The following is a 144,179-nucleotide window of genomic DNA, read 5'->3' on the forward strand; positions in this document are numbered from 1 at the left end:
CGTTGGGTTCTAATAAATTTAAGGATAATATAAAAAAAATGTTATATCGATATACATAATATACAATCTTCCTTCAAACCTAACACAGATGATCTCAAGTCTAATGCCAAATACGAGATGCGTTTAGAACTAGCATCATATGTCTTGAAACTAGAGCAACTGCTTTATAAAAATACCCAAATAGGAGTCTCTTGCAAGAATCAACTAATAGCTAATTAACCAACAAGTGAAAAGGATTATATGCTTTATATAGTGTGTTGTTACTATATCTTGGCTAGGTGTTAAATGTATTCTGACGTCAACGAACCCGCTAAATGCTTTTTGTTGTTAACTAAAGTTTTACCTGTTATATGTAACGTGTTATTAACTACAAAAACTTATAATATAACATCCGAATTATTGTAACGCAGGCCTTTAAAAAACCTAAATCCTCCTTGCTTTAAAGCCATAAAACATTTTTAAGATCGTTTTTAATTTTATTTTTTTTTAATAAAGTCTTGCTATCCGAGATGACCTAATGGCAAAAGGCAACACAAGACGTCTGTGATCGCAGACAGCGTTGGGTAGCCAAACTCAACATCTCCTGTTCTAAGGAATACCCATCGCCCAAAGCCCACTACAATAAAACATGGTTGAGATTGAATTCTAACTTGAGACATTGCAGCTTTCAGCCCAAATCTTCAGAGCTAAAGCTCATTGACAGAAACATTTTTAATAACAAATTGAAATATGGATAGCATATTTTTTGTATACATATAACTTCAATATTACTCAATTGTCATATTGTCTAATTAGTATAACTAAGAATTTTAGTGTCACAAAGTACGTTACTTTTGTTTTTTATATGTAATAAAGGTTTTTTCTTTCAGCAAAAACACTAGTGTTGGCTTGATCGTTGTGTTGATGAGGGTAGATGTGTGAGCCGGTTTTGGACCAGAGTTCGAATCTTTGGCTGTTCAAAAACTCTGTGTGTGTGTGCGCGCTTTGTTAAGTGTGTTATTTATGTTTTAGTGTATGTGAGAATAGTTGTCTTTCAAAATTAACTTTAGTGTGTGCCGGATGATTGTGTTGTTAAGTGAAACTGACCGAATTCGTGTAGATCACCGCATATTTCTTTATTTTCGATACCGTAACGAATGTAATGAAAACCGATCGAATGTCAATTTTGTTTTTGTTTTTGTTTTAGTCTCGGTACGTAACGAACGTGACGGAGACCAACCAAATTTGCATATACTCATCGCCTCAACTCTCGGAATCGACAACGCTTAGGTTATTATCAACGTCCGGGTTTTTCTGATCGACGCCACCCCATTGGCCAATATCAGTTTTTATATTGTTTTTGTCTTATTTTGTTGTTTTAATTCCGATACCATAATCAAAACTTAACGAATTTGCGTCGACTAACCACCTCAAAACATGACTGACAACACTTGAGTTTTACCACAGTCCGGATTTTACCGACCTACCCCGGTGCAACGCGCAAACTAAACACTAGTTATTGAAATAAATGTGATGCCCAATTGCCCATTACCTAAGGTGACACCCCTTGTATAAATCAAATTATAGATATGTTGGTTGCTAGCCCTAATAAATTTGGAAATAAAGTATTCATATATTATATAAGCATTTAATAATTGTTACAATTGAGATCGATTTAAAACATGCGTGTTTTATATAAATATAAAGTTATAAATATTATTTTAAAAAACATTATTAAAATACATCATTCCAAACACCCTAGTTAGTACAATCAACATTTTTCTTTCCTTGTGTCGGAACTCTGTGAAGAGAAGATAGACATACAACGATAACGCCAAAATAGAATAGACCGAACATGACCCATTATCATTTGGCAATCAAAATCGTAAGAATAGTCTACTTGACTAACATTTTTAAATAATATAAATATATATAATAATCTTTCATTTTTCTTCCAAATTATATTTGTGACGGTAATAATAATTATCTAATGGAACATACGTGTCTGAAAAATGTGTTTTTGTATCTATATGCATAGATCTAGAAGTTTGGAGAATTGGTTTTTGGGTAAACCGGATCAGTTTTAAAAGCGGTTTAAATCAAGTCATAGAGAGTTAAAATCGTATCATTTTAAACTGTTTCAAATTAGAAACTGGTTATTGAAAAATAATCCGGTTTGATTAGTAACGGGTTTATTGAGTTTTGGTTCGATATTTTATATTAACTAGTTTCCGATATATCTCAATATATTTTCAAACTAGATCCCAAAAGTGTTATTTTATAAGGGACTTGTATATTGATACATGATAACATGAATTGTTATTTTATATTTTCAAACTAGTTTATTGAGTTTTGGTTCGATATTTTATATTAACTAGTTTCCGATATATCTTAATATATTTTCAAACTAGATCACAAAAGTGTTATTTAATAAGGGACTTGTATATTGATACATGATAACATGAATAATGATAAAAACCGGATTCGAGATCAGCGGTCTCCTAAGTTATGCCCCTTTGAGCGGGTTTGATATATGGAGATTATAATTTTTGCTTAACGATCCTCCTCTCATTCAGGGGTGCAAACGAGTCAAGCTGAGCCCAAGCTCGACTAGGCTCGAGCTCGGCTCGTTTAACTTAAACAGAGCTCGAGCTCGAGCTTGGCTCGATCCGAGCTCTATTTTCAAAGCTCGAGCTCGGCTCGTGAGTAGATTTTCAAGGTCGAGCTCGGCTCGGGCTCGGCTCATTTAGTTATATCAACTACTTTTTATATAATTATAATTATTTTTATATTTTTTTTCTATTATAACTTTATGTATAAAATAATATATATTATTTAGTTATTTCTATATTATTTCTATTTATTTTTTCATAACATTATATATATATATATATATATTAATAATTATTAAATATATATTTTAAAAAACTATAAAAATGACAGGCTCGTTTAGGCTCACGAGCTGGCTCGAGCTCGATAAGTGAAGCTCGGGCTCGAGCTCGTTTATTAAACGAGCATATTTTTAGGCTCGGGCTCGATTAAGCTCGGCTCGATCGAGCTTTTTAACGAGCCGATCTCGAGTAGCTCGGCTCATTTGCACCCCTACTCTCATTGATCTCATATAAATATACAAAATACAATCTTCTATCTTTGTCAAGAATATTCAACATTAATTATAATTACAAGGAAACTAATATAGGCTAAATATAATATAAGTCTATTACACCCTGCAGTCGAAGCGGGAGGAGAATGCATGTTGAGACTGGAGCGAAAGTCTTCAAATAATGTGCGTGGTAAGACCTTTAGACAAATGTCAGTTATCTGGTATGGAGATGGAACATGTAAATGTTGGAAGTAATTTCCATCTTATTAGGCCCGTCACGTGTAGGTGACTGGGTTAGACCTATTGGGCCTATGGAATTCATTAATGATGTAATGGGTTTATGGGGTTACAATTGGGCTAGTTTTGTGCTAGTTTCTTGAGTATAATAATACGTGAGGTTTACCCTAAATATTGTGTGCTCGTTTGTGTTTCTGTTATCAATTCGTTCTTGAATTGGTATCAGAGCCAAGTTCAAGAAATCGATAAGGAGTTGATCGAATACTCAAGACATCGATCAAAGTCGTGATCGGTAAGGAGGGTTCGGTCAAGTCGTGATCGGAATCACAACCAAATTCAAACGGCTTATGGTAGAATAATCAAAGCTAGGGTTGGCGATCGAGACAAGGGTCGGCGAAGGGGCTGAGATTTGGTGGCCAGAATAACATTCTGGTATTTTTTGATCAATTGATCAAAGTCGTGATCTTGATCAGAATTTCGCAGCTGTTTGGCAATCCACAAGAGATTAAACACAAGCGCAAGAAGAACCAACAACGATACGAATCGGTAGCGAGTCAGTCAGACCAGCTACCGGCGGGTAACAACTTGCTCCGGTTTCGTGCTAGGAAATCATATCAGCGAAGGGTTGTCATAGTAGATTGGAACGAAGAATAAGGTGTTTGTTTTGGTCTACGTATTCTGTGGAGTTTCGCGAAAGGTGTTCTCCATATTGTGATTGGTTGTTTGGAAAAAAAAAGTCAAGAGTTTTATTTTTATTCCACTGGCGACGAGGAATTTAAGGAAGAAAATAAGTTATTTTTTTTCTTCGTGACGGTTTATTCCCTGCTGACATCGGGAGACCATTATTAGGGGTGAAGCTTCTTGGGGGAGCTGTTAGTAAAGACACCGGGTTTATTAAGGGTTTGGCAAAGAAGAGAGCTACTAATGCTGTTGTTTGATGCGTCTTCTTCTCCCAAAACTTGGTGAACCGCAGAGTGAGTTACTTTTGCTTCGATCATGTATGGGTATTGCTAAACTTTTCTTCGGTTTGAGAACATGCCAACCTGTACACATGATGGAGGCAGCGGTGTTTTTTGACAAGGGATTGCGTGAGGCGATCGAGGACATTGTAGTTTGTGGAGGTCCTTTCTTTGGAGACCTCCAATGGCGACTTGCTTCCTTACCCATTAAGAATAGGGGTTTGGGGTTGTATTCGGCAGTAGAGGCTTCCTCTTATGCGTTTGTGGCCTCGAGAGCCCAATCGTGGGTTCTTCAGGATCACATTTTGCGAGACAGTGGTATATGTGGGATGGATTCTGATTATTCTTGTGCTCTGGCTTGTCTTCGTGATATGATTCCAAGCTTCGATTTTAGCAGTTTCTCTAACAAATAGACTGCCCCATCTAAAGCCCAGCATGCATTGGCGAGCACTCTTTTTAGTAAAATTGTTCACGACATGGACTCACACTTTAACATGACAAGCAGACAAAAAGCCATTTTTGAGTGTCTACAAGCACCACATGCTCAAGATTTTCTTCTTGCTATCCCTATAGATGGGTTAGGCCAGCATATGTCTCCAGTGGAGTATCGTAGTATCCTTAAGTATCGCCTTATGATTCCTCTATTTCCGGTTGATGAGATATGTCCTGTTTGTCGTAAAGCGTGTTTAGACTCATATGGGGAGCACGCGGTGCACTGTAAAGAGCTCTCGGGGTTCAAGTACCGACACGATCTGGTTAGGGATGTGCTCTTTGATATATTCAGGCGAGCTGGAATTTCTGTTAAGAAAGAAGCACCTGTGAATTTTCTGACTGACTCGTCAGAGGTAAGATCATCTCTTCGACCGGCTGACATTTTGGTGTTTAGATGGATAGGAGGGAAACACGTTTGTGTGGATTTAACAGGGGTTTCTCCTTTGGTGGGCTTAGGGAGTAGTGGTTTCGCGGTCGGTCAAACCGCATTAAAAGCTGCTTCAGGTAAGGTGGCAAAATATGAAAAGGCGTGTCTTGACAACCAACATGTATTTATTCCTTTTGCTTTTGACATTTTTGGTTTCCTCGCGCCTGAAGCTGTGGAGCTACTTACCCGTGTTCAGCGGGTCATGCATAGTAATGTTATGACTCCAAGATCAGCAAATATAGTTTTTAAAATATCGGGTTTTGCGATTCAAAAAGGGGTAGCGGCGCAGCTTGTTGCCCGCTTGCCTTCTGTTTCGATGTAATCCAAAAGGTCTTTAATTAAAAATTATTGGTTTAATAAGTTTGGTTTAACCATTAAAAATTTGATTGTTAATTTGGATTGGACGAGCCTGTTCAATCGGAGTGTGTTTTATACGGGTTGAACGAGTTATTTTTTGACCAAGGATTTGAAAGATGTGCTCGTGTTTTGATTCGGGAACAAAAGAAGATCAAGGAAGATTGTTGTTTGCTCGATTAGATGACAAGAATTGCAACCAAAGGAGTGGTTTTGCAAGTTCATACGACCGAGTGAATGGTCGGGGACAAGGTCACAGAGTTAGTCGAGTTCAAGAGAGCCGAAAGAACAAATCTATGGATCAAGAGAAGTTCCGAGAGATCAAGACAGAGATGATGAGGGCCAAGATGGTTGTGAAAGCCAAGAAGGTCAAGGTCGTGTGTCAAATCAAACAGGGCAAAAGAGACGGAGACCATTGATGAGTTTGTGGCGAAACTCTCGTGTACAGCGTCGAAGGCGGCGAGTTTAGGAGAGATGATCGAGGAAACTAAGATGGTCAAGAAGTTTCATTCAAGAACACCGTTTCCTGAACGCTCTTCCTCATAAACAAAGCAGGATCCCTTGTCTCGGATGCTTCAGCTAACTTTGCTTCACCTTGAACTTTCTGTTTTCGGTTGGGACACTTATGGACAAAGTGTCCAAACTCATCACATCGATAACACTGAACCTTTGAGAGGTCCCGGGTTTTGCCCTTATGTTCACGGTTTTCCCGGTTCATGGCGTTTTCTTGATGACCGCGGTTTTGACCTGACCCACGACCACCTCATCCTCGTATCAGAGCCGTTAAGCTCTTTTCCGGTAATATTCGTTCTTAAGCGTGTTCGATTAAAGTTGTGATCGACGCAGTGTGATTGAAGACCGGCGATCGTTCGTTCGTCATCGAATTAATTGCGTGAGAATCTAGTTTTGCCAAATTGGAATTCTCACAGTTGAACCTCACCCCACCTTCACGATTAAATTGCTAAAGAAAAAAGTCAGCAGGTGATTCTTATTTTCTTTCTAAGGCAACTGTTGAAGATATAAAAAAACATAAGGAGGTTTTAATTGTTACTTGCTTCTTGGAGTTTTTTTTCTCACTGCACGGAAAAAAAGGAGGGGGCATAACAAGGAGGTTTAACCTTTCCTTTTTCTTGGTTCACAAAGCTTGATCGACAAGTTTAGCGGTTACGGCTTAACGAAGAACGATGGGTGATAAAGAAACAATGAAGACGAGTGGGAACCCGAATGCGTTCCAAAGTCCAATGCTTACCTCTACCAATTACACGGTATGGGTTATTCGAATGAAGGTACTCTTGAACGTGCATAAGGTTTGGGATACCATTGATCCGAGTGCAACCGATGAAGATAAAAACAACATCGCAATTGCGTTGATTTATCAGTCGATCCCGGAAGCAACAACATGAAAGTGGGTAATCTTGATTCGGCCAAGGAGATTTGGAACGCGATTAAGACGCGTAATCTGGGGGCTGATCGGGTTAAGGAGGCAAGAATGCAAACTCTTATGGACGAGTTTGATGGTATGAGGATGAAAGAGACGGAGACCATTGATGAGTTTGTGGCGAAACTCTCGTGTACAGCGTCGAAGGCGGCGAGTTTAGGAGAGATGATCGAGGAAACTAAGATGGTCAAGAAGTTCCTTTCAAGTCTACCCCAAATAAAGTTTATTCAAATTGTTGCATCCCTTGAACAAACTTTAGATCTTAAACCTGTTGGGTTTGAAGACGTGGTGGAGACGTTTAAAAGCATACGAGGACTGGATTCGGGAAGAAGACATGCATTCCGAAACGCAAGGTAAGCTTATGTTTCAAAAGTCTGAATCCTCAAGTAGTCGGTACAATGATCGTGAGTCCACTCGTGGAGGTCGTGGACGTGGAGGAGGGCGAGGACGAGGTGGTCGCGGGTCGGGTCAAAATCGCGGTCATCAAGAAAACGCCATGAACCTGAAAAACCATGAACATAAGGGCAAAACCCGGGACCTCTCAAAGGTTCAGTGTTATCGATGTGATGAGTTTGGACACTTTGTCCATGTCACACCCCGACAAAAGGCGGCGGAACATGCCGAGGTGTAACGATTTCCATAAGCACATGACACTAGTTAAAGTGACAGTATTTAATAAACATTTCATTTCACAACATCGAAAATGTCACATAACAATTATCCATAAAATAACCATAAACAAGATATCACAAAATATGAAAAATTTGATATTGTTCATTTTTACTAATATCCTAAGGTCTTTGACGTTGTTTTCTTCACAATCATAAATCAACCAAGATGCAAACCTGCAACATTTCATAAAATAAAGTTTGTCAACACAAAGGTTGGTGAGCAATTCATAAGTTTAATCATATAAGTATATAATAAAGATAGCCACAAAACTTGCATACGAAACGATAAATAAAAGTGGTAATTTGGATAAATAGATATCGCTAAACACATTAGCGACACCTAGCTATAAGGGGATGCCAAATAGTCTAGGATTTTATAGTTATCGTTAATTGCATTACGTTAACGACACCTTGTTATAAGGGGATGCCAAATAGTCTAGGATTTTATAGTTCCACCAACCAAAAGCGATAAACACATAGGCATATAAGCATAGAACACCAAATCAAGCAATTATTTTGGTAGATATACAACAACTTTTGTGGTTTAAGATTCAAATATAAAGCATTTTGTTGAATAAGTATGAAATGTCACCCCAAAATAAAAGATGGAAAATGGGGTATGAAGTACTCACCTTCAAGTAGTAAACTTGAAAGATGATAATTTGGAGATTTGTCGGAACGACGAGTTTAACGCACAATGCCTAAAAAGAAAAGAAGTCTTGAATTTAGAAAGGTTGTCTTGAAGGTCTTTAAATAAAATAAATGTTGAGAAATGTAAATAATTAAAGTTCAAGGTTTAAAATGTAACTATTTAAGAATTTATAATAATAACCCTTTAAAAATGTAAGTTTGCTCGAAACCGGGTTAAAGTATCTAACCTTAATATTTACTCAACCTATGTTAAGTAATAAGGTGGGTAAAATGCAAGAATGCAAATCTCTTTGGAATAAAGATACTAAAACGGTTTTTTTTTATCGAGTGTTCGGGTTGTCGGTTCGGGTCTTGATAATTGGTCAAACCCAAAGTTAACTTTCCAAAATATTGAATGTTATGAGATAACTTAATAAAATTTAATAAGACTTAACCAAGTATGTAGTTCCATTGTTTTAGAACTAACAACGCACGTTAAGCGAGTGTTCGGTTTTGTCGGTCCAAACTTTGTTATGAGATCAAGTTGGATCCAACATTTCCAAGTACTTAAGAAAATATTTAAAAGTAAATTTGTAACTATTTTTAAAAGAAATATACAAATCTTGATGGCTAAAAAAACACACTTGTGTGTCTTAAGCGAGTAAGAATCGGTTTGGTTTGGTTTCCATCTCACTACAAATTCATAGATGGTTTCCACATGTCCAAACACTAAAGAACTTGTATAAAAATGTACAAATAAAAAAATACTTTAAGTTTTACAACCAAAAGTTAACAATAAAGTCTTTAAACAAAAGTTTGGTTTTCGGTTCGGATCGTGTTTCGGGTTAAGACCGAGGTAAGATTCTACAAACCCATAACCATAGAATTTGTAAAAATGATTTTAGAAACTTAGATCTAACAATAAGTATGTTTAAACAATTATTTAACAAAACTAGTAACAAAGTTTGGTTTACGGTTTAGAGCTATTTACAGTTAAACCGAAGCATAGACTCTTAAAAACCCATAACCATGGAACTTGTAAACATAACCAACAAACTAAAATAAGCAAGATTAATATGTATGAACAAGTTATATAGATGTATATATATCAAGGATACGAAGTCCTCCATGAAGCCTTGCCTTATGAGGTCCGAAACCTCACCGACCGGAATCGGAGAAGTAACTACCAAAGGTAAACAAGGGGTGTAAATTATATATATGTTGCACAACCATAAAAAAGTATTAATAAGGCTACATAAACTAATTAAGATGAAAGAATAAAAAAAACCTTCAAGAACACTTAAGAAGATAACCTTGAATCTTTGATTTTTGAGAGAGTTTTTTTTTTGGAGTTTTAGCAAGGGAAAATAAAGAGGAAAGGTGGTGTATATATAGGGTAATGTTGGTGGTCAAATATGGGTGTGTGACACAAGAGTTTTCATGCAAAATGGATCAAGACAAAAACACAAAACAACAAAAAATAAATAAACAAATAAATAAATAATAAATAAATAAATAAATAAAAATAAAAATAGGATGTTTTCAAGACCCAACAAGTGTGAAACAATATTGTAACATAAATCCATCATTTTGATTATAACATAAGCTTCGGTTTACAAATCGGGTCGGTTTACATAATAAACAAATACAAAAACGAATACAAACAAGACCCGAAATTGACGAATGTCACAGTATCCCCTAGTTTAGGAAAATTCGTCCCGAAATTAAGACGAAGACGATGCTGCGAACAAATGTGGATACTTCTCTTTCATTTTGTCTTCTCGCTCCCAAGTGAATTCCGCGCCGCGTCGTGATTCCCATCGAACTTTGACTAACTGAATACGGCTATGCTTGGTTCTCTTCTCGTTGCGATCCATGATCTCAACAGGTCATTCAACCAAGACCATCGACTCATCGACATGTACTTCGTCGAGAGGTATATGGTGATTATCCTCGGATAAGCACTTTTTAAGATTTGAAACATGAAATGTCGGATGAACACCGGTAAGTTCTTCCGGTAGTTCGAGTCGATAAGCTACTTTTCCAACACTCTCAAGGATTTTAAAAGGACCAACGAAAAGAGGAGCCAGTTTACCCTTCTTTCCGAAACGGGCTACCCCCTTCCAAGGAGTTACTTTTAGAAGGACAAGATCGCCAACATTAAATCCGATCGGTTTTCGCCGTTTGTCGGCGTAACTCTTTTGACGACTTCTAGCGGCTAGGAGGTTCTGACGGATTAAATCAATAACGTCGGTGGCTTCTTGAACCATTTCGGGTCCCGTGATTTGAGCTTCACCGACTTAGTTCCAACTAATCGGAGAACGAAATTTACGACCGTAAAGAGCTTCGAAAGGAGCCATCTCAATGCTCGAATGGTAGCTATTGTTATAAGAAAACTCAATGAACGGAATGTGAGAATCCCAATTCCCACCAAAATCAAGAACACATGCTCGTAGCATATCCTCGAGAGTTTGTATTGTACGTTCTGATTGACTGTCCGTTTGAGGATGATAAGTGGTGCTAAGATCGAGACGTGTTCCCAAAGCTTCTTGAAGTGAACGCCAAAAGTGAGAGGTATAACGAGCATCACGGTCAGAGATAATAGTCAATGGTAAACCGTGTCGGCACACGATTTCTCGAACATAGATTTGAGCAAGCTGCTCGACATAATACTTCTCGCGGATCGGAATGAAATGAGCAAATTTGGTCAAACGATCGATGATCACCCAAATGCTATCGTTGCCCTTTTGGGTGTTGGGTAATTTAGTGATAAAGTCCATAGCAATGTTTTCCCATTTTCAAACGGGAATTGGTGGTTGCTAGAGTAGACCAAAAGGTCTTTGATGTTCGGCTTTAACTTTTGAGCAAGTAAGACATTTAGATACGAATAACGCTACGTCCTTTTTCATATCCGGCCACCAAAAGGTAGCACGAAGATCGAAATACATCTTATCCGCACAGGGATGAACGGAATACCGCGAATTGTGAGCTTCGTCGAGTATACAAGTACGAAGGTCATCGCGATTTGGAGCCCACAAACGATTGAGAAAGTACAAAAGACCATCGGATTTGGTTTCGAGTTGAAGTTCGGCTCCACATGACATTTCGTCGTACATGTTACCTTCTTCAATGGAGGTACGTTGAACTTCGAAGATTCGAATTTGAAGATCGGTTTGAACGACAACGCTTAGAAGCAGAACGGATTTAACATTAACATTTCAACTTAGGGCGTCGGCGACAACATTCGCTTTACCGGGATGGTAACAAATTTCGCAATCATAATCACCAAGTAATTCGGCGCATCGTCGTTGTCTCAAATTGAGATCTTTTTGGTCAAAAATGTGTTGAAGGCTTTTATGATCAGTAAAAACCACACATTTCGTACCATAAAGGTAATGTCTCCAGATTTTGAGCGCGAAAACAACGGCACCAAGTTCGAGATCATGAGTCGTGTAGTTCTTCTCGTTGACCTTAAGTTTCCTTGATGCGTAAGCGATGACTTGACCTCGTTGCATGAGGACACAACCAAGACCTTGATGAGAGGCATCGCAAAATACCACGAAATCATCATTTCTATTGAAAAGGGTTAAAATGGGAGCATTGCAAAGCATGTCCTTGAGAGTACAAAAGGCTTTTTCTTGCTTCGAACCCCAATCAAATGTTTTCCTTTATGAGTGAGGGAGGTAAGAGGCAAAAAGATCTTGGAAAAGTTTCGAATGAAACGTCGATAATATCCGGCTAAACCGAGGAATGATCGAATTTCCGTGGGAGTCGTTGGAGTTTTCCAATCCTTAACGGCCTCAATTTTAGCGGGATCAACATGAATACCTTTTTTGTTTATGATATGTCCCAAAAATTGAACTTGCTCGAGCCAAAATTCGCATTTGGAGAACTTGGCATAAAGTCGTTCGTTTCTAAGAAGTTCGAGAATGGAACGCAAATGATGCTCATGTTCGGCTTTGGATTTGGAAAAGATGAGAATGTCATCAATAAAGACAATAACGAATTTATCGATGAATGGTTTGCAAACGCGGTTAATGAGGTCCATAAACACCGCGGGTGCATTTGTTAACACGAAGGGCATAACCAAAAATTTGAAATGTCCATATCGAGTACGGAAAGCAGTTTTTGGAATGTCTTCTTCGCGAACACGCAATTGATGATAACCTGATCGAAGATCGATTTTGGAGAAGCAAGTTGCGCCTTGAAGTTGGTCGAATAGGTCGTCGATTCGTGGCAAGGGATAACGATTTTTAATGGTGAGTTTGTTAAGTTACCTATAATCGATGCACATACGAAACGAACCATCCTTCTTTTTCACGAAGAGAACAGGAGCGCCCCAAGGAGAAGAGCTAGGACGAATGAACCCTTTATTGGAAAGTTCTTCGAGTTGGTTCGATAATTCTTGCATTTCTGACGGGGCTAAACGGTAAGGAGCCTTGGCCACAGGCATCGCGCCGGGCACAAGATCGATTCGAAATTCAATCGGACGAACGGGTGGAAGACCGGTGACATCGTCGGGAAAGACATCGAGGAAATCACGAACAATAGAAATATCTTGGATTTTCCTTTCCTTTTTGTCTTTTGTCGCCAAGATAGCTAGGAGCGGAGCATACTTTTACCGTAAGTATTTTTGCGACTGAGAGCACGACATGAGATTAATCCTTCTCGAAGTAGCTTTTCCGAAGATCTTAAGGATTTTACCGTTGACAAGCGGAATGCGAATGAATTTACCGAAGCAAACAACTTCGGCACGGTGCAAAGATAACCAATCCATGCCTACTATGACATCGAAAATTCCCGTTTGCATCGGGATTAGATCGATGGAGAATTTATGGTTAGAAAGAACAAGAGTACAATCGCAGACGACGGAATTTATGGTGATAGAGTTCCCATTGGCGACTTCAACAGAAAACGATCGGGAAAGCTTGGTTCGAGACACGGCAATTTTCGACTCAAATTTCAAAGAAATGAAACTTCTATCGGCACCCGTATCAAATAAAATGGAAGCCAAATGTTGGTTCACTAAAAACATACCGTTCACAACATCGCTTGCCGCTTGAGCTTAATTAACATTCATCATGAAAGCTCATCCTTGATTGCCTTGGTTGACTTGAGGTGCTTGCGGTGGTGGAGGAGGTGGTACTTGTATGGCTTGGATGGGTTGGATGAGTGGTACATTGTGTTGGGAAAGTTGAGGTTGGTAGGTTTGAACTTGGTAAGCTTGAGTTTGGTAGTAAGGTGCGGTTATGGTTTGGTTAGTAAGGATGAGGCGAGGACAATTTTTGCGGAAATGGTTAGGGTCACCGCAATTGTAGCAAACTCGGGGTTTTTGAGGTTGGTTTGGTGGGTAGGGTGCATATCGGTGTTGAGTATTTTGGGGAAATGTTCTTGGTTGGTTAGGTTGGGTTTGTTGTGCGGATCGGCATGTGGTGTTGAGATGACCAAGTCGGTTACAAATGGTACAATGGCGACAAGCCATGTTTGGTGGGTGATGGAGTTGGCAAATGTTGCATAGTGGGGCGGTACCGGTATAGGGTTTTCGGGTTTGGGGTGGAATTTGGGTTTGTTGTTGAGGTTGGGGTTAGGTAACGGCATAGTTTCGGTAGTTGGTTTTGGGTTTCTTCTTGTTGTTGTTATTGTTGTGACGGGAAGAGTTGGAGTAGTTAATGGCTTGTGGTGCGGGTTCAACCTTGGCTTGTGGTGCGGGCTCGGGTTTGGCTTTTTTGTTTGGTTTCTTGAGGGTTAGGGTACCCGCTCTCACATGATTCTCCGATAGCGCACCGGCTAGAGTAATGGCATCCTCAAGATTCACGGGTTTGCTACTCATGACTGAGTCCCGGATTTGCATAGGTAAACCCCCAATGTATTTTTCAAGCTCACGCTCAGCCGGGGTAACCAAATGAGGGACGAGAATGCTCAACTCGTGGAAACGGAGTGAGTAAGCGGCGTTATCACCACTATCTTGCTTGAGGTTCCAAAATTCCTCCTCAAGCTTTTGAAGTTCGTGTTTGGGAAAAAACTTCTTCATCATGAGTGCCTTGAGGTCAGACCATGGAAGAGCCATAGCTGTTTTCGACCCTTGGAGATGCATGACACTACCCCACCATGTTAGAGCGGTTTTTCTAAACATGCTTGAAGCGAAATTTGTCTTTTTCGCTTCGGGGCACTCGCTATATCTAAACACATTCTCCATAGACTCGAACCATTGCAACAAGGTAGTCGCACAGTTCGTACCCCAGAATTCGGTTGGGTTGGCACTAGTAAATTGCTTATATGGGTAGGATACGGGTTTGGGTTCAACGGGTGCAACAACAGGTGGAGGAGGTTGGGTAGCTTGGATTTGAGTTACAAGTTCGGGGATCATAGCGGCCATTTGCTTGACGATAAAAGCAGCCATACGTCGGTTGGTGCTCTTGCGCGGTCTTAGTGGAGGCATGCTAAAAGATTATAAAGAAATGGAATAAGTTTTAGGTAAAAAGAAATGGATATGAGAGTGTATAAAATAAGAATAAGGTGAAGTTAAATTTTCTTTTTGATTGTGAATCCTGGAGTTAGTGAAGAGTAGATGTTAGTGTTAGATAAAATATAAATCTTTGTATATAAACAACAAACCGGAAACAATCGTAAATGATTTTGAGATTTTGAGGGGTTAAAGCTTAAAAATTTGAGATTTTGAGATTTATAGAGTCGAAAAAAATCATACATGAACCACCATAATATGATATTCCAACTCAAAAAAAAAAAATTTATAAAACACAACGTTGGAGTCTAAACAGGTGCACGAATCACCGCAACTTTTTCATGTTTTCGACTCAAATAACGATAATAACACCATAAATCGGGATACAATGTCATGTCAAAGCACTAGTCCACGAATCACCGTAGTTCTATTGTTTTGACACCGAAAAATTAGGATGGCGACCGGAACGCTCGCATTCGACTACTTAAAGTATTGACATGTATAACATGGTTTGTGGCCTAGAAAACGAGCACTATAATCCCACCATTCCAGGTAAGTAAATCACCTTCGATTCTTGAAATCTTTTTGTCAAATGGTCGTTTTATAATGTCTCGCTTCCTATGAGGGCTACGAACCCGATATAAATGCAACCTTTAAGGGATTATAAACAACGGGATCCAAGTTAATCTTGTAATCCATAAAACACAATAAAAATCTAATTTTTGCATTTTAAGGTAAGGATACCTTGGAAATACTATGGAAGTGTGTGTATGTGAACATTTGGGATATTGGTAAATTTTAAACAAGTTTATAAATAATATGCGATATGAACAATCAAAATAGAGTAAACACGTATGAGCACACGTATAGGACCCTAAGCATAACAATACTAAGTCGTTACGTCTAACCACCTATCCTATTGTCAAGGCTCTGATACCAATCTGTCACAACCCGACCAAAGGCGGCAGAACATGCCAAGGTGTAACGATTGTCCATAAGCACATGACACTAGTTAAAGTGACAGTATTTGATAAACATTTCATTTCACAACATCGAAAATGTCACATAACAATTATCCATAAAATAACCATAAACAAGATATCACAAAATATGGCAAATTTGATGTTGTTCATTTTTACTAATATCCTAAGGTCTTTGACGTTGTTTTCTTCACAATCATAAATCAACCAAGATGCAAACCTGCAACATTTCATAAAATAAAGTTTGTCAACACAAAGGTTGGTGAGCAATTCATAAGTTTAATCATATAAGTATATAATAAAGATAGCCACAAAACTTGCATACGAAACGATAAATAAAAGTGGTAATTTGGATAAATAGATATCGCTAAACACATTAGCGACACCTAGCTATAAGGGGATGCCAAATAGTCTAGGATTTTATAGTTATCGTTAATTGCATTACGTTAACGACACCTTGTTATAAGGGGATGCCAAATAGTCTAGGATTTTATAGTTCCACCAACCAAAAGCGATAAACACATAGGCATATAAGCATAGAACACCAAATCAAGCAATTATTTTGGTAGATATACAACAACTTTTGTGGTTTAAGATTCAAATATAAAGCATTTTGTTGAATAAGTATGAAATGTCACCCCAAAATAAAAGATGGAAAATGGGGTATGAAGTACTCACCTTCAAGTAGTAAACTTGAAAGATGATAATTTGGAGATTTGTCGGAACGACGAGTTTAACGCACAATGCCTAAAAAGAAAAGAAGTCTTGAATTTAGAAAGGTTGTCTTGAAGGTCTTTAAATAAAATAAATGTTGAGAAATGTAAATAATTAAAGTTCAAGGTTTAAAATGTAACTATTTAAGAATTTATAATAATAACCCTTTAAAAATGTAAGTTTGCTCGAAACCGGGTTAAAGTATCTAACCTTAATATTTACTCAACCTATGTTAAGTAATAAGGTGGGTAAAATGCAAGAATGCAAATCTCTTTGGAATAAAGATACTAAAACGGTTTTTTTTTATCGAGTGTTCGGGTTGTCGGTTCGGGTCTTGATAATTGGTCAAACCCAAAGTCAACTTTCCAAAATATTGAATGTTATGAGATAACTCAATAAAATTTAATAAGACTTAACCAAGTATGTAGTTCCATTGTTTTAGAACTAACAACGCACGTTAAGCGAGTGTTCGGTTTTGTCGGTCCAAACTTTGTTATGAGATCGAGTTGGATCCAATATTTCCTAGTACTTAAGAAAATATTTAAAAATAAATTTGTAACTATTTTTAAAAGAAATATACAAGTCTTGATGGCTAAAAAAACACACACTTGTGTATCTTAAGCGAGTAAGAAATCGGTTTGGTTCGGTTTCCATCTCACAACAAGTTCATAGATGGTTTCCACATGTCCAAACACTAAAGAACTTGTATAAAAATGTACAAATAAAAAAAATACTTTAAGTTTTACAACCAAAAGTTAACAATAAAGTCTTTAAACAAAAGTTTGGTTTTTGGTTCGGATCGTGTTACGGGTTAAGACCGAGGTAAGATTCTACAAACCCATAAACATAGAATTTGTAAAAATGATTTTAGAAACTTAGATCTAACAATAAGTATGTTTAAACAATTATTTAACAAAACTAGTAACAAAGTTCGGTTTACGGTTTAGAGCTATTTACGGTTAAACTGAAGCATAGACTCTTAAAAACCCATAACCATGGAACTTGTAAACATGACCAACAAACTAAAATAGGCAAGATTAATATGTATGAACAAGTTATATAGATGTATATATATCAAGGATACGAAGTCCTCCATGAAGCCTTGCCTTATGAGGTCCGAAACCTCACCGACCGGAATCGGAGAAGTAACTACCAAAGGTAAACAAGGGGTGTATATTATATATATGTTGCACAACCATAAAAAAGTATTAATAAGGCTACATAAACTAATTAAGATGAAAGACTAAAAAAAACCTTCAAAAACACTTAAGAAGATAACCTTGAATCTTTGATGTTTGAGAGAGTTTTTTTTTTTTTTTTTTTTGAGTTGTAGCAAGGGAAAATAAAGAGGAAATGTGGTGTATTTATAGGGTAATGTTGGTGGTCAAATATGGGTGTGAGACACAAGAGTTTTCATGCAAAATGGATCAAGACAAAAACACAAAACAACAATAAATAAATAAAAATAAAAATAGGATGTTTTTAAGACCCAACAAGTGTGAAACAATATTGTAACATAAATCCATCATTTTGATTATAACATAAGCTTCGGTTTACAAATCGGGTCGGTTTACATAATAAACAAATACAAAAACGAATACAAACAAGACCCGAAATTGACGAATGTCACAGTCCGTAAGTGTCCCAACCGAAAACAGAAAGTTCAAGGTGAAGCAAAGTTAGCTGAAGCATCCGAGACAAGGGATCCTGCTTTGTTTATGATGAAGTGCGTTCAGGAAACGGTGTTCTTGAATGAAAAGAATGTTATACCTGGAAACTACGAGTCCAAAGATGGTAATGAATGGTATTTGGACAACGGTGCAAGTAACCACATGACGGATAACATGTCTTTCTTTTCTGAACTTAACAATCATGTCACGGGAAAGGTTAAGTTTGGTGATGACTCTTATGTTGATATAAACGGTAAGGGGTCGATTTTATTTGAGGCTAAAAGTGGTGAACATCGTTTGCTTACGGATGTTTATTTTATACCGAGTCTTCGAAGTAATATTATTAGTCTCGGTCAAGCCTCAGAACACGGGTGTGATATTCATATAAAAGATAACTACCTTACGATGCATGATGGGCAAGGTAGGTTATTGATGAAGGTGACTCGTTCCCCTAATCGGCTATACCGGATACAGTTAAAGATTGGTAAACCGGTATGTTTACTTAGCCGAATTGAAGAAACAAGTTGGTTATGGCATGCTAGGCTTGGTCACTTAAACTTTGAGTCAATAAAGTTAATGGCTAGGAGGGAGATGGTTGAAGGAATGCGTGGCGTTACCCATGAAAACAAGTTTTGTGAATCTTGTTTGGTCGGGAAGCAAACGAGGCAATCCTTTCCTAATTCTGCGATGTTTAGGGCAACTCAAGCCCTAGAACTTGTGCACGGTGATTTGTGTGGACCGATTACCCCTCCAATAATAGCGGGTAACAGGTACGTGTTTGTTTTAATCGATGATTACTCACGATTTGTTTGGACGTACTTGTTGAAGGCCAAAGATGAGGCGTTTGAAGCTTTCAAGAAGTTTAAGGAATTGGTTGAAAGTGATGTTGGGAAAAAGATCAAGACGTTTCGTACCGACCGAGGTGGTGAGTTTACCTCACATGAGTTCAACCAGTTTTCTGACATGGAAGGCATTCGAAAACATCTGACGGCACCATACACACCTCAACAAAACGGGGTGGTTGAAAGACGGAACCGAACTTTATTGGACATGACACGGAGTATGTTAAAAGCAATGGGTGTTCCGAATTACTTATGGGGTGAGGCAATCCGACATGCAACGTATAGCGAGAATCAGATTCCTATTCGTGCCCCAAAGGAGAAAACGCCATACAAGATGTTAAAACAAAAGAAACCAAATATTGCTCATTTTAAAGTATTTGGTTGTGTGGCGTATGCAAAGATAGTGGGCACTCACTTGAAGAAGCTCGGCGACCGTTCGAGGAGTTTAGTGCATATCGGATGATGGTGCAAAGCTTCTGACCCTGTTGTAGTAAATAGCCAAAAGTCACGTGGATGGATGATGGTGCATTAAAAACAATTTTATCACAGTGCAAAGTTGTAACCACTAACTACTTAAAGTAACTTCATTACCTGTTGTATATAAGCATAAATAGTTGTAATTACTTGCATATTTAAAACTTCTAAAATGTTCTCAAATATATTATAGATAAACATAAGTGACATGCAATCAAGATTAAACACACGGTTGTGAAGTCCTACATCATATTACTGTGGATAATTTTTCTGTTATTTGAGGCACGATACCAAAAATATAACTACTTCCGTTGTTTTCTCGTCAAAATTATGACGTAAGACGTGTCTTTTGAAACACACTATCACGTGGGTAACATTGGTTGGAGTTTAGTACAAGTGAAAGAGGTATGTTTTGTCATGTTTGCAGGAGAGTAGTATTTTTATTTACATAGTAACAACTAACAAGGATAGCAAATTATCTAACATACAAATATTATCCATAAATAAATTTATTTATAATTTTCATACAAAATAATAATAATAATAATAATAATAATAATAATAATAATAATAAAAGACTCAAACAGGTGGGAGTTTGATCGGGCGGAGGTTGGAGATATTCTACCGGTTTCTAAAGTGCAGAAGGAGATTTGTTCTTAGGTGGATAATGGATTATTTATCGTTAAATTAAGATAAGAAAAACTTAGCAGAAACAATTGTATTCTTGCCTTGGTTCATATAGAAGAAAATAAACGAGGTCAATTTAATTGAAAATGATCTAAAAAAGAAGGCTGATTTTTATTTGATCAAAGTTTTGATGTTTTTACGTGATTCGAGTAGAAACATTAAATTCAAAATTATTTGGACAAAGTGGTTGAAAAACCAATCTTCTTTGGTTTAACATCTTTTTAATCAGGGTTTTTAATATATATTTGGTGGTTTATAATGTTGTTATCCATCATGGAAAGAAATACCTATTATATAATAGATCGTATGATAAGATACAAATTAGGAGAATTTACGCGTACTTTAAATTTCCGAGGACATAAAAAAGCCATCACGTATGTTTATGTATAATAATATATATATTTAAACTTTACATCTTTTTATTTATGTTATCATAAAAACCTAAAAAAAGATGAAATTAATGAATAAGTGTGTGGTATGAACAACCCCATGACCTAATAATAATTTGTTACAACACTCCACTACTTATCTTGTATCAAAGCCAATCGACATTCAATTTGGTATTATTGATATGGACACATCTTTTGACATTACCCATAATTATAATTTTTGTCTCAATGTTCAACATGTATAAATCAAAGACAACTTCATTGCCTAACTAATTGACAGAAGATGGACAATTTGATACCAAACATTTTGATTCTGCCATCTTAGTTAACGTGTAGAATCAGTTTACTAGATTCATTCACTCATATTTATATATAATATTATTAAAAATATTAAATTATCTAAAAAAATTAAGCTGCTACACGGGTTTAAGAATTTGAAAGATTCTGGATGTTTTACGGTTATTATCAAGTTAGAGGATGTCATGTCGTATAGTTCGGGTGCTACTGAACTTTAAAGACATTGAATTGTTGAAGGATGTGTTACAGAAGGCGACTATATTACAATTAAATTTTTTAAAAACATCAAGACTAGCTACTAATTACGTACAAATACAAATAATTTAACATAGCAATCCAATAGCTCTAGCAAGTTTTATAAATAAGAAGCACAAATAAATCACCAAAAGTCCACCTCCAAGTGTGTGATCGAGTCGCATCTCTCTTTTCGTCAAAATCACAAGGGCCCAGAGCAATCCAACCATCAAAAACCCTATGGTTTCACACAAATCTGGGTCTTCTGGTATAACATACGTAGCAGGATATTTTGACCACGACACGAACACGAACGAAAACCCTAAACCAATAAGGACATTAAACAAAGGCCCAGCGTAACACCCCGACATTGCGATTTGAGCTCCGTCGGCCCCACCATATATAGCCAAAGCCACATTGGCTACAAGGTCACCAATTGAGTTCCCCCAAGCTAGAATAGTGAGCCCTATGATTGCAGGGTTCATTCCTATAATGTTTCCTAGTGACTCTAACAAAGACACCAACTCATTACAAGCAACATATGTCCAAACAACACTCATTAGAAACCCACATGCATACCAAAAAACCAAAAACTTTTGTGGTGGCCTGGTACTATTTGTGAAAGCATATGTACAAGTCCCTAAAGCAAACCCAATTGCACCCACCACAAAGTATGTCACTAAGGTAGCCTCCAATCCAAGATTACTCCCTTGTGTGTTCCAAACTATAGCCACCATAATTGGTGCCAAGACCATTGAAATTACCAAATAGGGTTTTGACCATCTTTCCTTTGTTATTACCGGTATTGTCAGCCTTCTAGGTAAGTAAACCGGTAAATTCATAACATAACAAACAAAGTTCATGACTTGTCTTTTTTTGTCATACGGTACAACTTGTACATGCTTTTCTGAAGAATGTACAATAGTACCAGTACTGTTGTCGTGTTCATCCTCAGCTGAATACAGCAATGGTACTGTTATAACATGATCATCACCAGATAAACCAAGCATTGCCTTGTGTTTCTTCATGGTGATGAAATGCATGTAACAGGCTAACAGAATATAAACCACGTACGTCGAAACAAAAGCAATCGACGCTAACAAACCAATCTCCCCAATTATCACGATCACGAGCACATTCGTTAGCGTTACGAGAAGAAACACAACGTCGCGAATAAAATTTGGTTTATCGATAACGACAATTTGGCGTCGATAAGCGATTAATAAGCTCAAAACACCAACGACGACGGTGGAGATAAAAATCGAACCGCCTAAAACACTATTCAATCCGATATCACCTCCATCGTCAGTGCTAGTGAACGCGATCACGCTCGAGAAAAAATCCGTGGAACCGTTTCCTAGCGGAAGCAGCGTTGTCCCGGCTATCGCTGGCGACAAGTTAAGCGATTTCGACAAGTGTTCGACAGCCGGACAGAAGTATTCGGACGCCGTGTTACTTAACACGTAGAAAAGTATAACGAGCCATACTAGCAGTAGAATGAAACCCAATTGAGGAAATGATGAGAAGTTGCAATAATATAGTTGGAGGTAATTTATGTATCCTTTTGGATCACAACCGGGGTTCGATTTGACGTAGGTGCACCTCGAGGTTTGGTCGTGGATGGCGGTGCAGGTGGCGGTGTCAGCATTGGCGGTTGCGGTGGAGATTATAATTAGGAAGAGACTGAGTGAGATTTTCGGTTTGAAAACGGATGATGATAATATCATCATTTAAAAGACTAGCGACGTAGCTTGTTGTCCATTTGCTGTAAAGCAGCTTTTAATTTTTGTTGACAATAGAAGAGTTGGAGAGAGTTGGTTATATGAAGTTGATGAATGATGATTTTGGTGATTAAATTGACGTAGAGAACTTGAATTATTGGGTAGGATTTATGATATTATGGTCCAAGGAGATAGGTACATACTCGTGTGGTTGATGATCTGTCCAAGTGCAGGTTTTTGAGTTATGTACCCTTTAATATTTAGGAAATTGCAATCTAATATCTTTTTATATTAATATTTTTTTTAACTGTGAGACCATTGACGATAAGACACTTTTATAAGATGTGTTTAGGTGTTTGTCCATCTCATTTGTGTGTTGCGTCTTTAGAACTCTGTTTTCAAGTTAGTTTTTCCCGGTGGCGAAGCTTGGACTTAGACACCGGGGAAGCCGGTCTCAAAATGTATTCAAAATTTCACAAACGAACCGTGCTCAAATTTTCGGCCATGAACGGCTAAATTTAAACTATGAATAAAAAATTTCGGCTGAAAACGGCTAAATTTACACTACGAATAAAAAATTTCGGCTAAAAACAGCTAAATTTACACTACGAATAAAAATTTTCGGCCAAAAATGGCTAAATTTAACACTACGTATAAAACATTTCGGCCAAAAAAGACTAAAATTTACACTACGTATAAAAAATTTCGGCCGAAAACGGCTAAATTTACGCTACGTATAAAAATTTTCGGACGAAACCGGGTAAATTTACACTATTGCGTAAAAAAACAGGGGGGGCCGGGGCCACCCGGGCCCTAAGTATCCTCCGCCATTGGTTCTTCCACAAGAACTAGAAAAAACAATGATTTTTGCAGGTGGTGATAATTCACAATGTAAAATGTGGTGATGATATGACAATGTTTTTGGGTGATTTGAGGATTTCTAGGGCTGTCAGTTCGTGTCTTAACGTGTGTAACAGGTTATAGACAACGCAATTAACGCAAGTATCAAACATGAAAATGACTCTTTTAACAATTGACTTTAGTGGTTTGAGCATGACAGTTATGCGTTTTATGTACCAATAAATAGAAATAATGTACTCGAGCGTCTCAATTTCAATTATTTTTAAAAATGTATAAAATTGCATAAGCGCACTTTTTTTGCTAAACAGTTCTTATCATGTCTAAACAGGTGCCCATTATGACGACCATTATTTTTATGATATGGCAGCTGACTATATGTATTTTTGGTGTTTTTGTGCCTCCTTATCGGGATGCTCCGAGAACTTGTTAATGTAAGTGAACTAAAGATGAGGTAAACTTATATTTATGGGACCCACCAAACTTCTATTCACGTGTAACTTAAAAACATAAATCGCTGACGTTGTAAAGTCGAATTTGATTTATGTTTGAAGGTTGGTAATATAAGTAAATGTTACATAACAAAGTTTGATATTTAAACATGACTTAAGGTGGATGGAGTTGGTGTCATTAGCCTCTCTCGTCCTGAAACCCGGGAGTGGTGTTCCCGCTTGACAAAGATTGTTATTTTCTTCATGTTTACTTCATTCTCGCAACTTGCGTTACATCATCTTCCACCTAAGTTTTATTAGATCTCATCATCTCAACTAGGCGTGTCATGGCCCTTTTCTTCTTTCTTTTGCTGCTGATCTCACATCGAGAGCAACCCTTTCGTGTTCAGGAGGGAGAGGTAATCCTAATTTCAGAGAAAAGGAAACGTGTGACGCGTGTTATTGAGCTCATTCTACCCTTGAAAAAGGACAAGTTCATGTTGAGGTTAAGTCAAAACTAGTGGCTTAGAGTTGATATGAAATGATATTTGTTTATTGTATTTAATATGCATTTAATATTATTATTTAAAACTATGTTAAAGCATATATTATTACAACTCTATTTTATGAAATATCATATTTGTGATTAGATAATATTTATTTACAATTTAAATTACGAAAATGAACATATGATTTGAGAGGTACGTGAGGTGATGCGACTGATGATTCGATGATGTCCCTAGAATTCTCCTTGTTAATTTTATTAAAATAAATTGAGTTAGTAATATACTAATATGCACTATAGTAACTGAAAGCCAACAAGTTGCTATTTCACACCATCCATTTCATGTTTGACAATTATTTTAAACATATTGACTTATAAGGTTAGATTTAATAACTTTTATATTGTCATTCACATCTCTTCCTTTCCCTTCCAATGCAAACCAAATTAATTATGTAATTTTATGTGACTTTTATGCAATTAGTCTTTTAGTTTTAGTATAATGACATGAGGTTGTGGGTTAATGTTTAGAATTTTAAGGTTTTAAGTTCAAAACTTGATTTAATGCAATTTTCTTACAGTGGTGGGTTTCCTCCTTATTGATGTTCATGGATGAATCACTTGATTTAATGGGATTTTCCTATAGTGATGGGTTTCCTCCTTATTGATGTTCATGGATGAGTCATGTATGCAGTGTCAAAATCGACATGGACGGTTGGCATCTCGTCTCATGAAGGCTAACTCGAGTATTAGGGGTAGGAGCGTGCAAACAGGTTAGACCTGTGAGACCAGGATCCGACCAGACTAGCTTAGTGGTATTCTCAAGACTATGGGACCCGAACGTATTGTAAATAACCGAGTCTGATCAAATCGGGTGTTGCAAGTCTTATCCAGTTTATGTAAAGAGAAAATGATATCCGGGCCGTATCTAGCATGCCTTACCTGCTTTATGCTCACCCTTAATTAGAGGTAGTTTCAAGCACTGTTAAAAGAAAAATACAAGTTATATATATATATATATATATATATATATATATATATATATATATATATATATAATAAAGAGTAATAAAAAGGTAACAACATTTATTTTAGAGGAAAATTGGATTTAATAATCTCAATCATTGACTATTAGCAAGTAATAGTCTCAATTCTCAAACATTCAAAAGTTTGCTAACGGTCCCACAGTTTAACATATTTTTCCCAACGGTCCCTAACTAGCGGATTCCTAACACCGTTAGTTGCCAGAAGAAAATGTTTTTTGACGAAAAACTCAACATTCACAGGAAAACTCAACCTAAACGCCACCACCGTTAACAACCACCACATGAACACCACCACCGCTGTCTCCGCTGGCAACCACTACCTGAACACCACCACCGATTTATTCACCACCAACCAGCCATCATTACTTGAACACCATCGCCGACCACCACCAACCAACAATCACCACTTGAACATCCACCACTGACCACCCCCAGAACATCGCCATCAACTGACTCACCACCAACCAACCATCACCACCTCACCACCTGAGTACACCAACTGAATTCGATAATGGTTATCGTGTTTCAACAACCTCAATAATTGGGCTTTTAATATAAAATGGTTCATAAAAGTCTGATATAATGTTATAAAGAGGTTTGGGACGAAATGCAAGTTTTTCGGCGGAAACCGTTTTTCTGATGAGTAACGATGTTAGAATTATGTTATTCATGGTTCGTTGGTGAAAAACATGTTGGTTTTATCATTTCGTTAAATCCAGTATTATTGTAAAAGCCTTTACTTTCTTTATTTTATAGTATACATTTTCCCCGTGGGTGGAAACTTTCTAGTTTTCAAAAGTTTGATTTCTAACTAATAGCGGATTTATGTATACTTTTTTCTTAGATAAGGTGGTTTAGTGTTAAATTATCAAACTAGTGTTTATGACTTTTGATCAGAAGGAATACGAGTCAGTTGATATATAACTTACCTCGAAACAGTGTTTTCATTCAGATGTTTAAACTTCAAATTAATAAAAAAAAAAACAAGTAGTTTGGAGCATTATTTCGTGATAAGTTATATCAATCAAATGGTATCCACATTCTGATCAAAAGCCCCTACACATCACCTTGAAATTCAAAAAAACTTAACAGAGTTAAGATATTATTAACATGGGTTCGATGAAAATAAAAATTGTGAAATGTGGAACCGGTAGCAACAATTTTCTGAAATAAAATTATTATCGGTGAACCTCAAAATAGTGAAATTAATAAAATCCATTAATTTTTCCATTTTAAAATGCAGAGAAAATATATTTTATGAAATGCAATATTTGTGACAACATGATTTTGCATTTATAATATTAAAATACGAAATGAACAAATGATTTGAGATGTAAGTGACATGATCCGACTAGATGATTCGAGTCACATGTGTGAATAAACATGTTAAGTCTTTTTATAAATTAAAATTTTTATAATATATCAGGGATAATGTTATAAAATAATGACACAATTTTTATATTTTTTGCTAATTTTATATAAAATAATTTGACATGGTAATTATATTTTGAAAAGTTTGATAATTTATAACTAATAGCAGGCTTTATGTTTATTTTTTTCTCTCATAAGATGGTTTAGCATTGATTTATCAAATTACTGTTTGATGTACGAGCTTCCTTTTGGTGCGTGCCAGCCTAAAACCTCACAGTCCTGTATCAAGGAGTGGCGATGATTGGGTAAGTCAGTGATCTGTCAATAATTCAAATTGTCGTTTGAAAAACTAAAAAAAAGGGAAAATAGCATATTCATAAAAATAAAGCAGTGTCAATTTTTTTAAGCGTCATACGTTTACTAGTTATCCGTTGGTACTTGGTAGATAGGCCATACATATTAGTGCGTTGATGTGAAATGAATTGCTTTTGATTGTCCTAGTATAGGTTAAGTCGAATGATTGTTAAATTTTTATGGTACACTAATGTTTTTGTAATATCCCTAAAATTCATATTTTTTTTATAATATTATGAAAATTGTATGTGACCGGATGCATGTGTTTCATCCCAGTTTATATGGCATATCTTTCACTTGATTTACACAACTCTCACTTATGGACTTCGGTACACTATTCTTTTTGTAATATATACTAAAATTCATATTTTTTTATAATATTATGAGCATTGTATGTGACCGGATGTATGTGCTTCATCCTAATTTACAAGGTATAACTTTATTTGATTAGACAACAATCATTTACTACATGCTAGAATGGGTCAGCATATACTACTTATACACTAGTTTATAGATTTTAAAGAACATGCTAGATTGATATCGATTTGAAGTAGTATTCTTTATCATGTTAAATTCTCGTGTCCTTTACTATCATTAGAACACATTGACGTGTTCTCTAGAACACCATGCGGGTATGTTCTCATTTGCCCGACGGCTTTTCAGACACAAAAGAAGTCCACACTGTCTTATGTCGAAGCCACTTAATAATCAATTACATTTATAATTACCTTAGAGATTTAGATAAACATTATACATGTATGTAACATTTAAAAAAAATATTTAATAAGCATGCATTCAAGTCAAAAGATGTTATAGACAATTGTAATAGAAGCCACCTCAAAGTCTTTCTCTAATTCTCTTTATAATAATTATTATCATGAAAATTAGGTTTTATTGGTCCCAACTATCTCATTTTTGTCGACGCTGGTCCCGACTTTCATTTTGGCTGGCAACGGTCCCAACTTTAACTTTCGTTTCTTCCACCAGTCCGCGACTGACAGAGTACTAACTTCGTTAAGTATTTACTGATGTGTCCATCTGAGTTGTCAAAAAAACATTACATGACAGCCAATGTGGGTATGATATTATACTTAACATATAATTGCATTCATAATTCATCGCTAATTCTTCAACAGCACACCCAAATCAAAATCTCCAATTTATCTCAAGAACCCTAATTGAATCATCTAATCAATTACAATCTCAAGCCCTAATCACACTCTGCTCGCAATGAGTTCATCATCCTAAATCAATACACACATTCCGATCAACAAATCCACACATTCCGATCAGCAAAAGCATACATAATAAACCTAAATCAAAACCAATACACAACCGAATTCAATCTCCGTCAACAAACTACATTCGGACTCGGACAATACCGCCATAACGCCAGCCTCCAATCCGAATTATCAACCGAAACATAATGAAACTCATCCGTAGTACATATCAGAGGCTTATTCACAACCTTCTCACCGTTAATCGTAACCTCGTTCGTTTCGTCGGAAGAGAAAGCCCTAACAGATGATGTCGTCTGGACCGGAGGACGGCGGCACCAGAGTTGAACGCTGATGCGGCGGAGGAAGTTGAACGATGACGGTGATGATAGTCAAACATAGTAATTGATTAGATGATTTAATTAGGGTTTTTGAGATAAATTAGGGATTTTGATTTGGGCATGCTGTTGGAGAATTAGGGATAAATTATAAATGTAATATGTTAAGTATAATACCATATCCACGTTGGCTGCCATGTAATGTTTTTTTGATAACTCAGATTGACACATCAACAAATACTTAACAGAGTTAGTACTCCGTCAGTCACGGACTAGTAGAAGAAACGAATGTTAAAGTTGGGACCGTTGCCAGCCAAAATAAAACTTGGGACCAGCGTCGACAAAAATGAAATAGTTTGGACCAATAAAGACCAATTTTCATTATTATCAAGGAGGATTGTAAACTTGTCAAAGAATAGAAAAACATAAAAATGATTCGACCAGATCCTCTTCATGTTGTTGCATTCAACACATCACGAGAGAATAGAAACCAAAACGCATACATGCATTATGTTTATTACATAGATAAGAATCCTATTTTGCAAAAGTTGGCCATTATGTTTATGATGTTACTATTTCTCACTCGATAAATATCGACTTAGCCACGAGAAAATGCTAACAACTGCACCAAGGTATCGAAATAATGAGCCGTCAAAGCAAACTAAAAACTTTATCCAACATAAGGCTAAGGGTAATGGGGCTTGGTTGAGCCCCAAGTGAACCAACATCTTCATGACACGTGGCGCTGACTAGGCATGCCAACCAAACCCTCAGACCAAGCCTCAAAGGGGTGTAATGGTCCAGGTGAGTCGGGGCTTGATTGAGTTTTTTTTTTAATACTATATCCTAAATAAATATTAATAATACTAAATTAAAACATTTCATTAAAACATAAATAAAAAGGAAAATAAAAACATAAATTTAAAATGCAACAACCTCTTAAAAAATACATAAAAATAGCGTTTTTAATTTTTTTTCGTCAATTCCTTCCGAATACGATCTTTTTCTTCCTCCATTATCGCTTAGTCGGGTGGCGGTAGGTGGCTAAAGTCCTTGGCCTGAAATTCCAAACTCCTCATCCGATTTCTATTATGTTTAGCTTGACCAATCGACTCGAGACCAATTGACATTCTAGCAATCTCTTTTTCGAAGTCGTGATCGGCGGTTCTTTTCCCACGTTCCCTACCCGGGGGGCGGCTAGAGCCTTGTTCTTTCAAATCGCACTCTGACAAGTTTAGGTCGAAGTTAATTTGAGTCTCCGAGCCACTAGAAGAGACGTAGGAGCTGGACTCGCTAGTTTTCGTACGTTTAGCCGATTCTTTTCCGACATCCGCATCCAAAGTAACTAACATAATCCATTTCGAGCACATCTTGAGCATGTCCCACAAGTAGCGCTCGTCAAACGTCTTCACCATCCCGTACTTCCTTAACATCTTTGCTTTCCACTCGTCGCAAGTGAATTGAAAAACTTGAAGATCATCGGACCCGCTCTGTCGCATTCGGTTTGCATTTCGGTTATGTAGGTTGGTAAATAATCCTACAAACTTACGAATATCGGACCACTGACCCGATATCATATTATCGGTTCGGTCCCTACTCCCCACTTGCTCATAAACAATTCCCGAACTTTGCACCAAAATACTCGACGTTTATGAAAGTCGGCTATAAAAAAAATAACAAAACTTTAGTAAATTGCAAACAAAAACTAAAAATTTTAATTAAAAAAAAATGCACCAAAAAATAATTACCCTCGTTTCGATCTTGAGATATCTCAATCCAAGCTCTAGCCAACGCTAATTTTTCATCCTTTTTCCAAGGAGTAGACTTTCGCTTCGTCACAGCCGGTGTCGATGAACCGCCCGCTTCTCCGGTTTTATTCGTTTTCTTACCTTTGTGAGAGCGTTTTGTGGGTTTATCCGGTCCCGGTTGTGTCTCCGGAACGGAAAACTCGGGTTGTTTATCCGAGTTGAAAAAAGTCGCGTTTTGAGATGCCATTAGATCTTGAAAGGCCTCGTCAGACATGTAGTCCAACCCCTGCATCTGAAATTGAGCGTTGTAGTTGAAATTTCCCGAACCCGACATGATTTTTTAACAAACTTTGGAAAATCAAATGAGAGGTATTAGTAGAAATATTGAGAGAACGAGAATGAGATGGGTGATTTTAAAAAAAAAAATGAATTGTGATATTTATAATAAGTTTGAAATTTTTTTTTTTATTTTAATAGCCCAACGGTCACCCCACGCGGACTGCCCCGCGCCGGCCAACCGCGCCCCCATCCGCGCCAAGATGGTAGCGGTGTTCGCGAGCCAGGTGGCCTCCGCGTCCCACTACCCTTAGCCTAACCAAAAGTTTTTTTTAATGTTTCACTGAAGTCATTATTTTTTTCTTCTGTAAAGTCACTCAACAATTTATTAGGTATAATATTTGTACAAATGTGTAATTGTTTTAAATTAAGTGGCTCGAAATAAAATATACATGAATCATAGTTATTATTTAATGATTGTTTTCTTTTTTCAAATTAAGTAGAGGTATGAGGTAAGACCGTAAAAGTAAAAAACTCACTTAATAGTAACCGAGTTGCATAACTATTTATCTAAAGTTAAGTCAAAAATAATAATCACAAAGTAGTAAGTTAGTAACCAAGAATATCAACATATATATCTTTTGTGCGTCACTTAAACAAGAAAACCTAATGAAAGTTGATTAAATTTAAAGAGACACGAAATTTGAGCAACTTTAGCCGGATGGTAAAGAAATCTGATTACTACTATAGTGAGACGATTACGAAATTTGGTTGCTGTCAGGTGACGTTTCGCTATTATGATTATAGCTTAAGTTACATTTGAGGATACTAATTAACATGAAATTTAACCGTATTTGGTTTTTGCTTTGCTTTGAGCCTTTGAGAACTTATCTATTTCGACTCCTTGGCCTTGGTGCAATTGTTGGTGTCACTTTGGGCCAACTTTGAGGCAACATTATCTACATCTTCATACTAACTTTGAGACAGCATGTTTATTTCTTCGAGATGAGGGGGAAAATGTTTATTTTCTTTAACGGCCAACAAATAGAGAATTGTTTAAATACATCGTACACGGTGATTTAATGGCGAAAGGACATCGCCAGCTGGCCCAACTCAGCAGAACGGAGCTCTTAAGTTTCTTCAAGTTATCTCTATTTCCGTGGAAAATCCACCTGTCCGAAGGCCCACTGGTGGTAAAACCCCAAGGCCCTCAGGATTGAACTGAAGATGATTATAGTCTTCCTTTATTTAGCCACTCATGTCCCTCCCAAAGTGTAGTAAATGGTTCCATATTTACTATAATTTGTTATAGTTTCTTAAATTTTATTAAGTAACTTTTTGAAAAAGAAAATTAGCAGAAGAAATATATGTTCTTTAAAGGTAGTATGTAATATAATTGTTTTTATTTATTCTGACAGAAATATTTGAATAAACCGCCATTTCTTTACATAATTTGATAACTGTATTAGAAAACTAAACCAAACAAAATGAAACGGGTAAACAACCAATAACTTAATCACCCCACACCATTTGGTGTGGTGGTAAAGATGGGTTAGTTTTAAAATGATAGTTTGGTTAGGGGTTCAATCCCCACTAGTGATGATTTGTAAATATATATTTGGCTATTTAAAAAAAAACAATAATTTAATTAGTGGTGGATCTATAATAAAAGTTGAGGGTAGTGTGATATTTTACTCAGGGGTGATTGGTATGTAAAATGAAAAAGGAAAAAAAATTTCAGCTAGATTCATAATTCGCTAATGAAGTTAAGAGTAGTATTGGCTACTCCTCGCTAGGGATGAGCTTGGTACCGACCGATACCGGTATCGAAAATCCCGATCCTGAAAATCGCAAATTTTTGGTACCGGTACCGGTACCAAAATGTTTGGTTCGGTACCGGTACCGTACCGGTCCCGAAAACTCAAAACCTTGGTACCGATTCGGTACCGACGATACCAAATCGGTACCGGTACCAAACACCATACCGATTTTTGCTCATCCCTACTCCTCACCCATAGCTAGATCTGCCTCTGAACTTAATACATAATTAAGTAGTAGAAATTCTGGCAAACCTTTAAAGTTTAAACTTTAAACTACAAATTACTTGATAACTAATGAGATTTTTAATGAGTATGACTGATTATTTAATATTTCAGTAGATGCATCATGCTTGATATCATATTCTTAATTTTATATGTTTTTTGTATAACTTTTTCGTTATTTTTAATCATTTTATTCGATTAGTGATCGAAGGATAAAAAAATATTTTGCTCCTAAATCCTAACTAATCTCAAAATCTTTTAAGTTACAAAATTCGCATCCAAAAAAACAAGAAAAAATCACATCCACTTTAAAAACAAAGAGTGATCAGTCTCTATTTTAGATCTATAGTACAAGTGAACAACGATGAGAACGGGACAAGTTGATACTCTCATTTCTATATTTGATTGTAAACTGTGTATCATCTCCATTCTAATCCATGTCAAGTATATTCATTAGTTTGTTAAAAATGAACTAATGAATTCTAAATATATTTCTTACTATTCTAAATTTTATATCATTTTATTACCCAATAAAATTAAATTTCTTGTAAATTAATAGATTCTTCTATTACCGAAAGGCAAAAGAAAACAAGAAAAGGTATTTACGGGCATGTTTCGAGTAACAAGGCCTGGTATCGCCTAATACAATACCCATACCCTCAAACTTTTAAAAATTAATCTCATACTTGAATACACGTTGTTTCGAGTGTGGGTTTGCATGTTGGGTTTAGATTCGTTTGTCTTAAATAGTGAACATAGTCTTAGACTATGCGTTGTGGCAAGCGAGCGACCAGCTTCAGCGAGTGGCACGAGCCACGTCGGCCACGAACACCACAACACCCTTGTTTCACCACTCGCCGCGAGCTGGCGTTGAGACTCTAGGCGAATTGATGGGTTGGCTCGCGAATGGATGAATTCAGCGGGCGCGAACAACAACGAGGTGAATTCACCGGTGGCGCGACCGACAAGGGTTGAAGAGTTGGGTTCAATCAGCGCCACGTGACACAATATGATTGGATGAATTCACGCGCCGGCTTCTACGACAATACATGGTCTTATTTATATAGTGTAGGGGGTATTTATGTAGAAAACCGAACCTTGATAACGTTTATCTCACACCGTCACACGTGATTGGCGTTTCACCGTTAAATAGCTTGACGACAATATTTCACCGTTAGGCGAATCTTTGTAAGGGTGTTGATTACAAGAAATCTTTATTTTTATTTATTTTTCTCTTAATAAATTTAAATATAATATTTTATTCAACTTCTTTGACATTTTGATATAAAATAAAATATTATCACAAATAAAGAATTAATTTAACACAGTTTTTAGTTTGGTTGTGGAATATATTTTTAATTATATTATTTAAAAGTATATTTTTTTTCATACCAAATATTATTAGAAAAGAAATTATAACATAAACCAGGCGATGAGTTTTCGTAATTATTACATATTGAAAATGTTTAGCTAATAAATAAATTATACAGGTCGCATAGCGAGCAAGATACTCATGACGCGACCCTAAGCGGGAACACTATGCCATTGCCAGCAGCCCCACTACCAGGGCCGTATCTGAGAATACAAAAAAAAAGTAGGTCTGGGACCCAACAAACAAAAAACACTAAAATACAAACTCAAAAACTCTAACATAATTTAGACAAATGTTAAAACGAGAAAACAAAAGGTTTTTTTAGCAAAATGATCTAGCTAAAAAAACTTAAACATATAATAATTGTAAAACATAAACATATAATATGTTTAAGTTTGGTCGGCAAAGAGAAATTGCAGAATTTAGCAAGGTCGTGTTGGAGACTGAGTCGGAGTGTCGGGCCTCGGCGATGATGAAGAGCAGAGCCGCAGAAGTTCAACGATGAAGGGAAGAAATCTGGCGAAGGGAAGAAAGTCGGCATCCGACAATTGGGAGTTAGGTTTGAGCAGTTCAATGCCGGTGCTCACGAGTCACGTCTGATTGAATTCACATATTATCACTATTATTTATTTTCTTTTTAGCCTGTTAATGTTATGAGCCTTACATATAAAATTTTATTTTAAAAAATCTTTAGGCCTTGAAGGGAAGTGGGCCTAGACTTGAGCCCTCCCAGCCCACGCCCATAGCCGGGCCTGCCCACCACTAATATCCCAAGCGGGAGGGCGACCCTGTGACTCAAGCTTTCACTTCACGTCATAGTTGATCATTAACCTTATTTGGAGATTTTTGACCAAAAAACCCTACTAAGTATAAAAATTTAATAGACTTTATTCTATGATAAGAGATACTTAACTAACATGATATCCTAATAGGTGTTAAGTTGTATATTGATTAGGTTTCCTTCTCATGTATATTGTTTGATGTTTTTCACACTTAATGAGTTAGACAATCTCTCTTTTTATACATCCTTATCGTGCTTTGTTTTTAGGCTAATTTCACAACCCATTATTCGTACGAAACTTAAGCAATTCATCTCGTTATAAAGTCATAAATATTGAAGTTCTCACAAATCAAGTAGAAGATGATGCACACTTTTCTGGTTCATGTGGCCATGTGGGGGTGGGGGTCCAAAAAGGGCAGAAATTGTGGGCTGCTTTCCTCTTGGGTACTGATGAGCTGAGCCCAGTGATAAGGACCCATATTTTTAATCATTCTTGATCAAAGTAGAGGCGTAAAAAAAACCGGTTTGAGACCGGTTCTATTCTATACAAACCGAACCGAACCAGTTTGACAATAAAACTGGTTTCACCCAAACCGACCCAGATCGCCAGTTTTGGGACCGGTTTCCTTTCGGATCTACGGTACCAGTTCGGTTAAAACCAGTTTTAAACCGAACTAAGTTGGACCAGGTCGACCTTTGTTAATCCTAAACCGGTTTCTAAACCGAACCGGTTTTAATCAGGCTTTGACCAAAACGGTTCGGTTTGGGAAAAAAACGGATTTTGTACACCTCTCGATCAAAGTATAAAAATCATACGAATGTTGCCGGTGCTCCTAAAGTAGAAAAATATGAAGTACAATTTATTTATTACTAAACAAGGCTAGAAACTTGTGTAATGTACAAGTTGAATAAAAATTATAAATTTAAATATTAAGTAGTTACTAACAAAATTAGAAATTAAATATGAAAATCAGAAAACAAACTTATTTTTTAGGTGAAGAAAGATAAGCAAGAAAAGTAAATGATAGTTAATACAGATTATTATCAAAGAAAATCGAGAAACAAACACAAGCGTTTAAGCAAGTGAAGAAAGCAATGTTTTAAAAACCGGTTTTTTAGTCGTACCGGATTGGACTAAAAAATGGTACAACCGGTTGAACCGGGTTATACCGGGAGGTTCAACCGGTTGAATAGTTTACCTTATAATTTTCTATAAATACAACTTTAACTCCGAAAATAACCCAAAAGTAAATGTTTCATAACAAAAAATAATCAAAAAGTTAATCTATATTAAAAAAACAATACAAAAGCACTCAATTTTAAAAAAACAGTCCTAAAGTTTACACGTTTGAATATAAATTGTTGAGTTAAAAGTAATTTTGATAAAATACGAGTCACAAATATCAAAAATTTTTTGGACATAAAACCGGTTTGCAGGTAAAAACCGGTATTTTAGAAAAAACCGCCGGTACGATGTTCTAGCAAACCGGCCAAAATACCGGGCTCAAAATACCAGCCTTCTATACAAAATCCGGTTTAACCGGTTCAACCGACCGGTTTGAACCGGTTTTTAAAACACTGGAAGAAAGAGAAGCGAAAAAAGTAAATGCGAGCTCATTGAATTATGAGAAGTGACACTCTCGTTTACTTATTTATTATATATAGAAAAATTAACTAACTAATAACAACTTAGTATTATTGTTAAAAAAGAAGCAAATAATGGAGATGATCAAGTCAAGGTAAGAGTAAAATTGTCTTGTGAAGAGATAGTAGCCATGATAGTTCCAAATGAACCTTAGCTACAGAAACTGAGAAACACAAATAGATCTCAATATAGGATCAAAACAAAACCGGCATTAATGATGCTTCCGCGCATTCTCTCATAAATGAAAAGTCAGTAGGTCATACAACCGGTGTTGTAAAATATGTTGATATACGTGTCTTTTGCGTATACAAGGGGTGGCAAACGAAATTAGTTGATATAATGCAAAATTGTTGACATACGGATTTTCACGGTGACCTAAAATTGTTTACAAATAGATTTATTCTCTAGTGATGAATATACTGACTTTTTGACATCTTGTTGGTATGGTAATAAAAAAAGAGAATTGATCGTTGGTATTAAAATTTATATGAAGCTACATCAAGTTTAAATTGCAAAATTAATGTAAAACTAGATGAGCAAACACATGGCGTTGCGACAGTAAAGTCAGTATCGGTTAAATTCGTTACGACACCGGCACTAAATAATAATAATATTAACACTAAAATATGTAAACGCACAAAACAGTATCGGTACATGCACAACTTATATCACAATTATACGAATTTGGGCAGTATTGGTTAGGTTCTATCGATAGTGACACTAAACCCAAAAACTAAATTATTAAACGCCAAGAATAGTGGCAACACTTGTATAGCTTATGATAGGAGAAAAATAACATATTGAAACCAACCTTTATTAAGTTAGTAAACCCGTATGCAAATTCGGTTGGCGAGCCGATGCAAATTTGGTCGGTATATGTTATGTTCGTTATGGTACCGGGCCCAAATTAACACAAATAAAAAAACTAATAGTGACACATAAATAGCTTATGATAAGAAACATTAACATATTTAAAACGATGTTTATTTGCCTCAAGCGTTGGTAAAACTCTGAGTTTGTAATGACGATATGATACCGGAACTAAACTCAAAAAATATATTTTAAATTATCATATTAAAGGTAAAAGAAAAAAACAATAAAATGCACTGATGTAAACAAATAAACAATAAAATGTCATGCATCAAGTCACCTAAAAAGTTCATAAAAAAAACCCCTTATGACATAAAAAGGCAAGAAAAGGTTAAAGTCCTCGAACCTAAGCAAATAAATAGACAGCTAGGAACACAAATGATGCAGAGTTGACGATCAGACTAGCATATAACAATTGGTAATGCATGGTAAATATTTACTTAAAAGGTAGGTCTAAAATTGGGGAGCATTTTGTGACACCAAAATCTGATATTTATCTATATATATAATAAGTTACCGATACAACTGTGATTGTTATATTCCCTTTCGGATCCAAAAACGCAAACATTGTTCTATACATTGAATGACATGCTGACCTTAAATATAAGAAATCTTCATAAACCTCTTAACCTAGTTGATTGAAAAATAATTTGATATGAAAGATTTTGCCTTGAGTTACGAAATAAACATCTTAAACATGTTATCATTGTGCATCACTAAACATACACAAAAAAATTGTACCTATATCTCATTAAGCTATGTACATGAAAGATAATATACGAATTTTGGAAATGAACATTTGCTAACGTAGACACAATAATGCGTATAAGCATGCATTAATAATGAACCAATTATGAAAATGCCTAAAGCATTGATATCACCAAAAGAAATGTATTCTGTAAGGTTTACATATAGATCATAAACCGAAACCCGTCCCGACCCAAAGCCCGTGCACATCCGAAACCCATTTCGACCTGAAAACCTGCCCGGACTTGAAACCAGTCCCGAACCGAAACGAAACCCGCCCTAAATCGAAACTTGCCCCGACCTGAAACCCGTTTCGAACAAAGTAACTCTTTTACTAATCGACCTGTTCCGACCTGAACCTGCCCGACCAACTTGTTTGTTATTCTTAAGGGTAAGGGATATGAGAAGGATGATTTCAATTAAATTAATGAGTTTACCAACCAAACACATTATGAATTTTTCAAAAATTCCATTCCATTTCAATTCAGATCCAATCGCATTAGCATAAAAAAAACCATCATGTTCACTCCACCTCATAGGGCTAAACGAGCCGAGCTATTCGCGAGCTATTCGAGATCGGCTTTTAAAAAAGCTCGATCGATCCGAGCTTAAACGAGCCCGAGCCCGAGCTCAAGCCTAAAAACTAAGCTTGTTTAATAAATGAGCCCGAGCCCAAGCTTACTTATTGAGCTCGAGCAGGCTCTCGTGCCTAAATGAGTATGTGAATAATATAATTTTATAATATATATATAATTATTAATTATATATATATATATATATATATATATATATAATTATTAATTAATCTATATAATATTATGAAAAATTACTAAATAATATACATTATGTTATGATACATAAAATTACAATTGAAAAGGGAGTATATAAAAATAAATATAAACATACAGAAAGTAATTAGGAAACAATAAACGAGCCAATTTTGAACCAAATTCAAGCTTCAAAAATTACTTATAACCCGAGCTTAAACTCTGTTTAAGTTAAACGATTGAGCTCGGCCCGATTCAACTTGTCTGCACCCCTAACTCCACCAAAATGGTGATGGCGGGTTATCACATCAATCAGTGTTGAGAGTTGTATATTTATTATATTATTATTATTATTATTATTATTTGTAATTTATAATTTCAAGAATGAAGAAAAATAATCTCCCACGTAAGAGTCTTGGTTCTTCGATGAAGACTCAAGTTTGATTTCGCTTATGTCACTTTGGGTAGATACATTGATAATAAAAGGTTTGGGCTAAGCCTTGTATAAAAATTGTCAATTTGAACTCCAAGTCCAACCAGGTTTTCGTCTCACCATGTGTTACAACAGAGAGAGAGCTCTGCTCTTGTGACGGCACAACGACTGTTAAGTGGGAGCTGGTGGTATGGTTTATGGTTTCCTGGAGGAACGCCCAAACCAAACTCTGAAGCCAACTTAGACCCGGTTAAAACAATATAGCCCCGTAACTGGGGTCCAAAGTTTGAAGAAAACTAAATGAATGAAATATCAAATAATAAACAATTTCTGCCCATCGTTTCAGATAAAACACTCATTTCTTCATTTCATTTCTTCCCCAATCCATTCAAACCTGTTAAGTTAGTTATATTCTGTAACCATATCACATTAACACATCTTCAACTGTATTATCCATATCCATTTGCAATTGCACCACAAACCTATGGCTACACTCACAAGCTGCAGCTTCACCAGCACACCAAACCTAGGGTTCCGTACCTTCCGGTTAAAACCTAACCGAATTGACTTCACGGACCGGTTTAAACTTTACGACAGACGGAATCACGCGAATAATATTAGTATTCTGTTCAGTAACCGTCGAATTGCAGGTTTGAATGATAATAATAATAGTAGTAGTAGTAGTAGTAGTAGAGGTTTATTTGGTGGATTTGAGTGTTGTGCTAGTGGTAGTGATGATAGTAGTAATAGCAGTGGAAGTTGTGGAGAGGAGAAGGATGTGTCTCAGGAGTCGAATTTGGTTACGATTCCGACCGAAGAGAGTGCGGCTGGTGAGGCGGATTCGGAGAAGGCTGTGGTGCCTCCACCTGCTTCTGTTTCCTCTAGGGTTAGTTTTACTTGTTTAGTATATATTGCTTACATATGCCAGTAGTTTGTGTGGCTAAAAACCGAAATGTTAACCGAAAAATTAATTGGAATTAAATGTAATTGAATGAAGCTGATTGGTTATGGTTAAGTGAATAATGTGTATGTGGTAACTGACTTTAACTGAAACCGAATGGTTAACCGAAGAAATTAATGGAAATTATGTGTAACTGAATGAAACTGAGCGGTTATGGTTAAGTGAGTCTGGTTGACTAACTTCAACTGAAACCGAACAGTTAACCGAAGAAATTAATTGAAATTAAATGTAATTGAGTGCAATTGATCGGTTATGGTTAAGTGAATCTGGTTAACTGACTATTTGGTTATGGTTATGGTTATGGTTATGGTTATGGTTACGGTTACGGTTAATGTGTATGTGTTAACTGACTTTAACTTAAACAGTTAAACCGAACTGAATCTTGTATGTTTGTGCTTGTCCAAATTTCGTTCCTATAGTTACATCTTTTATAGCTTCGAGCATTTAAATTCGGGCTGAAACTGTCTATAACCGAGCTTGGAACACCATAACCAAGCTTGGAACTGGGATAATTTTGCTTCGAAACTTCATAATTGAGCTTGGAACACCATAACTGAACCATTTCCAACAAGAACAAAGAAAAAAAATACATTGGACAATTAGCCAAACTTAGCTGAAACCAACGGTTAACCAACATTCGGTTATGGTTATGGTTATGGTTAAGTCCCCATAACTAAACCGACTTTGCACACCCCTAGTTTAACCTGTTTTAATCCAATGATCGACTTTTAAATCACTGTTCGTGCAAAAATATAGAAATAGAACAATCCGTTGTGGATAAAATATGGATATCTGCAACTGCACTTGTCAATTTGCCCACTGTTGTTCACTCATACATGCTATTTAAATTATTTTGCACAAGTATAGAAATATTATGTATTACATATGGATACCACACTAGTGAATTTGTGAGTGTAATGATTCAAAAAGGAAATCACTCCAATTTATCAAGTTCTGTTTTTAGGAAAGTTACAAATGCAGAAGAATGAAGTCTAGGCTTGTAAACGAACCGAAAGAACACTAAAGGGACATGCTCATGCTCGCTCGTTTAACTTTAAGCGAACAAACAATCGAACATGAAGAAGTAAATGAACAGGGTTTTCTTGTTCATGTTCGTTCGCTAAGAAAATGAGCGTGTTCGTATTTGTTTTATGATCGTTTGCCAAGACTATAAATAAACGGTTTACTAATGTTAACGAAAGGGCATGCTTGAACTGACATAGATGAAAACATAACCGAGCGAACATCAATTAAAAGTAAAAACATGAATATTAATCTATCTGGTCTAAAAAACTAATAAAACTAGACTAAATTGTAGTCAGTCTAAAAAATTTAAATGAATATATAAACGAATGAACTTAAACTAACAAACATAAATAAATGTAAATGAGCCAACATAAACAAGCGTAAATGAAGAACGCATGCGAACGTTCACGATCTTTAAATGAACGAACTAGGCATGTGTTTATGTTTTCATTTGCTTAACTAAGAGCATGCTTGCAATTGAGTTTGAAAACTGCTTATTGGCTGCTTTCTCTAAAAGTCATTTTGAAAAGCCTGGATTTGGGGTTTTCGAAAAATGTTTTTTAAATCTATCTTAAAGCTAAAATAAAAAGGAGTTTTGTGATTGCCAAACACCTTTTAACTTATTGACTTTTTGAAAAAGCCAATAAGCTGCTTTAAAACTCAATCTAAACATGCTCTAAATGAGCAAAAAAATTTTCATGTTTGTTTGTTATTTAAATAAACGAACATAAATGAACTTCTCACCGAACGGCTCTCTCAATGTTTGGTGTTTACCGACCTAGAATGAATATGAAACATTACAAGTATTTCTCCCTTGTGATATTTTTTTTTTGAAATGCTAAAAGAACATTATAGTTTGCTGGAAAAAGTGATTTGGAGTTTGAACTATTTTTGGAAATCTAAATACCAAATGCTCCATTTTTTATCATGCAGCCGCCAACGATTTCTCCAATCGGGTCAACATACACCAATTTTCAAGTTGACTCGTTTAAACTCATGGAACTACTTGGACCCGAAAAGGTTGACCCGGCTGATGTAAAGCTCATAAAGGACACACTTTTCGGTTACTCAACTTTTTGGGTAACAAAAGAGGAACCATTTGGAGATTTTGGTGAAGGCATTCTTTTTCTAGGAAACCTTAGAGGAAATCGAGAACTTGTTTTTGCCAAACTCCAGAGTCAGTTGACTGAAATAATGGGCGATAAGTATAACCTATTCATGGTAGAGGAACCCAACTCAGAAGATCCAGACCCACGTGGTGGCCCACGAGTCAGCTTTGGTATGTTGAGGAAAGAGGTTTCAGAACCCGGACCAACAACACTTTGGCAATATGTTATTGCTCTGTTGTTGTTTGTTTTGACTATCGGATCCTCTGTGGAGCTAGGAATTGCATCTCAGGTACTTATATTGTTCCTATTTCTTAACTTATATTATTAATGCATCAAAACTTATATCGTTTAATTAATTAATGGTTTGTGTTGACCAGATTAATCGTCTTCCTCCTGAAATAGTTAAGTATTTCACGGACCCCGATGCTATTGACCCGCCCGATATGCAACTGCTTTATCCGTTTGTTGAATCTGCTTTACCTTTAGCATATGGAGTTTTGGGTGTTCAGTTATTTCACGTAAGATGACCATTTTTAATATTATTCTAAAGACTTAAATGTTCCAACTGATAATATGGTAAAAAAGTTTATTAGCCTTTTCAATCACCATGCTTTTTTTTTTGTTTTTTTTTATAAAGATACCATTATAGTTATCCCAAATAGGCCTGTAAATGACCAGAACGAACATGGACAAAGCGTGTTCGTGCTTGTTCGTTTAACTTTATCCAAACAAACCATCAAGCAAAAACGAGTAAACGAATGCGATTTTCTTGTTTGTGTTAATTTATGTTCGTCCGTTAACAGTATAAATGAACGGTTCACGAACAAACATAACTAATATGAACAGCAATGTGTTGGGTCTATACTGGTGTTGGGCTTATACTATAGTTAGGCCTCCAAAATGGTTGCGCTGGCCTTGATGTGTTTTATGTTCTTTTGTTTAGTTAAATGAACAAAAGTTTATCATGTTCGTTTGTTTATTAAATAAACGAACTTCCCGCTGAACGGTTCACTGGATGTTCGGTTCCTTTACAGGCCTAACTCCAAAACATTTTTTTTTCATTCATTCATACTTTTTAACACGTATAATGATTTAGCATAATTTATATTTTCTTTCCTTTTTTGTTATTTTTGCCTGCAGGAAGTTGGGCATTTTCTTGCTGCATTTCCAAAGAAAGTAAAGTTAAGCATTCCATTTTTTATTCCTAATATAACTCTTGGAAGCTTCGGGGCAATTACTCAGGTTTATTTCTATAAATCTATGAAGCTAAAAATATACTACTCTTTATTACTTTGTGTTCAAAATGATATATGTTTCTTGAATCTTGCAGTTTAAATCGATTCTTCCTGACAGAAAGACGAAAGTAGACATTTCTTTAGCTGGTCCATTTGCGGGGGCCGCGCTATCGCTTTCAATGTTTGCTGTTGGGCTGCTGCTCTCATCAAAACCGGATGCTGCAGCCGACATGGTGCAGGTTCCAAGCATGCTTTTTCAGGGCTCGTTATTTCTTGGGCTCATCAGTAGAGCCACATTGGGATATACGTATGTTATTTTAAAAAAGAACTTGTGTTCATTCATTATAACTGGATTATAATGTTTTTTTATCCTGATTGTTGTTGTAATGTTTATTATTGTTTATGTAGTGCAATGCATGGAGCCACGGTGTCGATCCACCCGCTTGTAATTGCTGGCTGGTGATGTACTGTTCTTTGATGTTATTAATATCTTAGTCTAATTTTGTTTTCAGTAATGCGTGCTTAATTGTTTCAAAATATAAAGCTATATTGATGTTATGTCCAAAAGTTTCTTCTCAGCTTAAAATTTGGTTTTCATAAATTGGGAAATTGACCTTGCAGGTGCGGTTTGACTACTACGGCTTTCAATATGCTTCCAGTTGGATGTCTTGATGGCGGAAGAGTGGTGCAGGTTTTTGTTTAAAACAATAAAACCTAATTGAACTATCATTATATAGATTTTATATACTTTATAATTTTGAAAATAATGTTGTGCATCTAACAGGGTGCTTTTGGAAAGGATGCCCTCGTTGGATTTGGTTTGACCACTTATTCATTACTCGGGTTAGGGGTGGTATGTTGACTTTTTAATTCCTCTAAATGTTATTTTCTTGACTTCATTAAAACCTGGATCTTTTGACAAATCAACATTGTAGAGATGAAAATATGATGATTAAGGCACTGTTAGTGTATTAATATTGTCTGGTATGCTCTCACGAATGCAGCTTGGGGGACCGTTATCGCTTCCTTGGGGATTGTATGTGCTGATATGCCAGGTATGACTGCAATGTCAAAACTACCCTTACAAGGATTATTTTCTGCATACAACTTTTAGTTGCGTATTGACAACTTTACCCTCGTATCTTATAAGCATTTTCCATCTTTTCTTAAAAAGGGTAAAGTTGTCAGATAATTATTGTTTGTGCATGAGTCACTTTTTGTTGTATACTGTAGAGGGCACCGGAAAAACCTTGCCTGAATGACGTGACAGAGGTCGGGACATGGAGGAGAATGGTCATTACAGTGGCCATATTTCTAGTTGTTTTGATACTGCTACCGGTATGGGACGAGCTGGCAGAAGAGTTGGGTATTGGTCTTGTAACCACATTATGAAACAACAAAATAGGATATAAAGCAACATACAAAATGTAGTATTCAAATTTAATCAAAAGCCAGTAAAATGTATTTTTTTGTAATTGTTCTTGTTTGCATTTATGCTAAAGGGTCCCGCGTTCGCTCTCGATATCATCTCTTTCTCAAAAAAGGGTTCTGGTTGCTGTAATGAACCCTGGAGTGCGTCTACTGCGAGTCGAGCACTCGAGCCTGATCCTGGTGAGACCAATTCAGTTGACCTTTCAGCTCGCTTTGCCGACCATCTGGTGAACCAGTTAAAGTGTTTAGCTCTGTCGTCGTGTGAAGGCTAGTCCTAAGAGAGTTTGTTTTGGAAGTTGGTCCTAAGAGAGAACATGCACATCGGTTTTGACACCGGTGGCCCAACCAGATTTGGCAGCCCAAAAAGACGTTTGGTCCTACCTGAGACCAACTTTTACTCGAAAACTAGTATTAACCCGCATTCTGATGGTCTGGACCCCGGCTTTCTTTTGATACCATTTGTACCGTTAAAAAAATAGAATGACCCGATAACCTGTTAATCGACTTAAAACCGTTAAGTTCATTAGGACCCCATGACTTCAAGACGAGTTATGATAGCTGATCCTTGAGTTAGGTTAGAGGTGTTCAAAACAACTGGTCTGGGCCCGCCAACCAGTTTATAAACCGGCCCAGCTCACCAAAAACTGGTTTGAAATTCGGGTTCGACAGCCTGGCAAACCACCTATGGCCTCGACACCTTTCTGGCCACTACTTACGAGTTATGGGCCCGCAACGTATTTCAACCGGCCAAGTTTTGCATCTCATATCTGAATTCTAGGCTGCTAGACATGGCCTAACCCAACACCAATACCAGCTCGTAGTCATTGTAGCAACGGTTATTAACTAACTTCTTAATACTCAACCGACGGAATAACATTGATCTGCCTTTAGTCGTTAATATCCACAGTCTATTCTGGTTTTCAAACTATTGAAAAAACTCGAGTTCGATTACTAGCTCGTAACAGAATTCATTATTACACATTATTGTTACAATGCATGTCACAAAAACAGTAATCTACAACTAAAAACATCCCTAATCCTCTTTACAAATCGAATATCGTCGAACGATTCATTATAATATACACTTATTTGCATACTGCAAGTAACGCTACCGCTGTGTGACTGCAGCTTCAACCGGAGACCCTTCACTACTATGCCAAGCATCCTGAACCTGTGCAGCAAATTGCATATTCCACAACATATCCTCCACAGAAGGTCTCTCTAACGGATCATCCGCCAAACACCAGCTGCAAATCTCCGCCATTGTCGTTACAGATTGATCAGAACATGCATCACGAACTGCTGGATCGACCATGTCCTTTGCAGCTGCATCATCGGTTAGTCCGGTCTGAAACTGTTCTTTTACTGACTCTACTTCGTTCGGTGTGCGTAATGGTCTCCCTGAAATGATTTCGAGTAGTATCCAACCGAAATTGTACACGTCGAGTTTCTCCGGATTGCTAAAAGATTTGAGGAACATGTAAGAACACATGAGTTGGTATTCAGTAATACAATAGTTTCGTATGTGTTTGTTGCTTACCTCGCACGTTTTGGTTCTTTGAATCTGTTGAAATAACCTTTCACACCGTCCTGTTGAATTGCGAATATCATAACTCATTAGACAAAAGTTAAATTGTTAGATCGTGAAGCAGTGGTGTGATTTTCTGACACGACACGAACGTGACACGAAATTCGCGGGTTTCGGTTTGGTATAAACAAATTCAGGTCAGTTTCGGGTTGAACCGGCGAACAGGTTTAACTAAACGGGTCGGGTTTGCCGGTTGGCCCGTCAAATCCATTTATTTATTTTTTTAAAATGTTTTGTATGTAATAAATTAAATTGGTTGGGTATAATTAAAATGTAATTGTTATATAATTTGTTTTTTTGGTTGTAAAAATTATAACTTTCAAGTATTAATATACGAAAACAATAAAATATAAAAAAAACTTTCAGGTCAAACAGGTAGTGTTAGGGTCAACCTGCGAATATGCGGGCCATGTTTGGGTTCACGTGTCTTACATGATTTTGGGGTTCAGCCGTTCGGGTCATGCTTGATTTGGACCCGCCAACCCACAAACACAACCCGTTTAACACCCCTATCGTTAAGTAGGGGTGCAAACGAGCTGAACTACTCGAGATCGGCTCGTTAAAAAGCTCGATCGAGCCGAGCTTAATCAAGCCCGAGCCCGAGCCTAAAAGTGTTGTTTAATAAATGAGCTCAATCCCGAGCTTCACTTATCGAGCTCGAGCCGGCTCGCGAGCCTAAACGAGCCTGTCATTTATATAATTTTTAATAATATTTATTTAATAATTATTAATTAATATATAAAATGTTATGAAAAAATAAGTCAAAATAACTAAATGATATATATTATTTCATACATAAAATTATAATAGAAAAAAATATATAAAAATAATTATAATTATATAAAAATAATTGATAAATAGTAAACGAGCCAACCTCGAGCTTGAAAAACTACTCACGAGCCGAGCTCGAGCTTTGAAAATAGAGCTCGAAACAAGCCGAGCTCGAGTGTGTAAGTTAAACGAGCCAAGCTCAAGCTTGAAAAACTACTCACGAGCCGAGCTCGAGCGTTGAAAATAGAGCTCGAAACAAGCCGAGCTCAAGCTCTGTGTAAGTTAAACGAGCCGAGCTCGAGCCTAGTCGAGCTCGGGCTCGGCTCGGCTCGTTTGCACCCCTACCGTTAAGTATTTCATCATGATTACCTTTTCGAAATTCTGATCCAACAATGGCAGATTGTAGCAACTAATCTTCGCAGCGAGATTCTGATCCAACAAAACGTCTGTTATTTTCAGATTCGAGAACATTCGTGGAACGATACCCGAATGCAGAAACTGGATCCCCTTCACTATGCCGATTGCAGCCGCTATTCTTTGACTCCATGACAATGTTCTTCTACTGTTCTTTCCTATCAAACAACTCAAGTTTCAGCCTGCAGGCAGATAAATATTATTTTTGTTTATACTTTATATAAACATTTTTATAAAGTTTACCAGATATCCAGTCTCTAAGCGACCCGTTCGGTGCATACTCGAACACCACAAACAGCCTGCTGACACTTGAATCATCCAGATAAAACTCAATGCAGTGTCCAACAACACTAACCAAATGCTGGTGTCTAAGCTTTGAAACCAACTCTATGTGACGAGTCAACGTTTGCGTGTTATGATTTCGTTTCATTTTCAAGCATTGGATGGCCACGTATGTTCCGTCCTTAAGCCGGCCTCGGTACATCTAGTATTCAAACAAGAAGTCATCATAACCGAATTTGATGTTAAGGAAACAAGAACAAGAAGGCCTCCGTTCGTGTAATATTAAATAATAAAATGTACCTGACCATGAGGCCCTTCACACATGAAAGTAGATGTGTTAAATCCATTAGTCGCTTCCTCGAGTTCTTCCAACGAGAAGGCTCGGTGAGCGGGCACACCAAGTGATCCAAGCTTCATCGTTTGAGTTACGTATCCTTTGAGATGGAATAATTAGTTGTTAAACGAGTTCAAACAAGCATATAACTATATAAGTAATTATGTGATACTGAATAACCTAGTGGTATCAAGGTGTTTACATAGTGAGTGTGTCCATTAGCCGTTCTAATAATATATATAAATAAAGGTGTATTGGTTTTTATGAATCCCAACTACCATCTTTTGGTCGCTGCCGGTCCCAACTAAGGAAATGGCTGCTGATGGTCCTAAATACGTTAAAAGTTGGGACTGTCAGCAGCCAAAATATGATATTGGGTTAATAAAAACCAATACACCAAAAATAAAAATAAAAACAAAAAAAGATATTCAGTTGTAAGAAGCTTACTTGCATCTGAAAGCATCTTTGAAGTGTAATAAGAAGCCGGAGCATTATCCGGTACTGGCAGCATTGGCGGTTTCACCGCCTTTTTACCGTTAACTTGCCGAAAAATCAAGAACACTACACCAACTAATAATATCCCGCCAATAACCCCTCCGGTGAGCCCGAAAGCAAGAGCTACTTTCGAGCCCATACCGTCTTTATGATGTCTAGGAATGATTCCTACAGCCAAAGCTTCATTGCTACAAAACGAAATCGGCTTTTGACTCTTAACCACATTGCCATTGCTTGAACTCAAACAGTTCCCATCATAAACCACATTCCGGGCCTTCGAAGACACAAGACAGCCCGGTAAGCTCCCGGTCAAAAGATTAGACGACAAGTCAACGAATTCGAGCTCGGGGTTACAAGTAAGATCCTCGAAAAGCTTACCCGTAAACCGGTTCCCTTCGATGTCTATATAAGTTACCGATGGTAACGATAGTATAGAACTCGGAAACGGTCCCATGAATCGGTTTAACGCAATGTCTAGCTTCTTAAGTTGATAAAACGAACGTAGTTCGTCAGGTAGACCCGCGGTAAACTTATTATTTCTCAACACGATGGAAATAATTCTATTTGTGACCCGAGGGAACTCAGGTCCCACAGAGTTACCTTCAAGTTCAAGAACTTGAAGGTTTTTTAATCTATGCAGATCGGGCACTGGGCCCGATATATTATTATGCGAAAGCACAAGAACCCGAAGATCAACCAACCCCCCTAAAGACACGGGCAACAACCCGTTTAACGAATTGTTTTTCAAACTCAAAACCGATAAGCGCGATAATAATCCAACACAGGCCAGGACCCAGCCCGTGAACATGTTGTTGTCAAGTACTAGCGACTGGAGACCGGTCAACGATGTGATTTCGGGTGGGATTGCACCGGTTAAGTGATTCGAACTAATGTTAAGTATTTCTAGCAATGAGAGTTGGGCAATTGTGGCGGGTAACCGCCCCCACAATCCTAATGAAACAAGTTTAAGGACTTTTAAACTTGAAAGTCTTAATAGTGTTGCGAAAAGCTCGGCTATCGAGAAATCTTTAGGCAACGGGGGCGCTTTGTCGCTATTGATAATGTGAAGTTGTGTCACTATATCTTCATAGCAAACAACTGTCACAAAAGATGTTTGAATTGTATTGCAAAAATCAGTTGCATTATTCCAAGTACTAAGAACAACAGGGTAATATAAAAGATGTTGAATCTTTAAAAGGGTTTGTTGTTGAGAAATATTATTATGTGGGTTGGAACAATGCAATGGTACAAACAGAACAGCCAGGAGTACAACCCCGAGTTGCGGCGAATAAGTAGTTTTTGCCATTATGGTTAGAACATATCAAGATCCTGCAAACATGAACACATTTTATCAAACTTTTGATGAAATTCAAGATTTAGTTACACAAAACCATGATGTTTATGTAGGGTTGTTCAAAAAGCTCGAGGCTCGTGGCTCGCTCGATAAAAGCTCGAAAAAAACTAGCTAAAAAAGTTGATTTGAAACATCCTGAGCTGATTTTGTTCATTTTTGTAACTAGCCAATATCGACCCAGGCTCGGCTCGTTGGCTCGATCTTAAGCCTGTTTAACTTCAAAATCGAGCTAGAGCCTAGCTAAGTTGCCTCGTTTAGTTTCAAGCCCGAGCTCGAAACCACCCTGGCTCAACTCGTGAACAGCCATATGTTTATGCCATAGTTATCAAAGGCCTTGGGCGCATTCAACGCAAAAAAAAAACAGAGACTAAGGAAAAAAACGCACAATGAAAAAAATTAAAATTATATTATGCTTTAGAAAATGAATACCATTCTTCAAATTAAATGAACAAAAGCTATTATATAACATTTAATATCATCTAAGATCAAAACCCGACCCGAATCCAAAGGCACCTGAACCTGAATTAGAGAATATCCGAAATATCCTATCAGTTACTTTTTTCCAATAAAAAACCCGAACAACCCGACTAGAAAACTCGAAACCCAAAATAACATTTATTGTCTATTTCTTATAGATGCATTTTGGTTTGGATACAATTTTGAGACTTTTGAAAATTATAATATCATACCATCAAATAATGTTTGAATTTTGATGATATTTTTTGTGTAAAAAAACCAAAAAACTTTTTTATCATTTTACATCTAAACCCAAAAACCGAAAAACCTGACCTGACCAACCCGAACTTTAAATGGGTCGGTTGTCGGGTCACTTTTTCCTTGCCAAAAACTCAAACACCCCGACCAGAAAAACCCGAATAAAAGTAGAAATCTGTCTGGAATCTTGCCGGGATACGAGCCTGAACCGAAAATGTCTCGCCTCACCTAGAAATCGGTTTTAACAACTATGGTTTATACATATTGAAGATTAATTTAGAGGATTACCTTTGAATTTGAGTGCTGATGAAGCAATGTTATTGCAACTATAGAGATGCTAAGAATGAAGGTGAAGGTTAGTGGGACCAGTTGAACATGAATTCATATATATATGTTAGGAACATTAAGATCAAAACCAATTAAAACCACATGATTTCATGTGCACATAGACAAAAATATACAACTAGAAAACTAAATTATTAAAACAGTGGAACCTTTGAAATGAAGTCAAATAATAATCACCTTGACATTAATAATTTACTAAAATGACAAGAGACCCAACTTCAAATTTATTAGTTGAGGTTTCTCTATACAACATTTATCTCTCATACACAGTGATATGATAACACATAGTTAAGGTGGTGGCAAGATGAGATGAAAAAGAAAAAGATTAAGATTCTTTCTTGAACTTTAAATGTTTGCCTTTATATGTGTTTGTAGTGTGTGCGTTTAATGCATGTCCAGAAAGGCAAAGGCTGCAACACTCATACACACAGTGTATAAAGATACACAAGTTGTATAAACTATAAATGATGATATAATCATATATTCATATATATTATTATTACTAACCGCTAAAGAGTAAGAAAGAGTGAACCAGTGAGTGATTTTAGCCATTTCTTAAGCTAGAGTTTTTCATGGTACATAAAATTTGACTAAATGCACTTATATATTTTAAAGGGGCATTTACATATTTTCCCTTTCTAAACTTTGAAATTACATATTTCTTCAAACCATGCTTAAAGAGCATTGTACATTTTGCATTAAAAACTTGTATTTTGGGAAAATATGTAATTTTAAAGGTTTAGGAAGGGGAAATATGTAAAAATCCTTACTTTTAATCTTAAATATATATAAACGAAACCTTTTAAAGCTCTTTGGTTGCTTCCTACATTATCTCAAGCCACCAGATTGCTTTATTTGTAAATGAAGATTTCTCATACATTTGACCCGGATTCACCGGTATAGGTCTCATCTAAGGATAAGATTGGGACCGTACCAGTACCGACCGGTCCCAGTCCCGAAAATCACCAATTTTTGGTACCGGTACGGGTACCGAAATCTTTGGTTCGGTACCGGTACCAAAGGTAAAAAAATCGGGAAATACCGGTACCAATCCCGGTCCCGATACTGAAACTCAAAACTTTGGTACCGATTTGGTGCCGACGGTACCAAATCGGTACCGATTTCGGTACTGGTACCGGTGGTATCAGTACCGAATTTGCCCATCCCTAGTCTCATCAAACCCAGATAGCCCTTAAACGGGTTATAACATCTCATTAAATTAAAAATTAATCTTATCAAATATTTGATATGAAAATCCTATAAAATAAGGATATACTAAAAATTAATATTCGATTTTTTTTAAAAATATATATTATTTATAATTAAGAAACAATTTTATATTAAAAAAACTAAGCGGGTCATGGGTCTCATCAAACGCAGATAACTTTTAAACCGGGTAAAACTTCTCATTTATTTGTGAAACCCTTTTATCATCAAATCCTAAGTATTTTATTCACTTTCATATAATAAATAAAATTAAAATACAAAAAAGTATATAAATATTAAAAACGAATGATGTAAAACAATCCCGTAATACAAGGGAAGAAAACTAGTATGTGTGTGTGTGTGGGAGGGCTATCCTAAAAACAAATAGTTTTCTAGGAAGACTAAGAATATATCATTGCCATTAGATCATGTTAATCAATGAATGGGATTTAAAATTACCAAAAACCGACATAGTTTCTTAGAATTACTCTTTCACCATTATAACCGGCATAATTTCCTATAATTGTTCTTTCATCATAGGTTGTATTGTCATATGTCAAAAATCTATTGGTTATTACTATTCCTATGAAACTTTTTATTTTTATTTGAACCATTTTATCTATAATATATATATATATAAGATATGCTACAGAGTTTTTAACACGCAAACCACAATACGAAACATGAACTCGAGACCTTTCATTTTTTAAAAAATGTAATCATTAACATTAAGTGCCAAAAATCAATTACGTGGGTTAAGGATCATTGATAATTTGACATTTAATATATAGTTATATAAGAAACATAAAGAAGTAGTATATTTATGCTAAAAGTTACAAAATATACGTTATATAGATCATTTATATATTGTTAAGGAATAGATTAATTATTAATATAATTAAGTGCGAGTTTAAAAAATTAATCTAATGTTTCTTAAATTAATGGAAAATTACATTTTAACAATCTAAACTACTGTCTATTGGCTGATAATAATATATATTTACTTACACTTTGACCAATGATATACTAACTTTTATTTTAGTTGTCAAGAACAATCCTTGTAGTATAATCATCATAGATTTATATTAAACTTTTACTCGATTTCTCTCACTATAATGATATATTATGAACAAAATGGAAAACATACTAGCGAAATCAACATTACTCAAATGTAAAATAAGTGTAAAATCTATGATGATTATGCTATTGAGATTGTTCTTGTCAATAAAAAAAAATATTAAAATCATTATTGATCAAAGTGTAAGTATGAATTATAATCGTTCTTATAATTTAATTATTGAAATCTAATTCTTCTAAATTAAATAATTCAAGTTCTTGTTTAAGCAAGCTCATGTGAGTCAACGAGCTTTACATCCCCTCCTATAGTGGCTATGCTGTAGTTATTTTCATGTAATAATATATACTTGATAAGAAGTAAAATGATCATATTATTATTATAGAATATATTTTATTTATGAATGATGCATGGTTACTTATTTATTATATTTTATTGGTGTACTATATATGGTTGTCATAATCTGGACAGCTATGGATTTCTACTACAGGGTCAAGTCAAGTGCTATATGAGTTTTCTTTGTGGTTTGTCTATTTTGTTTCTTTTTGAGTTTTTCTTAAGGGTTTTTCAGTTATTCTATTTTAATATTTTTAGTTAAATACCTAAATACATTCATGTGAAGTAGTATAATAATATAGTTGTATAGTACACGAATTATAAAATATAAAATATAGAGATTTGATGACATGGGCAATTACTAAATAATTATATTTAGTTGATAAAGTGCAGTTGAATAAACCATTTATTGTTACGTATTAAATATTAAATGCAATTATTGCTTAAAATGTCTAGTATAAACTTTTAATAATCAAAATTCTAATTCTATCAAACACAATTCAAAAAGAAAGTGAAAGGAGACAAATCTAGGATCAAGGAACCTTGCACCAAAACAATTTTGCCTTAATAAAACATCTAAAGTTCATAATATTTCATGTTTATTGGTTTGTTTAGTGTAATTAAGCTATCGAACCAAAATTTAAAGCGTGTCATAGTTTTAATTTTATTTGGGGTATTCTCATTCATACCCACGCGTTAAAATTATTATTTCTCTAATCAAAATCAATTTTATTGGTATTTCTATCATAACTATATACCTCCTCTCACTTTGAACATTTTTTTCTTTTTCTTTTTTTATCTAGCATTGTTTGTATGGGTCAAATTATTTTATAAAGGGAAACAAAAATGAGAAGGATGAAAAAAAATTATAATCACACAAAAAAACCTCTAAAAAAATCATAACTCAAAATTTAATAAAAAACAAAAAAAGTAAAAACACAAAAATGTTTCCACCGTCTTTCGTTCTTAAAAAAAACAATGTTGAATGAAAAAGATCATTGCATCTTTTTGTTTATCATTGTGTTTTGTGTTTATTTTCGTCATTGATTGTGTATTTTTTTCTTAATATTGTGTTATATTACTCAACATTGTGTTATATTTTGCGATATATTGTTTTTTTTAGTTATAGTTGTGTCTTTTGTTCGTTTTCGTCATTATATCTTTTGTTTCTGCATTATGTACTTTCGGCGTTTTTCTTTTTTCTTTTTGGAACAGGAATGACTAAGGAAACATTTTTGTTTTTTATTTATATTTTGAACTATGATTGTTAATTTTTTGAAATTTTTTTAGGGGTTTTTGTTTGGCCACAAATTCTTCTCATACTTCTTATTTATTTTTTCTCTTTTTTTATTTTAACATTTCCTGTTTATATATATATACATATATATATATATATATGACTGGGATCGTGTGAGAACTATTTTAGACCATATAAAAAACTCTTTTTAAGAAAAATAAAAAAAAGTAAAAAAACCAAAAAAAATTTATCTTTCATCCCGGTTTGAAAATAAAAAAAAATATCAATTTAAAAAAATTATACATACATGTATAATACTTATTTTTTATATATGTATGTATAATTAAGATAATAGATAATATGCATATCTGTGCATTATGTAAATGGAGATTCAATAAATATATATATATATATATATATATATATGCGTATAATTAGGTTTTTTATGAAACCAAGATGAAAAATAAAAAATTTTTGTTTTTTTTTTACTTTTTAAAAATTTTTGTTTTTTGTTTGTTTTATAATTTTTTAATATTATTTTAAGGGGTTTTTTAGTGGCTTAAAATTATTCTTAAAGTTCTCAATTTTAAAAATTTTTCTTAGGATTCTGACCCTATATATACATATTGAATTTTATGTAACTAGAATGTATTTTTACTAAAATTGACTTAGTTCTTATTATTCAAATTGGTTTAAAACTAAAGAAAGTAAGAAATAATTAAAGCCAATAAAATAAAAAACAAAGTTTAAACTTTTTCATTTAGTAATACTATAAAGAATGTAGATCTAATGCAGAATTAGTTACATTTTTTTAAGTGAAATAAAAAAATTATAAGCCGGCCTAAAAAGTTGATAATTAAAAATCTCAAGCAACTCTAATGAAGCAAAGAACTTTAGATGTGAGGAACGGAAGGTAGGTATCAATTACACGTAGGACCTTTTGTCTTTTCACTATTTCACCAAAAGTTAGACAATTGTGACATTAAAATATTGTATTCCTAAATAAACTTAAAATTTAAAACAGGTTGATCTAAAACACTAAATAAACATGATTTTAAACGTATTCAAAATACGATGGATGGTTTAACATAATTAAATGTGCATGTCGTGTTTAGGTTCCTCTATTTAAGTGTCAATTTGATAATCTAAAATTCTTTTATATGATATGATTGGTGCCTCTAATCGAAGAAATATAAGACCAACTGTAGTTTATACACTAATTGGGCCGAGTTCTACATGTATGGAGATTATTTGTATCCAATTAAAGGCTTGAGATTTGCAAACCAAGCATTGTTAGTCTCGTCACAGGCTAAATATCTTCGCATGGATTCAACCGAGGTCATGCAAGAATTTAATGTGGACTAACCATTGATCTATTGTCGCGTGGATTTGATATTTGGAGGGATTTTAACTTCCGGGTTGACCCATATGAGGGTCCAAATAGAGTTTGGGACTTGGGCACCGTATTTTTCTTCACTAATTATTGTGAAAAAAACGAATGAAAACGAAGATCAAAGTCAAATTATGTTATAGAGATCGGAGAAGCGCTTACTTATGAGCGGAAGACGAAGTTGCAAAAAGCTGTAATTAGATTAAATCATGAGAAAACAACATTAAATACTTTTTTTATAATTATAAAATTTGATCGTTCGAACGATTATTGATCCCACAAATATAACTATCCTCGTTACTAATGTTTGATACAAAGACACGTTACATTGCTTTTTGTAAAGGGTTCTAGCCTTCTAGGCATTTAATATTTTTGTATCGAACCAAAACTAAATATGGTATGTTGTAAAAATAATATGAATTCTAATGAATAATGAGACAAATGTACTTAAATAATTTTTGTTTGATAATAAAAAGAGAATGGTTCCCACCAAACATGAAAAGGTAAAGAAACCCATCACGTTGCATCATGCACCATTTGGTAGGGTACAACAAAAGAAGCCAATGGTACGACAAAAGGTAGTGGGCCCTAGATGCAACTCTTAAGAAAATAGTGCCTCCAAATTATAGTTTTTTTTAATACATTAAAATAGAACTAGGGGACACCATACCCATGTAATGTTTTAGGTTAAAATCACACTTAATTAGTGTGATAACCAATGCCCTCTTCGAAAACGGTGAAAAATTTTTGAGTTAAAAGACGAGAAAAAAAATTAGCCTTTAAATTGATTGAGTAATTGAGTTTAAACATTCAAATTATATATTTCTCTCTCTCTCTCTTTCTATATATATATAAAATTAAAAAAAATCAGGCCTATCGAGGTGTCGGGCCAGGGTTCGCCGACCACCTAGCTCTGGCTCATAGTTGGCTCTGGTTATAACCAGGTCGGTAAACGAACCGAAAGTTTCAACAAGAAGTTCGTTTATGTTTGTCAGGGCCGTCTCCGATAATTTATGTACCTTGGCCAAGCCGAAATAAAAAGGCCCGTAGGCCCTAATGAGTAACGAAATATATAACATATAAGCTAATTTTTTTAAACATCATTAAAGTTAAGTATCAAAAATATAGTAACAAAACCAAAGACAATAATATCTAACGGCTAACCGATGATTCATGAAGCTCTCCTAGCATTCTTGACAACAATTGTTTGATCAACCCTTCACAGTTTATATTATCTAAGATTTCGCTCTCGATAGCTATCATCGCCAATCATTAAGTTTTTCTTGTGACATTGTGGATCGTAACTAAGATTTTAATGGTTTAATGGACTATGAATCAAAAGGTTTTTTGGGCCCAATAACCTAAAATTTACCAAATAGACTATGAATAAAAAAATAATAAAAAAATTGGCCCGATAATTTTTAAATGATCAAAAGAAATTATATATATATAAATTTGTGTCACCGAATAAAAGGTGTCCTGGTCGAGGGTGCGGCTCGCACATCTCTTAGGCCGGCCCTGATGTTCGTTGATTTAATAAACAAATGGACATAAACAAAAAAGCGTGTGTTCATTTAATCAAATGAACGAACATGAATACATGTTTCGTCTATTCATATATGTTGTGAACGTTTGTTTATATTTGCTCATTTATTTTAGTTTACATATTAATAGAAAATAATTAAAAATTATGTGTATTTTACAAATTATATTACCCTAATATGTTATATATGTTCTTTTGTGTTCATATATGTTTGTTTATGTTCATTTATCTTTATTCAGTTATGTTCATTTATGTTAGTAAACTGTTCGTTTAAATTTCAAATGAATAAACATAAACGAACACGAACATGCTCATTTTTTGAACCAATTAACATGAACACAAATATTTGTCTGAGAAAGTGTTCGTGTTCGTTTAAAGTTAAATGAATGAGCATGAATGTGCTCTTGTTTGTGTTCTTTCAGTTCATTTACAGCCTATTCATAGCACACGCAAATTACAAAATTAAAAAAATCCAACTTTCATGTTTACTATTTCAAACTTAAACTTTAAAGTTATGCTAATGGCATAAACAGATTAATTATTATCTATTTATGTAATTAACTATGCTAGTTATGATAATTTGTTTAGGGCTTCTTAAATTCAAGTTGTATCGTTACTCAAATGCAGAGTTGTTCCCTTCAATCACATTGAAGTCAACAATGTGATTAAGGTTGTATACAGAGAGGTGTACAAAACCGGTTTTAAACCCAAACTGAACCGGTTTGGTCAACGGCTGGTTAAAACCGGTTTGACTCAAACAGGTTCGGTTTATAAACCGGTTTAGACACAAGATAGGCCGACTTGGTCACGTCGGTTCGGTTTATAAACCGGTTTAACCGGTTTTAGCCAGTTTTAAACCGGTTTTTCTCAAACCGGCTCGGTTTTAAAACCGGTTTGGTAGATCCTTAAGGGAAACCGATCCTGAAACTGACGGTTTGGATCGGTTTGGGAACCGGTTTGGGTGAAACCGGTTTTAAACCCAAACCGGTTCGATTCGGTTTGCCTAAAACCGGTCCCAAACCGGTTTTTTTGTACACCTCTAGTTGTATATAAAATGCTTCTGATGGGCCTGTAATAAACTATTCAAGGTCCATTGGGCTAAGCTTTAATAGTTCGAACTTTGATGCATTACTAAGGTCCTGAGCCTCCGAATGCTCTGACACGATAAGACATGTTTAGTAAAAGAAAAAAAAGACGTTATGCAATGTTACACTTTTTTAAAAATAATTAAAATTAAGTGGCTAGAGGACATCATTTCTTCTTCTTGGTGCATAAAGCGTATAACTGTCATGCCCATACCACCAAAGTCAAGTGTTAAATGAGTCGTTTTTATATTTGATACTTGTGCATTTCTAATCTGTTAAACACGTTAAGACAGGAACTGTTAGCCCTATTCTTCAATTAATTGCCTATGCCCCTCTAATTCCCCACATCTTCTTCAAATCACACTTAAAATAGTGTCATACACCAAGAGTTAATTTTAATCTAAAATGGGTCTAGCCACCTCCCATTTGCATCTTCATTCTCTAGCTATCTAAAGAGAGAAACCGAGATATCTGAAGAGAGAATTGATGATGATTGTTGGCATTGTTTTATACATTATCATGAACTCCAATAGCATATAGTTAAGTTGTTACAGTTAAAAATATATAAAACAATGACCACGAAGTATTTGTGTAATTTAGTGTATATTTATAATAAGTTGTTTGGGGTTTGCTATATCTGAGTAATATCATTGCTCAAATACCAAAACTTCTTTGTCCTAAAGATTTCCAATTGTTCTTGATTCATTAAGGTTTTTTATAAATTATTTTTTTTTTGGCTCAGTAGGCTAAGTTTTAATAGTTTGAAGCATGACTAAGTTTTATAAACCATTTCTTGTCATGAAATTTGTAGTTGATTTGTCGCTAATTGAATCACTCGCTAATTTGTGAATCTGGTCCAGACATTTCGTGGCATGAACGTGCGAGCGATCGTCTGTCCACAGTGAGATTATGTATTGATCGTGACACTGATGTTGATTTTGGTCTTTTGCTTTTGTTAATTTTCGAGAAATGGGAGGTATACTCTATGAGCATCTATGTATCTTAACTAGTATTTTGAAAAAAAAAATGTTACAACTAAAATATAAAAGGTTAACAACACAAAGTGATAAATTAAACATGCACATTACAAACGTTTTACATACAACAAGCAAACGATAAAACAAACACTAAACACGAGACATCGCATCGATCGATCTTCGAGAGCGAATTATTATTCCTTAACTAAGCAACAAGAAATAAAAAGTGCTTCGAATGAAACACTACCTACAGAGTTAACTCAACGATCTTCCGACCAAGATACTCGATTCTATCCATTTTCAGTGACTCTTTTGGCACTTCAATCTCCTTTAACCATCGATAATCCTTGCCGTCTTCTTTCTTCAACATGTTTTCATCTACCAAAACATTTAAAGTAAATCGTCAACCAAAATTAAAACATCTTATTGTTCGATCCATTTGACTTGTGTCTTATAATTTGATACGTTTTTTAAGGGAAAATGATCAAAATATGCATGTTTAACCCAAATTTCTCTAAAATATATAGACAAATACATATTTTCTATCCATTATAGACATAAGAGCATTCTCATTCAACCCCTCATTTAATGTGAGGGGTGTTTTTATAATTTAAAGAGTGATTTAGGGTGTTGTGAATAAAGGGTTTTTATATTTTAGAAAAAATAGTGATTTTTCTGTATATTTGAAAAGTTACTGTTTATCCCTTATAATTTTTTAATATATTTTGAGAGTGGTTGTGAGTGAAAGAAAGAGAAAAGGTAATGATAAAAGGTATAGTATTATTTAATTGAAATAGAGAAAGAAAATATAGTGAGTTTTAGTGTAATTTTTGCTTTAGGGATAGAGGGTGGGATGAGAATGCTCTAACAAATCATTTGGGCAACGCTGCGCACCAAGGTAGCCCGCCAACACATGTATTGACCAACCATTTCAACTGGGTGACACATGCACCTAAACGTTTAAAAAAATAGGGGCTACACAGGTGTCTTGTCTTCCAATGCTCTAGAGGTGCCCAGTTATTCATGTTTAGACACCTATGTAGCCTAGTTGAGACACATGTCATGACAAGGGAGGTGCCAACTCCCTTTTTTGCATGTATCTTTGTCAATGCATTATTTGGTGTCTAGTGGTGCCCGAGTGTTTATGTGTTGAATTTCTATTAGCCTTGTCTATTTTATTTTTTATCTACGCTAATTTTGCATAAATTTGTGTCAAACATGTCTATTTTGATAATTTTTCTCTTTTTAAGATACTGCATGCAACCCCTAAAATATTAGTTAGCCTTTTATATGTAACATTCTAAAATATGGACTCCATTCAAATCATATACAATTGATGATTGATTGCTTACTTGGTGGAATTTCATGTGTGACATATTTATAGTACAAACAATCTCGACCTTCTTCTCTAGAGAAAGGGGGTCCGGCCACGTCAAGAATGGCGCACGCTGTTATAGCTGTGAACTCGTGTATATTGCCTCCTGATGTAGGATACAACACTTTAGCGCCGCATGGGGCAGTCAAGACACCTTCCTCTTTCAAGCATGCCAGTTTCACTATAAATCAAACGACGTTTAGCAACACACAATATAACATATTGCCAATATTGTGTAAACTAGATCAAAGACTTACATTGCGACGAGGATGGACCGTTATGATCAATGACATTAGGATCATTAACAAAGTCATATGCTTTCATGTGCACTTCTCCAATCAAAAGCTTGCTGAAAACAGTCATCCCGGGATGGTTATGGAGAGGTATGACTGCGTTTTCCAGCAAAAAGAGAACATACAACTACAACAAAATCGCATAGTTGAAAAGGTTAGAACGTTGCGGCCGAAACACCATCCAACAGGCCAACTAAATATAACCAACTATTTGATTTAGTGATATGTTAATATTTCATAGATGTTAGAGCATTCACATCTCATACTCTATATTACTTTTCATCAAAAATATTGTTTTCATATTTAGCTTCGAGAAATAGTAACTTATAAATCACTCTGTATAATTATGTGAGTAGAAAGAAAAAAAAAGTAACAAAATAAATGTTTATAAGTAAGATATAGACAGATGTTGAGAATTGAATGTGAATTTTTTTTTAAATAAAAACAAAATTTAAAGAAAATGATGATTTTAGTTAAATTATATAGATACAAACGAAAAAAATAAAGAACAGTAATTATAAGTTAAGTCATAGTTTATTGAAAAATATCTTTACCATAATTAGGTTATTCTGATTTTATTTTCTTTATGACTTTACACTTATCTCCATTTAATTTTATAAATAGTTGGTCAGTCAAAACATTACTATTTAGTATGTGTTATAAGTTGACACTCTAAGTGACACCCCCTAAATCTGTTACTATGGTTGCCAACAAATCATTATTCAAAAAAAATCATATCATTACTCATTTTTTTGACTTACCAATGAATAAACCCTGAATTTACAATCATGAACACAATAAACAAATACTAGATTGTGATGGGCATTACCATAAAGTTTTGGGACTGACTTATGACAGTAAATAGTATGGTACCATCCGTATCAACGAATCGCAGATTCTTCCTTATTCCAACATCATCCGGCAATAAACCATCTACAACAAACCTTATTAATTATTATCTTGATCGAAATCGATACCATAGAATCAATAAAATGCAAATTTAACTTACTCACCGAGAATAAAACAAACACTCCGCTCTTCAGAAGGTGAAGGAACAGTGCCAGGACCTTTAAACGCATCCAAGCATGACATATACAACCTCTGTAACGAAAACATGACCTGAGGAGGTTGCACAATCTGCATGTTAGTTTCCCGACCACGTTTCTTCCGCTTGGACCTCTTATCAACGTGTTTGCCTTTAGCATTGCCATTGACCATTGGCTTCTTACCCAAATCACTAGCCTCATTCCTCATCTTTGATCAAAACACGACCTCTTAGATTCAATAATCGACAACCATTGTTTGAATCATTTGCATGCTTCCCAGTCTATTAATATTGACAAGGAATTAATAGGTGGAACACACATGTTGATCTATGCATGATACGTGGATTAAAAGAACTGTAAAACATGAATGATGGAAATACTATGAGAGAAAACCAGGGGCGTTTATCAGCGTAATATGTAGTTTTTCTATAGAGAGAGGTAATTAGTTTACAAATAAAAAATATTATGTCAACTCCCTTTTTGAGAAAAAATTGGAGAAGTAGTTGGATAACTTTTTGAAATTTAAAAAACCAAAAGTTATATATAATATTAAAATTAAAATAATAATAGTTTACTATATAGTTACTCTAATCAATTTGATTATTTATTCGCTAAAAGCATATATTCTTTCGTCTATATTTTTTAGAGCTTTTACACACCAAGAAATATCTTATAAAAAAACTGTAAATATCTTTTATTTATTTTATTGTTATTTTCTTATTTAAATTAACTCCAACTTGAATTCAAAATATGAAAGTAATGTCATTTTTATGCACCATGCAGGCAAAATCAAATTCACTAGCTAAAACCACTTTAGCACCGGTTGTATTCTTATATCTTGAAGGTTGCAAAACCCCTCACACTCTTGAAAAAAAACCATTTATTTACATTAAATTTCCTATTAGTGTTGTTTATCTTACATTTTAATGATTTGAACTTATATTATTTATTTATTTTTTCTTTAATTCACATTTTCTTAAACTTATTTACACAATAGTAAATAAATATAAATGGTTAACAATGCTACTAACTTTTATAATTAAAATACTATTTAATTTATTTATTATTTAACAATTGTTTATTTATTTAATTTCTTCTTATTATTAGTTATGTTTCAAAAATCCAGGTTAGATATGTTGTGCACGTGAACTTGAAGTCAATAAATTCATGTTTTAAAGTCTTATTACAAATGCTAAGAAAACTAGGAATGTTACTTGTTGACTAATTATTGACTTTCATCATTTTGATGATATCAAACTCCAAACAAATAAGACTCACACATTATTGGTGATGATAAGTTCAAATTACAATACAAAAGGTTTACAACACACCAGTCTGAAATTAAACATACACATTATTAGGAACATCTAATGTACAACAAGCCAACGATAAAACACAAACACAACAACGATAACAAAGACACTACAATGATAAAACACAAACACTACAACGAGACTTGGGAGACTAGGCTGGTTTGCACATAGCATTGATGGATCTTCCAGGGCACACGGTACTTGAACTTACATCAAAAGTAAGTGACCGAACACTATCTATTGACTAAACAATAATATTAGGACCGGTATAATCCCTTCTTTCCATTTTCAGTAACTCTTTCGGAAGTATAGTGTTCTGTAACCATCGATAACGCTTGCCTTCTTTCTTCGACGTGTTTTCATCTGCCAAACCATTTAAATTAATTAACAATCACCCAAAAACAGCATAATGTTCACCCATTCGACTTGTTTCTTTTGATCTTATACGTTTTTTTTTCTAAATTAATTTTGATCCATTAAAGATATCCATTCACAATCATAGTTAGTACACCTTTTATATGTAAACATTCTAAAATATGACAGCATGTACAAATTACAAATCATAGTTTGATGATGAATTGCTTACTTGGTAAAACAGCATCCGCGACATCATTGAAGTATATACAGTCGCGGCCTTCGATTTTAGAGAAAGGCGGGCCAGCCACATCAATAATGGCGCATGGTGATATAGCTTTGAACTCGTGTATGTTTCCTCCTGAATTTGGATACAACACTTTAGTGTCGCACGGGATTGCCAAGACACCTTCCTCTTTCAAACACGCCAGTTCCACTACACAATACATGAATATTCGAGTTCGTTTATTCCAATTTAAAACAATGTAACATGCATGTTACCAACATTGTGTAAAGATCAATAACTTACATTGAGGTGATGGTGAAGGGTATTGATTAATGACATCAGGATCATCAACCATATCATATGCTTTTATGGTCACTTCTCCAAGCAAAAGCTTGCTAAAAACAGTCATTCCTGGATGGCCATGGAGCGGAATGACCGCATTTTCCGGCAAAAGGAGAAGATACAACTGCAAGAAAAGGCATATATAGCTCAAAATGTTAGCAATGTGTATATAATTAGTCTCCTTTGTAATTCTTCGCATTCTTGTCGTACTTTTATTAATAATTTTAATACTATACAATTGGACACTCAATATATATGATGAGAATTAGTATATCAAAACTAGTTTGTGATGAACATATAACTACAAGAAGAGACATAGCTCGAAAATATTAGCAAATAGCAATATCTATATTAATTAGGTTTTGTGATAAGAATATTAGCCACATTAATGTCTCACGATTGAGTTTGAACCATTGATAAAGCTGCCATACTTCCTTCATCTAAAAAGTAACTTAATTTAACGGTTCTTTCCAAAAGGCATAAATATAAGTAAATATATTAATACACAATTGAACACTCTAAAGTCTATTGTTACACATAATTTTCACTCATGCATTATACATATTGTATATGATTATGAAGTATGATAAGTAAAAGATTAAAACATTACCAAAAAGTTATCGGCATGACATATGACCTTGTATATCACGGTAGTATCATTATCAACGAATTGAAGCCTCTCAATTCCAACATCATCCGGCATCATAGCATCTAAAAATTAAAGCATTGTTAAATACAAATGCTAAATTAATAGCACACAGATTAAATTCACACTCACCAAGAATGTGGCAAATATCCTGGACACCAGGAGGTGAAGGGACAGCGCCGAGGTCTTTAAACACGTCCAAGCATGCCATATACAAACTCTGTAAAGGAGGTAGTATAACTAGAGGCAATGCAACCCGAGGAGAAGAAGATCGCACCATGGCCATGTACCTTCTCTTCCTCTTGACCCTCTTTTCATCAAGGTCACGGTCGACTTCTTCATTGACCTTCGGCTTCTCATCGGTTGGTTTCACCGCCATCGACATTGCTCGTTCAATTGGCATTATTTGATCAAGAGTAAACACAATTTAGAAACAAGTGCTGTTCTTATTCTTAGACTCACAACAAGCTCGTATGGGAAGGTATGCATTATGTGAATGAATTCTTAACTTATTTATAGAAGAAGAAATTAGTAGATGGAGGACACCTGGTGATCAATACTCTGAATCAAGCACAGACAATCTTGATTTGTGTAGACAGTAGGTTGGAAAACCAGGGGCGATCATTAATGTAATATGACTTTGTAGAGAGAGAATGACTTCATAATCAATCTTTTAACCGTTCAGAGATTAAGGGTGTAAATATCAGAGATTGAATTACCTACTATATTGGTTAATTTGCATTATCACCCCCTAGCTACTACGTGAAGTCAAATCTTTTTGATGAAAAATAGGAGACCACGTTTGGGCTAGTTACCTTTTACTATTTTAGAACTAAAATTTAGATAAAATGATAAAATAATATATTAAATAGCTTCCTTCCGATCAAACAGTTTATATCTATAATCTCATCTCTATCTTTTAAAAAAATATTATTAAAACAATTAAAACAAGCACAAAGGTACCGTAGAATATGTTTATGTAATCCTGCATGAGTGCATTCACACCAAAATTTACTAGAATATAATTATATATTCAAGGACCCTTTATTACCAAAGTAATTATATAACTATATTAATTAGGTTTTCTCTCATAGTCCTTCAAAAACAACTTGTGTCTTGTGATACTCTACACATTAAGAATTAAAATACCATTCAAACAGGTTATGTTTTTTTTTTAATTTAAATTGATCTCAAAATTTTAAAATTTGGATTCAGGGATTAATCAAATTCCGTTTTTTAATTTTGGAATTGGGTATTTTTTATTCCACCCAAATATTTAAATTCGAATTACATATTACTTTTCTTTATTACAAATATTTTTATTATTTTACATATAAACTAAATGGTATATTGAAGTAAGTTAAACAACAAGGGCTTTACTTTTTTAGATAATTGGTAGGGGCGACTTGATACGTTTAAGTAGGCGTATCCACTAACTTGTTCAATTGTTAGTTGGTTAGCGTAGCTGATTAGTACAAATTGTTCATAACATCAAAACTCATGTCATGTGTTGTACACTTCTTCGATAAATTCCACAATCCCCTTTATTAAAATTGAGTAAACATATTTAATTATTTTAGTCTATGATTCAATTTAAGAATATTTCTTAGTGTTTTCTTTATATTATGAAAAAAAATCCGATTTAATTATAAAACTTATATATATATATATATATACAATGAGAAACAAGATAGAATTACTAACAGAAACTCCTATATATAAGGAGTAATAATCTGAATTCACAACAATGACTTTTTCTTTATTTTATGTTTCCAATATTATATTTTATGTTGTCATAAAATGTTGTTCCTCCAAGCAACGAGACCAGAAAGAGAATTAATAATTAGATATGGTATGTGGGTCCAAAAGAACCAATATGCTATACCTTGTGCCCTTGTTGACAACAACAAACATTCTCTTAACTACATTATAAATATTAAATAATATAATGGTGTGATTTTTAATTTTCTATTAGTTTCTTATTTCTTATTTAAATGCATATAAATCGAAAAATTAATAAAAATATTAATTTTTCTAAGAAATACTTTGTGTGCTTGTTAAGAACTTGATTGAAATAAGGGTCTATTTTAAAAACAGTATAATCGAGATCTTTTTTGAGACACACATAGACAATCAAGATCTCTTTATGAATGCAAACATTATATTAACATTAACATCTATCACTAAAACGGGTAAGGATATAAAAACCGTATAGGTTATTAACATAGTTAACTAATCAAAATATAAAGATGCGTTTCAAAGTAATAATTAAGGGGGAAACATACGATTTAGAAAGTATGATGGTTGGATCGGGGAATGTATTGATGTTGCCTTCTATTAAGTTGAGAAAATGAAGACAAAGTCCAGTTTAAGGTAAAGTATAATATCATAAACGCATCAAAGAGACGTTTTCTAATGCTATGAGAGTGAAAGGGTGATATGACACCGTTGATTGCGTATAGCATACATTTACGTATGCTTTTTTTTAACTATCTAGGAAACTTTTTAACTAATAAGTTGACATTTAGGTGCCTTTTGTTTTTCTGAAAAAGGTCTGTGCAGTCTCTTTTGTCTGTGTCGCGCAGACCACGCGCAGACATTGACATATGCATACTTTTGTTTTTTCAAAGACGTTTCACTAAAAAACGTTTGCACAAGCTCTTCTTTGTGAAGACATAGCTCATCCACTTCTGAGATCTTCTAAGGTCTGCAGAGGGTTAAAACATCACAGCCTACCAACACCCACTGTCCACCACCACCACCACCCACCAATCGTTCGCCACCACCACCACCACCATCCACCACCCACCCACCGTCCGCCTCCACCACCACCACCGTCCACCATCCGCCGCCACCACCCCACCCCCACCCCCCACCCACCCACCGTCCGCCACCACCTTCTACCACCACCACCGCCTTCTACTCGCCACCATCCACCACCACTACCACTATCACCGTCCAACACCAACACCAGTTTATTTTAGCAATCTATAGATATTAAAAAACAAACAGTCTTTTTTTTGCAGACTGTAGAGGTTTGGTTTACCTCTTCTTCTACAGATGTCTGCAGATGTGGTCCGCATAATACAGATATTTTACCTCTGAAAAAACAAACAACACATTAGTCAACATGGTGATACAAGGAAAACCAAGCCCAAACATAAAATCCCATAACTTCCCAAATTAAGGAAGCTTTATTATAACATACATCGTAATAAGCAGCCATAAGACTACCTCCAGTGCTTCTAGTGGAGGGGTGCATTTGGAGTGCACTTGGGAGGGATGCATTGGAGTGGGGAGCATTTGAAGGAGATGCACTTGGTGAAATGCACCCAAGTAAATGGTGGGCCCATTACAAAATAAAAAAATGGTGATGTAGAAGAGAGAGGATGCATGTGGGAAAAATGAGTTGGAGTTAAAAAAAAGAGAGAGAGTGTATGTGGGAATGATAGGTAAAAAGCTGAAGTGACAGGGATGGCTAGGATGCATGTAGTAAATGCAGGACCTTGCATTGCAGGTAGTCTAACAACAATTAACACGAGTATTGTGTGTACCTCGTTTAGTGACAAGTTATGTGGAATTAGGTTTTCCCACAGTTTGAAGCTATTGTTTAATTGCTGAGCGCTTTAACTATCAGTGAGTTTCATAACTTAAACTCACATTTTTACTTAAAACATTTCGGGATGAAATACATGTTTTCAATTCTTTTGAGAACAATTGTTTTAAGGTGTACACGTACGCTTAACTTTGTACAATCATCAACTCTTTTGAGCTACATGCATATGTGGGCGGTACTAATTAATATCGGGTTTAACCTCCCATCTCTCACGGTGTATTCATGAAAAAACTAAGGATTACCCATTAAGGTTGTAAACCAACCTAGACGATAACTTAAGCCTGTTTAAGTAATTCCGTTGTGCTTAAGTTTGGTGCCTATTAGTCACACTACCTAACTAATAACTATTTAACCATGTTAGTGACAAGTAAACTTTTTATACAAAGATATTAAGAGGTAAACCAAAGCTTTCCAAATTCTACTCAAAAGTGTTTAACCAACGAGACGTTAACTTGAAAATCGATACAAAAAATCCCTTTCTCCACCTTAAAAATACAATTGTATAATAAAAGTAAGGATCATGCCTGTGACATTCGTCAATTTCGGGTCTTGTTTGTGTTCGTTTTTGTATTTGTTTATTATGTAAACCGACCCGATTTATAAACCGAAGCTTATGTTATAATCAAAATGATGGATTTATGTTACAATATTGTTTCACACTTGTTGGGTCTTGAAAACATCTTATTTTTATTTTTATTTTTATTTATTTATTTATTATTTATTTTCTTTTTTTTTTTGTTTTGTGTTTTTGTCTTGATCCATTTTGCATGAAAACTCTTGTGTCTCACACCCATATTTGACCACCAACATTACCCTACATATACACCACCTTTCCTCTTCATTTTCCCTTGCTACAACTCCAAAAAAAAAAAAAACTCTCTCAAACATCAAAGATTCAAGGTTATCTTCTTAAGTATTCTTAAAGGTTTTTAGTCTTTCATCTTAATTAGTTTATGTAGCCTTATTAATACTTGTTTATGATTGTGCAACATATATATAAAATACACCGCTTGTTTACCTTTGGTAGTTACTTCTCTGATTCCGGTCGGTGAGGTTTCAGATCTCATAAGGAAAGGCTTCATGGAGGACTTCGTGTCCTTGATATATATACATATATATAACTTGTTCATACATATTAATCTTGCTTATTTTAGTTTGTTGGTCATGTTTACAAGTTCCATGGTTATGGGTTTTTAAAAGTCTATGCTTCGGTTTAACTGTAAATAGCTCTAAACCGTAAACCAAACTTTGTTACTAGTTTTGTTAAATAATTGTTTAAACATACTTATTGTTAGATCTAAGTTTCTAAAATCATTTTTACAAATTCTATGGTTATGGGTTTGTAGAATCTTACCTCGGTCTTAACCCGAAACACGATCCGAACCGAAAACCAAACTTTTGTTTAAAGACTTTATTGTTAACTTTTGGTTGTAAAACTTAAAGTATTTTTATTTGTACATTATTCTACAAGTTATTTAGTGTTTAGACATGTGGAAACCATCTATGAACTTGTTGTGAGATGGAAACCGAACCAAACCGATTATTTCTCGCTTAAAACACACAAGTGTGTTTTTTTTAAGCCATCAAGACTTATATATTTCTTTAAAAATAGTTACAAATTGATTTTTAATTATTTTCTTAACTACTTGGAAATGTTGGATCCAACTTGATCTCATAACAAAGTTTGGACCGACAAAACCGAACACTCGCTTAACGTGCGTTGTTAGTTCTAAAACAATGGAACTACATACTTGGTTAAGTCTTATTAAATTTTATTGAGTTATCTCATAACATTCAATATTTTAGAAAGTTGACTTTGGGTTTGACCAATTATCAAGACCCGAACCGACAACCCGAACACTCGATAAAAAAAAACCGTTTTAGTATCTTTATTCCAAAGGGATTTGCATTCTTGCATTTTAGCCACCTTAATACTTAACATAGGTTGAGTAAATATTAAGGTTAGATACTTTAACCCGGTTTCGAGCAAACTTACAATTTCAAAGGGTTATTATTATAAATTCTTAAATAGTTACATTTTAAAACCTTGAACTTTAATTATTTTCATTTATCAACATTTATTTTGTTTAAAGACCTTCAAGACAACCTTTCTAAATTCAATACTTCTTTTCTTTTTAGGCATTGTGCGTTAAACTCGTCGTTCCGACAAATCTCCAAATTATCATCTTTCAAGTTTACTACATGAAGGTGAGTACTTCATACCCCATTTTCCATCTTTTATATTGGGGGTGACATTTCATACTTATTCAACAAAATGCTTTATATTTGAATCTTAAACCACAAACGTAGTTGTATACTTTACCTAAATAATTGCTCGATTTGGTGTTCTATGCTTATATGCCTATGTGTTTATTGCTTTTGGTTGATGGAACTATAAAATCCTAGACTATTTGGCATCCCCTTATAGCAAGGTGTCGTTAACGTAATGCAATTAACGATAACTATAAAATCCTAGACTATTTGGCATCCCCTTATAGCTAGGTGTCGCTAATGTGTTTAGCGATATCTATTTATCCAAATTACTACTCTTATTTATCGTTTCGTATGCAAGTTTTGTGGCTATCTTTATTATATACTAATATGATTAAACTTTATGAATTGCTCACCAACCTTTGTGTTGACAAACTTTATTTTATGAAATGTTACAGGTTTGCATCTTTGTTGATTTATGATTGTGAAGAAAACGACATTAAAGACTTTAGGACATTAGTAAAAATGAACAATATCAAATTTACCATATATTGTGATATCTTGTTTATGGCTATTTTATGGATAATTGTTATGTGACATTTTCGATGTTGTGAAATGAAATGAGTTTATTAAATACTGTCACTTTAATTAGTGTCATGTGCTTATGGACAATCGTTACACTTCGGCATGTTCCGCCGCCTTTGGTCGGGGTGTGACAATGCCTGCATATTTGATCCTTTGATCAGCTTGATTACGCCTCTCAATCGCCCGTAATACATAACTTGGTAATCCTAGTGAAGAGGTAGGATTCTACCACATGCGCCAAGATGAAACCGGTTAAGTGGCAAACATTCCCTGACACCTCGGGAAATATAGCGCCAAATATCTTCATAAGCATGGTACAAAAATGAAGTATCTTCATGAAAAGGACACCTAGCCAATAAGGAAATGACAACACAAGGATAATAGTACGACATAGTACAAATGTCACTAGTGCATCGCGATTATAATTTATCACCCATCAATATTGATTCTCATGCCGGAGGGTGGTTACGAGAAGACCCCCCCCCCCCCTCTCTTCTCTTTAGTCTTTTCGTAACGAGCTCACAGTATTCGATTTTGCAGGTGCTTACACTCAGATTAGCCGGATTACGTATAACCTATAGTGGAAAAGACTAGACATCAATCTAATAGATAAGCTATTAGACCGAGGGTTGAACTAGTGTGTTTTGCAGATCCAATGCTTTCCTTTGAGCTCCTTGCAAGATTAATTAAATTGTTAGGTAAATATAAAATGACATTTTTATCCTCTATAAACAACCTTAGAACATATGCGTCTCAACAGCTACTATTTATATTCTTAAGGAAATGTTTTCAAGTTTTGAATATAAGCCAAACCAATTTCTGTAATCTAAATTATCACATTCTAATTCACAGTTACAAACATTTAGTCAGAAATACAACAACTTTATACAAATCTAAGTATCTAATTAATATATTAAAGCAATACATGTTCCATATGGCTTTTAAATATATCATCCACATAGGATGCCAACTAATCAATTTCCATTTATACATATTCCATCTAATTAACTAATTTTTTATTTACCATTCATTCAATTTAATAATTTTTTATGTTAAATGATATAACTGTAACGTCCAACTTTTTGTTAATTAATAAATAACGGAAAGTTTTGTTAATAATGTGTGTCGTTAAATTAGTCATGTGTTAAGTGTTTGGGAGTAAGATTTGGGAATGGGTGGTGGGACCCATGAAACCCGCTCTATATATAACCCAACCACTTCTTCCTTTTCTTTTCCTTTCTCATCCAAACACACAAACACACACACTCAAGAAACACAAACATACTTTCTCTCTAGCACTCGGATTTCAAATCTAAGCCAAAGAATGGTGGAATCTCGTGTTTAACATCGTCAAGCAACAAGAATCACGTCCAGATCCTCGAGTTGTCAAGATCTGAACTCGAACCCGCAAGCAAAAGGTGGGTTTTAGTTTAAAATGGTTAAGTTTTGTGATTAGAATCGGCATGCAAACAGTTATAATGATATATCAGGTTGTGAAATGTAAGAAAAATATAAACTTGGTAAGTTATAACCTCTCGGGTGCACTTTGTGATAAAAAGGTGGTGTTTGGACTTTGAGAGATGGGTTCAGGATTAGGTGCCTGGGGTCAGAATGTGTCAAAAGTTGGGAAAGAGTAAAAATCAGGTCCTGAGGAAGAGCCACGAAGTAAAATGGCTTCAAAAATTGGTAAAAGCAGAGAAAGGCAGGCATTTCGCTTCGCTCAGCCATGAGAAGCGAAACAGGCATTTCACTTCGCCTAGCCATGCGAAGCGAAACGCTTCCATGCGAAGTGAAATAGTTTCATGCGAAGCGAAACAGTCCCATGCGAAGCGAAATTCTTCCATGCGAAATTTTATAAAATTCATTTTCTGATGCATTTTTGTTAAAGGACTATTAATGAAAATAAAATTTTTCCAAGCTGACCTGGCAGCTCAATCCCAACCAGGGGCGCTGCCCCTTGGACCCTGCTAGGGGTTGCCGCCCCTAGACCCCGCTACCAGGGGCGCTGCTCTCGAACCCCCCGTTAGTTGAGGGTTTAATAAATTTAGATGTAAGAAGTTGTGGTAATAGATAATTGACACGCGTAATGTATTGAACAGTTAGCCGTGCACAACTAAAGAAAAGAATTACTATTAACGGCGAGAGAAATCGACTCCAGGTGAGTTCTAGCCCCATTTCTCTTTGAAATGTTTTCGGGGCTACGTGCATACTCCTATGTGTTAGTTAATACATTTACATAATTGATAAGTGTATGATACGTGTATGGTTATGTATTGGATGTTATTGTTATATAATGATAGTATGAATGAGCATGTATATATATATATTATTATATACATAAGACAGGTAAAATATGCACGTATGATAAAAGTATGGTTATTCGAGGTAGTAGGGACCAGACCCTTATAATATCTGTGATGTTAGTGACCAGACCCTTAGAATATATGTGATGTTAGTGACCAGACCCTTACAATATCTGTGATGATAGGGACCAGACCCTTATAATATCTGTGATGTTTAATGTAGAATAGCTTATGGTATACCTATAGGGTTTTATGAAAGAAAGTATGTAAGTACGTATGCATGTATATAAAGTATGTGTGAAAGAAGTAATAGCAAAGTAATGTATGAATACGTATCTTCGGACGCGTATGAGTAAGGGTAGGAATGTATTGTATGTTAAATTGATTAACTAGAACTCACTCAGCATAGCTGATTTTTAGTATGCGCGCAAACAGATAGGTTGAGGCGGCTGACTTGAGAAGGGACACATGGCTCGAGCTAAAGAAACTGACATCCATGAAGATGTGTCAAGACTATTTTATGTTATGTTATGAAAATACAGTTTGTATGTTAAGACATGAATGAATGTTTGTAATGTGATGTTTGAAGTTTTAAATTATTCCGCGAAAGTTTAAATTAACTCTGATTTTGGAACTGTGTTTATGAGTAAATCCAACACCAAAGTAGGGTTACCGGGAGCGGGGCCTTACAATAACAATTAATGAATTTATTACTATTTAATATTTATTAATTAACTCAATTAAACCAATTAGTACTTTCTTATAATTATATTGTTAACAATTTCTAATAATATAATTATAATTGTTACTAAATTATTTGACACTATGAATTTTTTTAAATAATTATAATTGTTTTATATGCGTGATTTCACTTTTAACTTGTATCAAATATGTAAATATTTTTTATTAACATTATATCATTTTTCAGCCCGTGTAATACACGGGTTATTAACCTAGTAATAAAATACATAAAAAAGTGATTTACATACAGCTCTTGACAATTCTACTGTCTCTTGAGCTTCTTGCATCCTTTTATGTTGTCTCCAAAAAAAATATCTTTTTTTTGAAAGATTCAACCTCTTCAGTTACTTGCTCCACTTTTTTGCACGTTAAATGATTTTGTTCAAATTTTCTGCCCAATATCAACCTTAAATACAAACTTCATGAATTATAATCATGTTATTAACCTATTTAAGCTACTCACTTTCAAATTATAGTATATATTCATCTTGCAATTTTGGGGTTTGTACCATTACCACATTAGTTTTTATGCACATAACTATGAAAACCTATCTATATCTATACTATATATAAAGTATAAGTAGGAGACTTCTTAAATTTTAAAAGGTACCAAACTTGTTGCTTTAAGTAAAAAGTAAAAATCATAATGCATAGGATTAACACATTTTATGGGCACTTTCGTCTTTTTGACAATTTTGTCTTTTAGCAAAATCATACCCAGTAAATTTTAGTTTATTTAAAAATAGTTACAAGTTTGGTCCTTTTTAATCACATTTTGTTAATTAATAAAATAGTTACATATATACCCATTATTTTAAACCAACTAACCCCACGACATTTAAACATTTATAACTTTTTTGCACGTTAATATTTTATAAAAAAACATTATACCATAAAAACGAATATTTTATTCTCTTTAAAATAGTTACATATGTATCCCTTATTCTCTTTAATATTTTTTTCATTTTAAAAAACTTAACGTGTTACGTGATTACCATTAAGGGCCGGCAAACGGGTCAGGCGGGTTTGGCCGTTCGGGTCATGGGTCTAAAAGGTTAAGGTTGGAATGGGTCGATACAAAAAAGGTTAAGGTTGGAATGGGTCGGGACGGGGGTCGAAAGGGGTCAAGTCAGAACGAATTTTGTGTTAGAACAGTGTCAGGCGGAACTTGTTGCGGGTCAATACGCGTTTAATGTAGCGCTACGTGTGCACTGACACTTGATTGCGCGCGTACGGTCATTGTGTGACGTGCTTACTAACACCGGTTAAGCTTCCAATGCCGAGCATACTATCACCAGGTTACACATGTACTGTTGTAAAGTTATGCACTTACTGAAACAGTAACACTGGTTACGCGTTCGATGTCATATTTGCGTACATATTCCGCTGCATCGCGCCAACACCTAGCTAGTCAATTACTAAAATTACAAGGTGCTGTTTGTTTTTGCTTAAAAAGTCTGCAAGGGGCTTACGTCTGCAGGCGCGCAGACATAAGCTTCTGATGACTGTTTGTTTCTAAAAAAAATATCTGAAAAATGCTTTTATGGTCTTAAAAAATAAGCTATTGTTCAACTTTTTTAAACTTCTTAACATCCTACCAACATCCAATGTCCAGCACCACCACCACCCACCGTGCATCACCACCACCAGCGCCACCCACCATCCGCCACCACCACCACCACCCACCATCGCCACCACCACCGTCCACTACCACCACCCACCGTCCGCCACCCACCACACCGTCCATCACCACCACCACCCATCATGGCCACCACCACTTTCCACCACCACCGTCCATCACCATCACCCACCGTTACCCGGCCTACCACAATCGCCTGCCACTAATCGTCCACCACCACCCACTTCTAAAGTTCGTATACCACCACCAATTATTTTAACAGTCTACAGATGTTAAATGACTTCTGTCTACTGTGATATTTATGACAGGTAACTAATTTTCAGATTATGCATACGATATCCAGTTTTTATAAAACAAACAGTATTATATTTCAGATTGCAGACCTTCAGACCACATCTTCAGTTTTGCAGACATGAGATCAGATGAAATCAAATTGCAGACAGTTTTTGTCTTTAAAAACAAACGACAGTTAGTAATTTCACCTCACCTCCAATTCCAAATTCCTTTTCTTCTTTTGTTTGTCTTTTTTCGTTATTTTAGCATTTTTTTAGAACGGTTTTATATGTTTTTATTTTTATTTACTATTTAAAAAAACAACCATACCAGTAAAAACCCCATATAAGAACTAACTATAAACATTTTATTCGATTTTGTATCACGATTTTTTAACTAAAACGTAATTTTTTTGACATTACGTTTCAATGTGCATACCCAAGCCATCGCCACAATGAACCGAGCACGTGTAGATTTTAACTATTTTAACTATGTTTCGATATCAATTATATTCAAGTCATTGGCGTTTCTTTATGTGCATGGGTTATTATAGCAATTGCTGGTTACTCTAGCGATATTAACATAGTTTTCAGCACGTCTCCTCACAACACGTTACACGTAGGTAGATTGCAACTAGTTATCATCAAACATATATATTCATCCACATCAATTTGCCAAAATCATGTAAATTCCTCTATTGGTGTTAAAATCTCATTCATTCTGGTGTAAGTTTCACATTTATGATCCTAATTTCATAATATAGCCATGTGATTACATAATCTTTATTCTAGTTTTTTCATAATTAACCTAAATTCGATTACAAACGAATACAGTTCCACAAACAACTGGATCACACAATAACAAAATTAAAACAAATGTCTTTCTTCCGTCCACATCCGTTGACATTGAAGACGATAAAAAATGCAGAGCGGATATTTGAAAACTCGTTTCAACGGGATTGAACAAAACGTTTCACAGTTGAATTACGTTACTCTAGCAGGTATGAAAGCTTAAAAAATTCCAAACGATGAAACGGTGCTTCAATTCGGGTGTTTAAACTTCCAATTAAAATTTTGAAAACTCAGTTTCAAATTCAATTCGGGTGTCCAAACGATGAAACAGTGCTTCAATTCGAGGTAAGTTTTACATAAGTCGACTTGTATCCTCATTCCAATCAAAAACCCTAAAACATCAGTTTAAAATTCAGAAAAACTTAACGACGCTAAGTTTTTATAACGGAGGCTCATCGAAAACAATTAGTATGTAAGTTTGGGCACATGACAACTATTTTCTGTGATGAGATTATTATTGACCAGCTACAAAAAAGTGAAATTATTAAAATTAAATTCCAATTTGCCAATTAAAAAACATGCAACGGTGTTTAGGTCATCAATGGAAGTAAATAGATATAGATATTTCAACCTGATGTTTACAATTACGAAATCCAATTATCCAATTAGACGTTGGCGAAAAAAAACTGTAAGTCAATAAACACTCTTACTAGAAACACTTTTTGAAGTTAAATAAGTAAAATCCGAAACGCCCCTAGTGCTTTTCAACAAAGCCTTAGAGCATTCTCATTCTACTCCTTATCTCTAAACCAAAATTTACACTAAAACTCACTACAGTTTCTCTCTCCATTTCAATTAAATAATATTTTTTATACTTTTTATTATTACCTTTTCTCCTTCCGTCACTCACAAACGCTTTCAAAATATATTAAAAAATTATAGGGGATGAACAATAGTTTTTCAAATATACAGAAAAATCACAAATTTTTCTAAAATATAAAAACTCTTCAGTCACAACACACTAAATCACTCTCTAAATTATAAAAATACTCGTCGTTTCAAATAAAACCAAGGGGTTGGATGTTCCTAACCCACTTCTTTTAAGTTTTAACTTTCATTTCAATCCCAATGTTATGTTTCAAAGTTAAACCAAAAAAGTGAAAACCCTTTCAAAGCACACGAATTGCGTGTGCAAAACTAAACTTCAACCGTTATAAATATATTCTCACGCGATTAATCAACTGAGCTAAATGCGCACACACAATTCGTGTGAGTTGATCGGAAACATGCAGTCATCATCGGAGACTTCAACCAATTCATTGAAGAAGAAGAAGAAGAGAAGCTTTGAAACGATGATGAACGACGATGCTTCTAATCTCACTCCGTAAGTGTTTTAATTTTGTTTCATAATTTGTGTATCGATCAATGTCATTGAGATTCGTGCTATTTGAGTAACCCTAGGTGTTTAGGTTTGATCAGTGTTGCAGAACTCTAGGTGCGGTGGTACGGACTAGCTATTAATAGTTAATTAATCGGATTGGAATATTATATACGGTTTTTCAAAATTGTAGGATCAAATATGAACAGTGAGAGGCGTACAACTCGCTAGGTGCTAGTTAGGCGGTGGTGTTGGCTAGCTATTAATAATTAATCGGATTGGAATTTTTATTTTTTCCTTAAAAATTATAGGATCAAATACGATTACGAACAGCTCTTAACGCGAGAGGCATAGGTGTTGCTGTGTTGGCTAGTTATTAGTAATTAACCGGATTGGAATTTTATATACAATTTTTCAAAATTTTAGGATCAAATGCGAACAACTCTTAAAGTGAGAGGCGCACAACTCGCTAAGTGCTAGTAGGGCGTTGGTGTTGGCTAGCTGCTAATAATTAGTCGGATTGGGATTTTATATACAATTTTTCAAATTAAAGGATCAAATACGAACAGCTCGTGTACAACTCGCTAGGTGCTTGTCGGGCGGTGGTGTTGGCTAGCTATTAATAATTAATCGGTTTGGAATTTTATATACAGTTTTTCAAATTATAGGATCAAACACGAACAACTCGTGTACAACTCGCTAGGTGCTAGTCAGGGGGTGGTGTTGGCTAGCTATTAGTAATTAATCGGATTGGGATTTTATATACATTTTTTCAAATTTATAGGATCAAATACATACAACTCGCTAGGTGCCAGTCAGGCGGAGGTGTTGGCTAGCTATTAGTAATAAATCGGATTGGAATTTTATATAAAGTTTTAAAAGTTATAGGACAAGATGCGAACAGCTCGCGCACAACTCGCTAGGTGCCAGTCGGATGGCGGTGTTGGCTAGCTATTAATAATTAATTGGATTCGAATTTTATATACAATTTTTCAAAATTATAGGATCAAATACGAATAGCTCTTAAGTCTTAACGTGAGAGGCGTACAACTCGCTAGGTGCTAGTCGGGCAATGGTGTTGGCTAGTTATTAATAATTAATCGGATTGGAATTTTATATACAGTTTTTCAAAATTATAGGATCAAATACGAACAGCTTGCGTACAACTCGCTAGGTGCTAGTCAAGCGGTGGTGTTGGCCACTTGGCCAGCTATTAATAATCAGTCGGATTTGGATTGTATATTTTATCTTTCAAAATTACAGGATTAAATTCGAACAACTCTTAATGTGAGAGACTGATAGGCGTACAACTCGCTAGGTGCTTGTCGGGTGGTGGTGTTGGCTATCGATTAGTAATTAATCCGATTGGGATTTTATATACAGTTTTTCAAATTATAGGATCAAATATGAACAGCTTGCGTACAACTCGCTAGGTGCTAATCAGGCGGTGGTGTTGGCTAGCTATTAGTAATTAATCTAATTGGAATTTTATATACAGTTTTTCAAAATTATAGGATTAGATACGAACAGCTCTTAACGTGAGAGGCATACAACTCGTTAGGTGTTAGTCGGGCGGTGATACTGGCTGGCTCTTTATAATTAATCGAATTGGAATTTTATATACAAATTTTCAAAATTATAGGATCAAATACGAATAGCTCTTAACATGAGAGGGTACAACTCGCTAGGTGCTAGTCGAGCAGGTGGTGTTGGCTAGCTATTAATAATTAATCGGATTGGAATTTTATATTTTATTCTTCAAAATTATAGGATCAAACACGAACAACTCTTAACATGAGATGCGTACAAATAACTAGAGTAATTATGCTTACACTAGAGTAATTATTAGGTGGGATCCAATGCAAATGAAATTAACCTACTAAAGATGCAAATAAAAATAACTCTGTATTTGAACTAGAGTAATTACACTACAAAAATGAAGTAGAGTAATAATAATCATTTAGTGTTAACATAATTACTCTAGTTATTTGTACGCTTCTCACGCTAAGATCTGTTTGTATCTCATTTTTTGTAGTGTGATTACTCTAGTTCAAAGATGTAGTTATTTGCATCTTTAGTAGGTTAATTACATTTGTATTGGATCCCACTCAAATAATTACTCTGTTGTTAGCATATTTACTCTAGTTATTTGTACGTTTCTCATGTTAAAAGTTATTTGTATTCAATCCTAACACATTACACACACACACACATTTTCAATACTTTATATATAAGTTTTTGAACTTGTTAATCGGATTGGATTGAAGAATAAATTTTCAAATACTTCAAAGACTGGGACCGAAATTTGATTGATTTTGACCAGTTTTGATAGATTTTTACCAAAATTCGACTGATTTTGATCAATTTGGACCGGCTTTGACCGACTACCGATTTGTTGATCCGATTAGGTGAAATCGAATTGGTAGCATACCGATTAGTTAGTGAGTAATCACAATTTTTACAACACTGGTTTGACTATTTTTTTGGTTGTTTAAACTGTATTTTAATTTGACAATGTTTCTGTTATTGTTGAATTTAGGGATCAGTTGGATGTGTTTAAGGTAGCTATGCTGCAAAATACTATAGCACTTATTGACCCCGGTGCTAGAATGATAGCCATCATGATTATTAAAGAAGTTGCAGTTTCTCTTAAAAAACAGCCATCTGAGAAGAAATTGATCATCTTCTTAACTCCAACTCGTAAACATGTTGAACAGGTGTACTATGATTATCTTACTAATTAGTCGTCGTTAATTAGTAATTATACCTTTAATAGGTTTGACTCTTTTGTGTTGCAGCAATATGATGTTCTTAAAGAAAACACAGATCTGTTGGTTGATTTTTATCATGGGAGTAAAGTGACAATGGTTGATGAAAAGAAGGTTGATGATTGGGATGCTGCGATTTGGGAACATGAAATAAATAAAAATGAAGTGAGTTTGTTTTCAAGTTTTTGGTTTCGTAAAATGGGGTTGATGTAACTTATGTTGAAATGATTTCACAGGTAATGGTCATGACACCTAAAGTTTTGTTGGATGCGTTGAGGAATAAGTTTATGAAGTTTGAAATGGTATGTTTATTGCTTATTGATGAGTGTAATCTTGCTACCGGTAATCATCCTTATGTAAGCATAATGAAGGTAATTAATTATTATCAATCAACATGTTGCATATATTAATTCTTTGATTGAAAATATGTTGATGAGAGTTTTATCTTTTTTGTGAGTAAAGGAATTTTATGGCAAATCTGTTAATAAGCCAAAGGTTTTTGGCATGACTGCATCCTTGGAGACTAAAAAAGGTTAGTTTTTATTATTTTAGTTTCTTTGCACTAAAAGACTTTTAAAATTGATTATAACAACGCCGAGTTATGATTCACGTTGGCTCAACGGTTGCATCTCACTATGTGTCGCTCAATATGGATGCAATATACGGATCATATTTGGTGATGCAGTTTGAGAATGTAACGGGGAACTCTTGGATGATAGATGTTAGGAAATCCTATGTAGTTGGATTGGGGGCCGTGGTAGTTACTTTCTATATGTGTTACTTTTAAAATTAATCAATGCTTTATACTTTGATTTAAAAAAAAACAAGATTTGGTTCCTTGTTTGAGGGGTTAAAAAGTTTAAAAGGCTTCTATCCAATAGGTAGGTCTGTCTGTAGGTAGGTGCTTCAACTGTATAAGTAAAAATAATCTTTTGTCAAAAGAAAAAAAGGAAAATAACATAGAGTGAAGAAGACCATATAAACAAAGTCTCTTCCTTAATAGCATCTTGTATACATATTTCTGAAATCTGACAACATATTCATTTTTAGCAAATCTTGTTCGTGAGATGACCTAATACCTTTCTAATTTTGTCCAATAAGAGGTGGAAAAATGGACAGGTTTGGCTTAGGGCTGTAAATGAGCCGAGCCGAGCCATATTGGCATCATGCTTGAGCTTGAATTTAAATGAGCCTGCTCGGCGTGGCTCGTTTATTTTAATGAGCTGAAAAGTCGAGCTCTTTATAAAATACTCAAGCCAGTTTGTTACTTTTCTTTTTTTACTTTATGTTTATTACACGCATTGGTATATGAAACTATGAAAGAGAAAAAACAATTTTTTTTAGCATATACATAGTGCAAATTGTATTAACTCTAGAATTTATAATACTATATGTACTATTTTGTTTTCAACTTTTTAAAGATCAAGAGGCAGATTCAAAATATTATATGTATTATTTTTGTTTTTATTTTAATATTTTTATATGTTAGTTTTATTATATTAAACTTTGGGGTTTAGTTTGAATGAGCCAACGAGACAATTATCAAGCTAGCCACGAACTAAGCCGAGCTAGTTTAACTGAGCCGACTCGGCTTGTTCACATACGAGTTTTTTTCGAGCGAGCCACGAGCATTATGAACAGCCTTAGTCGGGCGAGTTGGGTAATGGCTTGAAATGCTTTCTCATTGATAACAATTAGTTTTTAGGTTGGGTTGAACCAGGAAACACTTTTTTCATTCACTTACTAAGATAATCTTTAAATAAATTATTGTGTGAAATACGATTACCGAAACTACATTTTGGAATATTATCTTACTTTTTAAATAAATCAATTTTGGAGGTAGTATGCATTAAGATAGATATTGCTCGACCTTTGACTCATTTAACCTTTTTCCTTTTTTTAGCTACATTAATTGATTTGACCCATTTAAGATCTAACATAACCCAATTTTTCTATATATTCTAATCTTAATTTTCTGCTCGCGTGTTCAAATATTTATGCAAATTAACATATTATATGCATTTTTGTAATATGATTTCTGCATTAGGTGCCTCTTCAACTGGAGGCTGTGAAGCAAAAATAACCATGCTTGAAAATATTTTGGATTCTCGGGTATTCTATAAGTTTAACCCTTTAATCCGAACTTATTTTGGAACAAAAAATTTGATGAAAAAAAAATATGCAGATTTGCACAATACAAAAAAGGATAAAACAGGAGGATGTCAAACCACCTGCTTCACAAAAGAAATCTTCTAACATTACCAAAGAACCAGCTTCTGGTGCAGGTAGGACCCACTAACGAAAATCTAACACTTTCAATGAAAATTCATGGTTTTTAGTTAAAATTTTGTTATAGGAACTACGAAGTGGAAAGAATTACATGGGACCATACCGATTCGAGCAGTATCCGAAACTTGGGGTGATAAAGTTGATGGTGTTGACGTTTATGCCTACAAAATTAGTTTCATGTGTAGTGTTGTAGATGTTAAATATTCAAGTTTTGCTCTTTTGCTTAAATCAAAGCTTGATGATGACGTGGCAAATCATGAAATGAAGTTATATCTAGTGTCAAAGTTTGTAAATTGCAAAGTCTCCTCATCTGTGAAATTGCATCTTGATGCAGAACAGGTTTGACCAAAGTTAACTATCTTGTGTTCAGTATTAGATTTTTTATTGTTTAATGAATTATTAATTGTTTTTGTTTATACTAGGTTGCAAAAGGCAAATGCTTTCAAGACATGTTCTTCAATGGAATATTTGCTCGGTTTTTACCAAAAACCGACCAACAATTGTGGACCCCATCATACATGTACTTACTTTTGCCACTAGAGTCACTTGACCCGTTTAAAATAAGTTGGACCATGATCGACTCCTGTGTATCCGTGATTGAGTTTGTTAAGAAACCTTCTGATTCGATCCCTGAGAAACAAAATGTTGATTCATTAATGACATGTTCTGAAAGCACAAGTATGCTTCATTTTGCCAACCGATCGGTTCACAAAGATGATGTCACAAATATGGTAGTTTTGACGACACATACCGGAAAAATATACTCTATTCTTAAGGTTCAAGAAGATGCAAATGCTGATAGCCCTTTTGATGGAGACACTAAAAAATTTCCATCGTTTAAAGATTATTTTAAACAAAAGTATGATATTGATTTAGTCTACCCAGAGCAAAACATGGTGTTACTTAAGCAAAGCCATAGGGCGCATAACCTTCTTGTGGACTTCAATAATGAAGGTTTGTTTTCTTATTTATCAATAATTTGACGTTTTCTGATTAATGATTTATTTATTACGTTCTTGATTTTTGAAGGCATTTTGCACGGAAAAAAGATAAAGTCCGAGAGTTGTAAGGTAAATACGGACAGACAGAGATTTTATGCTCGTTTACCACCTGAACTTTTGATTATTACCGATGCGAGAATTGATGTTGTGAAATCTTTATATTTGTTGCCATCATTAATGCACCGGCTCGAGTCATTAATGTTGGCTAGCCGGCTTCGTGAACAGATCGCAGGCCACATGACCGACATACACGTCTCAAGCTCATTGGTCAGTGTGATTGTTTTGTGGGTTGTACTCAGTTGGAAACTGCTTGTTTTTATTTTAATATTGTTTATTGTTTCGTTTAGATATTGGAGGCGATTACAACTCTTCGATGCAATGAAAGTTTTTCAATGGAGCGATTGGAGTTGCTCGGTGATTCGGTGCTCAAATACGCAGTGAGTTGTGATTATTATCTTCGATACCCAAATGAACACGAAGGACAGCTGTCTTCCAGGCGATCATTGCAAGTTTGTAATTCCACATTGTATAATTTGGGAATCGGCTGTCGGTTACAGGTAATGCTACATAGATTGTAATCTATGCATATCTAATTGTATATTTAAAACCCCCCCTGATGAATGATACTGTATTACTGTATGGCATCTGTTTACAGAATTACATAAGAGATATGGCATTTGACCCGACCCGTTGGGCCGCGCCAGGTCAGCTTCCACAACGACCCTGCCTGTGTGATCATGGTGTTGAGACCATAGAGGTGCCGATTGATGCCAAATATCATAATGATGACCCAAACGTTTTGACTGGGAAATGTTGTGATATGGGTCATAGGTGGTTGGGCTCAAAGACCATATCGGACTGTGTTGAGGCTCTTGTTGGAGCTTACTTTGTGGGTGGTGGGTTGACTGGTGGTCTACACTGTATGAAATGGCTCGGTATAAATTGTTGTTAGGATTAAACGCACACACGAAACTGAACACACACACGAAAGCAGTAAACGAACACGAGGATTTAACGTGGTTCGGTCTAAACTGACCTACGTCCACGGGTGGCAACTAGGTATATCTTTATTGAGTGACAAATATTACAAGTACATAATGTTGTTTATATAGAGACTGAACTAGGGTTAGTAAATTATTATGCAAGAAATCTAAACCGGGCCGGGCTTGGGCCCGACCGCCCACACCCGTCTCCTCTTTTGACTTCATATAATAAACCGGGCCAACAAGGCCTACGAACCCAACAATCTCCCACTCGGAGGCCTTGAGTACTCTCGTCTGCACTCCTGATTGTACTTCTGTAATCTGAACATTAAACTTCTTCTAGTTGCCACCGCCTTCTCATCAATTAACTTGAAGGCCCGTTGAAGCTCCCCGGAGCTCCAACACGTCAGTCATGGCTGAAACTGCCCCTGACCCGTTCTCTATCCCTACCGGCTCCCACTGTAACGAACTACCGGATCCTGAGATAACCTGAGAACAAACACTCTCCATATTCAGCAAGTAATTCATTGGAGAGACTTTTACAGCTGGAATACTGGTTTTCTTAATCCACTGTCGACCTGGAACTGTAACTGAAACACGACCTGTGCTCCCACTGTCACGATGTCTCCCAACTGATTTAACCTTCCTAGCTCGTTCATCCTGAATCTTCACTTTGGCTCTGGGTTTGTTACTTGCAAAACGAACCTTCTTCTGCCCACGAGATTCTGTGAACCGGACTTTGTCTTTCACCAAAACTGGATCCACTCCTTTCGGTGACATATCGACCATATACAACGAACCCATTTTCTTGCCACGAGCAACCACGAGATTCCCTTTGACTACTTTTCACTGCCCATCTCCCGAACTTAACATCGTGCCCTTGGTCATCCAACTGCCCAACTGAAATCAAACGTTTCTTCAAACTTGGAATAACCCTCACGTCTTTCAAAGTCCAAGAAGTACCGGCTGAAGTTATCAAATCAACGTCTCCCATACCCGTAACCTCTAAAATATCATCATTCGCTAGTCGAACCTTTCCAAAATCCCCAAATTTAAGATTTTTCATCGTTTCACTACAGTAAGTGGCATGAAACGATGCACCAGAATCCATCACCCAAGCATCAACGCTACTCTCAACACTACAAACCAAAGCCTCATCACTACTGACCCCGTCATCTGTGTCGTCTTCTGTAACGTTCACCTCTTTCTTACCATTCGGACACTGATTCCTGAAGTGTCCTTTCTCTTTACAACCCCAACATTCAATATCCTTACGAGTCTTAGACTGACTCCTCTTCCTGCTCCCACTGCCTCGCTGTTTTCCCCTACCTCTACCTTCTGTGACTAGCATATTGCCTGATGATTCACCTGAACTTCTGCGTCTTGAATCTTCTCCCAGAATCAGATCTCGAATCCCATCGAAAGTAATATTTGTAGACGAACTACAAACTGCAGTCACTGTTTGCGACCAACTGTCGGGCAAAGAGGATAATAACAAGAGGCCTTGAACTTCATCATCTTACTTAATGTCAACTGACACTAAGCGGGACAAGATCGAATTAAGATTATTGATATGAGTTGTAACTGACCCACCCTCTTTCATTCTTGTTGTCACTAGCTCTCGGATAAGATAGACTTTATTCGCTGCCGAAGGCTTTTCATACATGTTGGATAGCGCCTCCATCATACCACGTGCTGTGGTTTCTTTCATGATGTTAAACGCCACATCTTCCGACAACGACAGAGTAATACAAGCCCTAGCTTTCTTGTCTAACTTCTTCCAATCTGCTTCTGACAGCTTTTCTGGTTTTTCATCCTCAAGCACTACATCCAAGTCTTTCTGACAAAGTAGTGCCTCAATCTGCATCTTCCACCAACCGAACTTCTGTCCGTCAAACTTCTGTATCGAAACCTTTCCGTCTTCTGCCATAACAATGACTAAAACGAAAAACTAGATAAAAACAGAGACAGACACAACAATGGCACGAGCCTGAACTTAACGGCTGTTCAACTGAACTCTGTTAAACAATCAACCTATTTATACGCAGCGGAATATCGAACTGAAAATCAGAAACCGAAACTTTAAACTGAAACGATAAACCTGACAAACGCGGTTGGCACTGTTCTCCGTTTCTTTAACGCTTCTTCTGACTTGACAACGATTCTTCAATGAAAAATAGAATCCTGATTCAACTTGTTCTTGGTTTGGTTAGGCTGATCAGCGATAACAGGTAATCAGGCCGGCTTCACTGCTCGGCTACCACGCTTATACTTCGACCACAAACCCGTAACGGCAGCTGGTTACTCAGTTCTGTCGGCTAGACTGCTTGACACGACTTTTAGCGGTTGATGCTTCTTGAATGACGATCGAACAAATCGGTAATAGGGTGGCGGCGCTACTGCCAGCAAACCCTAATCGAACTGATGACCAACAAGACGAACCCGGTGACCGCTGGGTTAATTTGGCGGCTGCCAAAAAACGAAACCCTAGATCAACCCTATCTTCTGCAACTCAAAAAACAACAAGCGTTGGCTTACGGTGGTGTATGGCGGTGGACTGAACCCTAGTCGCGATCGTCGGGCTGGGTTTAGTGGCGGCGAAACAGCGGCGGCGTAAACCCTAACGACAATCGGAGAACCGTAGCGGCGGCGGAACCCTAGCGCAGTAGGGTGGCGGCGGCTGGATGGGTTTGGCGGCGACTCGGCTGGTTCAACGTGTTCTTCGCGTGATCCGAACCTAAGCTCTAGATACCACTTGTTAGGATTAAACGCACACACGAAACTGAACACACACACGAAAGCAGTAAACGAACACGAGGATTTAACGTGGTTCGGTCTAAACCGACCTACGTCCACGGGTGGCAACTAGGTATATCTTTATTGAGTGACAAATATTACAAGTACATAATGTTGTTTATATAGAGACTGAACTAGGGTTAGTAAATTATTATGCAAGAAATCTAAACCGGGCCGGGCTTGGGCCCGACCGCCCACACCCGTCTCCTCTTTTGACTTCATATAATAAACCGGGCCAACAAGGCCTACGAACCCAACAATTGTGACCTTGACACATCACGGATCGATGAGGCCATCAGAATTGCTTCGCTTCACACGTACACCCCAAAACTTGATATTATTCAAAGTTTAGAGGCGAAACTCGGTTATGAGTTTGTGGTCAAAGGTTTGTTATTGGAAGCCATCACACATGCATCTGATCAAGATCAACAAGTTGGATACAATTACCAGGTGAATAATTGTAGCAGTTACTTTGTAATTATATGATTAGGAACTGTTATATTGACTGTTCCTTTTTAGGGGTAAAATGGTCATTTTTAAACAAGGGTAAAATGGTCATTTTAACACAAGTTAAATGACCATTTTTTAAATAAGGGTAAATTTGTCATTTTTAACACGAGTAAAATGGTCAGTTTTGACAAATGGTCATTTTAAACAAGGGTGAAATGGTCATTATAAACAGGGTGAAATGGTCTCAAACAAGGGTAAAATGGCTGTTTCAAACAAGAGTAAAATGGCCGTTTTTAAACAAGGGTAGAATGGCCGTATTTAGCGCAAGTTAAATTGTCATTTTTGACAAAAGTTAAATGGCCTATTTTTAAACAAGGGTAAAATGGTCATTATTAATACAAGTTTAAGATGGTCGGTTTTACACAAGTTAAATGGCATATTTAAAACAATGGTAAAATGGTCATTTTCGAATAAGGGTAAAATGGTCATTTCTAAACAATTGTAAAACAGTCCATTTTAACGCAAAGGTAAACGGTCATTTTAACGCAAAGGTAAACGGTCATTTTAACACAAATGCTAACATACAAAATTAACACAAATTAGTCAAAAGGATGAATAGTATGACGATATATGAACTTCAGGGACGGTTTTTGTACCTGTTGAAGTAAAAGGACATGATCTTACCCATACATAAAAGACGAAAACTGTAACTTACCCGTTTATTTATTTATTTGTTTTCTTACAGAGGTTAGAATTTCTCGGTGACTCGGTATTGGACTTGCTAATAACACATCTTTTTAATAAACACAATAACATTGATCCGGGAGAATTAACTGACTTACTGTCAGCGTCTGTTAATAACGAAAATTTTGCATATGCTGCGGTTAGAATAAACCTTCACGGATACCTCCAACACCATTCAACCTCTCTCCAAACACAAATTTCAGATTATATAACGTTTGTTGCTATGTCATCAACCGATACAAACTCACTTCAAACCAAAAAAAGCCCGAAAGCACTTGGTGACTTAGTGGAGAGTATCGCAGGGGCTATATTAATTGATACAAAACTTAATCTTGATGAAGTTTGGAGAATATTTGAAATGTTATTAACGCCAATTGTGACACCAGATAAACTTGAGCTTCCGCCTTTACGGGAATTGATAGAGTTTTGCGACTCAAAAGGTTATTTTATAAAAGATAAGTGTAGAAGTATGGATGATGGTGTAGCAGCAGATTTAATGTTGCAGCTTGAAGATGCCTTGTTGGTTGGAGAGGGCATGGGTCCCACCAGGAAAGTCGCGAGGGGTCAAGCCGCTCTTAGATTGTTGAGTCAACTCGAGGTTCGGATTTTTGCTTATCGTTTCTTTTAACCTAATATAAACCATTACTAGAGTCGTTTTAAACGTGCCGAACATGACACGTTTAACACGACTAGTGAACCTGAACACGGCAGGTTAAGTGTTTAATTAAACGCATCATTTTTTTAACACTGACAAAGTCATGTTTAATATGTGGGTTACACCACACATGTAACACGATTAAAGGTAAAAAATTTCAATTACATGAACGACAGGACATGTTTAACACGATTATTGACATGATTAACCTGATATTTAAAAATAATCAGTTACAGAATTTTTTCATAAATTTGATTATTTTTAGAACATTGTTGTTTTAATGAATGGGTAACATGTTGTGTTGATCTTTCAACCTATTTTTTCATAAGTTAAATGTGTTATGGTGCCATAAACGGGTTAAGCTGGCTGAACCTGTTTATACATGTTTTTAATCGTGCCATTAACATGTTGACCCGTTTATGTTCTGATCCCGTTTACCCCAAACACTTACACGTTTAACTTCGTGTCAAGTCACGTGTGCCATAACTGCAGACATTATTTTCTACAACTTGGTTTGTTACAGTTTATTACCAGATTTTAATCCAAACACTCCCTAATTAGACGATTAGCCTCGTCTTTGACATGTTCATATTGTTTCATGTGCCAGAAAAGAGGAATTTTAAATAAGAATCAAGATAATAAAGATGGAGAAATTGCTAATAAAAACATTAAAGAAAATGGCATAATCCGATCAAAAAGAACTCGTTTCGATCCTCGACCAGCTGCAGATACAATAATGAAGGAAAAATCAAATTCCAAAACCGAAAGCCCTGGTAAGCATCTTGAAAATTTATTTATTATTATAACAAAACTTTCATAATCTTATTTTAATATTTATGTTCATTTAAATTGCAGTCTTAAAGCCAATTGACACAAAAAAAGGTGTACCAAGATCTTCACTCTATGAGTTATGTAGAATAATGCAATGGCCAATGCCTATCTTGACTGCATCAGAGCAAAAATCAAGGTTAGTAAATATTTAATTCACATTTTCATAAACCTTTTGTATTATTGTTTTACTAGACGAGAGCCCGCGCGATGCGGCGGAGTGTGCACACAAATCCAGCATCAAACGCGTCACTCCGATGTCAGCATGTGCGAAACCATGCAACGGTATGTGCGTACCCCAACGATGGTATGCGCATAACGTGGCATCGAGCGCGTAACCGGTGTCGGTAAGTATGTCATACAACACTTGTGCACATGCAATCCAGTGTCGGTACGCGCGTAGCGCGTCATCATACACTTGATGCCAATACACCGTTTTAACCCGAAACTTGTTTTGACCTGACCCCTTTCGACCCGAACCTGTACGAACTTAACCCAAACCAAATGAACCCTTTTTGTATCGACCCATTCAGACCATAATCTGGGTTGTCCAGTGACTCGAGCCCACCTGACCTGCCCCATTGTGCGTACTTAAAATGTTATTTTTTAAAATTTTATAAAGTATAGCAATACCATACTCATTTTAAAGAGGATAAAATACTCGTTTTTATGGTTTATTTTTCTTTAATAAATATTGATGCATGAAATCATTATAGTCGTTAAAAGGTCGTGGGGTTGTTGGCTTAGAATAAGGGTTAAATGTGTAACTATTTAGTAAATAAAAAAAAACTTGATTTAAAGTTGAAGGACCATTATTGTAACTATTTTTAGGTTTTAATGTTTAACCGTGCATGTGTGATTAAGAGGCCTACCCCTGGATCTTCAAAATTTTATGCATTGTTAATTATACAACATGCAACAATTACCTTTTAAAATTTAAGAGGTCCCTATATAGTATAGATATAGATTTTTATATTTATTTTATTTTTATTTGAATTATGATTTTGCAGAACTCTGATTGAAATCGGTGAAGGTGTTGATAAACGAACCGCATTTAATAGCTTCGAGTCGCATATATGTTTGACTATTCCTAGTTATGGTGTTATTGAACTCACGGGCAATCCACGAGCGGACAAGAAGAGTTCTTTCGCATTTAATAGCTTCGAGTCGCATATATGTTTGACTATTCCTAGTTATGGTGTTATTGAACTCACGGGCGATCCACGAGCGGACAAGAAGAGTTCTTTCGACTCGGCTGCTCTACTCATGCTCTATGAGCTTCAGAGACGGGGAATGGTCAAAATCGAATAAGAGGTCAACATAAGAAGTCAACATATTCCATGACTTTTAGACAATGTGAAACTGACCGTCGACCCAAAAAAAAAGTCAACATATTCCATGACTTTTAGACAATGTGAAAATAAATTGGGGTGAAGAAACTTATCCATTGATTTCAAGTGGTATTTTGACATTACGTTATGGCAAAAAACTAAAAAAGCTAGTTTGAACATGCTTTAATTTCGGTTTGTATTATAACTACAACTAGGTGTCTTATCCGGTGCGCTGGTGTTGTTTAGCTGTTATATGTGGCGAATGCGTTAGCGTGTTTGCGAGTTGTGACGACAAACTGACGCGAATTCGGTCAGTATCGGGTTACATTACTGGAACTAAACAAAAATATAATTTCGTCAACACCCATATGCAAATTAACATAGATAAAACAAAAAAACATGTGCGGTTAACTAATAACAGTAACAAAAAAAACTTTGCGTGCTGCACTGTTGATGCAGATTCGTACGATATTGGGTTACAAACCTGACACCAGAATAAACAACCCCCGTCAACACACAACAAATACATGTTTAAACAAAAAAAAAAATTTCACGTGTGTTGTGGCAACAAACCAACATGAATTGGATGGTGTCGACGATAACAACAAAAAAACTTGCCTCTTGTGGCGGCGAGCCGACGCGAATTCGATCAGTATTGACGATAGCGGCACCGACTAAGGAAACGAAGCAACACGAATTGGTTGGTATCGACGGTAACAAAAAAAATCGCGCTTTGCGGCAGCGAACCAGCTCAAATTCAGTCGGTATCGATTGTATCGGTACTAAATCGAAAGCATAGAATTCGAAAATGGGAAAAATAAAAAGAAAAAGAATCGTCAACACCCATATACAAGAAATGCATATTAAAAAAATTGCCTGTGTTGCAACAAGCCAACACTAATTGGACGATATCGACGTTAACCAAAAAAACTCGCGGCTTGCGGCGGCAAGCCAACGCGAGTTCAGTTAGTATCGATGGTATAGGCATCGACGACGAACCAACATGAATTGGATGATATCAACTCTAACAAAAAAAACTGCCTTGTGGCGGCAGACTGACGCTAATTCAATCATTGGCACTAAATTGTAAACATAAAACTCAAAAAGGAAAAATCATAACTAAAAAAAAATAAAATAAAATAAAATAAAAGGGCTCATAAGGTGCCACCATGTTGTCTAATCACGTTACAACGGCACTAACCCATGACATTTAAACTTATATATAATTGAAGAGAGAACTTTGATTTTGGTCCATATGGTTTCTTAAAATTATCAATTTTAGTTCAATAGTTTATTTTAGGCTTTTATGATACAATAGTTTTAATTAACTATCAATTTTAGTCCAACCCATTAACGTCATCCACCAACCGTTAGTTAATACAACTTTGAGGAGTTTTTTTATATTTTTCACAAACTTTTAATTCATATGAATTTTTGGGTGTTCTACCAAAATTAAGTTTTATACTTTTTGTTATCTTTTAGTATTATGGTTTCCTATATTTGTTTGTATATAAATATCTATACACTTTTTATTTTTAATAAATATAATTTTTTCAAAACTGACGCTTTTATGCAAGTGTATATTTTTAATAAATACAAACCAAGACGTCATTCCCATTATGATGGGCTAGCAAGGTGATTATGATATGAAATAATTGTTTCAAACTCTATCGAGTACAAAAATTTAGTTGTTTGAAAAAAATACAAACCAAAAATTAAAATTAATAAACATATTTTCAAAAACACTCTGTCATTTGAAAAGCAAAAAAAAAAGCAATATAAAATAAATATATGCTCTTTTTATCACCGAGAAATAAAAGCCGAAAAGTTAAGTTTTTTAAATCATTTATAGTTAGTAGAAGTGTAGAATTAAACTGGAACTTTAAAAAATAAATATTATGTTTTTTAAAGCCTAGATATTATTACGGCAATAAAAGTAAAAATAAAACTATTCAAATACAAATAAATAAATAAATAGTTGCATAAAAAGCTCCGGTTTCAAAAAAAATATTTAAAAAAATAAAAAAATATATATTTATATATAAACAATATAATAAACCATAATAGTTAGAAAATAACAAAAAGTATAAAACTTATATTTAGTAAAAAAAGAAATATTCATAAGAATTAAAAGTTTGTGAAAAATATAAAAAAAAAGCCCTCAAACTTGTATTAACTAACGGTTGGTGGACGACGTTAGTGGCTTGGACTAAAACTTATAGTTAATTGAAATTATTGTACCATAAAAACCTAAAATAAACTATTGGACCAAAATTGATAATTTTAAGAAACCACAAGGATCAAAACCGAAGTTCTCTCATAATTGAATATGTGGAACCAACCTAAGGGTGGACGGAGTAGGGCTTAGGATCAAATAGGCACCGCTCGGGAGGTTTGGAAACACCACCCTATTCGGTTATCTCCTTTGGTACCAAATGTAGTTGTCGCTTGCCATCCTGTTGATCCATCCTCCAACGCTCGAATGTAACGGTCATATGACCTTTTGATAAAAAAAAACAATTAAGTTATTAATTTATATTTATTTAAACCAACCAAACTCATTCTACTCTATCTTTTAAAATCCACTACCCATATTATAAAAAATTGGATATTTTGGGTATCCCGTTGTTCGGCTCGGATTCAAGCGATGAAGAACAAATGTTCATCAAATTCGTGCAATTAGTCAGATGAGAGGCAATTCGTCAACCGAAAGAAAAAGAGGTTATATAAGCAGAGATCGCAATGCCGGACACGAACAACTAATGAGAGATTATTTTGTTGAAGATCCAAAATTTAACAAATAATTTTTTAGGCGAAAGTTTCGGATGCCACGGCCATTATTCTTACAAATTGTTACTGATTTTGAGACAAACTTTGAATATTTCATCAACATAATGATGCTAGAGGAAACAAATTTTAGGGACATTTTTATATACCCTCATACAAAAACATATTCTATATACCTATGCAAATTAACAATATAATATATATGGTTGGCCATGAGGATTTAAATATATCGGTCGAGTCAAAATAAAAGGGTCTGTAGGCTCTAGTGAGTAACGAAACTTATAAACTAATTTTTTTTAAACCAAAATTATCGTTGCGATAAAGAAATGTCTTAGGCCCAGTATATTTAAGACGATTTAGATCATACTTATTTTATATAAACTAGACGGGTGCCCGCGCGATGCAGCGGGAACACAGGCTGTTGATAATGGTTTGGTTTTAAATTTTCACGGTTCTGTTTCGGTTTACGATGATCAAAAACTGCTACTAATTGTTTATTTGAAAACCGTCAAAACAGGACCGGAAACACCGCTACGTAAATGATAATTTTTTAACTAAAAAACTAAGGGGATATCATACTCAAATTAAAGAGAATAAAATTCTCGTTTTTATGGTGTCGATTTTTTTTAAAAATATTAGCGTATAAAAAAGTTATGACCGTTTAAAAATCGTAAGTGGAAGTTGGTTAAATGTGAAATTAAAAAGAATATATGGTTAAAAGTTAAAGGGCCAATGTTGTAACTATTACTTAAATTTATAAAATTTAATTAAAGTTCAGGGGGCAATATTGTAACTATGTTTAAATATTTTCTAATAGACTATTTTACCCCTCTTTAACATGCTATGTAAGTTGTATCATTTGTTAATTAAATTGTAAATTACTTAAAACTTAAGTGTCTTAATTTGCCCATGAGTTATGTATTATATATAGTATAGATATTTTTAAATACATATATAAAAAATTTTAGCCTCTAAAAACTGTGGGCCTCGGCCGGTTGTCGGCTTGTGCTATCATAGGGCCGGCCCTGAATTCATATATATACCTTTACAAAATAGTTAAAATATCAAATATACCCAAACCATTAAAACTTAAAAGTAATTTAATAAATGATCATTTTAGCCTATTTTTTTTCTAAAACTTTGAAACGTTTTAATAAGTGGTCTTTTAACATAAGCACTGATTTCAAGTTGTCTTTTAACATTATGTTATGGTAAAACATAAAAAAAATACCAGTTTGAACATGATTTAGTATAAGGTTTTTAAATTGTATAACCAGTCTAATATCTAAGATAGTATACTTAGATATTTTTTAAAGAGTAAAGTGAATACGATGCTGTTATGCAATTAAGCTTATACGCAAAACCATCAAAATTACGTATTAAAATGCATAAAGTATTATTCATTTCTCAGATATCAAATTATTAAATCCAATTAAAGCCTAAATTTATTCTATTTTATTGTTAATTCTTCATGAATTTCCCCTTTTAAAACAATTATGGTTTAAAAAAATAAATTGTTTTCTTATTAAACGTGCATTGTATTCTTAAAATAAATATGGACGTTAATTTATTTTGGCATTGAAAAATATATACACATTTTGTATGGTAATTTATTTTAAAAATTAAAAAGGCAAATTAATAATAATTAAAGATATGAATTTTAAAATCCAGACTTAATATTTCTAAATAATCAACAAAAATTAAATAAAATAATTATGCAATAACATAGTCTTTTTGTGTTTCTTCATAAATGTAACTTTTTAAGATTTTGTTATTCCATTTAAAAAAAATTATTGGTATAAAAACAAGCTAAAGTTAAAATTAAAACAAAATAAAACAAAAGAGAAAGACAATAATGAAATCAAAAATCTGTATAAAAAATAATTATACAAAGAACATATATAAAAACTTAAATGAAAGTTTGTAATATTTTGTACGCATATTTTTATTGTTGTAAAAGTTTATTTTGAAATTTGAATATTAGCTAGATCATATGCATGCAAATAAATTCCAAATGCATGCAATTGCAGTATATAGCGACAAGAGGTAGCTAGGATCATTTAATTGCTTTCGAGTGTCACATGTTAATGTTATACAATGCTGTTACGTGACAACGGTCTATGTCCACGTTGCCATCCATGCATGCCTACGTGGGGGTTACCTTTGTACACATGTTCCTTCACTTGGTTTCTGTGTTTGCATGTTGTTGTTCTGTCACTTTGTCCTATGTTTGTTTGGTAGTGGGGCAGTTGGTTTCTAATTTCTATACTTTTATTTTTATTTATTTATTTTTGGTATGGGTTTAAGAAGAGCATAGGAATCTCCGAAGAAATGAAAAAAATAAATAAAACAAAATTAAAAAAATTAACTGATAGACCATCTCGAATCAGCTTATATCATTTAGCTGCTACTACCTTTTTAGGCTCGTTTCAGTTTTTAGAGATTATAGTTTTCAGAGTTGTTACCATTAAACAGTAATTTCAGTATGATCGATTTTATCATTCAAAATGGGCAGGACCGGCTCTAAGTCATTAAAAATTGAAAGAGACTCATTACATTTTATTTTATTAATCAATAAAGGTAAATAAATAGAAAAAATGAAATGAATAAGCGGGATAACAACAACGTCAACTTCGAACACCAACAGTCACGGTAGAATCTGTAGAAAGGAGTTTTTCGAAATGTAGTTATTTAATTCTTATTTACGATCCACAATGCCCCAAGAAAAACTTAGCAGATTAGTGATCATAGCTATCGAGAATAGAATATTAGAGAGCATAAACTACGATGAGTTGATTCACCAAATTGCTATCAAGAATGTTATGTGAGCCTCACAAATCCTCAGTTAGCTGTTAGATTATCCAATATGTCAAAAACTCATTCTAATACAATTATTTTGCTAATTGCTATGTTTATTGCCATAACTTTAATCGCCGTTTAAAAAAATTGTTTACATTATTTAATACGTTAAGACTTAGGGGGGCATATTTTTTTCGGTTTGGCCGGGGCACGCAAATTCTCAGGGTTGGCCCTGAAAATGGGTGGCGGCACATATTGTTCGTTTTTCTGCCTCTCTATTGTAATGGGATCATTTTGTTCAATTTCAACGGAATTGGAATATGCTAGTCAATGGTAGTTTAGTCTTTGTTTATATTTGAGTTTGAGAGCTTGGATTTTTTTTTCTCATGAGGGTTGGAAAATTTTGATAGAACGAAAAATAAATGATAACTGTTAGGTCAGGTCGGTGCATTGGAAACTTTTTACCTTGTTGAGTCAGGTTTTGTGCGGGCAGTGGTGTAACTAGAAAATTTCCACTAATATAAAAAGTTACTCTTTTACCATGAATAGCAAGTTTGAGAACGACCCACAAGTTCTAATTACAATACTTAAATATTTCATGCATTAACGTAGTTATAAAGTTGTTTAATTTTGAAGGTGTTATTTGTTATGTTAAATAAACTTGTCTACGGGTCTAGGGTTGCCGTTGGTCTTCTGGTCCAATGGTAGTGGCTGATTGACCGATGGTTAATGCTGATTGACCTAGCTGATGAGGGTATTCCCATAGTGATAGATTTTCTTCCTTAGCCCTGCTTGTGGTGCGCACATATGATGTATATATGTGTGAACCCTCGGGTGGGCAAAAGTGAAATTGCACTAATTTTGACGTTATTTTACTAATCTCGTGAAAATAACGTTAAAAGTGACGGACGGTTAATCAGGCATCATGTAGTGGCGTTGATAGCCGAAAGACAAAGGTACATGCACCGATCAGCCGGTGTCCCGATGATTGAGTGCTATGTGCCTTATGTCCAAGGCTTGATGCAAAACTACTATCGAGCCGGGGGTCTCACCGAAAGCAGCCTCTCTATCCTTATAGGGTAGAGGTAAGGCTGTCTACATCTTACCCTCCTCAGACCCTACCATAGCTTTGCTATTGGTGAGATATACTGAGTACGATGATGATGATGATGATGATGATGATGATGATGATAGATTTTCTTCTTAATGATGTTCTTAGATGAGTCATAACTGTAGCGTCCAAATCAGTAAAGACGGTTGACATCCTGTTTTATGAAGGCTCACCTCACCTAGGTATTGAGTGATTCCAAATGCTGATAAAATAAATATAAAAACACCTTGTCTTCGAATATTTATTGTGAAATAAACAACATTCAATAATAATTTATAATTATGTTGAAATCAGATAAGAAATAAATTATTAAAAAAACATATATAAAATATTTAAGCCATGTTTTATTCTAAATAAATAAGCTAATAAATTTAAAAATAAATACATCTAAACTCTACAAAGCACCAGCTGTTTTAATTTTTATTTGATTTGGCTATTGCAATTTTCTTATTGGTAACTTAATATTCAAAAGGAATACTAAAAAAAGTACCTTCACTATTATAAAAGAACGAGGTAGCAAACATGTTGTGTTGCGGTGGTTCACCGTTGTAAATTCAGTTAGTATCGGTTCGGTTAACGTTAACAAATATATATTTTAAATGACATGTAGTCAGTTGGTATAGCCAGCGCAGTACTAGAACTAAATTGAAGAACAAATTTATCAAAGCATAGAATACAACAAGTTAATATATTTAAAAAAAACAACGCACGATGGTGGCAAGCTGGCGTCGAATTTGATCAGTATTAGGTTACGTTATCCATAATTTTTTTTTAAAGAAGAAAGAAAAGAAAAGAAAAACGCTTAAATCTCTTAAGCATCATCCCATGAATTTTTATCTTAATACTAATTTCACATATAATTTAGAAATTACCATAAAGCATACATAAAAGTAAAAATCCTAATGACGCGATGCGGTAAGAAGTTTGGGTTCTTTAATAGAGACCCATGTTCAATCCCTACAAAAAATATTTTGGTGAAGGCATATGTGACTCAATGAAGGAAGACCGAGATCTTTGTGATCTCCGGTTCGATCTTGAGGGCGTTTGGGTTTTACCACTAGTGAGCCTACGGGCAAGTGAGTTTTTCCTGGAACTTGAGATAACTTGGTGGCTTTAAGACTCAGTGGCGGATCCAGGCATTTAACTCAATGGGGGAAAAATAGCCAATAAAAATAATTACGTGAAATTACAAAGAACTACATTAAATATAGCAAAACAAAATGCATATTACGGTTGTTCTATATGTGATTTCATTGAATTACAACTTAATTCAAAACACTTTAAAATGCTTGTTTTCAATTATACAAATTACACAGGTATTCAAAAAATCCTCGACAATTCGATTACGCAAATTTGTCATTATCTTCATTGCTGAAAAAAATATTTCACCATTGCAGTTCCAACGAAACTAATTCTCCAAGCGAACTTGATATTCATGAATCGTCCGTCCGTCTGTCTTCTTCATTTAACCATTAACATCTTTTTAGTCGATCATTAAAAAAAGAAAGAATGGGCTTGTTTATCACTTTATAGGGCTATAAGAAATATCGAATATTGGGCTAATCAAAAAACAAAAGCCATAACGAGTCTTAATTGTTTGTTTTTTTAACCTAAATTACTACTACAAAACTTAATTATTACATATAATCTCATTAAATATGAGTGGCCGGGTGACTAACCCTGTTGGACTTGTCTTCAATCCGCCACTGCTTAAGAGCTCTGTACGGCTTGATTAGGCCAGTTGGGGGTGTCATTTTACCATTGAGTCGCCTGTATGTAGTATCTAAGCAATTCTTTGTTACTGGCCGTTAAAAAAAATAATAACTATAAAATAATATTTTATTTAACTACTCATTGTTTTACCCACCAGCTCTCTTTTCCATTAGTTATTTATATAACACATAACACATCATTTGCTAGAAACACGATTCCTTCACTCTTTTTTTCTTAATGTGGTTTTTTCACTACTCATGGGGTTGATGTTAATTGTTCATTAAGGTCGATCGAGATTAGATCGCATGTGTAAAAAAACAAATTCACAGGGCTGCGAACGACCCCATGCAACCGTATATCATGTCACCATAATTTTGTGTTTCATTTTTACTTCTTTTGAACAACTGAATTAAAAAAAAATATATTTACTTGATAGAAAATTTTAACCAGGAAGAAAACACGAAATTACACACTAAGTAGCGGTTTTTTTTTGACAACGCTACCCAGTTCAATTTAAAACGATAATTACAAAATAAGACCATAAAAAGTAAATTCGAAACAATCAAATCAAAAATTAAGTCATTTTGACCAAATTTCTCGTAAAAAAATCACTTGGTTTCAATTGTTGCAAATAAGCCACCAAGCACCGAAAATAATCACCTCAATCAAATACTTTTCTTCTTCATTCGTTTAGAGGAATCCAGCTAATTCATAATATTTTTCGACCAATGGAAAATCCGCCTCCTACCAGCGACCAATCAAATTTCAAATCCTTAAAGCCACCCACCAAAAACATAAAATAGACGAAATATCCAAACATTTGGCATAAAGGTTAACTCTAGTCGGAAGATGATCCAAAAATACCCGCCAAGTAACCTTGTTGGGCATGAATTTGTTTCATCTCGTAATACAAATGGCACACGGTAGCTCCTGCCGGTCAAGAGACTTTCTAATTTCTTTAACCGACAAAATATCATGAAGCTCTAAATCCCAAACCCACCGATCATTTGAATTCAACAAAGAAACGACATATAAAAACTCGAACAACTCATTTTGCTTCGTCGTTTGTATAGGTAGAATGTCGTGTCTAAATATCTTTCCAAAGCAAAGTCTGGTTGCCATTACCCACCTTTTTTCTCATACCCGAAAGGGGCAAAAGACCTTCGTCGTGTAACATATTCACGACCTTGATAACACGAGGCTGAATATCATTCCCTTTTATACTTCAAGACATACCATCTTGTTCACGTTTCAGTCTGTAAATCGTCTTAAGAACCCTCACCCATAAAGAATTTGACCAGATTTCCACATTTCCATCGTTCTATGTATTCATCAATATTCTTTTTTCTTTCTTTTCTTATCCTTTTATTTATTGGTTTATTGGATTTTAATAATCCTTATTAAACGGTATTGGCCGATAATAATCCGTATTCATTTTATCGTCATTGGCGGTCCCAAATTCAAAAAAATTGGCCCCCAATGGTCCCCCATTAAAAAGAACTTAACGACGTTATAGTTTTTCCGAATTTCAAACTAATTTTGAAGGCTATTAATTGAAAGGAAGATACGACTCTATCGATATAAAAATTAGCTCGATATGATAATCCAAACGACTTGATTTGGTTAATTGTAAGTTCAAACACCCGAATTGAAGCAATGTTTCATCGTTTTGGAGAACCATTTCGAACTAAGTTTTACATCAATCGACTTGTATCCTCCTTCAAATCAAAATCCCTAAAACACTGGTTTGGAATTCAGAAAAAAGTATAACACCGTTTAGTCATTTTTAACAGAGACCATTGGGGCCAACCTTTTTTTAATTTGGGACCGCCAGTGGTGATAAAATGAATAAGGATTATTATCAGTCAATACCATTCAATAAGGAGTATTAAAATCCAATATTCCTTATTTATTCACACCCTTTGTTTTTTTATTTTTTCATCAACCCAAAAAAACATGATACCATCAATTGTTGAGAACCAAAATAAATTAGGATGGAATGCATGCTTTTGGAGTTTGAAGTTTAACATTAAAAAATTTTCAAGTTTGTTAATCAAAATGACACCATGTCATAAATACCATTAAGGAAACCAGGTGATCAAGATAGATGAGTATAACTAAAAGTTTATGGTTAGTACTTAGTACCAATGTGTTATCTAAGCATTGAATACCATTAGTTGTACATGTGAGGGTTCCAACACTATTTAAAAACACTATGATAAACATAAAATAAAACAATAAATTAAGAAGAGAGAATTTCTAAAATAGTCTCTTTATAGAAATAGAAAAAGATTCCAAGTTTTTCACTTATAATTAAAGTTTTCAGTTTTGTCTTTTACGAATCTCATCGCCGGACGATGTTTTAAGAAATACCGCTGATGAATTAGTAAACCAATCAGATAACGACGCGTGGGGTGGAATACACATGGTAGACGATGCGTTAAGTGTTAAGTTATGGTTGATGATGCGTTAAGTATTAAATATTAATACTTAACGCATATTAATACTTAATGCATCATCAACCATAAATTAACACTTAACACATCTTTGACCATGTGCTTGGAGGCCTAAAACATCGTTGGCTATGTGTTAGCTAACTCGTCAGCGGAACTACCTAACACATCGTCGCCTATGTGTTAGCTAACTCGTCAGCGGAACTACCTAACACATCGTCGGCGATGCGCTAGAAGAGTGACAAATCTGGAAAAACGATTTTGAGGGGACATATTTAGAATCTCTCACCATTAAGGGGATATTTTGGGAATTTTCCCAATTAAGAAACGTTTATGTTATCGTTAAGATATTTATCAGTTCGATAGTTTGTAAGCATTCTATTGGGCCACTTGGCTTAGCTTAAGCGGTCCGCGTAATTTGTTTATTTTATTATTTTTTTGTTTTAATATTGTTTTTTTGTTTGAAAATACTTTTATCTGTTTATACAACCGTTGATTCCGCCCGTATTGGCCTCGAATCATGGCTGGTCGTGTTATGTTTTGTTTGTCGCCGTTTTTTATGTTAAGTTTTCTTCGATATATTAATGTGTTGTATTTGGGTGTGGATGAATATTTTTTTTTCTTAACTTTCAATGTCTTAATCCGATACCGATGAGTTCAAGTCCGTTAGCCACTACAACGCACAATCGCAGTTTTTTTTTGGTTCACCACCGTTTTCACTTTATTTTTTTCTATATATGTTAGTTTGTTGTATATGGGTGTCAACAAATTTATCCTTCGTCGTTACAATCAAATTCAACTCCATTTGGCATCGCAACGGACGGGTTTTGTTATGCTACCTTGTTCTATTTGGCCGATAACAAACTTATTTTTTTTATCGGGTGTCCGAACCTAATAAAAATCGAACTTACATCGATTCATTGTTGCGACACGTATGCTGATAAGCAAATACCATCAGCCCAGCGCAACACGCCGGGTTTGAAACTTAGTACAAATTGAACTTTCACGATAAGAAGGATACGAATTTGAATTGGAGTCTTCCTTAAGCTTCAAAATAGAAAATTAGAGATGTGCATAACCGGTTTTTTCCCCAACCGGTCCGGTTTACAAAACCGATTTGGCCCAAACCGGTTTAGTTTGTGAACCGATTTCAGTGATCAAGAACCCGGGCTGGTCCTAATCGGTTAGGGTCGGGTCTGAACAGGTTCGGTTTTAAACCTGTTTTTCAATTTTTTTTAATTCTTGGGCTTATTAGTGTGGGCTGGACTACAATTAGAGATTTAGAGCTGGACTGGATGTGTTCGTTTGACAAATGAATTGGAATCTTTTTTTTTAAACGAGGATAACGGCAGAAACATTTTAGTTTTTTTAGATTTTTTGTTTTTTATTTATATTTTGCGTTATGATTTTTGTTTTTATTTTTTTGAATTTTTATGGGTTTTCTATTAAGATCAAAAACTCCTCAAAAAACATTCAAAAATAATAATAAAAAATTCATATCTCAAAATATAAATCGAAAACAAAAAAAGTAAAAAAAACTAAAATGTTTTATTCGTTGTTCTCGTTCAAAAAAAAAGAAAAAAAAACTCGAAAAAAGATTCCAACGAATTCACTTGAAATCCTTCACATTTTGGAAGGATTTAGAATCCCTTTATTTAAAGGATTTTCAAGGAATTGAATTCCAATTCCTTGACAACCGAACACACCAAAATGAAATTAAAATTCCAATTCCAACAGAACGAACACTCCATGTCATGGGATTTTAATTCCAATTCCTTTGAATTCCAATAACTTCTGTTAAACGAACGCGCCCTTAGTTTACGCTACCGTAATGCATATAGCAGAAATCGACTGAACGCCATTTTTGTGCTTTTTTTTTTGTTTGTTTTAATTCCGATATGGTAATGAACATTACGAAAACTGACCAAATTCACCAACCGAACGTCAATTTTGTGTATTTTTGTTTGCTTTAATTTCGGTACAGTAACAAACATGAAGGAAACCGTCGAATTCGCGTAGACTCACTACCTCAACGCTCGGTTTTTACCAACGTCCAAACTTAATGCATATAGCAGAATTATGTTTTTTAGTTGATTTCGAAATTACTTAATGTGCATATTCGTTGATTTGATTTCAGCAAGAACTTAGTGCATATCTTTTAAATATTTTAACAGTTTTTCTTTGATTAGTGGTATTATATCGGAAAACGGTTTACCTCTAAATGATAACTCGTTTAGTTTGTTACAAATTTAAAAAAAGAAAAAGAAAATCAATTAAGTACTAAAGGACTCGTGGGATAATAAACTCCCGATAAAATAGTTGTGGCAGTTTTGTAAACAACAAGCATAGTGTTATTTGTTCGATAATAGCCCAACTCGTTGTAGAGAATTCCTTAAACGCATGAGGATGACAGATTCACAAGCACATCATGATATGAGATTAAACTTTCTTTTTTGCTTAATAACTTTCTCAAACATTGTACACGTTGAATGGATGTAAATACGTCCCATTGTCCCAATTCAGACCTAAGCAAATGGAACCCTCCTCTATATAATATTTGCGACATCTACTAAACACTTTGTTTGAGCTAAAATTGTTACTAACATATTTATTAAATTATTATAAATTACTTAAAATAAAAAAAATAAAAATCTAGAAATTCGGTTAGGTTTTTCGGTTTCTATTACATGCAAAACCAAAACCGAACCGCTAGTTCGGTTTTACAAAAACTTAAAACCAAACCGTTGGTCTTTGTTTCGATTCAATTTTTTCGGTTTGATTTTTTCGGTTTAGTGCACACTCCTAAATTATGAGATACCTTGGGAGTTTTTGCAAGCCATATTGACCATATTTTGAGTAGTGAAACGTTGACCAGCTGCAAAATCTCATATATAGCATTAACTCCACGTTGTGCTGCCACTATACTATCCATCGTCGACAGGTCAGAAGGCGGAGAGACAACGAACTTGGTCTGTTTGCCTACTTCGTCTTTTTTCGCCTTTAACATTTTTGAAACCATCCACAGTAATAATCCTGCTATCGTCTGCCCGACCCACTCTCTGCAAACAAATTACTAGTACCATTTAACTAAAATTTGTAACGAAAACTATTAAAAAGGCTTATGTCTTGCATATAAGTGAGTTGAATGTTTCAGTCATATTATTATGTTATTAACTTATTTTAGTTTCACAAATTACTTACTTGCAGACAACTATTAGTGAACTACCAATAACCATAACAGTGGTTGCGGGTCTTTCCCACTCAATAACTTTTTGGAACCACGGTAATGCACTTTCGAATGGCTTCATTAACTCCTGTACAATACAAGTAAAAGGTTATAAAATATGGTGCCTTAATAGTAAATGTTTGTGAAAAGAAACACTACAAAATATTTATAAGTAATGCATGTGCTAGTAAAACACGATAACCACTACTAGAGACGAGAATTTAGTCGATTTGGGCGTGTTTTATTTCAAATGGTCATTCTACCCTTACAACCTTATATAGCCATCTTTGATAAATTTTTACATAATGGCCATTCTATTTCTACCCTTTTCCATTGGATTTGTTTAAACCCTATTCTATTTGCATTTTAATCGACATCGATGCTAAGCGAGCAAACAGAACCGTTGTCTCTACTCTTTTTTTTTCTTTTTTTTTTTTTAACTTAATGGCCTTTCTACCCTTTTCCATTGGATTTGTTTAAACCCTATTTTTTATTTGCATTTTAATCGACATCGATGCTAAGCGAGCAAACAGAACCGTTGTCTGTACTCTTTTTTCTCTCAATGGCAGATAATCAAAAGATCGAATCAGTATGTTTTTGAAATATAAATAAAATGGTAAAATGGGTAAGTACATAAAATGAAGTTAAAGATGGGCATATATGAAATTTTAAAGTTTTTGAAATATAAGGGTAAAATGGTCATTTATTAAATTGGTTTTGATGAATTGGGTATATATGATTTTTCCAAGTTTGTAGGGGTATATATGAAACTGCCCCAATAAATAAAGTATTATCGGGTCAACAAAATCCAACCCGGCCCGTTTCAACTCATGACCAAGCATTCAAACTATAAGATTTTCAAGAATTGTACCAGCAATACAAGAGCACTGTCACCAATCCCGTCTTCTTTCACTTCATCAGCAGTAGCTTTAGCAGTATTAATCTCTTTAGCTTCTTCTCTAACTTGGCCAACAACCGTTTCCAAAGACGATATGTTATCTGGCTGGTTACTCACAATCTCAGACTGTGTGGGGCCCACTTCTGACTCAGCACACGGGATACACACCTGCGCGACATTCAAGTTTCTTAATATCGAGCTAGCGCTACACGGGTGTCCACTTTTAACTGATTTTAAGCTCTTGGCTAGCTGTTCTAACACATTGCTTCCTGTTGGCAACTCATCAAACAATGCAAAAATTAGGAAACTTTTGGGATTAGGTGGCGAAATCCTGAGCATTTCTCGGGCTGCATGCAGTCTTATTATCCCTAATATAGTTCTTGCATGCATTTCCCATGCTTGTAGAGGTGAGTCAACCTTAAACTTTGCTAAAAACTTGTGTAATAACATGATCTCGTTCACGAGAGCAAGCCAATGGTCCCGTCTTGTGGAGCTGGTTAGTTCTGGGAACTCGATTAGAAAACCTTCTTCCCTGAAACAAATCTCAAAAATATTAAACGATCGAACGCGAACGAGCCATGCTTGTGTTCGTTTGTTTTAACTTTAACCAAACAAACGATTGAACACGAACGAGGTTTTCTTGTCCGTGCTCATGAAGAAAGTGAGTGTGTTCATGTTCATCTATGTTCATTCGGTAATAGTATGAATGGGTGGGTTGATGAATGTAAACGAACATAGCTGAACAAAGATGAAAGAACATTACTCAGAAAACACTGATTAAGTAGACGTGAACGTCATCAATCTGGCCTAATAGTATATAAAACTAAACTAAATTGTAAAAAATGATATTCTATTTTTTTATAAAAGAGACCAAATTGTAATGTGCCTATAAAATATAAATTCTAAATGAACAAACTTAAACAAGCGTAAACTAATGAACATACATAAAGTCATGAGAACATAAAAAAAATTTAATAAACAAACGTTCACAAACATAAATAAACAAATGAATCATGTCTTTGTGTTTGTTCATTAAACTAAAAGAACAAAAAAGTTTTGTTCAAGTTTGCTCATTTATTAAATAAACGAACTACCCACCAAATAGTTTATGAAAGGTTCACTAAGCGTTCGATTCGTTTGCAGGCCTAGATATCTTGATTTAAAGTGTCCAACACTGCGACTACCAAACATTCTGGCTTAATATAATTTAATCAAGTAACGGGTCAAAATGATGAAATGGTGGTAACTACCTTAAAACAAGGTTTTGCCTACAATAAGTTGGTTACCAAAAATATAAATCAAACCACATTTGGTTTAGCTATTTATCCATTAGCCCTTTAATATATACTAAAATGCGAAAATTCTATCTATATGGGTCGGGCCCACAAAGTTTTAGATAATTAAGCATGAACATGAAGAAGCAGCTATCAGAATACTAGATAATTAAACTGAAATAGTACATGAGGTGGTAATTAATCTCACAGATCAGCAGACTCATAAACAATGGCTTTATCGAAAAGTGGAGCACCAAATGGGCCTGTGGCTGTTGACTTGATCGACTGCTCGATGTCCTTTGACAAGTCAAGTTTGACTGCATCTTCATACGACAATGAGCCCGATGCCTCAAAGTAGAGTGCATAATTGGTTAATGTAAGCCTACCTACAAAATTTATAATAAATGGATTGCTAGTTATTACGTCACGTCTATGAAGAACTAAAATAAAAAGGGTATAAAAGTAAATTATACAAACCGGGCCAGCTTTGTTTCCCTATATGGCGAACGACTCTTTGTGAACTAGCAGTACCCTCAACGTGCAGAATAAACTCATCATCTACCATTTCAATATTCTTTGGTGTTGCTTGCTTTTGCAAATGGTGTACACATCTGATTACAACAGCCCACAAAATCGAAATATCAAATTGTTGATAATCATTTTAGATGATCTGTTTTGTATAAGGGGTGGATTGCTAATCCGTTGCACGAGTTATTCGTAGTGAGGGTTCGAATCCCTCTCTTTCCGTTGATGACTTTCTATTTTTTTTTTCAATTTAGCAAACCACTGTTTCTTTTTCTTTTTTCTAGTTAAGTGTGTGGAATAACTAAAATAAAATAAAAATATGAAGAAAATATATAATCAAGCAAGAAAAACAAGAATATGAGATGAATTACTTGTCAATTTCTTGAAGGAATTTGTCATAAGCAGGAAAGTAAAGACGGTTTTCTGTAGATGATGTTAGTGTCTCAAAAGTAAACCTCCCGTTAATGAAATCAGCCACCAAAGGAACTAATGATCCCAACCACACAAATGTATTTTCTCCAGCACTCGGCTTATTGTTAACCTACTAACACAACATATACAATTAGAAAAGATATAAAAAAGCCTATTGTAAAGAGAGAAGAAATATAGTTAACTACACTTGTTTGTTGGAAATGTAATTCAAGCGTACATCTTTTACTGTGTATTGCTAGTTAGATAATATGTAAAATGGCACAAACATAAAGGTCGAATGTTAAAACAATGTTTGAATGCGAGAAGGTGACTTACAAGAAGTGGCAAGATGTCTGAATAGAACAAGGATGTTTCATCTTGTTTGTTAGGAGGTTTCTTCTCTTCTTTCTCCTTGGCCACACATTCCTAACCGTTAGAAACAAAAACAACATTGAAAAGCTACTTTTCTAAGACCAAAAATGTTAACAGGACTCAAAATCCACAAGCAACACCGAAATACAAAGTCAATAAGTACATTTATATGTTCGTTCCTTAATATTATGCAACCGACATAAATGGGCAAAAAGTGAGACCCCAGCCGAGACATTGCGCCATTAAACTGCTATTTTGTAGTGGCATTCTGGTAACCATCGAACTTCATAACTCAGCACATACTCTTAAGCATGGGTCAATGGGTAAAACAAGTAGTCGAAGGTAATAAATAAGTAAATCACTGAGACATTGACTATTTCACATTCATTTTATTATCTAGTATCTACAAGATGCGACGGACCACAATGGATAAATGATAGTAATATTATTGAAATAGTTGCTTGTTCCCTAACCCTATGTCCGTTTTGTTTGAGAGTCTTGACGATGAAAAATGATACGGAGAACACAAATTAACTGTTGGCACAATTGTTGGCCCAAGTGTAAAGCCCAGCCCAAGAGTTATTAGGGTTTATTATATTTGGTAATGTCTTGACTAGCAAGTTTGGTTAGTCTATATAAGTCGAGTTATGGTTAGACATTAGAATAAGAAGTTGGTGCAACCGAGCTAGGGTTCATCAAGAGTCAAACCGAGATAGGGTTTGAGGGTTTGTAATCAGTTTTTTGAGTGAGATTTTCTGATTAATATAAACGAAAGTTATTCGTTTAGTTCGTGTTTGATTATCGATATGGGACTTGAATTGGTATCAAAGCCAAGTTCAAGAAATCGATAATCGGTCGGCGAAGAGCGGTGGCTTGAGGAGAAGCCATCGTTGGCAGATATCGGAACCGAGTTGGGTTTTCAAATCGGAGTTTTTTTTTTTCGCAAGTAGGCTGATCGGATCTGTTACCTTGGTGATTGGAACTGCAGCGGAAATAGTAAGTTTCTGTTTGGTCGAAGGGTTTTATTTTATTGGCAACGATTTAAGGTTCTTGATCGGCATTACGTTTCAAAAGTTCCAGAAGTAAATATGGTTTGAACATTAAGCAAGAGTTTGACTTTTGGTGTCTCATCGTGGCCCCCTCCAAAATCAAGAAATAATAAAGTTTGTTTTATATTGATTTTAAAATTAGTTGAACAAGTGTGGTTTAACTATCATTGGTTTACTTGAGTTGGACAAGTGGGTTTAATTCAGAGTTCGTATTTTATTGGGTTAAACGAGTTAGGTTTTAACCAAGGTTCGATTTATTCTGTGGGCAAACGGATTTGGTTCTGAAAAGTTGTTCGGGACTGAGCTGTTTATAGTTGTTCCAAAGAAGTGGAGCAAAAGAGGGTTCGACGTCAATGGCAAGTGACGAAGAAAGACCGGTAATTCAACCCAAAGCGAGTGGGGGGATTTTGTTACAAGTTCCAAAGCTGAATGGAACAAATTACATCACATGGGCGATTGTAGTGGAAGCGATATTAGATGATCAAGACCTATGGGGAGTTGTTCAACCAGAAGAGGGTGCAGTTATTGATGCGAAGAAGTATAAAACGGCAAGATCGTTTTTGTTTCAAGTGGTGGATGGTGATATTCTTCTTTAGATTTCTCAATACAAGAATTTCCGGGATATATGGATGGCTATGAAGGCACGGTATGTTGTGGCCGAGCGAGTTCAAAAGGCTCAACTGCTAACTTTGAAAAGTGAATTTGAGAAACTCAAGATTGTGGAAAACGAAAATGTTGACGAGTTTGCAGGAAAAATAACAAGTATCGTTTCAAAGGCAACAAGTTTTGGTTACGTGTTCGAGCAAGATGTCTTGGTGAAGAAGTTACTAGATGCTGTTCCTGACAAGTACTTTCAACTCGTAGACTTAATCGAGCAAAGTGTTGATATCGATAGTTTGATGTTTGAAGATGCTGTTGGAAGACTTAAGGCATTTGAGAAACGTCTACGTGGGAGAGAACAAGTTTCAAATTCACAAGGTCAGTTACTTTTTAATCGATCGGAAAGTAGTTATAAAGGGAAGTCTTATGATCAGTCCGGTAGCCGAGGTAAGGGTTGGCCGAGTTCACAGGGGCATGGAAGAGGCCGTGAAACCGGAGGTCAAGACCGAGACGATGAGGACCAAGATGGTTGCGAAAACCGAGGTGGTCAAGATCGTGGGTCAGGTCATAAGGGGCAAAGAAGAACCAATGATCGTCAAAGGGGAAGAAAGGATAGATCACAAGTTCAGTAGTGTTACCGTTGTGATGAGTTAGGTCACTTTGCAACTGCGTGCCCGGAACGCATGAAGAAAAAGGAAGAATCTAATTCGAACAAAGTTGATAATTTTGATCCATCTTTGTTTATGGTAAAAGGTGATCAAAAGACAGTTTTACTGAATGAAGACGGTGTGATTCCAAAGCAATTCGAAACCGACCCGATGGAGAAAGATGTTTGGTATCTCGACAATGGAGCACCAAATCACATGACGGGTAATAAAGCGTATTTTTATGAGTTGAATGAATAAGAAACGGGAACGGTGAAATTCAAAAATGAATCTTGTATTGATATTCGGGGAAAAGGGTCAGTCTTAATTGAAGGGAAAACGGGGGAGCAGCGCCTGTTGACCGATGTCTACTACATCCCGAGCTTATAATGCAATATCATAAGTCTTGGTCAAGCAACGGAAGGTGGATGCGAGATTCACATGAAACATGATTTGCTAACCATTAAAGATGATAAAGGTAAGCTTTTGATGAAGGTGACAAGGACCAAGGACCGATTATACAAGATTAGCCTCAAGATAGTAAGTCCCGGTAAACGAGCTAGCATTAGAATGAAGAATTTTGCAGGTTGGGATCTTCAAAGAATTGGACTGAAAGAAGACAAGCCGATTACGAGTCAGATTCCAATCAAAGTTCTAAAATTCAAAGTCCAAAGAAGAGTGTTCAAGAAACTAAACGTGTGGTCAAGGAAGTGATTCAAGCCCAAAGGAAGGTGTCTAATGATCAAACGAAGCAAATGTTACTTCGAGCCAAGTGGAGCCCAAAGAACATTGCAAGAGATCAAGAAAAGCCTAGGGAGAATCAAGAGAATGATGACAAGCGTGAAGTTGAAGATCGCCAATTTCTAGTAAGAAATTAGGGGGTGAGTTAGGTGAGTCGGATACAACAATTAGGGGGGGGGTGATTGTTGGCACAATTGTTGTTTGACCCAAGTGTAAAGCCCAGCCCAAGAGTTATTAGGGTTTATTATATTTGGTAGTGTCTTGACTAGTAAGTTTGGTTAGTCTATATAAGCCGAGTTATGGTTAGACATTAGAATAACAAGTTGGTGCAACTGAGTTAGGGTTTATCAAAAGTCAAACCGAGTTAGGGTTTGAGGGTTTGTTTGGTTAGTCTATATAAGCCGAGTTATGGTTAGACATTAGAATAAGAAGTTGGTGCAACCGAGTTAGGGTTCATCAAGAGTCAAACCGAGTCAGGGTTTGAGGGTTTGTAATTAGTTTTTTGAGTGAGATTTTCTGATTAATATAAACGAGAGTTATTCGTTTAGTTCGTGTTTGATTATCGATCTGGGACTTGATTAACTACTATGTTAACCAAATCCATTGGTACCACAACCTCCTTTGTAGACTGGTGTTAAGATTATTACTGTATAAAACAAGAATATTACTCTGTTCAATTCCTTCAATCTAAAACTCACTCTTAGGGGTTTAATCTAGTGCCAATTGGAGGTAGAACATTCACCAATGCTAGTGTATGCACGCATGTTTCATAACCGTATTGAGTCTTACTCTAGTTCATTCAAACTGCTTAAACCTAATGAAAAATTCATGTTAAATCACTCACTTAAGACCATCAATTGTAAATTTCAATCAACTGTGAATCTCTTTCATAATTCAGTTTTTGACCTAAATCAAAAACGAACAAACTAATATAAGTATATAACTCAGTAACTCACCAAAACGTAAAAATGCACACTAAGGATTATTGAATAAGTCTCAATATTATCACATTGAGGAAATCTCACTCAAAAACCTCTCTTACACATAACTCATGTTTCTCTTTCTCAACCGTAACTCGGTATGTCTTAACATAGCTCGGTTTATATACACAAGCCTAACTTCCCAGCCAAAGCTTTACCAATTTTAATTACAATGCAATTAAAAAACATATTGTGAATTTTTTGTAGAAGTAGGTGGAATAAGAGCATTCCCAGTCTATTCCCTACCATATATATATATCTATATATATATCATATAAACACAAAATCACTATATTTTCTCTTTTCTGTTCAATTAAATAATATTTTTATACCTTTATAATTATTTTTTCTCTCTCCCTTCACTTACAACCACTTTCAGAAAATATTAAAAAATTATACGGTGTGAACAGTGAAACCTCAAATTTAACTTTCCCATATAACATTTTCTCTCTTATTTACTCAAAACCACTCATAACCATACCATATATTTTACAAAACCCTCTCACAAAAATATAGGGAATAGGTTGAGAATGCTCAGAAAACCACTTGTAAACAAAACGTGTAACCAAATATGACCTACTTGTCAATATTGGTCCCCCAAGTTTACCGACTTGTGACTTGGAGTCCGAAAATTACCAGCACTAAATGATATTTCTAGTTAGCATAAATCGGAGATAAAATTCGGTCTCTGTGTGGCACATGTTAGTGTATGTGAAGCCTTGCCTATTGCATGCTTACTAAGTTAGATTCCATATTAATCCTAGTCTATTTATACCCTATAGTGGGGGTAAAAACGAACCATCATAACGGGCAAATATTGGACTGTTTAAAAAGGGTAAAAATGGACCGGTCAGAGTGAGCCAAGTAATAATTTTTATATTTATTCGATTAAATATGATAATACTAATACCTAAAACCATAAACCTACTATACCTAAATATAACAAACCAACTAAAAGGGCAACAAGAAGGAATTGAATATTCACCAACCTTCAACCTTTTAAGCTCATACACTGTAAGTAACTAAGTATCATATTTAAGCTAGAAAATCAGCAAGTGTAATTCTTAAATTATAAAAGTAAAAGATACTAATAGCAAATATCTTCCACAAATTTTAAAAAAAACCAGTAAGTGTACTTTAGAAAATCAGTATAGGTAAAATAATGAATGGAAGGGAATAACTAGAAAAACCAGTTGCTATCCTATCATTCAAATAATCACATTTAAATACATAACAATTGCTATTGAATAATCCCTTTTATCAAAGTTTCTAGTTTGTGGATTTTAATTGGGCTATCGTGTGTTTAAACTGGAATTTTAAAGGGGCCTGAGTGAATTTTCTATTTTTTGTGCGTGTGTGTGTTGGGGGGGGGGGGGGGGGGTGGATTGAACCATTTTAACCTTTTTCCACTTGGTTCAATGGGGGATTACACCCCACTCAAGCATACATCAATCCGCCACTGGTAGTTCACGTGTGACCGAACCACGTAAAATTCTTGTTTCGTGTTTTCTTGTTTGTTGTTTCCGCTGTATAAATGATATAAGGTTCTATTACATGCTTACCAATTTTAATTGCATTAATGTAACACTTAATTGCATGGTTATCCCTAAAGTTAATTAGTTACAAACTTAATCCTAATAATTATAAACTTATTACTAGGGTGGTCCAGAAGTATGAATTTTGTAACTACGGTGGTCCTTACCCGTTAACGGCGTTAAATTTTTCAGTTAAATCAATATAAAATGACCAAATTACACAGGGCTGGCTACGAGAAAGCAAAAAAAAATTTTGGACCTTAAGTAAAAGGAGTATTTTGTTGGATTTAAACAATTTAATTTTGATGCGGGCTTACTTGGTTATAATTTAGGTTGTGTATAAAAACTTCTGTATAAAAATAAGATTAAACATGTCTCAAATGAGACTAGAATCCATAACCTTTTGGTTGAAATTAATACCCACTAGCCACTAAACCAAGTTAGTAGTTATGTAATTGAGTTTAAACACTAAATATGCATATTACTTTAATAAAAATACATATAATTTAAAAAAACGGGCCTAGTGGAGTGTCGGGTCTGTGGCCGTCGACCATCCCGCCACACCTTATGGCCGGCCCTGAAACTACCCTTAATAGTAATATGACCAAACTACCCTTAGAAAACATTCCTAACTATGATCTACTTGTCAGTGTTTTCCCAGTATTGGTCCCTCAAGTTCAACTTAAAGTCCGAAACTTGTAAACAATAACTAACCAACAATCAAATAACATGTACCGTATGAGACCGTTCTTCCACAGGCGAAGGCTTCTCCCAGGCGAGCATCATATCGAAACTCAACTGACACGTGGTGGACATGCATCCTTTTACGTTGCTTTAGAAATTAAAAGTTTTATTTATACTTCAACCAAAGGTCTAACATTTATTTATTTTATTAAAGACAGAATTACAAATTTTGTCCTTTAAAATAAGACGAATTACGGTTCGTGCCCTTTTCTAAGTTTCCTTGCAGGCGGTGTACTTTAAACTTTTTTTTCCTGCAAGTTATGTCCTTTACGCTAACTGGGTTAGAAAAACTCTGTTAAATCCCATCACGTGAGAAGCATGTGAGGGCATTTTTGTCTTTTCACATGTACCTGCAACTTCTTCTTCTTCTTCAAAATAGAAAAATACCAAAAAACTCGCTGTCCGGACTCGAACCCGCGACCTCAGGCCGGACCAGAGCGTAACACACAAACACCAGCCAACTGCGCTGGTGTGTCAGTTGGTTTAAGATCGTAAACGTTTTAATATATACATAAACATATCTAAACCCAATTTGATTATAAACCCTAACCATGCAATTGATTAATTCGTTCTATGTTCGTTTAATTAATGTTAGGGCTTTTGTAAAGCTCACTGTGACGAATTCAAACATACAATTCATCACCTCAATCGTCTGTCCAGAAGCCACAATTACAGGGTCAGTCATGAGTTCAAGTGATAACGGGCAACAGAAATCAGGAGGTATGGGCACAGGGTTAGAGGTTTGGGCCTGCTTGGCCTCGATTAAACAATCGTTCATGTAGGTCACGAGGGCAATCATTTCCTCAATGCACTCTAAATCTTCCGATTTTTCAGCTTGTTCAGCATTTTCCTTTAATTTTTCTAGCGCAACAGCCTCGATTAGAAGCTCTTGGTTCGACTTCAAGTTAAGAAACTCGGAAATCTTTGACCTGCTATCGATATTAGGTCCAGACCCCTCTGCTTGATCCTTTATAGCTTTTGAAAGAATGGCTGATGATTTCTCATAACTCATATGCTTAATTTTCTGTATGCAATGCTGCAATCAATTGTAACACGTATAAGATAATTAGTTTATGTATATATTAAATTGGGTTTAGATATGTTTATGTATATATTAAAACGTTTACGATCTTAAACCAACTGACACACCAGCGCAGTTGGCTGGTGTGTGTGTGTTACGCTCTGGTCCGGCCTGAGGTCGCGGGTTCGAGTCCGGACAGCGAGTTTTTTGGTATTTTTCTATTTTGAAGAAGAAGAAGAAGTTGCAGGTAAAGGTGAAAAGACAAAAATGCCCTCACATGCTTCTCACGTGATGGGATTTAACAGAGTTTTTCTAACCCAGTTAGCGTAAAGGACATAACTTGTAGGAAAAAAAAGTTTAAAGTACACCGCCTGCAAGGAAACTTAGAAAAGGACACGAACCGTAATTCGTCTTATTTTAAAGGACAAAATTTGTAATTCTGTCTTTATTAAAAGGAAAACTAAAAGTTAAAATAGTCATTTTTTTTTCCAATAAATGTACATCAAAAATCGTCGGTGGAGAGAGATAAGTTTTCAATCAAATCTGTTGGCCGACAACTTTTGAACCAAATCTGTTAACTCAGAAAATTTTTTAAATCATTGTTTTTGAAATATGTGGAAGACCAAGTGTGCACCGCAAATCCATCATGACCCACCAACTTTCCACCATTCCTCTTCAAGCTTTTCCAAAGACACAATTTTTTCTGACCACCTGCAACTTACTTGGAATACCATAAAACCAACACAAACGCCACACCGCCGCATCGCCATAACAAAGAGAGACTCACGGGATTTTTTTGGATGTGAAGACTGGTTCTTTGGGTTGCCGGAGTAGGGATGACCGTGGGAGTTTAGATGGTTGCCGAGTGGGGGTGGTGAAGAAGATGGGTTGGTTTCACTTGTGGATCCGAGTTTTCAACAATTATTGATGCTTCCTAAAAAATGGACGGAGCTGACAGGTTTGACTCAAAAGTTATTTAAGTCGATGGGTTTGGTTCAAAAGTTGTCTGATCTGAGGGGTTTGATTCAAAAGTTTAGGCTGACGGATTTTGTTCAAAACTCGTCTCCTACCGACGGTTTTGAATCTCTCTCTCCAAATGAATTATTTTGGAAATTTTCCCTTTATTAAATTTTTAATGGTTATAACTTATAGAACAATCTTAAAAATGTGCATTGATTAGTGTAAATCTACAAAGAAGGTGTGGGCATTGATTAAACCATTAGTTGCAGGGTTTCAACAGATGTAGCATATATGGTAACTGCGCTTTAGCATTGTGTCTGGGGGTTAAACAAGGAAACCTTAACATGGTAGCGTGGCTTAACAAGGAAATGGCGGAGCTTTAACATGGTAACGTAATTCTACTACATAATGATCGATGCTAAAAAGGTGTGTTAATAAAAGTCTCGCTGCCTACGTGACATTAGCGTGACGTGCTTTAACTTGACGTTTAAAGCTAGTGTGTTGAAATATATGAACATTTTAATTCAAAGTTAAAAAACATGGTTTGTATAATTTTTGTTTTCTAATTTTGTTTGTTTTATATTTTATATTCAAGGTTGGTATTAGTACAAGAGTTGTTGGACTCTTGCCTTGTGGGCTGAACAAGAGTAAGACGAAGTTGGGCTGCAGGCTAGTTAAATAGGAGAAGGCCCAGTTGGCCGTATCACTGGTTGTGCCGGGCATAACTGGTACGATAGAGTCTAGTCTCATTGGGTTAAGATATAGTTTTTGAATTGCCGAAAAGTCCGGTATTACCTGTAGATACCGATGAACATACCATGTTTAATTTGAGATTTAATTTTCAAACTCCCGATTATTACCTAGCACTTTTCCAATTTCCATTATTAAATTTTAGTATATTGTAGGAAACGAAAATAGTTATGTTGGAAATTGATTTTTGATTATGAAATTATGTAGTTTTGAATTATTTTCTGAGTCAAAGTTGTATTATAATAACCGGTTCAAACCAACTAGTACATATTACCGGTTTTGCTGTTTCTGACTCCAACCCGGTACCACATAAGCACCGGTTTTAAAACATTAACCAATTTATCCTAAGGAGTTCAGGTCTAAGAACATCTTGATCTAATGTGTTTCATCTTCATGTTAATCTCGTTATCTTGGTTTAGAGCAATATCATATTAGGTGTTCAGATTTTATCTTGTTCGGTATCATTTTGTTTGTTTTATTTTGTATATGGTTTCTTTATGTATTTTGTTCAAATCTATTATTTGAGCGGACCATTTGATTATTTGTATTGTTTAAGAGCTCATAACTTGTGTGAATTATCATAGGGTTGATGGTATTTTTTGTTTGGGTTTATAATATTCTTATGAAGATTTCGTCATTGTCTTATCGCTATTTATGCGTTCTTGTGTAAATATCTATTTCAGATTTGGTATAAAGTCCGACAGTTCGTCAATAAACAATAGCTCGGTAAAGGATTTGCTTGAAGTTCAAAGCAAGTTAACAATGCCAAAGAAGATTCGCATTACCGACGTTGCCCTTAAACCAGCTGACAACCTTAAATAGTTTAAAGAAGATAAAAACAAACTCATTAATATGGATAAAGAATATGGTGAAAATCAAACTACTAGAAGGGAAAATACAGTGTAATTGTAACGTTGCTTTGTTTGAACTTATGCTTTCTCAGCTAACTTCTTGCTGGTTGTCAGTTTTTACAGTATATAATTTTATGTTTAAAAAAATATATTTAATTATGAAATCCACGTTTTAATAGTAAGAAAATTACCAATATACAAGTGAAATACTCTTTAAAAATACTCGTATACTAATGTCTAGTATATAGATATAGGGGAAAGTTAACATATAAATGAAATTAACATGATAATTGTGAGAATCAAGTAGATTAATTATGTAATTACATCATAAAGTTATTACATAATTACTCTATGATGTAATTATATAGTTACTCTACTAGCATAAATAATTAATCTACTTGATTATCACAATTAGCACGTTAATTTTATTTGTATTGATTCAAACCCTTACATGTTAACAAAATATACAAAAATGTATAATAACATATATTCATCTACTGAGTCCAACAATGATTTATCTAATGCAAGTAAACTATATTGTATAATTCTTAAGATGCTAAAAAAAGTATCTACAACTCATCAAATCCCAATATTCCACTTTTGCTTTACCTTTTTCTTTTTGAATGTGTCTTTATTTGCTTCGTGACATTATTTTGTTAATGTTTTTTTAACATTTGACAACCACAATTTGCTTGCAAGTTTGCTTAATTAATGTTGTAAATGTTTAAAGTCGTGACATTATTTTGTTCTTATTTATTTTTAAAATGAGTCAAGGTTATGTCTTCTAAGTCGTTTACAATCTGTTAAGAGTCAATATGCATAATAGAATCAATACACATGATGCACAAATGAATTAACACACGCGGACACAGGCTACCAATGGGTATTTTATTAAGCTGATGTACAAGATTACAATTACAATATAATAGAAGTATAGGAGAAGATTAGGGCAACACTCTTAGAAACAAATGAAACTAAAACGGGCCACTTAATTAAATAACTAAACTGAATCTCCTCTAGGAAGGCTATCTCCAAGGTTGGTCAGGCCTCAACCGCTGTTGTTGACATGTTATCAAGAGGGCCCTATGATTTTTTATAGGTAATTCAGCGCCTGTTTCTAAGTTAGGGCCTGATTTATTTATTTATTTTTTTTTGAGTAAAGTGTCATTTTCGTCCTTGTGGTTTAGCAAATAATGCGAATTTAGTCCAAAAAGTTTATTTTTTGTATATGGACCCTTCACGTTTCTCAATTCTTGCCAATTACATCCAAATCACTAACCTCGTTAAATTTAATCGTTAAGTCAGGGGTAGACATGTCTTTTCACTATTTATTTATTATATGAGTAAAGTGCCAAAATCGTCCATGAGGTTTGGTCATATTTGCAAATTTCGTCCAAAAATAATTTTTTTCGAGTAAAGTGTCATTTAACGTTAACTCAGGAGTGTTACTGTCCTTTTACATATTTGTTTACATTGTTATTATTATTATTATGCTGAGCTAAACCCCTTATATGACTAAAAATAAAGAAGAATAAACAAACGGATAATATATTGGATTCAAACATAGGAATCGTGAAGTGTTATATATGTTAGGGATGAGGAAAATCGGTACCAGTACCGAACCGGTACTGGCACTGAAATCGGTACCGATTTGGTTCCGTCGGTACCAAGGTTTTGAGTTTTCGGGACAGGTACGGTACGGTACCGGTATTTCCCGAATTTTACCTCAAATACCGATACCGAACCGAACATTTCGATACCGGTACCGGTACCAAACATTTGCGGTTTTCGGGATCGGGATTTTCGGTACTGGTACCGGTCGGTACCGGTAAGGTATCGAGCTCATCCCTAATATATGCCATCAAACAAACACGCAATAACAATAATGCAAACAAACATGAAAAGGGACAGTAGCACCCATAAGTTAACATTGAATTTATACTGAGTTAATAATTTGGACGAAATTGGCAACGGTTGGGAAAAATCGAGGGTCTACTTGCGAAAAAAATATTTTTTGGACGAAATTCGCAAATATGACCAAACCTCATGGACGATTTTGGCACTTTACTCATATAATAAATAAATAGTGAAAAGACATGTCTACCCCTGACTTAACGATTAAATTTAACGAGGTTAGTGATTTGGATGTAATTGGCAAGAATTGAGAAACGTGGAGGGTCCATATGCAAAAAATAAACTTTTTGGATTAAATTAGCATTATTTGTCAAACCACAAGAACGAAAATAGCACTTTACTCTCTTTTTTTTTTTTTTTTAAAGTTAGCCCATTTACTTGAGCTCACAATCAACTACTTGCTTAATAGTTAAAACCTGACGTTAGAAGTTACTCAAGTTAGCCATAACTCACCTAATTATTAATTATTAGCCCAGTATAGTTAACTCTTTACTCTCGATTTGATTAACCTTTTTTATGGATTATGTTAAACTTTATTTTGTATTTGTTTATTGTTAATATAGTTATAGTTGATTTTTCAAAAACAATCTTTATATATAAAGGTCTTTTCTTTATACTCGTTTGAGACATCTGAAATCTCAAAGACGGTCGCTTAATATGCTGACCACGTTGAACCAGACCCAAAAGCCCACCACCAAATCGTAAACCCAACACAATCATCCACTCTAAATATAGGAAAAGTATTCATGTGTTTCTAAAAAAAAAATTTGTTTGTTGGTCTTTTTATAATGTATATTTATTTGTTAGGCCGAGGTTGTTGCAAATGGAGCAAATCCCACATGACTTGGTTTTCCAAACATGGTTGGTACATCAATGTCTTTACCGTACTTCCTTACCTACAAAAGTGTCTTTCCTTAATTTAAAAATCAGTTGCGTCTTGTATGTCACATCGAAAATAATATTAATAAGTTCATAATCTTATGACTGTGATCGAGAGAGAAAAGAACAAATACCAAGTCACAACCGATATTTCATATCCGACTTTTGATGTTAACAACGAGCCATCTTAATTTTATGTCACATCGAAAATAATATTAATAAGTTCATAATCTTATGATTGTGATCGAGAGAGAAAAGAACAAATACCAAGTCACAACCGATATTTCATATCCGACTTTTGATGTTAACAACGAGCCATCTTAATTTCACTAGCCCGCAGATGACACGGTATGTTTATGTAAATGAAAAACTAGACATGCCAGATTGGACCTTTTTAGTTGTTTTAGCAGTTTGATAGTTTGAAGTTATTTTTTATTAAGTTTTTAAATCGTCGGGTTGCATGAAAAAACTTAAATGATAAAATTTGGTTGTTGAATATATTGCATGCATAAAACTAAAAATTCCAAAAATGAAAACGTGTATAAAAAAGTGTTGGTCGCGTTAACTTATTGACTTAGACCCAAGCCAACTTAAACTTTTGCATCAAACAACTTAAGTTTGATGCAAACCTAGCTTATTCAGTCTCAACCTGAAAAACATGCTTATCATAGGTTTATAAGTAAACAAATTGTTTGTTATGCACACGAAAGATGTAACTAGCGAGCCCACAACCAAACGTTGACAGTCTATGTCACACGCAATGTTAAAAGGCTAAATGGCCGGTCCAATTTACAAAGTTAAAAAGAACCATGAACCAAACCGCATAAACCTCAAACCAATCAACTTGCTTCAGTTTGAACGGTTCAGTCAGTTTCAACATCTTGTAAAAACCCTTATACGACTTATTAGAAAATTACAATTACATTACAATATTACAATATTAGTTTTGTTAAACCCCCCTCAAAATAATCACTTTGTTTATAAAATGAATTAATTACCATTGATATAATCATATCACGTATGAAAATAGAATCAAACTAGGGCCGTTTAAATCGCTCGCTTGAAAATTGCTTGGAAAATGCTCGCTCGATTGTAAACGAGCCGCTTTGCTCGGTTCGGTTTGTAAACGAGCCAAGCAACAAGCAAAGGCCTGATTGGTTAGGTTCGACTCGAATATTTTTAATTTATTTTATATATAATTATATATAAATATATAGACAACACATAAATTATAAGTATACAATCTTTTAAACATTTCTAAATTTTTCATATTCCATCAATTTTATAGTTTCATTAGTTCGATTCAAGTTTTCAAAATACTAGAAATTTGTTTGCATGCTCATCATATCTCACTTCAAACTTCTTTTTCCTAAACATTTACAACCTATTACATGTTTGTTTAAAAACTACTAATTTGTTTACAAAATATATTATTTACATCCTTCAAACTTGTTTCTTATTGAAAATTTTAAACTGAAAAAGAACTAAATAATGCTCGATTTTCGATAAAAAAAATGCTCGATTCGATTTTGGCTCGTTTCGAATTTCAGCCGTTTGGTTCGGTTGTAAACGAGCCAAGCAATGAGCAAACCTTCGCTTATTTCGACTCTGTTCATGAGCAGCCCTAAATCAAACTTGTTATATATCCAACATAGTAACTTAACCCAATGTTTGTCTTCGAAGTTATACAAATTTGGACACATAATAGACCAAGTCAACATTGTTTTTAACACCAACATATGACATTACATTGTAACAGCCGGCACTTGTAATACTTATAGACTTATACTTATACAATAAACTAATTGTTTTCTTCATTTTCCAAACCATAAACCATCCATGGACCGGTTGATAAGTCTAGAGCCATCAAATGTGGTTCCAATACGGCTCGAACCGGGTGAAAAATGTTGCGGTAAGCTCACTTTACGCAACGTTATGTACACAATGCCGGTTGCATTTCAACTTAAACCGGTTAACAAGTTCGGGTACACGGTTAGACCACAAACCGGGATCATCCCTCCATTGTTAACGGTTACCGTGGAAGTTAGTTATGACCTCCCGCTTAATTCGAGCCTCCCCGAGTCATACCCGTATTGTGATGACGCGTTTTTATTACATAGTATTGTGGTCCCGGGTTCGATGAGTGGTTCAGTCCCGAGTGATTGGTTTACTACTAGGAAAAAACAAGTGTTTGTTGATAGTGGTATCAAGTTCATGTTTGTTGGCTCGGTCGTGCTCGCTAAGCTCGTTAGTAACGGTTCGGTTGATGACATACGAGACGTGTTGGAAAAAAGTGACCCCTCTTGGAAAGCGGTCGACTCGGTTACCCCGGATGGTCAGACTTTACTTCACTTAGCGGTTAGTCAAGGTCGACCCGATTTAGTTCAAGTGTTACTCGAGTTTAAGCCCGATGTAAACGCCCGGTCAACTCGGTCAACCTGGTCAACCCCACTTGAGGCTGCGGTCGAGTCGGGTGAAAGCTTGATTGTAGAGCTTTTATTAGCTAATCAAGCAAACATAAACCGAACCGACCCGTCCGCGTGGGGGCCGATCCACCTAGCGGCGGGTGCGGGCCACATTGACATTTTGAGACTACTTTTGGTCAAAGGAGTCAGCATGGACGCGGTTACGAAAGACGGGAACACCGCCTTACACCTAGCCGTGGAGGAACGAAGACGGGACTGCGCCCGTTTGTTACTAGCCAGCGGTGCACGGTTCGATGTTTGTAACACGGGTGCGGGTGAGACACCGTTGCATATAGCCGCAGCTCTCGGTGACGAACATATGGTTAACCTTCTAATCCAAAAGGGTGCTAACAAACACATACAAAACCGAGACAAGAAAACCGCGTACAACGTGGCAGTCGAGCATGGTCACACGCGGCTATATGACGTGCTCGGGTTAGCCGACACGTTATGTGTAGCTACAAGAAAAGGGGATATTAAAACCATCAAAAGGGTTATTCAAAATGGGGTCACACTCAACGGGTCCGACCAGCACGGATGGACTGTTTTGCATCGGGCCTCGTTCAAGGGCTGGGCTGATATAGCCCGGGTTTTGATAAAAAACGGGGTTGATATCGATGCGCGTGACGAGGACGGGTACACGGCCCTACATTGTGCTGCCGAATCGGGCCACATGGATGTGATTGAATTATTGGTAAAAAATGGTGCTGATGTGGATGCAAGAACTAATAAGGGTGCAACTGCAATGCAAATTGCAAAGTCATTGAGTTATACAGGGATTATAAGAGTTCTTATGGATTCGGGTCAAACGGGTCGTATGGGCTCGATTAAGAAGAGGGGGGCTTGGGGTCTAGCGACTCGTGGTAGTTTTGACCAGTCAGCTGAACCGTTGACCGTGAACTGATCGAGTCGGGTAGGGTTGAATGTTTCTGATGATTGATGGGCTTTTTTTTTTGTTCTTGCACAAAGAATCACTGATGAAGGTTATGTGACTGTTTATTCTTGTGTTACTTATAGACCATGTATACTGTTGTATTGTTTATTATTGTTTAACCTACAAATAAGTGTTACATTAAGCTTATTTTGTGAACTTTTGTGAAATGAATGGTGGTTTGGTATTCATGATGTCTTGACTTTTGATGATGTGGTGTAAACGAGCCGAGCCGAACCCGAGCTTGACTAGGCTCGTTTTACCTAAAGAGAGCTCAGCTCATTTCAAGTTTTATTTCTAAAGCTCAAACTTGGCCCGGGCCTAGCTCAACTATCATTTCTTAACTAGATTTCATATGTTTAATTATTTATAATTTGTCTATATATTTTTTATTTTAATATAATTTCATATGTAACATAATATATACTATCTAGTTATTTTTGTCAAAGTTTTATATGTATTAATTATTGTTAAATAAATATATATTAACTAAAATTATGAAAACAGCAGGCTTGTTTAGGCTCACGAGCTAACTCAAGCTTTATAAGTGAAGTTCGGATTTAGGCTCGTTTATTAAACAACTTATTATTTTTAGGCTCAGACTCGGGCTTGAGCTTGTTTAAGCTAGGCTTGGTTTGAGCATTTTTGCGAGCTGATCTCGAGTATCTCACAAGCAACTTGACTCGTTTACATCCCTACCCGAGTTATTATTTATCTTTAAGTTTGTCTTTGAATATTAGGACAGTTATAATTACGACGGTTACGATTGATGTTTTATGATCAACTCGATTATTAATGTTGAAGTCCAAAAGCTATTTAGAGTACGTCAACATGGTAACCGCCGGCATCTTCGCAGGTTGCCGACCAACGGTACTGTCGGTGGTCTTGTGTCGGTGATTGTTGTCACATGACAACTTAACATATACAACACAAAACTTTTTTCTTAAATATATACATCGTGTATGATCATTTGTTATTTTGGGAAGGAAGAGTTTGCGTTGGTTTTTAGCTGAAACTCTAAGTTTGGTGTCGTTTTTATTGATTTTTGTTTTTCAGTTTTTGGATTTGGTTTGTTTGGTTTCGGTATTTATGGTTTTTCCGTTTAAGCTAAAAAATTTTGGGTTGAAAAAGGAAAAAAAACTGGTCCACGATAAATAATTTGGGTCTTAATCATTTTAATAATTAATAACTAGTTGATTGTTAGATCGTTTTGGGCCTTAATTAAGATTGTTCGAGAGTTTGAAGAAGTCGGATGTCGGCTAGATCGTTTTGTATTTGTGGCATATTGTAGCGGGTGGTCGGTCGGTCCGTGGGAGATTGTTTTCGTTTCTTTCTTTCTGGACCTCCTTTTTTTATCTTGAGTCTCGTCATTTTTCGTGTTTTTTTATCTTTTAGTCTTGCTCGTGTTTTTGTGAGTCTCTTAGAATGGGTCGTATTTGTATTGGATCTTGTTTCGTCCTCTTTAGTTTCTTACCAATGGAGGTATTTTAATATAATTTTTGCCATTCAATTACTAGTTGATTGTTTTACATTTGAGCTAAAATATTTTAGTTAATATTTATTAAATTCTTGCAATTTATTTAAAATAAAAATGAAAATCTATGTTTGGTTTGATTTTTTCGGGTTTTATTACATGTAAAACCAAAACTAATACCGAACCGTAAGTTTGGTTTTTACAAAAACACAAAACTAAACCATTAGTTTTTGTTTTGGTCTGATTTTCTTGGTTTTGGATCAGTCTTCTTGGTTTTATGCACACCCAATAAAATTGCAACTGGTTCATATTAGTTGAATGTGCAGAGTAAAACCAAAGGGATGTTGGAATGGGCCAGCTAAATTTGGTAATGGGTCAGACTGTGTAAACATGTTCTCTCCTATGAATGAAAACGACATGTGACAGCTACAAGTTGCGACTTGAAGATTAAACATTAAAATTAATTACCATTTTGTATCAATTTCATGGTCGCTAATAGAATTTTTTTTTACCTTTACTAAGAACTATAAATATGTTTTTTGTTGGAAATTTTTTGGACTAATAATAATTATTAGTATGTGTTAGAGATAACTTAATTATTAATGAGTCCAAAAGAGTATAGATGAATGCGATATCTATACTCTAAAGTGTAGTTGAGAACTTGAACATTGGTAAAAAGAGAAATGGGTTTGCCCCATATTGGTAGAACGCTTGAGAGCAGCCTCAGTATTTTTGATGGTTGGACCGGGCTTAGGGACACATGTCAGTTCGTATGACGAGTCATCATGACATGTGTCATCACCATAGAAATGTCATGACAAGTGTCGTCAGTATCGATGACTCACCTGCCATGTGTCATGATCTGGACAAGAGTATTCCACCGGTTGCCAAGTGTCACGAGCCAGATGCCATGTCTCGGAAAGTGAGGTGAGTCAGCACGTTACGTGTCAGCGCCTGAGTTCACCTCTATCCAGAGAGTGACACGTGTCCTACGACACATCACACTCTACCTACTATAAATAGAAGGATTGTTGGGCATATTTAAAACGCACCGACACACCGACAAACCACTGCAGTGTCACACCCCGACTAGCACAATGCGGAAGTGTAAAACGGGAATGTAACAGACACCTCTGATATCAACACATAGTTTATAAAGAAACATTACAAACTAATTTACATTATATTACATTCTTCGTTCTATCATTGTTTTACAGTCTAGGTGGTACAAACAAAACTAGTTCGTTAACTAAACGTTCTTATTACTAACGCCTTTGCTTCTATTCACATAGCATCAACCACACACTTCGGGCAAGTGACAGATCACCCAATCATTCCGATTTAGGTACACCTGAAAAGCAGTTTAAAACGGGTCAACTACTAGAGTTGGTGAGTTTCACGAGTTTCAAGAAAACAGTAATGAGTATTCACAAGTCAGCACTTGTAATCATGAGATAAGTATGTATGTATGTAAATGATGTATGTGATGTAATTATGCTAAGTTACATTGAAGTCTGGACTGTTCGTGCTGCGTGCCTCCATTTCCCACGCTCAATCAACCACTGTGGCCCCTTTTCGCCCACAACATGCCCCGGTAGCTATGTCTAACACTACATAGCTGGTTCGTAAAAATAATATGGCCATGTGCAAACGGGATAATGTCTCAGCAACCGTGCTGGCCCCGCCTAGGTTTGTCAAACCAATAGTACTATTCACAAGCCACCGGCTCGAAGTTAATCACTGTGATCGTGGGGACTTTCATGTGTTAGTACTTAGATAATTCACATCATCACATGTTTCAGATAAGTATATAGATATAAGCAAACATGCTTTTCACCCCAAAAGTTCGTAAAGCAGTTTAAAAGTGGGGTCATGAAACTCACGGTTTAGTAGATATTCAGTACTGTATCAGCTCGTGGTTTGATCGGTCTGCTATCAGTAGTTCCTATAATCAATATTATAATAATATTAATATTTTAATATTATTATAATCTCAATGCTAAACTGGGCTATATAACTAATCTGGATGTAGCTGGAACGCCCAGAAAGTGGCAATAGGCTTAGGTTGTGATGTTGTTCAATGTCTAATACTAAAAACTGAACTTGGCTCAGATTCCCGTTTTCCCAGCTGGGCCAAGTTGTTCATTTACGCGTTCAGAAAACAGTTATGGGAAAATAAGCTTGGGTAAATGTATTGGTTAACAAAATGAAAAAGTTATAAAAAAATCACATACTGAGGTCCCGGATTAGCCACGGGGCCCGTTTCCGTTTATTCAGTTTGATTTAAGAAGAAACGCGCACAATCCACCCGGATTGTCCAGGTTTCTTATAGAAAGTTCATTTTTACTTAATTAGTCCAAAAATATGATTTTTGATCACTCTTAGTGTTTTGATATTCCCGCAGATTCACTAGTCGCGAACTTGCCGGTTTTTATAAAAACTAAATTTGTTTAATATTCAGATTAGCATAATTAATTAACCGTTAATCATTAAATTATGAAAATTTAACCACTTATCAATTAAATATTTAGATTTTTATAAAAATATTTCTGGAATTTATTTAATGATTTATTAATTTATAAAAATTCATTTTATCAGCTATATTTCGTCTGAAAATCATCCGTTTACCCCAAACAATTTCCAAAAATTCCAAAAAAATTCCTAAATGCTCAACTCATGTCCCAAATCAATCTGTATCAATTCCAGAATGTAAAAATCTCGTGCATTATTCTTTTCGGCCCAAATTCGGCTGTAAAAATTCACACGAACGCAAATAAACAAAACACCATTAAACTTCTCCAAATGATTCCAAAATTAAATTATGATCAAAATACATCAAATATGAGTTCCCAGAAAAATTTCATAATTTTTAAAGTATTTTAGCTATTTTTCCTAAATAAACGTCCTAATTCGGTAATAAATTCGCAAAATATTCTCGAATGGTCGAAAAATTACCAAATTTGAACAGGGGCTCATTGACATGGTCCCTGATGTCCCTGAAAAATTTCAAGTCCTAAAAATATGTACATCACAACCTTAACCTAAATAGCACGTAAGCGAGTGTTTCGGCATTACCTTGGCGGGTTTGGCTCGTTTCCGACTTTTTAATCAAGTTTTCAGGTTCTTGTGCTTCTAAGCAAGCTAGGTGCAAGTCCTATATCACAAACCAAGCAATTTTTCATCAACATAACAGCCCTTAACTTAGGGTTTCGGCTAGTGCGCAAAAACGAACTTTTGAACCGTAAAAACGCTGTTTCAACCCTTTAATCCGTGTTTATGGCCAAAAAAAATATCAAAACAGGTTCCTTACTATGTTTATGATCAAAACATGTTTATGGACCATTTTTAGGATTTTTACACGGTTAGGAATGATTTTTAGTAACCAAGACATGTTTTTATGGTATTAAACAAGTTTAAACAAGCATAAAAGCTACTTATTTAAGCCCCTTACCTTAGGGTTTGAAGGTTTTCTGGAATTTAAGGTTTAGAGCTGCTTGGACCTCAATTTTTATCAACTAAAATGAATAACCAAGCTTGTAAAACAAGTTTTATAAAAGAATGGGGGTGGGGGTGGGCTGCGGCCGGAAGAAAGATTGGGCCCAAGATGGGCTGTTTTGGCCCAATAATCTGGTTTCTCAAGCCCAAATACGAAAAGCCCGGTCCAAATTTAGTTCGGGTTCGGTTTTTGGCGCGAAAAACTTATCGGGTGCGTTAAACAGCGCGAAAACGAGTGTTTTTCGGCTAGTTTTGTGTAAAATTATAAAAACATACTATATGTTTGTAAAAATCAAAAATATTTTCACGGATCGCTTAAAACATTTCAAATAAGTGTTTGGTAAGTCTTTTTTGGCTTAACGGATGATACAATGCTTGGTTTGTAACTATTTTTCGCATTTAAATCTATAGCGAGTAGTTAAACGAGCATATTTTCATTTAACTTATTTGCTATCAAACTAAGGCCATATTTCTAATGTTTTAGCTTGTATAGATCGTATATCACTTATAGATGGCCCCCCGAGATATCTGGGTCATAACCCGACCCGTTCGGTTAATCGTTCGTTTGTTACGCAAAAGGCGTTTATTTGCTTAATCGGTAAATACGTACTGAGGTACCTTGTTGTGGCTCGAATGTCACAAGCAGTCACGACCCGAATGCACACGAGCCCCTGATCGTTTACCACGCACATAGAACCAAACGGCTTCCTGCCAATGATACGTTCTCTCAATTCCAACTCTCATTCGATCCCGAACTCGCGTTACAAATATGGTTTGGGTGCTAGGGTAATCCCGGCAGTACATACTGATTCGGCTGTTGTACCTTGGGAAACAGACGGGCTCGCGGAGGTGGCCCGAAATATGTTTTAAGGGACCTCTGTTTAACATAAATCCTCAGCCACAACCGGGAACCACAGTTTGTTCAGTTTTGCAGCTAGAAAGGTGTAGATGTTTCGGGTGATCAAGACGAGTTCACCAATCGAAGGGGCATACAAGAAGACATGGCTCGGATGTGATACTTGGGTCTCTGTAAACACGAGTTAGACGATGTGAGCGCGGTTACGGTGCGGTTTCAACACAATGATCAACTCGGCTCCGGTCCGGTTTCAACTCGTCAAAGAATCCGGCGTTCGAGCACAAGTTGGAGACTTCGGTATGAATCATGACATGTATATATGTTGTTATTCTCGTTTAGATTTGTATACGGTATATGTACTACAATTTCCCAAATTGTATAAAGAGATTATTTATTTGTTTTATTAATATTATTTAATAAATCGTGACCCATGTCCTATATTTTTTGTGCCCAATTGTTAAGAATGCGGAAGCAACTGCGTTGAATCGAGTGTTTCGTTCAATCAAAAGTGTTGTTTCAGAAAATGGAAAACGGGTATACAATTAATAAACAAAAAGTTATAATAAGGACGAAAAGTGTACATCTTGAGTGAGGAGTGAAAGGCATAGCCGTAGTTTCTCATAGTCGAAGACTAAACTGAAACTTTAACGTATCATACAGCGACTGACGTAATTACTATAACAAATAAATAGTAGAAAAAATGGGAAGGATTTTGGTGTGAGTCACATGTCAAAGTTACTTTTGTAACATGAAGATTGAAGAGTATATTAACGGGTTGTAGAAGATCTTTATTGTTCTTGAAAGTTGACCATGCATTATCTACCTATTCTAATAAAGTAAAATAAATGTGAACACTTGTCATGTTTTGGTTAATTCTTACAACTTTTTTCCCTCCAAAACTAATATACCCTAATATATGTAATAAATCAATAATTATTCACTTCCCTTTTACACTATATTTATATAATATCTATATATTTTTATAAATATAAATATTAACATATTATTTTACTATATATTTCAAAATAGTTGGTGAATTCCAAAAATCAACAACAAATCATGTTTCGGGTTTTTTGTTGAAGTTAAATTTGATTTTATTGGTCAAAAGTTGGTAAATAGATTGTTTGGTACAAGTTAACTACATTTAGGTCAAAATTTGTTACGGGTCCAAAAATGAAATTTTGAGTATTTTTAAAAGTTCGAGAATGCAAAATAGATTTATCGTCAAATTTGTTATGGGATCAAAGTGTTGACTTTAAAATGTCAAAAGTATGAAACTTAGAATTTTAAACATGATTCGGGTTTCAAGTTTATTTTTATGTCATTTTTTGAAATAATAAAAGTGTTCGAGATTTGGCAAGTTGACTATTTTTCCCTAAACTATTAAAATTTTAGAAAAGATTGCGAACACTTTCGACATGCCACACCAATGCCTATCAATGCTTTTAACTTTTATTAAATTTGAAATATTTATGGCAACATTAATTTTTCCTTTAATGGTGATCAGAACGTTGTATGAGAAGCATGTCATGCAAAACTATGCTCAAATGAAATAAAATATTCACAGAATTGAATGGGTTAGCATGTTATTTTTATGTTGTCATTATGACAAAGTCGAGAATCCCTCTGACACTTATAAAAATCTTTTTTATGGTGTAGATCGGAAAAACATAGTTCTTGAAGACCATTCATTGCTACAATTTAATATCCTACTTTCCTCTGATGGGTGGTAATTGATAAATATATCAATAAAGGTAACGCCTCTTTTGTATTTAGGCTGAGTGGTTAGAACTACTATCGTATGAGAAGTCTTATTTTCGAAATTGGTTCATAACCAAAATTCTTTCAATTATACACATATGACACCAAGAATGAATTTTTCAATAGAAAGAAGCATTCTCGGGTACAATTTTACACGGGCATTTTTTTTTATTAAGTTCATTAAAAAAATCATTTTGTGATATAAATAAAATCAATTTATATACACATGGTATAGATACAAGCATAGATGTAATATATTTTTTTTTCATGTATGCTATGTAATTATTTGTTTTACTTATAATTTTATAGTTTGAATTATCTCGTGTGTGACACAAGCTCTAAAACTAGTTATCATATAATACAATTACAAAGTTTGGTGCTGTAAAGTCCCGACCGGGCAATTTGCGGCACCTTATTGGTCCCTTTTAGTTTGTTTTAATTTTGATCCGTAACAAATGTAACGAAAACCGGCCGAACACCTTATTTGTCAGTAACGAAAACCGACCGAATGTCATATTTTGTTTTGTTTTAGTTCCAGTACCGTAACAAACGTAGCTAAAACTGACTTAATGTCGATTTTGTTTTTTGTTTTCGTTTTTGTTTTAGTTCTAGCTCCGGTACCGTATCGAACGTGACAAAAAGCAACCAAATTTGCGTAGACTCACCATCTCAACGCCCAAGATTGACAACGGTAGGGTTTTATTAACGCCTGAGTTTTACCGGCCGACGCCACTTGGTCCACCTCAAATTTTATTATTTTTTGTTTTTATTTTGGCTTTAGTTCCGGTACAATAACACACGTGACTTAAACCGACAGAATTCGCGTCGACTAATCGCCTCAACACTTACGACCGATAACGCTTGGGTTTTAGTTTGCTACAAATTGTGTTCGTAAAACTATTTACTAGACTATTTATTCGATTGCAGACATTTCTAAACACCTTTTGCCAAATAACAATTTGTCACTTTTAAAATAACTTAATATTAACCTAATTCATATATGATTTTATCTGATTCAAGAGGGAAGAAGTTGTATAATTATACTATATATTAAAGGAGAAAGCCTGCTATAGTATTGGATGAGTGTAGGTCCAGTCAGTGGCAGCCACTAAGTTTCTTTTTTTTTAATATTTCCGAATCTGTTTTAGTATTTAGTATTTGAAAGTAACAGAAGTAATAAATATGGAAGTTGGTGTGGTGGTAATGCAATGTTGTTTCAAATAGATGGTCATGAGTTCAATCCTCAGTTCACATATCCGTTTTTTTTCTTTTTTTTGTGGGTTCAATTATTTTTTTTATTAATTTTTTTAAATAGAAATAGATTTTTGTGTTTATAGATTTCTTACTAAATCAAGTAATGGAAAGGTGGTGTCGTGGTAAAGTTATTATAACGCACTATGTTTTATGTATGTTTGAATCATGTGACTGGCGCGATTGTTGCAAGGTGGGAGATAGACGATAAGCGTTGATGTTAAATATACACCAAATTGCCTAGCTAAACGTAGCACCATAAATGGAAGGAATTTTTGTAACAATTATTAAATCGCACCCACTACCTAGCTAAACATAGAAACAACTACAACGAAGATACACCGACACCATTGCCCGCCTAGCTAAACGGATAAATAACTACAACAAAAGTACACCGGCGCAACTCGCCGGGATAACACCTAGTTTGTATGATTAATTGATGACTCGGTAAAACCTTCAAAACTATATATTTTTTACTTTTGACTTGAATAAGTATCAAAACATTGAAACCCCACTCATATTCATAGAAGTAGGAGGATTCACGTTAGTAATAAAATATTAGGAAAGAAAAATATCTTTCTTATCCAATTTTGACCTTGCATGTCACCAGCATTTGCAATAGTATAGGACAATAAATAATAGAACTCGAGGGCTCAAATGGAAAATTATATTAAAGTATAAAAAATGTTGCTATTGGAGCCTACCACGACAGCACGGCTATGTTCACCAACCTCAACCACCATTTTGTTATGTAAACGATTTTTTGTACTTCAGTGATTAATTTTACCATTTACTTTTTTTTCTTTGTATTAGTGTAGGATACAAGACCGGTTCAACGAATGTTGATGTTTAAATCGAAATAAGATTTTGGGGTCTTTTCATAACAATTGTTAAGAAAAAAATTGTTTGCTATTAGTTTTGAACTCATAACCTATATATACTCTAGTAACAACTAAGCCTATCACTATACCAGTACATTAATTCGAATTTACTTTACCCCTTATAGTATATAATGTGTTTTGGACTTAGATGCCTTAATTAAGCACGGGCCTAGTGCCCTATCTTGTTTCGCTGGCCCACGGTCCGCCTTTGTTAGGGCCTTATCACTTATGTTGGCGAAATCACACCCGTCTACATACAAGTGTTAACCCATGATGATTTATACTCATGGCGGGTTTTTTTATCGGTTGTTTTAGATGTGAGGGAACTAATATTCAAATGCACGACTCTCGGTTCGATGGTGGCTGTCGAAAGTGCAGGCTGTGGTGTGGATACGTCAGGGAGGGGGGGATGAGAGCGAGATAATATACCGGATATAACATGTGGCGGTGAGAATATATATATGTTACATGCATGTAACTTGTGATATGTTATATGCAAAGTAAGTAACATGATACACAAGAAAACATGACATATATATTGTATGTAACATGTAGGAGTGTATGTATATCATATGTAAAGGGGTGACAATTCCAAAACTATTCAATTAGAATGTACTAGTGAGATTAACTAGCGTGATGTGGCAAGAATTCAGTTGGTATCGGTTCGGATCTTTACGGTATCGACACTTGTTATAGCAATCGAAAAAGAAAACCCAAATAATAAAGTTGTGATATGCCTAAAAGGAGATTTGTGACAAAAAGTGACCGTCATCAAGGACTAAATCGAGACATGAATATGAAGATCTGAAAACTTCCACACAAATATGAAACCCCTTAACCGCGAGACGAAGATAAAGATCTGAAAACGAGACCCTAACTGTGACTTACACAATGCGAATGGACAGTGTCGGACACCAAGTTTCGAGTTTTAGAGAAAACGTTAATGGGAAAGTGGGGTTGTGGTGGAGGCAAAATTGAGAGAAATAGTGTTTGTGTGAGAAATTGTATAAAGGGAACCAGATTTTTGATAATAACTTCACCAAGTGGACTATTTGAAAGGTATAAAGTAAAAAATTTGTTCAAAATATGTTTACTTGTGCTCTCTATGGTTACTTCAATAGATTGCATTCAAATACAACAGTATACATAGCAACCATAAAAAAATATTTCAACAAAATAATCAAAATCAATTTTTAATAATAGAAATAGCAAACCACCGTTTAACATGAACGTGACATTCATTTTTTGCGTTCATAGACGACCATCATGTTAGTATACCAATGCTCGTCATCAAATAAACCAAGAAAACTATTCATTACCAATCATACACCTGTTTTGACAAAGTAGAGACAACTGGTTTTTTTAAAGCTACCAATGACCGTTTTATAAATCTTTGTAGATGACTACGACATTTGTCTATTATGACCACCTCCTTCCAAGTTCCAATATCCGGCATCCGTTTGCAGATGGTGTAAGATCAAATTGCAATCGGTCGCTATTAATATCTTGTTTATTAGACCATGTGTTGTGGTTGATGGTTAGTTAATGAAAAGTGATGTCACGTAGGCAGTGAGTTATTATCTAACCAAAACAAAAGTGTTATGGATTGAGTAAGCCAATCAAATTGTAAAATTTTTAAAAAGTGATGGATTGTCGTCAATGGCAGATTTACTTGAGGGGGGGGGGGGGGGGGGAATTATCCCCACTCAACTTGTTAATGGCTTTGTAAATTTCATATCATAATTGATCCAAATTCAATATGCCCCTAGAGGTGCATAAAAAACCCGAACCCGGAACCGGACAAAAAAAAAATACCCGGAACCAGCTTTTTTAATACCCGGGTTTTTGATACCTGAACCCGTACCCGACCTTACCCGTAGGGTACGGATAGGGTATGCATTTCAGTATCAAAACCCGTATCCGAAACCGGACCTGATTTATACCCGATAATACCTGAAACCGGAACCGATTCCATATCCAGAACCGGGTTTCTCCAATACCCGAAAACGGGTTTTTCAAATACCCGATTTATATCCGAAATTACATGAAAAATACCCGAAAATACTCCAAAAACCGCAACCTCTTAAAAAATCCAATCTATACCTGAAAAATACGCAGGAAAAAGCCCGAAAAAACCCAAAAAAAAAAACTTAAAATAGGGTTTATTCAATACCCGGAAATAGGGTATTCAAATACCCGGTTTTAGAATACCCGACCCGAACCCGTTGCATAGGGTATGGTTTTTAGAGACAATACCCGAACCCGACCCGGGTATTGCCAATATCCGATTTTCCAATACCCGGTCATACCCGAACCCGAGTATTTGAAAAACCCGATTTGCGTACCTTTATATGCCCCCATTTAGTGTCTTTCACATGCCCAAGTCTTTTATTCATTCCCTCTGAAGCCCAATTTTAAAAAAGAAGACCGGTACTAAAGGCTGTGTTACTAGTTACTACGAATCTAGTTTTTGTTTATTTAGATAATCTTCCTTGTTGGTCATGACTTTATAAAGGAAACATAGGTACTAAAGAGCGTGTTTCAGACCCACTTTGCTTATTAAATATGGTAATTAGTTCGACTACACTGTAAAAACCGATCCTTTTTACCGATTACGTTTTACCACCAAAGAACGAATCCACCACTGAATGCCGTGCTTTGGCAAGAAGAAGGGGTATCCGCCTCTCTCCCTCTAACCCATCTCACTCTATTCCGTTTTCTTACCAATTCACAGGTACGCCATGCCTCATTTCCTAACTGATAATAATCATATCGTTTGATGTGTGAAATTATTTATTCATGACTTATTAGATCTACTCATCAACGGCCCTGATCTCTTCCAGTTTCTCATTTCCGTTACATTTACGTAACAGCTTCCTCATCCGTGGGCCCCGCGGTTTGTTAATTGATTGAAACCGTAACTGGTTCCAAACACGGTTACATGACTTAGATCTACTGATTAACGGCCCTGATCTTTTCCAGTTTCTCATTTACGCATTATTTTAGTCATCCCCAGATCATATTTGGGGGTTTAATTAGGGTTCAGTAACAATTAGAGGTGGAAAATAAACCAGCTAACTGAACCGACCCGAGCTTAGAAACAGATTATGTAGAATTCTACCGGTTTGGAACCGATTGAAACCGTAGGTTCCAAACACCGTTACATGATTTAGATCTACTGTATTATTTTAGTGATATGTGGGCCCGAGGTTAATTATATCATATTTGGGGGTTTAATTAGGGTTTAGTAACAATTGGCAAACAGTAAATAATGAGAGTGAATGATAAGGTCACTAGATCTAAGATCTGATGTTGCTAGGGTATTGAGAAGTGTAAATCTACTGTTCGATCTGAAATTTACCTTCAGATCTGTTTATTTTTCATCCGAATCGGTTCTAGCGGAATGATTTTGTTCGGATCAGTGAGATTCTGTTTCACTGTTAATGAAAGGAGTTATAACTGGCTTCAGGTTTCGAAAGTGAAGTTTTGTGTTAGGTATATACGTCATAGGGATGAGATCGGTACTGAATGCTGTATACGCCTATGTGGTTGTTGAGATTGATATAGTTGATTTGAAGTTATGTGTTGTTGTATTTGTACATCAAGCAACTAGCTTTTGTTGTTGGTGGATTAATAATTAGTTTTTAAGGTTGGTGGGTAGGTGGATCACACTTGCTTATGAATACAGCAATTAGTTTTTAAATAAATAGTTAATTATTTGTTAAATCTAGCTTTCTGCACTATGTTAGTTCAGGATTTGTAAGTTTTCACATGATCTCAGTGATGATCCATGTTAAGATCAGTGTTGTAGAATTCACTAGGTGCTAGTCGGGCGCTGAGAAAAACCAATTAAACATAAACAATTAAACGTAAGCATAACAAATCAATGAGAAAAACCAATAACCGGGGTTAACGGGTTAAAACCAAGGTCCAATTGCTTTTCAAAAAAAAAAAGGACTTGGGCCGGCTAGCGATTAGTTGCACCAGTTAGCTGAAATTAATCAGCAACCTACTGATTAGTGATTAATCTCGATTTATACGACACTGGTTGTTGGTCAATTAACAATTATTTTTTTGGGGTTGGTGGGTAGGTAGATGGCGCTTGCTTATGAAAATTACAATCAGTTTTTAAATAAATAGTTTTGTTTTTTAAATCTAACTTCCTATACTGCATTAGTTCATTTGTATGTAGTTCTTTTGTTGATATATTAAGTTTTAACAAGATCGTAGTGATGATCCATATTAACATCAACTATCTAATTAGATCCAAACTTACAATATGAATTGCTGTTTTTGTTGCTTTGATTAAGTAATTTGAATTGTGATCAAGCAGATCAATGGCGTCCCACATTGTCGGTTATCCCCGTATGGGCCCCAAGAGAGAGTTGAAATTTGCTCTCGAATCTTTCTGGGATGGCAAGAGCACTGCTGAGGATCTGCAGGCAGTTGCTGCTGGTCTCAGATCATCCATCTGGAAACAAATGGCTGATGCTGGCATCAAATACATTCCCAGCAACACCTTCTCTTACTATGATCAAGTTCTTGACACCACCACCATGCTTGGTGTGGTCCCATCAAGATACAACTGGAACGGTGGTGAAATCGGTTTCGACACTTACTTCTCAATGGCCAGAGGAAATGCCTCTGTCCCTGCTATGGAAATGACCAAGTGGTTCGACACCAACTAGTAAGTCGGTTTGTGAATATTATTATTTGCGTTGATAAATAATATAATGAAATGGATAAATAATAACTGTGTGTGTGTGCCAATATGCAGCCATTACATCGTCCCTGAGTTGGGCCCTGAAGTGAAATTCTCATATGCTTCACACAAGGCTGTGAATGAATACAAGGAGGCTAAAGCTGTATGTGTTCTTTATATGTACTTTATAAGAGTTTAATATTATTTATGTATTAAATGTATTAAAGTCTAATGTTGGCTGCTTCTTTGTGCAGCTTGGAGTTGATACCGTCCCGGTTTTTGTTGGTCCGGTCAGCTACTTGTTGCTATCTAAACCCGCAAAGGGCGTTGAGAAAACTTTTGATCTTCTTTCACTTCTTGACAAAATCCTTCCAATCTACAAGTATGTTATCTTTTTATTATTTTACTTACATTTGCATCATGTGAAATTAACTCATGTTAGAGCATTCTCAGCCTATTCCCTATATTTTTGTGAGAGTTTTGTAAATTACATGGTATGGTTATGAGTGGTTGTGAGTAGAGGAGAGAGAATATTATATGGGAAAGTTAAATTTGGGGTTTCACTGTGCACACCGTATAATTTTTTAATATTTTCTGAAAGTGTTGTGAGTGAATGAGAGAGAAAAGATAATGATAAAATTATAAAAAGTATTATTTAACTAAACAGGAGAGAGAAAATACAGTGATTTTTAGTGTAATTATATAATATATATGGATATATGCTTAACAAAGTTATAATCTTGCAGGGAAGTGATTGCTGAGTTGAAGGCGGCCGGTGCAACATGGATCCAGTTTGATGAAGCTACCCTTGTGAAGGATCTTGAAGCTCACCAATTGCAAGCTTTCACCAAGGCTTACGCTGATTTAGAGTCAGCGTGCTCTGGTCTTAATGTTCTTGTTGCCACTTACTTTGCTGATGTGCCTGCTGATGCATTCAAAGTTCTAACAACCTTACCTGGAGTCGCCGGTTCATCATCATCATCATCATCATCGTACTCAGTATATCCCACCAATAGCAATGCTATGGTAGGGTCTGAGGAGGGTAAGATGTAGACAGCCTTACCTCTATCCCATAGGGATAGAGAGGCTGCTTCCGGTGAGACCCCCGGCTCGATAGTAGTTTTGCATCAAGCCTTGGACATAAGGCACATAGCACTCAATCATCGGGACACCGGCTGATCGGTGCATGTGCCCTTGTCTTTCGGCTATCAACGCCACCACATGATGCCTGATTAATCTTCCGCCACTTTTAACGTTATTTTCACGAGATTTGTAAAATAACGTTAAAATTAGTGCAATTTTACTTTTGCCCACCCGAGGGTTCACACATATATACATTATATGCGCGCACCGCAAGCAGGGCGTAAACCTGGAGTCGCCGGTTACACTTTTGATTTGGTCCGTGGCGAAAAGACTCTGGATTTAATCAAGACCAGCTTCCCATCAGGCAAATACCTCTTTGCTGGTGTTGTTGATGGCCGAAACATCTGGGCTAATGATCTTGCTGGATCTCTTAGTGTGCTCGAGTCTCTTGAGGCTATTGTTGGCAAAGGTAGTTATATTTTTCTTTTTCCCATTTGATTAATTCATTAAAAATATAAACCGACTTATTCATGACATGAAATTTGATTATGCAGATAAGCTTGTTGTGTCCACCTCATCATCACTCCAACACACTGCTGTGGATCTTGTGAACGAGACCAAGTTGGATGACGAGATCAAATCTTGGCTCGCATTTGCTGCTCAAAAGGTTATTGAAGTTGGTGCTTTGGCCAAGGCTCTTGCTGGTCAGAAGGATGAGGTAGTTATTAACTTATTACTTCGTTTATCAGTCCCGTTTATAATCAAGACACACCGATTAGTCGATTACTAATTCTTCTATATTTTTACGTTTTCCAGGCATTCTTTGCAGCTAATGCTGCTGCTCAGGCCTCAAGGAAATGCTCCCCAAGAGTCACCAACGAAGCCGTCCAGAAGGCTGTAAGTGATATTAAATATTAATCATTTAATTCCAAAATCTTATGTCACGTCTGGTTATTAAAAGTATGCTCGTTTTGGTTTCTCAGGCGGCAGCTTTGAGAGGTTCTGACCACCGTCGTGCCACCAACGTGAGCGCCAGGTTGGATGCCCAACAGAAGAAGCTTAACCTTCCAATTCTCCCAACCACCACCATTGGTTCTTTCCCTCAAACCATTGAGCTCAGAAGAGTTCGCCGTGAGTACAAGGCTAAAAAGTGAGTAATTCCATATATTAATAAAAATAATCAATGTTTTTATTTTTAAAATAGCTTATGTTCTCATAAATTCATTTGTTTGGTTTATTTTAGGATCTCTGAGGAAGAATACATTAAGGCAATCAAAGAGGAAATCTACAAAGTTGTCAAACTACAAGAAGAGCTTGACATTGATGTCCTCGTTCATGGAGAACCGAGGTACATCCATCATAATATCATATAATATCATATTTTTATTTTCCCTTCGTTTTTATTTAAAATATTGGTTAAAACGTTTTTGTTTATTGTAGAGAAACGACATGGTTGAGTACTTCGGTGAGCAATTGTCTGGTTTCGCCTTCACCGCCAACGGATGGGTGCAATCCTACGGGTCCCGCTGTGTCAAACCACCAATCATCTATGGTGATGTCAGCCGCCCAAAGGCCATGACCGTCTTCTGGTCCACCATG

At 35.3% G+C, this 144,179-nt stretch overlaps 7 protein-coding genes and 2 pseudogenes across 8 annotated transcripts in view; 4 read left to right on the forward strand and 5 right to left on the reverse strand.

Annotated features, from left to right (window-relative positions):
- Nucleotides 1-21,078: 21,078 nt before the first annotated feature.
- On the reverse strand, nucleotides 21,079-23,004 carry LOC143626815 (cation/calcium exchanger 1-like). Its single transcript, XM_077096776.1, has one exon. It carries the CDS (start codon nucleotides 22,768-22,770, stop codon nucleotides 21,130-21,132), a length of 1,641 nt encoding a protein of 546 aa, XP_076952891.1. The 5' UTR covers nucleotides 22,771-23,004; the 3' UTR covers nucleotides 21,079-21,129.
- Nucleotides 23,005-40,043: 17,039 nt separating this feature from the next.
- LOC143626816 (putative zinc metalloprotease EGY1, chloroplastic) lies at nucleotides 40,044-45,323 on the forward strand. Its single transcript, XM_077096777.1, has 10 exons — nucleotides 40,044-40,445; nucleotides 42,480-42,944; nucleotides 43,033-43,173; nucleotides 43,796-43,897; nucleotides 43,986-44,197; nucleotides 44,299-44,349; nucleotides 44,512-44,581; nucleotides 44,675-44,743; nucleotides 44,895-44,945; nucleotides 45,124-45,323. The coding sequence occupies exons 1-10, from the start codon at nucleotides 40,044-40,046 to the stop codon at nucleotides 45,280-45,282; spliced, it is 1,722 nt and encodes a 573-aa protein (XP_076952892.1). The 3' UTR covers nucleotides 45,283-45,323.
- A 1,003-nt stretch (nucleotides 45,324-46,326) lies between these two features.
- On the reverse strand, nucleotides 46,327-50,511 carry LOC143626817 (putative inactive leucine-rich repeat receptor-like protein kinase At3g03770). Its single transcript, XM_077096778.1, has 6 exons — nucleotides 49,158-50,511; nucleotides 48,677-48,810; nucleotides 48,338-48,578; nucleotides 48,050-48,252; nucleotides 46,862-46,911; nucleotides 46,327-46,781 (listed from the first exon to the last, which is right to left on the reverse strand). Exons 1-6 carry the CDS (start codon nucleotides 50,509-50,511, stop codon nucleotides 46,430-46,432), a joined length of 2,334 nt encoding a protein of 777 aa, XP_076952893.1. The 3' UTR covers nucleotides 46,327-46,429.
- Nucleotides 50,512-60,714: 10,203 nt separating this feature from the next.
- On the reverse strand, nucleotides 60,715-63,389 carry LOC143626868 (plant cysteine oxidase 1-like). Its single transcript, XM_077096814.1, has 5 exons — nucleotides 63,149-63,389; nucleotides 62,965-63,068; nucleotides 62,100-62,262; nucleotides 61,820-62,023; nucleotides 60,715-60,845 (listed from the first exon to the last, which is right to left on the reverse strand). Exons 1-5 carry the CDS (start codon nucleotides 63,387-63,389, stop codon nucleotides 60,715-60,717), a joined length of 843 nt encoding a protein of 280 aa, XP_076952929.1.
- Nucleotides 63,390-64,738: 1,349 nt separating this feature from the next.
- Nucleotides 64,739-66,447, reverse strand: LOC143626869 (plant cysteine oxidase 2-like). Its single transcript, XM_077096815.1, has 5 exons — nucleotides 66,195-66,447; nucleotides 66,027-66,127; nucleotides 65,378-65,540; nucleotides 65,081-65,284; nucleotides 64,739-64,857 (listed from the first exon to the last, which is right to left on the reverse strand). Exons 1-5 carry the CDS (start codon nucleotides 66,445-66,447, stop codon nucleotides 64,739-64,741), a joined length of 840 nt encoding a protein of 279 aa, XP_076952930.1.
- A 13,057-nt stretch (nucleotides 66,448-79,504) lies between these two features.
- Nucleotides 79,505-93,601, forward strand: LOC143626870 (endoribonuclease Dicer homolog 3-like; annotated as a pseudogene). The gene is made up of 18 exons (XR_013152504.1): nucleotides 79,505-79,605; nucleotides 82,139-82,316; nucleotides 82,398-82,532; nucleotides 82,604-82,738; nucleotides 82,830-82,899; nucleotides 84,415-84,479; nucleotides 84,553-84,995; nucleotides 85,079-85,610; nucleotides 85,686-85,924; nucleotides 86,005-86,214; nucleotides 86,313-86,601; nucleotides 89,027-89,184; nucleotides 89,680-89,886; nucleotides 90,632-91,228; nucleotides 91,893-92,058; nucleotides 92,141-92,252; nucleotides 93,124-93,440; nucleotides 93,523-93,601. The product of XR_013152504.1 is annotated as an endoribonuclease Dicer homolog 3-like (transcript).
- A 13,467-nt stretch (nucleotides 93,602-107,068) lies between these two features.
- LOC143626871 (uncharacterized) lies at nucleotides 107,069-118,318 on the reverse strand. The gene is made up of 9 exons (XM_077096816.1): nucleotides 117,936-118,318; nucleotides 117,298-117,394; nucleotides 110,978-111,067; nucleotides 110,602-110,771; nucleotides 110,183-110,316; nucleotides 109,914-110,091; nucleotides 108,405-108,963; nucleotides 107,509-107,621; nucleotides 107,069-107,366 (listed from the first exon to the last, which is right to left on the reverse strand). The coding sequence occupies exons 1-9, from the start codon at nucleotides 118,316-118,318 to the stop codon at nucleotides 107,069-107,071; spliced, it is 2,022 nt and encodes a 673-aa protein (XP_076952931.1).
- A 7,162-nt stretch (nucleotides 118,319-125,480) lies between these two features.
- LOC143626818 (protein VAPYRIN pseudogene) lies at nucleotides 125,481-127,050 on the forward strand (annotated as a pseudogene).
- A 14,049-nt stretch (nucleotides 127,051-141,099) lies between these two features.
- Nucleotides 141,100-144,179, forward strand: part of LOC143626900 (5-methyltetrahydropteroyltriglutamate--homocysteine methyltransferase-like) — a 4,025-nt gene continuing 945 nt past the window's right edge. The window contains exons 1-10 of the mRNA XM_077096837.1: nucleotides 141,100-141,482; nucleotides 141,573-141,660; nucleotides 141,752-141,879; nucleotides 142,244-142,452; nucleotides 142,867-143,049; nucleotides 143,135-143,298; nucleotides 143,397-143,477; nucleotides 143,564-143,730; nucleotides 143,824-143,928; nucleotides 144,023-144,179. The exon at nucleotides 144,023-144,179 is cut by the window's right edge and continues 92 nt beyond it. Coding sequence (XP_076952952.1) covers nucleotides 141,133-141,482; nucleotides 141,573-141,660; nucleotides 141,752-141,879; nucleotides 142,244-142,452; nucleotides 142,867-143,049; nucleotides 143,135-143,298; nucleotides 143,397-143,477; nucleotides 143,564-143,730; nucleotides 143,824-143,928; nucleotides 144,023-144,179 — 1,632 coding nt within the window. The 5' untranslated portion in view covers nucleotides 141,100-141,132. The remainder of the gene's footprint in view (nucleotides 141,483-141,572; nucleotides 141,661-141,751; nucleotides 141,880-142,243; nucleotides 142,453-142,866; nucleotides 143,050-143,134; nucleotides 143,299-143,396; nucleotides 143,478-143,563; nucleotides 143,731-143,823; nucleotides 143,929-144,022) is intronic.

This window comes from Bidens hawaiensis, unplaced genomic scaffold (genome assembly GCF_021521415.1).
Source record: "Bidens hawaiensis isolate Kalapana, Puna unplaced genomic scaffold, B.hawaiensis_p1.1 tig00004525_1, whole genome shotgun sequence".
NCBI lineage: Eukaryota > Viridiplantae > Streptophyta > Magnoliopsida > Asterales > Asteraceae > Bidens > Bidens hawaiensis.

Bases quoted from the DNA above. Each gene is read 5' to 3' on its own strand.
- LOC143626815 (XM_077096776.1), bottom strand. From the start codon at position 22,770: ATGATGATATTATCATCATCCGTTTTCAAACCGAAAATCTCACTCAGT.
- LOC143626816 (XM_077096777.1), top strand. From the start codon at position 40,044: ATGGCTACACTCACAAGCTGCAGCTTCACCAGCACACCAAACCTAGGG. The intron at 44,198-44,298 runs GTATGTTATTTT...TTGTTTATGTAG, and splicing joins AGAGCCACATTGGGATATAC to TGCAATGCATGGAGCCACGG. The intron at 44,350-44,511 runs GTGATGTACTGT...TTGACCTTGCAG, and splicing joins CCGCTTGTAATTGCTGGCTG to GTGCGGTTTGACTACTACGG.
- LOC143626817 (XM_077096778.1), bottom strand. From the start codon at position 50,511: ATGGCAAAAACTACTTATTCGCCGCAACTCGGGGTTGTACTCCTGGCT. The intron at 48,579-48,676 runs GTACATTTTATT...TTTGAATACTAG, and splicing joins GTGAAGGGCCTCATGGTCAG to ATGTACCGAGGCCGGCTTAA. The intron at 48,253-48,337 runs GTAAACTTTATA...GTTGTTTGATAG, and splicing joins GCTTAGAGACTGGATATCTG to GAAAGAACAGTAGAAGAACA.
- LOC143626868 (XM_077096814.1), bottom strand. From the start codon at position 63,389: ATGAGGAATGAGGCTAGTGATTTGGGTAAGAAGCCAATGGTCAATGGC. The intron at 62,024-62,099 runs GTAAGTCTTTGA...TTTGATTTATAG, and splicing joins CGGTCCATCCTCGTCGCAAT to TGAAACTGGCATGCTTGAAA. The intron at 60,846-61,819 runs GTAAGCAATCAA...ATGTTTTGGTAG, and splicing joins CACACATGAAATTCCACCAA to ATGAAAACATGTTGAAGAAA.
- LOC143626869 (XM_077096815.1), bottom strand. From the start codon at position 66,447: ATGTCGATGGCGGTGAAACCAACCGATGAGAAGCCGAAGGTCAATGAA. The intron at 66,128-66,194 runs GTGAGTGTGAAT...TTTAATTTTTAG, and splicing joins GGATATTTGCCACATTCTTG to ATGCTATGATGCCGGATGAT. The intron at 64,858-65,080 runs GTAAGCAATTCA...ATGGTTTGGCAG, and splicing joins CGCGGATGCTGTTTTACCAA to ATGAAAACACGTCGAAGAAA.
- LOC143626871 (XM_077096816.1), bottom strand. From the start codon at position 118,318: ATGAGTTATGAGAAATCATCAGCCATTCTTTCAAAAGCTATAAAGGAT. The intron at 110,317-110,601 runs GTAATTCATCTC...TGTTGTAATCAG, and splicing joins TTCCTTCAAGAAATTGACAA to ATGTGTACACCATTTGCAAA. The intron at 108,964-109,913 runs GTGAGATTAATT...GATTTGTTTCAG, and splicing joins GTTTATGAGTCTGCTGATCT to GGAAGAAGGTTTTCTAATCG.